This window comes from Haliotis cracherodii, unplaced genomic scaffold, assembly GCF_022045235.1.
Source record: "Haliotis cracherodii isolate W230 unplaced genomic scaffold, xgHalCrac1.p SCAF_18, whole genome shotgun sequence".
Lineage (NCBI taxonomy): Eukaryota > Metazoa > Mollusca > Gastropoda > Lepetellida > Haliotidae > Haliotis > Haliotis cracherodii.
Window position 1 is genome coordinate 10327669 of NW_027266273.1, and position 144179 is coordinate 10471847.

Here is a 144179-nt window from a genome sequence, read left to right on the forward strand (position 1 = left end):
AAAGTCATATTGCATAGTGTCCCTAGATACACGTTTATACTATGATTTAACAAAATCGGCTAAATGACAAGTCAGTAACGACCCATAAAGAAAACCTGTTAATAACGACCAGATTTCCGTTGTTGAGAGGTTGTTGGAATATGATAGGTACAGAGCACTTACACAAGTTCACTGGTTCTACTATATGTTGTTCCCGAGAAGGTTGAAGGAAGAATATATTCTATTACGAATAATTGGTCTTCACTTTATTCAGTACTTGTTGGCCACGGGCCTTTTTGTACAAACGAAATTTGTTCTTACAGCATTTGCGTAAATCAAGTACTTTGCTGTATTCATATTGATAATAGAGTCCTGCGATGACAGTCGTGTATTAAAACTTCAGAATATTTGGAAAGATGTAAAATTTAGATTTTATGTCACTTTGCTTACGATGGCTATAAATGCACAAATTAACAAAAAGTGATATTCCTTTTCGATATGGATTAGGCTAAAAACTTGAGGAATATTGAAATGTCGTCCACGTTCAATTTCTAAATTGTGAGAACTGAGCCGAAAACGACTCAAAGTGGTCCTGAATTTATTTATTTACAGTTATACTGCTCAAATAGTTCTCACATGAAATGGATGTTTTAAACTGTGCAAAATGAGACATTTTGGGGCTTTCGGACAGATCACTATGTCAAACCTGGAAAAAGTTATCTTTTAACCGCTGACGTAGCATACTGGTATTTAAAAATACGGTTTTATTACCCAATGTTTGAAAGTACTAGACCAAATCACCAAATCCAAATCTAAACAAAATGACAGTTTTAAGTTTCTTTACCCAATTTACGTGGCCTTGTTCATCGTACAACAGCAACATATTGTAACATTTTGGCGGGTAAACGAAATTCCTGCATATTGACAAGAGACAGCCAACATTAGACACATTTCAAAACAGCTAGCGACTGAATAGAACATCTACCACACTCGGTTCTTTGTCACTGAACCCCCAAATTTCAGCCCCGAATCAAATAGTTTGAAGTAAAAGTGAGGCGAGTATGGATTCAAGGAATGTATACTAATTAACAGGAATATGAACACCTTTCCCCCTGAATTGGAATATAATTTGAAGCATTCGACCACAGTAATATATTGCTAAAATACAAACCAAGATAACTGTATCAAGTTACTTCTTTAATCTTAATACCATTTTTCATAATATACACTTCACCCATTTCTAAAAAGAACTATTTTTGTTTTCGATAGATTGAATGACATTTCCCATTTACAACAGTAGCCATGCAAGATATTCAACTTCATATGTAAGTTGTTGACAGTATTGATTAACACAATAAGGTCTTCTGCAAATAGAAGACGAAAATATGCATCAATTCCGGATGTAACTAAACACCAAAACGACAATTTTGTTCAATTTCAGTAACCAATTCGTTTATAAAAAACTGAAACAAAAAGGGACAAAGCATACACCCTTGCCTCACACCTACATGTATGAAGCAACCAAACGTACCAGATAATCTGTTATTTGAACGAACACACCTCCTTTACATTACTGTACATGAATTGTTACATTTTACCAATTTTAGCACCCAAACCATGTGTGTACAATAGCTTCCATAGATGACGCTGAATGAAGCCGAATGCTTAAGAGAAATCAATAAATGCTACCTGATTTACAAGAAAGATTACGTTGAATAAAAAGTTTAAAACAAAACAGTTATCAATAGTTGAATCACCTTTTCGGAATCCCGACTGACATTCAGATATTTTATCAAATAAATTACTAGTCTTCTGTTTAAAATAGATGCAAAACATCTTAGTGTACTCAAGAGGCTTACAGCCCCATATATAGTTATCAGGAACAAAGACGTCCCCTTTCTTATGCAATGGGATAATTATCCCTGTAGCCCAACATTCAGGGACATTAATGCTGTTAAATATTGAGGTGTTATAACAGCGGACAATATCAGAGATATTAATTGAGAATGTCGTCAAGACCAGCTGATTTAGTATTTTACGTGGCACTGATGCTTTCAAAAAATTAGGATCTGGGAATCTAACATGTCAATTGTCAGTTCTTGCGCATAACCTTGACATGTCAATATGTCCCCCACCTCACCAAGATCATCCTGAATACCAATCTGTTCAGAATACAGGCGAGAAATATTTCCTCCAGTCTTGTATATCAGTAGGGTTGGGGCGTTCCAGTCGTCCAGACACACGCTTTATCATGTCCCAGAAACGTTTTGAGTCTCAAATAATGTAAAAAAAAGTCTACTAAGTAATCATTACTTTCAACATGGTGAATAACATCGTTCTCCACATAGTCCAGCGTCACACTGGTTTTGCTGTTTATGTCTCCAAGTACAATGGACCCGTGAAGATCCGGGGTAGGTTAGGTCTTCAGCAACCCATGTTTGTCGTAAAAGGCAACTATGCTTGTCGTAAGAGGCAACTAACGGGATCGAGTGTTCAGGCTCGCTGAATTGGTTGATGAATGTCATCGTCTCAAAAATGCGTGGAACGATGCTCATGATGTCAATCACTGGATTGTCCTGTCCAGACACGATTATTGACATCCCCCGTCATATAGCAGGACCGAACAAATCTAAGTACAATGATAGTAACAGCCGGGTACTCTTCCAGTGTACTCAATAAAAAATACAGCAAAATTTATACTCCATTTTGTCTATCTTTTTTATCATATCAGGTCGATCTCTACAGTTGGATATATGTAAATACTTATAATGTGTCTCTGCTGAAACCCAACATACTTTTATCAAACAGAACAGTAATAGCATTATCTCCGTATCGAACATCAACAACGTATCTTACCAGTGAATATTTTATCAAAACCAGTATTCTTCCAGATTCCTAACTGGGACCTTTTTGTGGCTGGTAAACAAAAAAGTTTATATTCTTGAAAAAATGGCACAAAAGTAATTTTCTATTGACTATCTTTCATAATTTCGCAACAATGTCATGTTCAGATACAAAAGAAACAAAGCCAATATCGGGCAGTTTGTTGGTTAAATCTTCTATATTCCTTGCAATGTAAGATATGCTTTTGCTTGTTGACTCGCTATAACAGCCCTGGCCATCCCGTTATTACCCTGAGGCTGAGTTAACCCGATACGCCCAATTCTTGGTACTACGTGTCTCCACCTCGTCATATAACTGTTCATAAAATCCTCTTCAAGTACAATTTTCAGTCACAAGCTGTTTCAACCAATATTTAATAATATTAAATTGACTCTTACATAATATTGGGTTGCGACCAAGTTCTGAGTGCACCCTAGAATTACAGGTAGATTTTTGCTCTCATAGTAACCGTTGACAGAAATCTAAATGCATCCTTTCAACATATATATCTCCTCTATTGGAACTACAGTCCCAAGAAGCTGAACACACAATTCTACCAACATAACTGTCAAATACGGAAGCAGCGTCTCGTGATTGAGACTGGGAGACCTAATTTTTTTACTTGGAGAGAAAACAGCTTTCCTACCCTGATCCGACAATTGTATTTCAATTTTTGTAAACCTATCATTATAATACAGGGCAATTCCCAACTACATAAAACTATCAACAACTTAAATTAATTTACCACTTTAATGTCATCGCAATTTAATCTTCCCACCCTTTCTGAAAATAACTATTTTGGTTTTAGGAATATTAACCTTTAATCCTCACTTATTCGAATAAGCTGTTGATGAATTCAACTGTTCATGCAGCCCCTTAACATTTTCAGAAAATATCACAAGATCTTCAGTGTACATTGACAAGAAATACTAAGACCCTCACACTCATAAGAATTGCAACTATCTTCCAAGAATAACACTCAAAACTCGTTCACATATAGAAGAGACAATGTTTCCCTGCATTAAGTGTAATTTCTTTTTTAAATATAGGCTGTTAAAATCATTAACGCTCACAGATGATCTCACATTTATATACATAGAATAAGTAACTGAAAATAACTTCCTTGTATATGGCTATCTTCGCTAACTTACACAGTTATTGCCTATCAATGAAGTCAAATGCACGTTTGATGTCTACGATTGCACAATACAAATGTTTAGTATTAGTTAATGCATGACAAACTTTACTTTCTTCAGAACATCAAAAAGCCTCTTATTAATGATACTCGTAAAAAGGTTTGCCAAAACAACTGACAAGTTTAATGCCACGATGATTACTAGGTTTTTTATTATCACAATATATATATTATCGATATAATTGCAGCAGTAGCCCACTGTTTTGGAAAGCAAGCTGAAATAGAAATTAAACATAGAAATTAAATATGTTATACAATATAGGAACCAAATATGTACTACATTCTATAAACTACTCATTTATAATATAATCTTGAGATTTTTCACGTTTTAGGAAAGTAATTACTTGTTGTATTTCATCCAGCGCTGTCTGCTTATCGAGCTCTCCCACGTCACTTAATAACGGGAACCTAGATGACATACCATTATTCTCACACCCGTAATGCCTTTGAAATAATTAAGTCAAATAAAGAAACGTCGGTATTGCCCCTTTTCATTTTGAAAATGTGGCAGGAAATTGTTTAGGATTAGTTTTTCTCGTCGATCTCGTCTATAACCTTCAAATTGTAAATATGTTCTTTTATTTTTTCTTAATTATCTTGTACACTCCTTTTTATGAACTAAATTTCAATGATTATCATATGTTTTATTTCTGTTAAGGTGTAATAAGTGTAATCGGGGTAACAAATTTTCAAAGTGTCATAAAACCAAGGCTTGTCATCACCCCTTGCACATGAACATGTAGGCATTGACCCGTGAACATCCGGGGTAGAATAGGTCTTCTGAAACCCATGCTTGCCGTAACAGGCGACTATGCTTGTGGTAAGAGGCGACTAACGGGATCGGGTGGTCAGGCTCACTGACTTGGTTGATGCATGTCATCGTATCCCATTGCGTCCAGACTCGATTATTTAGAAATCGTTCTGTAACCACCAAATAACCAATTCCCTTTCACAGATATACTAGTACTCATATGAACTGGAAATAAAAGAGACCGCCTCATCTGTTTCATATTTAGATCCATGCATAAAGATTCAGAGTGAGTGATTATGGTTTTACGCCGCTTTTAGGAATATTCCAGCAATATCACGGCGGGGGACACCAGAAATGGGCTTCACACATTGTACCCATGTCGGGAATCTAACCCGGGTCTTCGGCGTGACGAGCGAAAGCTTTAACCTCCACACTTTCCGCAAGACTGTATGACAAAAGGTAGGACTTTCCAAAAGTCAACTTTCCCTTTATGTCGAGCAATATAGTTGAGCAGCTCCAGTCCTTTCCCAACTTTTGAGTACAAACTAGCATACTCTTTCTACTAATAGACAACTTTTGCTCAGACGTTGTTTGATCAAGATCGCAACATGTAAGGCCTCAGTAAAGCTTTCAAAGGGCTTTATGGTAGAAATGTGGGGGGCATTTCCAATTTGACGCATCAGTGATGCTATAAAGTATTCGCGAAAAGCCGAGTTAATCCTGTCCAACCGGTGGCAAGACATGTCGTCACAGCTACACTGATATCTTTGGATGCAACTTGTACGAATTCGAAGAAAACAAACAATGTATGTCAACCTTCCGGGTACATGAACTACTTCAAACAGGACTGAAACGGCAAGCAAAACATTGTATATCCGGAAGTCAGATTTGTGTTATTGGGTTACTGTGATGTTTTTATCTGTATCTTGAGTCACCGACTCATACAATAATCAATTTATATGGTTTTCACCGTTGTTTTCTCTGACGTTAACATTTTATATCTTTAGATATACTTATCATCGTGTTTTATTGTGGCCTAATGTAATTTGCTATATTTATTTGAAGTCAGAGAAACACAGCAGACATGTACGTTGGACATTGACCACGGTTAAACTCCATCATTTAAAATGTAACATTTCCACATTTCACGCATCAGTTTCAAACAATATGCCGGATGCAATTCCCTTTTTGACCTGTACCCTGTGTTCCCTTGTTTTCTAAGCGAAATATTTGACTTGCCATTGCATGTGTTTGTGACGTGTGCCATCGGTGGGGCAGAATACGTTCATTCACCTTTGCGCAAATACCTCGTACCATCAACTATATAGTGATTCATAGACACATGCTCATGATAAAGTTGGAACCGTACAACCGTCTCAGACGTTTACCACTTCGGTGAAACCCACGAGCACGGGTATGGTGCTGACAAACCTAAAAACTATAATCGGGGCGAACCGGGATTCGAACCCACAATCATATATTTCTGGCGTGCCCAAGGGACGCAACTCTGCACAGCGAATCGCGGCGCCTTAGACGACTGGGTCACCCGTGCCCCCTGAAAGCACATAGAGTGTATGGCATAGATTATAGACATATATGTAGAAACACATTCTGGACACAGTTTGGAGTGCAAGGCTAGCGCCTATTAATTGTATCTCATTTTGTTCTCTTCAGATAGTTTAGTTTTTTATGCTTATTGTCTACATATGTTCCCCTATTTAAGGGATTTCATATGCATAGGAATCGGAATCTGTTCGGGTTGGAACAATCAAGGCGGGATTTTCGCCAACAAGGTGTATCGAATGATCTGATATCGTTCCATAAGAATTAAATATCCTTTCCACTGATTTACCCACTTAAACGAGAACTAGAGTGATGAAACACTCTGCACAAGACTGTATGAGGGGTGAGGCATGGCCTCAACTTTCAAATAATCAACTTTCCCTTCAGGTCGAGCAATATTCCTCAAGCCTTTGGTGTCTATATTTCACCTGATAACATCACTTTTGGATAGTGATTCATAAAAACATGCTAATGACACAATCGGAATCGCACAATCGACACTGCTTTTGGCAGATTTGTTTTGTGGCTATGGTAGGGGTTTTGTCGCTTTTAATTAATTACAACCCATGGGCTGTGTAAAAATGGAATTTGATGTAAATATCATTCAGAATTATAAACTAGCGGCAAAAAGTCTTCAAAAATGCCATTTTACACCCAAATTATGCAATTGTTTGCTTAATCGAATCTGACACATCAAGCAAAGAACACGTCGACCACGTTATCTTGTCAAACAAGACAGACACACAGAATGGATTCTGTACTTTACGCCCTAGGCCTGAAATATAACATGATGATCAGTATCATTTAATGTACATGCTGATTAAGCGGCTTGAATACGATACACTTTATGTTACAGTGTTTTGCTTCTGATCTTCAGCACTCGGCAAAGGAATTTAATCAAGCATTCTATGATGTGGACATTGACGTTTGACATCAGTCTTAGAAAGTTTCTGTTGTTTTGGATTGATGAGATGATAGGAAGACTCTCTTCTCTGTTTGGAATATTTGTCATATATCTATAATTCCTCGAGTTCATCGTCCACATATACAAGTCCTCGGTCTAGCATGGCAGAATAAACAAAGGCGTTCCTTATGTGGAGTCTTCGTATGGCATCGAAACATAATTATTATTTTTCGTTGATAAGGGAGAAGGTCACAGGTTAAATAGATGACTACAGTTGTATATAGATTTTAACTGAGAATAGTAATTGCATTTAGATGAGGCGTCGAGGGAGGGATGCCGATCGTGCAAGAATCCGTCAATAATTAATAATGTAGAGGGTAATTGCTTCGTACATCAAATGTTCAGATTGTGACATCAACATGACGAATAAACCGTCCAGCTGAATGTCAGAGGAAGTAACTTGTACTCCCTCGGTCAAGGTCACACAGGAAATACGTGCGCTCTGATTGGATGAATCGAGCAAACTTTCAGGTTGATTGACGGATCGGTCTTTATCGTTATATACTGAAGTCTGGCTTTCAAAAGGTAACTCAATAACACAAACTTGACATACAATGAAGGCAAACGCCTTCAGACATGTTCGAAGTTGAATCACAAAAAATAGTTCATTTTTTTCAAGACTAAATATTGTTAATATAAGACCACATGTCTTATGCATAATACAGTCTATTTTCTAATTTGTTTATGTGTATTTGTAGATCACCCCATTGTACCAGGGTTCCTAGAGGATACCTTTGTTTAGGATAAATCATGTTTACAAACACCAAGAAAAGTGTCAATGCTTGATCGCCATACACAATACATTGTAAGAAAATAGTTCAAAATATAATCATAATTAAACCGCCCCGATAAGGTATTGTAGATGAAATCTCATAATTATTTAAGTTAAACTCATTTATGTGGCTTAGATGATGTTGTAACAATAGATATCCCTGGCACGTCATAATGTGTCTGTCATCTGTCTTTTATTGAAAGCCATTTGTTTGACGATTATGTCATTATGTCAACGTTATGGTTTAGCCCTTGCAGAAGACGGATATTAAAACATGTCATTTCATATTTAGAAAGTATTACCATCGTGTATTTCCGTATCAGAAATATCATATGTTAGGATCAAAATTTGCCTTATGCGAAGTTTGGCGAGCATATACATCATTTCATTCTTTATTTTGTGTTACGCATGATGCCAATACTATTTTTATTAAGGTCAATTTAAAAATACTTAGTTAATGAAATCCATCTATTTGTCAGGCATTCTCCATTTGCTTTAGACCTTATGAAAATGACGTAATGAGTTGAAACTGTAGATGAACGACAAGCATCATGTGACTATTTGTAATTGTTTTGAGACACGTGACGCGACTGTCTCATATAACAGTCATTGCAGCCTATTTTACCCGTTGCGTGATCATATATGAGCTGCAGGTGTCAATATCGCCAATAACACTATATACATTATATTTTGACATTTGACCAGCCTTAATCTATTCTAAATTGTTCAAAGTTCAAACTTAATCTATACAAAGCACATCGTCCAAACACAACAATTGGGAGAACATGAATACATGGCACTTTTTTTATGGCCAGTAACGTCTTTTACTATATATATACATGAGAAGTAGGGCGAATCGGGATTCGAACCCACAACCAAGGGTTTCTGGCGTGCCCAAGGGACACAACAATTCAAAGCGAATTAGGGTGCCTAAGACAACTTGGCCACCCGTGCCACGTTAGTAAAAGTGCTAGGCGCGAAATAATAATTAAATTCACTACATTAATATTCGTCCCAGTTTATAATATTCTGAATGGTCGTAGACATGGCCAGTATTCTAATAGATGTAAACCATCACATTCAATAGTGAGTGAGTTGCACAGACTTTCAGGATTCCACTGCGAGCCCAATGTGGTTAGAAAGCGCACACTATCACAAACACGGCCACGTGCTGGGAATTCAAGGAATATCGGAACGAGACGATCAGCTATAGCGTGCGTGCATCGTGTAGATTTAAATGTCATCGACCTCAAATACATGGCAGGTATTTAAATGTCAGTACAGGTTAGCCTGGTGTCATCACTGAATTTCAGTGGTCTATTTGTATAATTTTCATCACTATTTTGCCTTTGACGCCAAATATAATCTGCTACGGCAGGTGCTCGAGACGGATTATTGTTTGGCGTTGACCATTTAGATTGACTTGTTCGTGTGTCAACAAATGTTTGGAATTAATACACACTATTAAATAATTTAAAATAGCTACGCTACATATCGCAAGAAACAATGATGAGCGAAGCGTGGTTTATTTCACGATAAAACTTTGTTTTATCATGACGTCATTTCTGGAGATTCGAACAAACGCTCGTAAATGAATGGCGTTACTTTTAGAGGGAAGTGCTGAGTGAATTGTTCCTCACAGATGTAGCTGGACAAACGCAGATAATGGTTGATAATGATTGAATGATCGCATCCAAAAGTGGGAAAGATGTGACAATTGGTATCGGGAGGAAAGGTACAAACCGTGAGAATTGTGAGAATATGAGGGAAATACAAATCTTTAGCTCCTTGTTCATGAAATGAACGTGTCCGACATTGCCGGATTGTATTCAGGGAGTCATCATTATTAAAATTAGGGAACATGTTTTATAAGCTTTTACGTTTTATTAACATCCTAAAAAGGTCGTACATAATGTCGATATCTCATATAAGAAATAAACGTGGGAGTTGCTTATCGTACAATAAAACAATGCAGGGAGAAAAATTGACCCCCTGCAGTGTATAATTGTAGGATTAATTAAAACATTCTTGCCGTAAAAGGCGACTATGCTTGTCGTAAGAGGCAACTACAATATATACAATGAATCACTATCATATACTGATGATATGAGGTGGTCGCGAAAAGGTAAGCTAAATATCCTGCCGTACCGGTGGCTTCCGTCACAAACACATGCAAAGGCAAGTAAAAAACATGGGAACATTATAGTACAAGAGAAGTGATTTGGACAAGATTATTGGCACTGGATCTTCATATTGTGAAGCGACTATGCTTGTCGTAAGAGGCGACTAACGGTTCCGGATGGTCAGGCTAGCTGACTTGGTTGATGAATGTCATCGATCCCAATTGCGTGGATAGATGCTCATGATATCAATTACCTAATTGTCTGGTCCAGACTCGATTGTTTACAGACCGCCGTCATATTAGTAGGAGTATTGCTGAGTGTGGTGTTAAACAACAAACAAACGAACTACTGTACGATCAACAAATCCCACTCGTATATTTCGAAATGAAGGTGTCGCGGATCTGGAGTCTCATCAAGTTCTCATCCATTTTACCCATCAGGACCATCGATCCGAATCTCCACAGCAAGGTTACCACGAGACTACAGCCCGTCCCTGATTGCCACCGAAGAAGGTGGTGAGGTGAAATGGGGTTTAACGTCGCGTCCAAGATTATTGCACTTATATAGCGACGTGCATGTACGTGTGTGTGTGTTTGTGTGGCTGCTTGTACTAGTCCGGACTGATGCCGATTTATAGTGCTAGCACACTGAGATACCATGCCGCAGTTTAACATGAATACCCCACTCAGACACAGTATACTGACTCCGAGCCGACCAGTCCTTGTTTTAGCCCCTTAATGCCGAGCGCCAGACTGGGTAACAACAAGTACCATCTTTTAACGTCTTTTGTTATGACGCGGCTGGGGATCGAACCCCGGACCTTCCGCTCTCCGGGCGGACGCTCTACCACGAGACCACGGAGGCGGTCGCCACCGAAGAAGCTACCTATATTAACATAAAGTGACTGACTCTAGAGGTAGGCTTTAATAATGACTATATGCCTATACCTTCGCATGTCTTTAAATGAAGGGTAAATAACATATGTATCAAGGTAAGATCATCGCAAAAAAGCAGACAGCCTACCAATTCATCGAAACTTTGTTGAAAATCTTTCACGTGGCTTAAGAACACAGACCACAAAGCGACATGAACAACGCTTTTACCTATGATTACAGATAACACTTCCCCCTTTCATGTGTTCAGTGTTCCGAAAAGAACATATGAAAGGTTCCATGCTTCTGGTAAAAACCAGACGGGAATGACTAATCTGCAATATCTTCCCACTTGGTGCCAACCGCCTCGTGCAAATCGTGTAACGAGCACGGGCGATAATGGACAGCTATTGACATGTTTGGCCAACACTCTCTGATGAAATTGACATCAAAAGACAACGGGATAATCAGGAACCAACGTTTTAAAAGTCACTTAATTGAGATCCGAGACAGAAGGTGATTTCAGGGCTGACTTGATTTCAGAGAATCGAAACCAGAATGTGTTATCATTCGCTCACGCTTTGTCCCCTTCACCGACCGATGATCCGAGAAAATATGAAGTGGAAAAACGCGTAAACGGAAACAGAGAGGAAAATCTAAACGTATTCCGCTGAAACAGTCTCGTCAAGTTACTTGAAGCTGATTCTGTTACATATCTGAATTCTGATTGCTTCAGTGAGTCTTAGGTGAAATATTGTGTCTATTGCGTTTAATTAGATTCACCTTTCAGGTGATGGGTTTGAAGTTGTGTATTGTTACACGATAATTCGTGTTGTTATAGGTTTTGTCATCGAATGTCAAACTTAAGTCGGTGTAATGTTCTTATGGTTAAACTGACGTTAACAATTCCAGGTGTGTGCGAAACACTACCCACAACGCAATACATTTTGATTTAATTAATTCACTTTCAGTTTATCAATGTAGAACGTTGCATTTTATCGAGTGTAACATTTCCCTAATACTTATATATCTTATAGGATCAGTGGGGTAGCCTAGTGGTTAAAGCGTTTTCTCGTCACGCCGAAGACCCTGGTTCGTTCCCGACATGGGTACAATGTGTGAAGCCAATTTCTGGTGCCCCCTGCCGTGATATTACTGGAATATTGCTTATAACGGCTTAAAACCATACTCACTCACTCACTCACTCACTCACTTAATTATCTTATAATAAGATAATCATTAAATCTTACACCATTGTTTTCCCAGTTCTTACTAATATAGATATAGATATCTGAAAATAAACTTATACGTACCGGATAGAAACATAAATATATTGCTTCCGTTTTAGATCGTTTCAAATCAAATGTCCAAAATAAGGGAAGGATATTAAAGAATAATGATCGTCAAAGTACATTTGTAGGGAGATCCTAAGATGGACTATTATGCTACAACGTGAACAGTTAAGGCGATGAAAAAACAGGGTACATGATCAGTGTAAATATGGGATTCGAACCTCCGACCAGCGATCCATGCAGCTAAGAGATATCCGTACACATTTTGATACTCCTTTTGTTTTGAGTTTATATTGGATTTCGAGAATAGGTTTCAGTTGTAGCAAAGTTATTAACTGGGGACCACTTCCCCCTGTCTAATGACACAGTTTGGTCTATCCATGGGGATACATCCAGACGAATTAATGGTTAATGTTATAATGACATGGTAGACCATCCATTTCCAAGTTTACCTTTCAATATGCAAAAAATAGGCCGAAAGAGAAGAGGAAGCTGTTGAAATCTATCAGAGTGGGTTAGGTCAGTGCGTGTTGTCATTGGTACAATGCACAAACTTAAAATAAACCCATTCTGTCCCAGCCGCTTGTCATCCAAAGTCTGGCTGCCCTGCATGAAAAGTTTGTAGTTGTTCTATACATAAACATTATATGTAAGCATCAGTACATTAATTGTTTGATCAAAGAACTTGATATAAATGACATATCAAATAAGGCCACATAAAAGGCCAGGATGTTAACTGAGGACGAAATCTGACCAAACCATAAATCAGAACTGTCAACTTTTGACCCGAAGACATGTCCATTCCTCTTTTGTACTGGATTACGAAACTCCATAACAATCCGTACAAAGAGAGATATATTTCTGTGTAGGGCAAATGTATCACCGAATCCCGGTCTCAAAGACGTACCATAATCCTTAATACAATCAAGGACAGACTTTCTTTATTTTCACAGAAAGTATTTGAGACAAGTGGAATTAATACCAATTCTCAAAAACTCAAGTGATTTGCTTGACTTTTTGCAATCTCAGAAAAGAATCAAGTTCCACTCTGTCAAAACATTAAATTTTTCAACTTTGTACACCACTATTCCACATGACAAACTTAAGGAAAAACGTCTTTCCTTGATCCATGGGGCTTTTATTACACATATACAGTTACGTACCTATATTCAGGATAATTTGTAAAACAAATGAAAGCAAATGCCATCTGAAGTTTACTGAGAAAACGATATGTGAAATGCTGGACTTCCTCATTGATAACATCTGGGGGTAAGATTTTGGAGTAAGCCATTTAGGCAGGAAGCTGGCATCCCAATGGGCCCTTATTGTGCTCCCCTTGTTGAGTGAGTGAGTTTAGTTTTACGCCGCTTTAGCAACATTCCAACAATATCACTGCGGGGGACACCAGAAATGGGCTTCACACATTGTTCCCATGTCGTTCCCTTCTTGAGGATCTGATTTTTTATGCATATGAATTGGAATTTCTGTTCGGATTAGCAAAGTCAAAACAAGGAAAATATGGCCAAGAAGTTTTACTTATTAAGCTTCATGTATATCGATGATCTGATATCGTTCCAAAACAATCAAATAACCAATTCCCTTCCACTGATTTACCCACCTGAACCAGAAATAAAGGAGACCAGTGACATCGCCTCATCTGTTTCATATTTAGATTTATGCAAAAAGACCCAGAGTGACAAAACACTCTCCACTAGACTATGACAAGAGGGCTGACTTCAACTTTCCAATAGTCAACTTTCCCTTCATGTCGAGCAATATTTCAGCAGCTTCAGCCCTTGGTGTTTACATTTCACAACTTTTGAGATACAATCGAGCATTTTCTTTCCACCAAGATTTCAAAGAGCGTCATATGCCACTTGCTCAGAAGTTGTTTGATCAAGTTTACAACATTCATGGCCTCAATAAAGTTTTATGGTAGACATGTGGAGGATATTTCCAAATCTGACGCATCGGTGACAAAAATAATGTCCGATGCAATTTTCTATTTTGACTTGCATCATACGTTCCCGTGTGTCTTTTTCAGGTGAACAATTGACTTGCCTTTGCATGTTTTTGTGACGGGTGCCACCGGGGGGCAGCATACGCTCACCTTTTAGCGAACATCTGGATTCATTACTATTTCCTAGTGATTCATTAAACTATGCTCATGATATAGTCGAAAACGTACAATCGACTCTATTTATATTAGATATTTCTTTGGAAACAATATATACGAGCGGCCAAAGACTGGTCGATAATTACTTGTGGACAAATAACTAAAATAGATGGACGAAACTAGCGAAATGCAGAGGGATCACACGTAAGTTAAGTTCAATAACGGGTTTATTATTTATTCAGTGAATTGAAAAATCTTGTACATGGTCTCGAGATCGCGAGACGCGATACCGGCTGTGAACTGTACTGGAAACATCAGTCGCTCGGCATTGTCTGTCACATCGTGGCTCTAGCATCCGGTACTTGTCTGTATCCCTCCAACGAATGATATAGCTGAACTGTTAAAACAATTACACTGTACAATAAACTTTGAAACTTGGAAGCGTACGAACGTGGCTGCAACGGAACTGGATCCATGTAATGTAAACAATACATTCCGGAAGTCATGTGACCCAGAATGAGGCCGCACCTCCGAGAGCTGTAAAAATGCGATATAAGTCAGCATGAAGTCAAATCCTAATTAAAGCTTGGAATTAAATAAATGGGATCGATTCTAGAAAGACCCCTGTAAACATCGGTTGATAAAAACCTAGACTGTGATGGCATTATCACGCAACTTGATAATGTAAATAATCCGGTCGGAATGACCTCGAATCCCCCGCATCGCGATGACAATCGCCGACTGTCAAAACATCTACATATGGAGTGTAAGTAAACTGTAATATTTTATACGGACGACAAATCACTCGGAATCTCGGAACTGTCAGACGTCATCCGGACGTCAACAAGACGTCATCCGGATGTCCACAAAGGTAAATGATCACTAATCCGCGATCAAATAATTTACTTAGAGAGCAGACCAAGTATTGATATGAGCCATTTAAATTAAAAGCTACACAATAAAAATCTCTTAGAATGCGATAAAATAGAATTCCGAAGTCAACCTTGACAGGTCTATTTATAGGTGACCCAAGGTCACATGATACGCAACCGTGACGTAAGAAAATCCAAGATGGTGACTGTAAACACGGTTCAAGTTGGACTTTACTGTTATACTTGATTCTGTAACTTGGAAAAACACTGCATATATACAGTAAACTACGGTTATAACGAACTCAAAGGGACCACTAATTTTAGTTCGTTATAACCGTAGTTCGTTATAAGCATATATACAGCATAACAACAGCAAATAGTCGGGACAAAAAAGTAGGTTCGTTATATCCGTCAGTTCGTTATAAGCGTGTTCGTTATAAACGTAGTTTACTGTATATAATATTTTCCAAGCATATATTCTATGAGGTCTTTTGTTGATGAAGGTTGTTCAAAGTCTTAGTCATTTAAAGGCTAAGTCATTTTAAAGTTTGCCTCAGGAAGTGAGTAAGATGTGCAACTGGTTCAACTTAAGCTGAATTGGAATGATTGAAATTGTTTTTGCGTCTATTTAGAGATGTGCCATATTTGACATGTTTCGGCTTGAAATGTAATTTGTACCATTAATGGGTTAGTTGGATTGCATTCCATCAAAACGTTCCGCTACTGATCTCCTAATCACCACTGACATATAAATTTCGATGATAAACGAATGACATTAGCGCGGACAATGAAACTCAGACGCGTCAATCAAACCGCTGGGTAGAACTGGAGATGTAAGTGGGTGTCAGACGAGTTGTGTTTGTAGGAAATATATTTTGACCTTGGTCAGCATTTTAAGAATGATAGCAGTTCAGCCACAAGGGTAGTTAACTGACAGACAGAACCAACAGTGCGGACTCGTTACTCGACAACGCCCGAAGTGAAATCGTCCAGATTTCAGGATTTACGAACTACCTTTATTGTTGTTGTCCTCTTTGCGTACTTCCATAACAGTAACCGTACAGAAACAAGTCGTTTTCGAATCACCTTGTCTGGGCTTGTTTCCTTGTATAACTGGAAGGTTCAGCTTGGACATCTGGAAGAGCTGTAGACGAGAAGTGTTTTGTCATTGTAACATTGTCGTTAGCGTTATGTATAGGCGAAAGGAATGGGTTTTTTAATGTTTGATGTTGATATCTTGTTTAAATGTGTGATGGACTTCTAAAGATTTAAATAAAGTCATCCTCATTTTGTGTCTGTGTAATGCCAACATTTGGAGGGTAATGGCGTGGGTAACTGAAATCCGGTGAAACCCATTCTCTTTCTACCAAGATTTCAAAGAGCCTGTCACGAATCTTGCTCCAAAGTTGTGTAATCAAGGTTACAACATTGAAGGCCTCAGCAAAGCTTTCAGAAAGGTTTTATGGTTGACATGTGGAGGACATTTCCAAGTTTGATGCATCAGTGACAAAAATGATGTCTGATGCATTTCCCCTGTTTGACTTGATTTCTTAAGATGGTTTTATTTCTCCAGGTAGAGGTCATGCCATCAACAGGCAGGACAAAGAATGTGATCAACGAGGCTTTCATCAGTGATAAAAATTATGTCCGATGTCATTCCCTCTTTTAACCATATGGTTTTCTAGGTAAACAGGGCTGTCGGGTAGCCTAGTGGTGAACGCGTTCGCTCGTCTCGCCACGCCGAAAACCCGGGTTCGATTCCCGACAATGTTTGAAGCCCATTTCTGGTGTCCCCCGCCGTGATATTGCTGGTATATTGCTAAAAGCGGCGTGAAACCTCACTCACTCACTCTCTCATTTCGCCCAACTTGTAGAAAGCCGGATTTCAGTTATCCAAGCCATTGCCCTACAACTGTTATCATCAAAGTTTTGTGCTTTTGGCATTGACCCAAAATGAAGATGACTTTATTTATGACTGGCCTCTTTCGTTTATTACACATATATTCAAGATATGAACATTACTTATTACATTAAACTTTCACATAGCGACGACAAAATATTTCTCTTCTGCAGTTTTACCAGAGATCCAGACTGAACGATCCAATATACAAAGACAATAAGTCCACGCAACCTTCATTCGGAAACGCCTTTTTTTCTGTACGATTACAAAGAGAACAATTACAGTAAAGATAGTTCCTTAATTCTGAAATTACCTTTTATGGATTAATTTCACTGGGGGCATTGCCGTCCGGAATCTGCACTGAATTGTTTCTGTCAGTTAGTTAACTACTTCTGTGACTGAAGTATTGTCATTCTTAAAATGCTGATCAAAGAATATTTCCTGCAAACAATTAATCTGCCACTTGCATTTCCAGTTTTACCCACTGTTTTTTATTGACGCGTCTGTGTTTCACTGTGCACGCTAATGTTTATCATGGAACATGATATCTAGATTTAGATTAGGTTGACTTTTTTATGCCAATAATAGACAAGTCCTCGACTATTACGAAACACAGAATACTTTTCTGTAGTCCCAATCATCACTGACCATTATTGGCATAGCATACATTTCTCACCACAAAAGGTCAACCTAATCTGACTGGCAAGCCGTCACCAACAAAAGCCCACATACAAAAGAGATAAATTTGAAAATGGGTGGTCTGCCGTGTCTATTATAACATTAACCATTAATTCGTTCTGGATGTATCCCCGTTGATGGACGAAATTGTGTTATTAGGCAGGGGGCGGTGCTCTCTCATTAATAAACATTATACAGCTGAAACATGTTCCCGAAATCAAATATAACAGATAAATCTTTAAACTAACATATTTATTAATGATAAAAATTATATACAAAATATGTCGACAGATATTTCTTAGCTGCCTGGGTCCACTGGTCGGAGGTTCGAATCCCATTTATACCCTATTTATTTTATTTGGTAAATCATTAATTTTTTATACTTTAGACACATATTTTATTATCATCATAACTGTTCACGTTGTGGTATTCATGTTGGCGATTCCCAACAAATGTTATTTGACGATAATTATTTTTTAATACTTTATTAATTTTATTGTTTTTTTATCTAAGACGTGAGCAAAATTAATGTTTCAAGTTTCTATCCGGTACATAGTATTTTATTTTCGGAACATTCTCAAAAATGAAACGTGCAGTCCCTGTATACACATATACAGATTTACATTTATGAAGATCTATAAGTGTAAGGAGTGTATTGTACAACACTCTACTTCGTTGCTGTGTCTACCTAACCGAGACGGTTATGATGATAAAATGAAAGTAAACTAATTAAATCAAATGTATTGAGTTGTGGATAGAGTTTGACATACTCGTGGATTTGGTAACGTCAGTTTAATCATAAATGCATGACACCGACTTAAGTTTGACACTCGATGACAAAACCAGTAACAAGACGAATTATCGCGTAACATTACACCACTTCAAACCCATCACCCGAATACTAAAACTACTTAAACGCGTTATTTGACCTAAGCCTTACTGAAATAAACATAAATCAGATATGTAACAGAATCAGCTTCACGTAACTTGACGAGACTGTTTCAGCGGAATAATTTCAGATTTTCCTCTCTGTTTCCGTTTACGCGTTTTTCCACTTCATATTTTCTCGGATCATCGGTCGGTGGAGGGGGCGAAATGTAAGCGAATGATAACACATTCTGGTTCAGATTCTCTGGCACCAAGTCAGCCCTGAAATCACCTTCTGTCTCGGATCTCAATTAAGTGACTTTTGAAACGTTGGTTCCTGATTATCCCGTTGTCTTTTGATGTCAATTTCATCAGAGAGTGTTGGCCAAACATATCAATAGCTGTCCATTATCGCCCGTGCTCGTTAACCCTTTACGCGAGGCGGTTGGCACCAAGTGGGAAGATATTGCAGATTAGTCATTCCCGTCTGTTTTTTACCAGAAGCATGGAACCTTTCATATGCTTTTTTAGGAACACTGAACACATGAAATAGGAAAAGTGTTATCATTCTGTAATTATAGGTTAAAGCGTTGTTCATATCGCTTCGTTTTGGTCAAAGTTTCGATGAATTGGCAGTCTGTCAGCTTTTTAGCGACGATTTACCTTGATACATACATGTATGTTATTTACCCTTCATTTAAAGACATGCGAAGGTATAGGCAAATAGTCATTATTAAAGCCTACCTCAACAGTAAATCACATAATGTTAGTATATGTATATATACCATGATTCATCACCATAACTGTCCACGTTGTGATACTCATCTGGGGTTTCCAAACAAATATATAATTGAGCAATCATTTTTTTAATACTTTGGACATATATTGTATTAATTTTTTTATGAGACGGGAGAAGAATTAATGTTTCAAGTTTCTATCCGGTACAAAGTAGGGGGCAAAACGAAAGGGTTTGATAACAGATTCTGGTTTAGTTTCTCTGAAATCACCTTCTGTCTCTGTAGCTGTAGTGGTAGTAGTGGTAGTAGTACTAGTGGTAGTAGTAGTAGTAGTAGTAGTAGTAGTGGTGGTAGTAGTAGTGGTAGTAGTAGTAGTGGTGGTAGTAGTAATAGTAGTAGTAGTAGTGGTGGTAGTAGTAGTAGTAGTGGTGGTAGTAGTAGTAGTAGTGGTGGTAGTAGTAGTAGTGGTGGTAGTAGTAGCTGTAGACGGGAGAAGAATTAATGTTTCAAGTTTCTATCTGGTACAAAGTAGGGGGCAAAACGAAAGGGTTTGATAACAGATTCTGGTTTAGATTCTCTGAAATCACCTTCTGTCTCGGATCTCAAATAAGTGACTTTTAAAACGTTGGTTCCTGATTATTCCGTTGTCTTTTTATGTTAATTTTATCAGAGAGTGTTGTCAAAACATGTTAATATGTGTCCATTATCGCCTTTGCTCGTTACACGTTTTGCAAGAGACGGTTGGCACCATGTGGAAAGATTGCAGATTAGTCATTACTGTCTCTGTTTTTATCATACCATTTCATAGTTTCTTATAACACTTATAACATTTCCTTAGTAATTCAAATACATATTCTAGAACTAGATTTAACCCAAAACTCTTTGAGTGTGGCACCTAATCATCAACACACAAAGTCAGCTATCTCACCCACTTAGCCGCCGATGCTTCCGACAACTGATAGTCTATATCACGTTCCTATAAATTTCCGTAGATTGTTACGGCTCCCATGGCCGAAGCCACGAACACGCAGTGCCATTTAGAAAGTGTTTTCATAGCTTTCGGCCACTTATTTTAAGTGACTTTATGTGATGAGGAGATTACGGAGGCTTGGATAATTCAAGTTATATTCCTGATATATGATACTTACGATACGGAAGCACTCTTTATTATATCTGTCCTACCAATAGCACATGTACCAGTAACACTCCACGCCCGTAAGTCTCTCGTAATGAAAATAAGATATTTGTACGTAGCACACAGCAATATATGATGTCGGCTCGTAAAGAATGGAGTCGGGACCAGATAATCCAGTATTTGATATTATGAGGAACGTCCCACGTCGTCAGGGTACGATGACCTTCCAGAAGGTCACTGAGCTACTTCACCCGATTCATTTTACTGCCTCATATCACTAGCATAGATTCCTATTCCAAAACTATTCACCAGTAGGATAGTAGTAGTAGTAGTAGTAGTAGTAGTAGTAGTAGTAGTAATTGTAGTAGTAGTAGTAGAAGTAGTAGTGATGGTAGTAGTAATGCTAGTAGTAGTAGTGGTAGTCGTAGTAGTAGTAGTAGTGGTAGTAGTAGTAGTAGTAGTAGTAATTGTAGTAGTAGTAGTAGAAGTAGTAGTGTTGGTAGAAGTAATGCTAGTAGTAGTAGTAGTAGTGGTAGTAGTAGTAGTAGTGGTAGTAGAAGTGGTAGTGGTAGTGGTAGTAGTGGTAGTGGTAGTGGTAGTGATGGTAGTAGTAGTGGTAGTAGTAGTGGTAGTAGTAGTAGTGGTAGTAGTAGTGGTAGTAGTAGTAGTGGTAGTAGTAGTGGTAGTAGTAGTAGTGGTAGTAGTAGTAGTAGTGGTAGTAGTAGTAGTAGTAGTAGTAGTAGTAGTAGTAGTGGTAGTAGTAGTAGTAGTAGTAGTAGTAGTGGTGGTGGTAGTAGTAGTGGTGGTAGTAGTAGTAGTGGTGGTAGTAGTAGCTGTAGAAGTAGTCGTAGTAGTAGTGGTTATCGTAATCGTAGACGCAGTCGTAATCGTAGTAGGAGTCGTAGTGGTAGTAGTAGCTGTAGTACTAGTAGTAGTAGTAGTTGTAGTGGTAGTAGCAGTCGTAGCAGTAGTAGTAGCAGCAGCAGCAGTAGTAGTAGTAGTAAAAATATAAAAATATACTTCGTTTTATAAACTTTTTCGTCTTCAAAACACCATATAAACTGAACATTGATGTACCTAAAACATAATCTGCATATAACGTGACTGCATGAACGTTAAGTTATATCAAATTCTACCACGCTACCCTGAGCTGAGTTGTGTTGGACATGGCTAAAGATCTGTCGAATAACAGTACATTATCAAGATGCAGTGTCTTGCACTGTTAGTCCTGTTAATGGTATATTCGCTATATACGTTTCTGTGTACACGCACACACTGTCATATATTATATTTGTCTTTCTTCCATTCTACAAATGGGTTCACGTGTCTGTACATTATCCCAAGTAGCACAATCTAATCGTAAAACTAACACTTATTCCTGTACTTCCTATTGAGTCTATCACTCAGCACATACCTATCTGTGTGTGTTGTGTTGGGCTCTATGTATGTCTGTTCATGAATGTATGTACATGTATCTGACTGCTTGTCTATCTTGTTGCGTTTGTTTGTATGAGACCATACTGTCTGGTTTGTACTTGGGAGCATATTGTTTGCTGTCTATTGTCTTTAAATAGATAACTGCAACCAACGATAATCATGACAGTGAATGTTTCAATGGGCCATGTTATCACGAAGATTCATGTTCTCCCAATCGAGCATCTCCGTTCCACAAGGCAATCGTAGCGCAACGACAGTCGTAGGTCTATGTTAAAGTATGGGAGTTACTATTACCTTAGCGCTACGATAACTTTGTGGAACAGACCTCTGATCAGTTACAATAAGCATAGCGTTCGTAATATAGTTTCTACGGGAGTGATAATCATGTCATCGTTATCCTCCTGCTCTGAGACCTTAACTGAGATCTAAACAAACTTAAGTTTTACTCAAATCTGAAACTGAGAATTAGCGGAGTGTAAAATATAGGGAATAGACCCAATGAGCAAACAAACACTATCGCAGATCAATGTCCTGCTTGACCAGTGACACTGACAGGTGCTGACCTCTGTGGTGTCGTGTGTCCACCAGGCTTCATTAACTGGACTAACATAGTGTTTAAGTGAGTAGTCCAGCTTCCTGTACTCTTTCATCCTTATTAACATGACTTTGGCATAGTGAAGTGCGTTTGTGCAACTCTCTTGGACAAACTACAGTGGCTGCTCGGAAAAAGTCCCTTTTTCCAGAGGGTGTCAATGGGGATATACTCACACTTAGAAGATCAATTTTATAGTTACATGAAATCACGTTGCTCATGTGCCAATATGCTGAATACACCTGGGTTTACAGATGTCACGTATTGGGGGATAATAATGTCTGTCGCGGTAAAATTCGATTTTATTGTTTCACAATATTTGCGTCCAGCGAGAGTAAATGGGGATAAAATATCCAAACTTTATTTAAATAACAGTGAGTGAGTGAGTGAGTTTGGTTGAACGCCGCTTTTAACAGTATTCCAGTTATATCGCGGCGTGTCAGCTTAATGTGGGAGGAAAGCCCGAAGTGATGCAGGTCCCAGACGTTTACCACTTCGGTAAAACCCACGAGCACGGGTATGGTGCTGACAAACCTAGAAACATAATCGGGGCGAAGCGGGATTCGAACCCACAATCATAGGTTTCTGACGTGCCCAAGGGCAACTCTGCACAGCGAATTGCGGCGCCCTAGACGACTGGGCCACCCGTGCCCCCTATTTAAATTACAGTTACATGAAATCACATCCTGTAGACGCTGCCCATGATCCCCATGATGAATACTCCATGGACCACAGATGACACCAACTGTGCGTGAGGGGAGGGGGGGGGGACTCTGAAAGATGTGTAGGACAGGATTATTAGTTTGTCTTCTGTATCACAGGAAGGGTTGCATCACTGTTGATTTCATTTACCTGACCATGATCAGAGAACCTACAAGCTAATATCGTTCAATAGGATGATCGCCGCCACTAAATAAGAGAAGTGACTAAGGTTTTCTGCAGGGGGGTTGTCAGTGCACATTTCTCTGCTCATGTTGCTTGACCCAATGAAAGGTTCTTCCCCAAACACTGGTGAGGTGAGGGGAAATTGGGTTTAACGTCGCGTCCAAGATTTTTGCACTTATATAGCAACGTGCATGCACGTGTGTGTGTGGCTGCTTGAACTAGTGCGGACTGATCACGATTTATAGTGCTAGCCCACTGAGATACCATGCCGCAGTTTAACATGAATACCCCACTCAGACACAGTATACTGACTCCGAGCCTAGCCCTTTAATGTCGAGCGCCAGACAGGGTAACAACAAGTACCATCTTTTAACGTCTGGTATGACGCGGTGACGCGGCCGGGAATCGAACTCCGGACCTTCCGCTCTCCGGGCGGACGCTCTACCACTAGACCACGGAGGCGGTCGACCCCAATCATTGATCCCTATGATCCCATACATATGTGTAGGGACAGATTAGTGCAGACACTTGACTGCATACTGTTTGTGTGCTTCACGTTTCAGTTTATGAATATGGATTAACTTGGAATGATATCCTTTAACATAGTAGTGAAATTGTCTGTACCTTCCATACACTGTATGCTAATATCAAGAGGCGACTAAATTGGGGACCCTTGGGGATACGGGGTTAGGCTTGTTCCCTAGCAACCTCTGCTGGTTGAAGGATAAATTATAAGTGAATCTTCACAACAGGACACACGTTTCTCGTCGTTTTCTTATAGACAGTTCAACACCTATGTGTCGAACTAACGCTTGTCTCGAAGTAAACGCCTGATCCCAGCGTATTCCTTCTTTATTCATCATATTCGGTTGTGCCGAACCTCGGATAACTGTAAGTATTTATGTAGGTCCCTATGTGTATGTGTATGTGTATGTGTATGTACATATATGTTTGTACGTTTCCATATTGTACAATAAAAGACAAAATTATTTCCATGATCATAAGAAATATCTGCTTATAGCATAGTCCATTGTACAATTCCGACCACATCATAACATGCTTTAGGTACAAGGGACATATGACCATGCATGATCACTGACATGATATATCTGTCCGTCTAAATTAAAAATATCAGCGAAAGGTTTTTTATTCACGTCTCGGCAGTGTTATAGTTCACAGTAAGATAGATTGTCATGGTACACTGAAGACCCGAAGAGTGGTTTTACGCCGCATTTAGCAATATTCCAACAATATCACGGCGGGGGACACCACAAATGGGCTTCACACATTATACCCAATCGGGAATCGAACCCGGGTCTTCGGCGTGACGAGCGAACGCTTTAACCACTAGGCTACCCGGCCGCCCAAAAGACCCAAAGACCACTCCATGACGCGTTAAGTCTGTTCTGAAACTGTGCCCATCTGACCTCACTTACGAGTTTCTAACACTTCTTGTATGCAAAACAAATCAATTTATTTGATCAAAAAGAGTGAGTGAGTGAATTGTGGTTAACGCCGCTTTTAACAGTATTCCAGTTGTATCATGGCGTGTCAGCTTAATGTGGGAGGAAAGCCCGAAGTGATGCAGGTCTCAGATGTTTACCACTTCGGTGAAACCCACGAGCACGGGTATGGTGCTGACAAACCTAGGAACATAATCGGGGCGAACCGGGATTCGAACCAACAACCATAGGTTTCTGGCGTACCCAAGGGACGCAACTCTGCACAGCGAATCGCGGCGCCTTAGACGACTGGGCCACCCGTGCCCCCTTAATCAAAAGGAATAGTGAATGGTGAGATGTGTATACATTGTAACGCCTCTTTGAACAGTATTCCAGTTATAGCATGTCGTGTCACCTTATTGTCGGAGGGAATTCCGAAGTAATGCAGGTCTCAGACATTTACCACTTTGGTGAAACCTACGAGCACGAATATATATGCTGACAAACCTGTAAACATAATCGGGGCAAGCCCACAATTACATGTTCTGGCGTGCACAAGGGACGCAACTCTGGACACCGAATTGCGGCGCCTAAAACGATCGTGCCCACCCGTGCCCCCTAACCAAGGGGATTACCCAACTATCGTCTTATTATAAGAAAATAAGGTATCAGGCTGACTGAAAACATCCATGATCCATGAACTTACAGTGGAAAAGTTACGGGGTTGGTGTGTCAACTCCCACACACCCAGAGCACTCCAGGACATACCAAGGTGTTCCATATTGTACTGTGATGCTCCTCGGCAAAAGTGATGGGCTGTCATAATTGTCATAACAGTTTTCATAACCAATCTGCAACATTCCTGCTGGTAATTACTTAACGATTGCAAAGTACCAGCTTAAGACGAGGAGTCCTGCTGAGTCGAGATGAAGGACAATTTTCAATGCAGAAAGTATTTTGGGGCTTGCATCGGTGAACCGATAACCGTAAAGGAACGTTACATTTCCAGTGACGGCACATTGTCACTTTAATTTTTTTAAATTGTACTAACTACCTGATTTGTCATGGAAAGACGTGATATTCTCAAGCGGTTATTCCGAATTACATTAATAGTGGGATGAAGAATGGTTTAGACTTGATCTTAGAACAGATACATCTGGGATGTGTTTCATTTCGAAGTCCGTCCACCATCAGGCCCTGATAAGCAGGTGCTGAACCCCCGTGTGTATACACTAGACATGAAGTCATAAGATACATTGTTATGTAGAATGTTCTTTGCTCCAACTGGGCGAGCTACATACTTCAGTAACGTGTTCTTGGTGTAATAACGACTGGTACCAAATTAGACAGACACACGTAAAGGACAGATGTATCCGTATGCATTACAAACCATTTTCTCCCAATTTTGTCAAACAGTTTTCATCCCAAGTCAACTTTTGTTTCCGCCGTTATCACATAATAAAGCTTTCATTTTGCAAATGTTTTCTTTGCGTATGTGGAATTCGTCGGAATTGGGTGGGAGGCTAATTTGCATTGAGTTAAGATCAATTCTGCCCCTAGCAGCATTTTGACTTTGACTGACTGTGGCAGTGAATATTTGAATACACGAAAACTAATCATCCAACGTAAACCAAGTGGCAGACCCGAGGCAGAATGTGTCACCAGAAACCCATTGCAAGAGGCGACTAAATTGGGGACCCTTGAGGATACGGGGTTAGGCTTGTTCCCTAGCAACCTCTGCTGGTTGAAGGATAAATTATAAGTGAATCTTCACAACAGGACACACGTTGCTCATCGTTTTCTTATAGGCTGTTAAACACCCATGTGTCGAACTAACGCTTGTCTCGAAGTAAACGCCTGATCCCAGCGTATTCCTTCTTTATTCACTCTTATCAGGGCCTGATGGGGGACGGACTTCGAAATGAAACACATACCAGATGTATCTGTTCTAAGATCAAGTCTAAATCATTCTTCATTCCACTATTAATGTAATTCGGAATAACCGCTTGAGAATATCATGTCTTTCCATGACAAATCAGGTAGTTAGTACAATCGCTGGGGATACGGGGTTAGGCTTGTTCCCTAGCAACCTCTGCTGGTTCAAGGATAAGACTTAAAGGATCGTTTAATCAGGATCGACGACTTGGCCAACGTAAACCGACGGAGTGAATGGTTGCTCATAATATCAATCATTTGATTATTTACAAGCCGCACTCATATAGCTGGACCATTCTTCAGTGTGGCGTTAAACAACACACGCCCACGCATTAAACGTAGATTCCAATACTGCCGCCATAAACAGGCATATCACTTGGTTTTGACCTACGCGGAAGACAAGTATGAAACTCCATATAGTTTCAGAGATAAGTATATTGGAATGCTTCTGCCTTAAAGGAGGCTTAAAGCATTGAATCCAAAATGGCTGCAAAGCCACGTGACCAATGTCAAAGAAACCAACCTGCCCGAGATCTCATGCCGATGCAAGCATCCTATTATTATTTAGCTTCGGAGGAATAGAATTAATGATCTATATTTGATTAACTTCTAGTACCTCTTAAGAAGAAAGCTCTCTCCTAGAAGCTATCCAATTTTTCAAAATCGAAATGCCTTGATATTTTCAAATCAAGGAAATGTTTGCAGAGTAATGGAAAGTTTTGGATTAGTTGGAATTGCTTAAAAGGGATATTCGAAATTTATACTGAAACATGATGTGAGTGAAAGGAGGCGCATCATCAGCCACTCTGCCACACGCTGTAGGGAGTTCATCGTCCAGTTAAAAAAGCCAGTTAGGTGAAACTAATGTGAATCAGAACTACATATTTACTTCCACCGTAAAACTGATAAATGGGAGATTGACTTGAATTTATTAGGTAAGTATGACACGGGTGGCCCAGTCGCCTACAAGGCCGCAATTCGATGTGCAGAGTTGCGTCCCTTTGGCGCGACAGAAACCTATGATTGTTGGTTCGAATCCTTTTTCGTCCAGATTATTTTTCCAGGTTTGTCAACACCATACCCGTGCTCGTTGGTTTCACCAAAGTGGTAAAAACTAGGACCCGCATCACTCACGGTTTTCCCCAAATAATAAACAGCCGTGCCGTGTTAATAACTGGAATAATGTTAAAAGCGGCGTGAAACTCACTCACTCGTATAAATCATTGGTACTGAGTGTCTAAAAATTCACGAGGTTACCTCGGATCCCAACATTCCTTAATACCCGATACCTTTCCAAAGCGTTCCAAAATATATCCAATTTATTAATAATATGTACTTCCATGGCCTCAGAGCTTGTAACCTTTCTCCACAATTTTTATCTAGAATGCAATAGTCCACATGAGTACTTATATTTTGAAATGAAAATTGAAACCTAAGTTTATCCTTGAACTCTACCTCATGGCCTAGCAAAGCCCTTGACATTCATGTCAGTTAAACCAGATTCCAGCCTCATAGCTAGTAAAGAGGTCAGGGTATTCTCCGAAGCAAATGTAGGGCAAGAGACAAAGGACCCACCGTTGTCTGAAACGTAAATGCTTTGAATGCGATAGGAAATACCTTGTCATCATTAACTTGCCTTATTATACAAACTGAACACAACTGGGACACGGCGCGGATGGCCCAGTCGTCTAAGGCGCCTCAATTCGCTGTGCAGAGTTGCGTACCTTGGGCACGCCAGAAACCTATGATTGTGGTTTTGAATCCAGGTTCGTCCCGATTATGTTCCTAGGTTTGTTAGCACCATACCCGAGCTCGTGGGTTTCACCGAAGTGGTGAACGTCTGAAGACCTGCATCACTTCGGGCTTTCCTCCCTCATTGAGCTGACACGTCCGGATCTAGCTGGAATACTGTTAAAAACGGCGTTAAACACAACTAAACACAACACTTGCTTGATTTTTTTCACAAATGCCTGGATGAATGAGGTTTCTAATTGACCAATCATATGATTAAAACGTTAGCAGGGTGAGTGAGTGGGGTTAACACCGTTTCCAACAGTATTCGAGTTGTATCATGATGTTTCAGCCACATCAGCAATGATGGAGGAAATCACGAAGTGATGCAGTTCGTGGACATTCCCATTTTAGCTAAACCTGCGGATCCTGTCACGGCTAATCTACACGGCGAATTACACTGGGCTGTCCTAGAGCTACCCCTTCCCCAGTGCTGATGTTTCGCGGTAAGGAGGTATCTTCCGGAGGCAAGCGTGTCCACTAGCCTATATCAAAGCCTAGTTTCTACAAGACTTTGATGAGTGAGGAAGTAAGTTTAACGCCGCTTTTATCAGTATTCCAGTTATATCACGGCGTGTCAGCTTAATGTGGGAGGAAAGCCCGAGGCGATGCAGGTCTCAGACGTTTACCACTTCGGTGAAACCCACGAGCACGGGTGTGGTGTTGACAAACCTAGAAACATAATCGGGGCGAACCGGGATTCGAACCCACAATCATAGGTTTCTGGCGTGCCCAAGGGCCCAACTCTGCACAGTGAATCGCGTCGCCTTAGACGACTGGGCCACCCGTGCCCCCGACTTTGATGAAGAGGCCAGTGGACGCTCTTGCCTCCGGTAGATGCATGTGAGTGGGCATTAAACAAGACATCCAAGCTGACTTCATTGATAAGGCATCGTTCTTGTAGGCAACACGTCACGCGTTTCAACTTATGTCATGTGTAACCCCCTTATACGGGCTTTATGTAGGCTTACAATATGTACTCGTGTCCCTTGCAGGAAATGTGTTGTTATCTTGGTACGTAGTTGTATCGATAACTCTTATATAGTTGATGTAAGGGTAGGTGTCCAACTTGCCCATACCACGATCCGGAGGCGAGTAGTATAAAACCTAACAAGGGACGCATAAAACCCCATGTACCCCGAGTGATCCTGCTACAGCGAATTTATCTTACCTACATGTTTTAATATGACATTGTAAATGAATTTTTTAAAATTAAAAATGTGTAAAACAGCTGTTCGATTTACCTTGTGCTATGTCAGGTGTCTTTTATGAATCGGAAAAAAATCAACATTCTGCTTGGGAGCGGGGTGGGTAAAAGGGATTTAGTCTGCCTTTCACGTGCAGCCTGTGTTGCTCGTGGCGGGGTATAAGAGATTTATCCCCCCGATGTGAAATGTATTCCCCCCAAGGCCGGATACACAGTATTATATCAAGATCACGTGGACCAATCGGATCTCATCATTCTGACATGGACGCATGATGAAGTTATCTAGTATAGTTTTACGCCGCTTTTAGGAATATTTCAGCTTCTCATGGCTGGGTACCTATGTGGGGAATCGAACACGGAACTTTTGTTTGAAGAGTCAAGAGTTAATATTTATGATGAAGACGATGATGATGATGATGATGATGATGATGATGATGATGATGATGATGATGTATAGTACATACATCGGGATATATCGGAATATGATAACTGCAGCGTTATAAAATAAAATAAAACATTTCTGTTGGGATGAAACCTTAAAATGTGTTTGGACACGTTAGTCAGGGCCAACCTCAACTACAGATAGCCATGCACTAATCACCTCAACAAACCTTAAAAGGATGTCATTGTGTCGATTCCTTTTAACTAAAGGTGAACGTCCTCTGGCCTCATCAGCTAATCTGCACTTAGATATTACAGATAGACTACGTTAAGGTCATTGATAGCGACCTGCAAATGGCCTTGATGCCGTCCTTCCCCTGATACAACGAACAATCTAATCTTCAAAATAACTTTTTAGCACTTCAAGAAGCTCCGCGACAGACACAGAAACCCCCAATTGACATCTGTAAACCAAGATGTACTTGCCACGAGGCACATTGGCACATGAGAAACGTGATTTCACGTAACTATAGATTTCATCTTCTAAGTATGAGTATATCCCCATTGACACCCTCTGGAAAATGGGACTTTTTCCGAGCAGCCACTGTAGTTTGTCCAAGAGAGTTGCACAAACGCACTTCACTATGTCAAAGTCATGTTAATAAGGATGAAAGAGTACAGGAAGCAGGGCTACTCACTTTACCGCTACGCTGGTCCAGTTAATGAAGCCTTGTGGACACACGACACCACAGAGGTCAGCACCTGTCAGTCTCATTGGTCAAGCAGGACATTGATCTGAGATATTTTCCTTTTCCTCTTTCGATCTCTTCTCTACATTTTACGCTCCGCTAATTCTCTGATATGTTCACGATTATGGAGTGTCATTAATTGTCGCATTAGCGTCGTGTTAGGGTAGGGGGGATATCATTGACATGGTTACATAGAAACAAGCTGAGGTGAGGTGAAATCGGGTTCCACGTGGCGTTCAAGATTATTGAACTAATGTAGAGATCTATGTGTGCGTGCGTGCGTGCGTGCGTGCGTGCGTGCGTGCGTGCGTGCATGCGTGCGCTAAAAATATTAGTCCGGGATTGGGTCAGTTGTACTGCATGGGTATTATCCCCCTCCTCAGACACAGTATGTTGATAATGAGACAACCAATACTTGTTTTATTTTATACCAGCGAGCGCAGGCATAAAGTAAAGTAACATAAAGTAAATTTTAATTATTTAAGACCCCCCGCTCTCTATCAACTAGAGCTCGGGGGCGGTCACATGGAAATAACGCGACAAAACCATCACCACACGTCTCCACAATGTCCATTAATACAATTAGCATGACTTCGCGAATCACTATCAAATAGTAATGCTACCAGGTGTATCGATTGTACGATTCAGACTGTACCATGAACACTTGTTAATAAATCACTATCACATAGTGTGATACCAGGTGTTCAAACACACGGAAATGTATGGTTCAAGTAAAAACAAGGAAAAGCATGGGATATCTTTTTTGTCATTGAAATGTCAAATTTAAAAATGTCAAGTTAAGAAACACTGTAAAATATTAGAAATATCCAAGCAGAGAGGGCACTAGGTGAGTAGTGAGGCCTCTTCTCCCACACCTTCCTTTAAGGACATACTTAAGTGTTCTAGGTAGTACTGTAATAGTCCACGGTAACCGTGGTGGACTGTCATTAATTGAAACTCTTTTTCAGAAAACAATCTCTGGTCTTCCTGCAAGTAATTACCAGTCAGTGACGATCATGCTGACACGTGGTAATATATGAAGAAATGAAGAGGTTTGCGTGACAAATAGCTTATAGGTCATCAGTCCCAAGGCTTGTCAGACGAGCCGACTTATGTGAAGCGGTTTGCAAAAATGTTTGACCTGTCTGTGGATGCTTGGGCGTGTTTTCGACATTGATTTTCCTGGCCCAGACCGGGTTCATTTTACAGGCGGTAATTGAGGGTAGATTGTTATTTTTTAATTTTTTTTGTTTAACACCGCACTCAGCAATATTCCAGCTACATGACGGTGGTCTGTAAATAAGTGAGTCTGGACTGAGTCCCAGAAGGGGCATTGTCGAATTACGCCCTTACAAAATCAAGCAAAAGTCAAAACTAACCAAAGCGCCACTAATTGTCGCATTGCCGTATTGTCTCACTTTGGTGATGTCCCTTCTAATATTCCATAAGTAGCTGATGTCTGACAATATCAGTCGCAGATGTATATAAGCTATACTGGCAGAACTGTGGTTTTACATTGCACATGTATTGAAGAAAACGTTCTGCGGGTGATTGCTTGTAGGTGGAGTCTGAAGACTTTAAGCAGAAGTTATAATATTTTTAAATTATAAGAGACTTATTTTTGTTATAGTGTTATATCCTATTATCCTACAAACACTTATGCAACACTTACACGCCACCATGATCAGGAACATTTAAAAGAATTAGCACACATGTGTACAATGAGGGCGTCGCATGAGGAGAAGATGTCAATCACAGATTAATGGCTGACCGGTGCTGACCTCTGAGGTCTGTGTACCAACATCGGCTTCATTAACTGGACCAGAGAAGGAGTAGAACGAGTAATCCATCTTCCTTAACGTCATCCTCATTGATATTGGCATGAGTCATGGAAATGTGTTTTTGTTGTCCCCCAGTTTCTGTAATCCTCTTTGGATAGCGTACAATGACTGATCGGAAAAAGACACATTTACCAGCGAGAGTCAATAGGGATATATCCACACTTAGAGTATTAAACCAACAGTTACGTGGATTCGGGATTCAGGGACATGGGTTAGTCATCTCTTGAAGGGCGGAATCAAATCATTTGTAGGTCGCAGTCAATGACCTCAAAGTAAAGTTCTAAACAATCCAGGGGGCACGGGGGGCCAGTCGTCTAAGGCGACGCGATTCGCTGTGCAGAGTTGCGTCCCTTGGGCACGCCACGAATCTATGATTGTGGGTTCGAATCCCGGTTCGCTCCGATTATGTTTCTAGGTTTGTCAACACCATACCCGTGCTCGTGGGTTTCACCGAAGTGGTAAACGTCTGAGACCTGCATCACTTCGGGCTTTCCTCCCACATTAAGCTGACACGCCGTGATGTAACTGGAATACTGTTAAAAGCGGCGTTAAACCCAACTGACTCACTCACTCTAAACAAACTGTGATCAACTATCAACGGCGTCGGAATACGATGACACGCAATCAACGAAGTCACCGAGCCTGACCACCCGATTCATTTTGTACGTAGTTCATAAAAGACATTTCTCATCTGATGACGTAATATTTAAATCTCTCTGCTGTTACCATACCACACCATGTTTTACTGTTGAACAATTTGAACATGCATACGCTCATGTCGTCTCCCGTTTTAAATAATAGTTTATTCCACGGTACACCTGGATGTTGTGTGGTTGTTCGTGTAAACATGAAGACACCCGTACTATATGAAATTGTGTCTTCGTCCTTCATGGTACAAAAGGGGGATATTTCAGAATATTGTTTTTAAATAAACAACAGTTTGTCTTTAATGGAAAGACACATTGCTTTAAAAGTAAACGCCTTAACCCTTCATACAATGGACATAATATTACAAAATGACACAAATAATGAGTGAGTGGGTGAATGAGTGAGTTGGATTTAACGCCGCTTTTAACACTATTCCAGTTACATCACGGCGTGTCAGCTTAATGTGGGAGGAAAGCCCGAAATGATGCAGGTCTCAGACGTTTACCACTTCGGTGAAACCCACGAGCACGGGTATGGTGCTTACAAACCTAGAAACATAATCGGGGCGAACCGGGATTCGAACCCACAATCATAGGTTTCTAACATGCCCAAGGGACGCAACTCTGCACAGCGAATCGCGGCGCCTAAGACGACTGGGCCACCCGTACCCCTACACAAATAATGAACCCGTCGACAACCATCGTGCTTTAAGCCATTCTGGGTTGGAGCCTCAATGATGAGAAGTTTGAGATTGAAAGATTGTCCACGAGATCCCCATCTTGAGGTAATCATCCTGTATGGCGACCATACATAAGGCGGTGTACGGGTACAGAGATACTTAATTGTTGAATATAAACTACCGGGCAAAAGAAAGTGAACACCCATTTTCTGTTTGACGAAGGCTGCAAATGAAACCCACAAAAATGGTTTTTCGATGGTGATGTATTTGAATGTACGGGAATCGTAGTTTTGTTTTGGGTCTTACATTTGCAGCGTTTCGGCGACTCTTTTCAACCCAGTAACGGTTTTGGTTATAACGTTTGTATTTTTGGTCAAATAAAAATTTCAAGTGTATGCTTTTTTTGGCCAGTCACCTCAGCGCTTTGATCTTTCTCAAAAAACATTCAACTGATGACATTTTTTAAAGGTATACCTCTAAAGAAATTAATTACGAATAATTGGTTGAAAATAGCTCTTTGACATTTCCAATGGAACACCTAATTTGTAACAGATGAGATGGTTTAAAATTATACCTATAACGACTTTGATTAAAACGGACATCTTCCTCATCAGCTGAATTCCTTAATGTGCCACATTAGTAAGATTGGGAATAAGGAATATATTAATTTCGACCATTAACTTCATTGCTTTCACTGAAGTACAGCAGTGTGCGGCACCAGTTTATCAATAATCTCGAATGTACTGTTGGTATATTAACCTTATTATTGTGTGACAATAGCCCATTAGCTTGCGAAGTAAAATCCAATCAAGAGAAAAGTGTGAGTGAGTGAGTTGGGTTTTAACGCCGCTTTTAACGGTATTCCAGTTATATCGCGGCGTGTCAGCTTAATGTGGGAGGAAAGCCCGAAGTCATGCAGGTCTCAGACGTTAACCGCTTCGGTGAAACCCACGAGCACGGGTATGGTGCTGACAAACCTAGAAACATAATCGGGGCGAACCGGGATTTGAACCCAGAATCATAGGTTTCTGGCGTGCCCAAGGGACGCAAGTCTGCACAGCGAATCGCGGCGCCTTAGAAGACTGGGCCACCTGTGCCCCCCACAAGAGAAAAGACAAGACAACCCTCTCATGTCTGAAGCATCGGAGATTGTCTTAATGACACGGCGACGCGAGGAGAATTGGTTATAAACACACTAATGTCCCTCGCTTGTATTGCTATCATTGTGATACACGAACATGCTGGAATTTGAAACTGTTAGTCTGATGCCACCAGAAATATCTGCATGACGTCCATTCTGGCAACGGACCAAGGGAGATTATTCTGTATTACCATGACTGCATGCTGATATGTTTGAAGAGTTTGAATGTGATAAAATGCAACGTGTCGCTTGTTTAAAAGAACGGATATTCATCACATACTGACGAGGTGAGGTGATATGGGGTTTAAGGTCGCGTCCATGAATATTATTATTATCACATACTGAAACGAAGATGTCGAAGGTAAAGAGCAAAATGAAACCGTCTTTTGTCGTGAATAGTGTCAATACACTGTGTGACCGTCCTCGGTTGTGTCTAATAACGCTTTGTGTTAAGGTAACAAACAGATCCTTACTTTTGTATGCAACATGTGTGGATAATAGGTGCTTCCGGTGGGGCAGGAAATGCTTAACCTTTTACAAGAAATAGACTCTACGCTGTGTGACCGTCCTATGGTGTGAATAGTTTCTTATACGCAGTGTGGCCGTCCTATGGTGTGAATAGTTTCTTATACGCTGTGTGACCGGCCTATGTTGTGAATAGACTCTTATACGCTGTGTGGCCTATGGGGTGAACAGTTTCTTATACGCTGTGTGGCCGTCCTATGTTGTGAATAGAGTCTAATACGCTGTGTGGCCGTCCTATGTTGTGAATAGAGTCTCATACGCTGTGTGGCCGTCCTATGTTGTGAATAGACTCTAATACGCTGTGTGACCGGCCTATGTTGTGAATAGACTCTTATACGCTGTGTGGCCGTCCTATGTTGTGAATATAGAGGTTATCACGCGAGTGTGTTTGGGGATGGTAAATATCCTGCATTAGGAATAAACATTGTATTTAGCGAGCCTTGGCGAGCTAAATACATAGTGTTTATTCCTAATACAGGATATTTACCATCCCCAAACACACAAGCGTGATAACCTCTTTATCATATAATGTCATTCTTTAATTCTGTGCTTAAAAATCGCTTTCCCTCTCTCACAAACATAACCGAAACATTGCGAATTTTCCTGCAATGCGCGCATTAATATTTATGACGTCAGAGGGTAAGTGACGTGTCAGTCGGACAGTGACAGAAGCCAATATAGTTCCATCTGAAATCTATTTCTTATACAGTGGCGAAGCAACATATACGCAAAACAACAATTGTTTTTAATGGCCTTTTGCGGCAATCAATCGGTCTGTTAACTAGAGTAACTGCCCTTTGTCAAAGGGAAGCTACTCTAACCCTAGTCTCTGAGACGTCACGGCCAGTCAGACCTTGTTGACAGTCGGTCTGTCCTGTCATAACGTTAAGAAGTGTAGTCAGATGTACACACAGCGACAAAACGCAACAAGGTAACAATTCACATATATTTCGGCCAAATCCAACTATTTTAATTTGTGGAGAAGGTTTCAAGCCGCAGAGGTATACAAGCACAGATATGGCTACTGATCCCGCTTGGCTAGGCCTCGTGCCCTCGCAAAATTGTTTCGAAATTTATATCTCCAAAGTTGCCAAAACTTCTAAAATGCCTTATCTACTTCACAGTTAGACACTGCTTTTCAGTGTATTAGACTGTTCTTTTGATAATGATAGCAATTATCCCTGTAGTTTATCCAGATTCCCGATGGTTAATTCTGACTCGATCGCCAAATGACGAGGGCGACGCCATGTTTGTTTATAAACAGTGAAAGTAGTCCCTACTTGACCTTTGATATTTGCATCTCTATCCGCATATGACCCCAACGGATATCGTTTTTATCCGTTGGCTTTATCCTGCCGGGAAACCTACCCATTATATGATAAAGACTCTTATACGTCCTATGTTGTGAATAGAGCCTAATATGGCGACAAGGTGACAACGCGACATTTTTCAAGGTCATACAATTTCATCGAATCGACTCGCTTATCTTAAATTACTGCATTTTTAATAAAAAACAAAGTATGATCTGTAATTATAGATGAATGAGCCCAGGATTGAACTCAGTCACAACAATTACCAACCCGCATACACATACATGTACGTCCGTAACGAAGGAGTAACGCCGGTTATATGAAGGTTGCTTTATTAAGTACATGTATGTAAACATCGTTAATTTACCAAGCTTTTTAATATTTTCGTAAACAAGGATACCATGAATGCTTAACGCAGTTTAGTTATTTCACGCATGGGGTGCTGACAAACCTAGTGATTCGAACCAGCAACCATAGGTTTCTGGCACGGCTAGGGGACGCATCTTTTCACAGACAAGACGACTGAGTCAGTCGTGCCCCCATCGCTTTGAAACGTTGTTGGTGGCCGGGATTAAATGAAATTGAAAAAAAGAGTTGTTTCTATCTGTCGAAACATTTTAGTTGCTGATACTTTTGTTTTAGAATCGATGGAACTGAAAAAGACCAGTGGACTATGAAAGGCGTATACTCGTAGACGTACCACACATTAATGGAAAAGGACGACAGTGCGACATTATTTGTATACCGCCTTATCGCGCCTTTTAGCGCATTTTCACATTTTAGACACAGCATAGCTTCACCTTGAACAAATTCGTGTTGTCGCATTGATGCCCTTTAGCAAAACCAAACTTATTTTTCAAAGGACGACAAGGCGATCATTGGTCAAAGTTCGCGTTGTGGCATCGTCTGGATACCGCGCTGTTTAATTTTGGCATTTTACGCTTGTATTGTAAGGGGGACAATACGACAATGTCCTTTCTGGGATTCCTTTGTAGCTGATGTCTGACAATACCAATCGTGGTTGGTTTAGTTTGTTTGTTGTTTAACGCCGCACTGAGCAATATTCCAGCTATATGACGGCGGTCTGTGAATAATCGAGTCTGGACCAGACAATCCAGTGATTGATATCATGAGCATTGATCCACGCAATTGGGATCGATGACATGCATCAAACAAGTCAGCGAGCCTGACCACCCGATCCCGTTAGTCGCTTTTTACGACAAGCATAGTCGCCTTTTACGGCAAGCATGGGTTGCTGAAGACCTATTCTATCCCAGATCTTCTGCGTGACGCTCTCCGCTGCACTGAACGCGACCACCCACCCAACTCTTAAACTAAAGATTTTACAGGTTTATTTCTAGTGAGTTATTATGTACATTTAAAGGAGAAAGTTTTATGTTGTGTATTTACCATGTTTTATGTCAGTTAAATAAAACTGACCCTTTCCCCGAACACCGTGATCATTATTTACATGTGCTTGAGATCGTTGGAGATGTTAAAATCTGATAACGTCGTGTGACCATCCGATAATGTGAATAGTGTCTAATAATGTCAGAATATATATGATTTTGTTTGGTTTGTTTGTTGTTTAACGCCGCACTCAGCCATATTACAGGTATATGACGGCTGTCTGTAAATAATCGAGTCTGCATCGCAATTGGGATCAATGACATGCATCAACCAAGTCAGCGAGCCTGACCGCCCGATCCCGTTAGTCGCCTCTTACGACATGCATAGTCGCCTTTTACGGCAAGCATGGGTTGTTGAAGACCTATTCTTCACGGGCCAGAATAAATATGACAATGTGAGTGATCAAGTTTTCAACTCAACTTTCAAATATAAACGGCGTGGCAGCTTTATGTCATGGAAAGCCCGAAGTAACACTGGTCGTAGACGAAACCAACGCCAACAGCAGCGGATCCTGTATAACCAAGGTACCCAACTCAACGAATTGCGGTTGCCTTAGACCACTGGACTTCCATACATATATATAGTCTTTCATTTTATACAAATATAGAGGTAACAGACATTTCATCAAGAACGGTGTGTGTGTGTGTGTGTGTGTGTGTGTGTGTGTGTGTGTGTGTGTGTGTGTGTGTGTGTGTGTGTCATTAAGTTTGTTTTGAAATAATTTTTAATTTTATCATAATACATTTTATTTGAAAAACATGGATGGAAGGGAGATCATTTCTAAATACGATTTGCGTGGTGTACCCCAAAAAGAATTGATAAATTCAAAAATGATATGAGTTTCGGTGTTGATAACGATTTCATTCGAGGAGTAATTGGAAGAGGACTTGGGTACTATTTAGAATGTGAATTTGTAGTGAATAAATCACTGATCGCGACTGACTTTTGAACTAAAGAAATTTGTAAATACCTTATAGACACTAACGAAGGGACCAAACGAATTATTAACCAAAATTCTTACAAACCTGTGGCAATTGTTCCTCCATTCAATGATATATATATATATATAAGAAAATTCAAGACTACATCGACAATAATGTAAACAACATCAGCAACCGACAGTTATAGAACATTATGGGAAACATGTTATGGATCCAGGGACTTAAAAAATTCACATCATATTTGGAGAGCGAGATTTTCACCATGAGATGAAGGTAAGACATTTTATTGTTCAATTATACAAACTAATTAGATCAAAACTAGACTACGGCTGCGCCATATACAACACCCTAAACAACTCTCTATCTAAAAAACTTGACTCAATACAATATCAGGCTCTCAAACTAATTACACGCACCTCCTCCACTTCACTTCAGGTCTTAACAGGAGAAATGCCACTAAGTCTATGCAGGGAACAGCTAAGCTTAAATTTCTGGGCCGCGTCCCAATCAAACCCTCTCATCCAAAACATAATAAACCAAAATATCACCCCCAAAAACCAAGCTCTAGCTCGTAAACACCCCTTACTTACACCAATATCCCAAAGAATAACAAACTACCTCAATGAACACCAAATTAAAAATCTTAAACAAAACTGCAAACAATCAAATATCTTCACCCTTAAACTTAAAATACCCAAAATAGACACAACACTAGCTAGCCAAATAAATAAACAAACCGACCCAAACATAGCTAAAACCACCACACTAGCATACATACACGAAAATTGGCCAAATTGGTGTCACATTTACACGGACGGATCTTCAGATCCGACCTCCAAACACACAGGTTTCGGAGTCCATACCACACAACCAACTAAAACCACACAATCCTTCCGACTCCCAAACAACCAATCAATATTCACGGCAGAACTAATGGGCATGGCCTCAGCCCTCCATAATCAAGAATCCAAAAACCACCAAAAAAATCCTAATACTTACCGACTCCCTAAGTGGACTGCAAGCCCCCCAAAACAAAAATACCCAAAACCGACCTAAATTAGTAAATCAAATACTTAAAAGCTCCAACGACCTAACTAAGGCAGGCAAACAAATAACCTTCTTGTGGATACCCGCCCACGTAGGAATATACGGTAATGAAAACGCCGATAAGGCAGCCAAACTATCCCTCAAAATCCCAGAAATAAGCTTAAGCTTACCCATCTCAAAATCAGAAATTAAAAGCGTAAGCAAGCAAAAAATCACCCAAAAATGGCATAACCTATATCTAAACTCAAATAGCCAAATCAAAAAAGTACTCGGCAAACCACTAACCAAACCAAAAATTCTCCATCCATTCAAAAAAATCGACAGAGTAATCACTTAACTCCAAACAGGACACACCAACCTAAATAACCACCTAAAAAAAATTAAAAAAACATACTACAGGTAACTGCCCACACTGCAAACAAATAGAAACCCCGGAACACGCTCTCATCCACTGCACACACTAACTAACACATCGAACCGCATTACAAACCACCCTCAGTCTAAACAAGGCTCTCACTCTAGAAGCAATACTAAACCCACAAAATAAACTAGAAAACTTCAAGGCCTTAGGCGTATTCTTAATCAAAACGGAACTAATAAAACGCATCTAAAACACTATAATCTACCAAATCAAAATTACATAAACAAACAAACATCCACCATACCCAGCTCCCTTAGTTCTCCTCCCCAACCCCATCGGCATCTATTCCAAATCTCAAAATTCCCAAATTCTATATAAGTTGCCCCCAAAGCCCCCTCTTGGGTTGCACACACCACTTTCGCCCCTTTCGGAAACACATTAAATGGCCTGGCCGGGCCCGTGTGCGAAATACGCATCATGTTGGAAAGCGCACGTTAAATCTCCAAAGTAAGTAAGTAAGTAAGTCAAAGTGGAGCCCTTTTCCCTCTACATTCTCAACATAGTCTCTTTCAAAAGTGTTTGGCTTGTGTTGGGTCCGACTTGGCCCAGGCTGTCAAAATCAACTTTAAACACATAGGTGTATCTTCAAATGTGTTTACATCTATAAACTATCTACCTATATTCCACTTTATAATGTCACAGTACATCGCATTTAAAGAAAACTGGTCCGTTAAAGTCAAACACTTTTACTGTATTTTCTTAAGAAAATCTTTGTCAGAAGTGTTCGGTCCGGCTTGGCCAGGGCTGTCAAAATCAACTTAAAACTCACAGATGTAACATCAAATGGATTCACATCTATAAACTAGTATAATATCTAGCTACATACCACTTTATAGTGTCTCAGATAGCGGTATTTAAAGAAAACAACAGTCTCTATCAAAAGTGTTTGGCTTGTGTTGGGTCCGACTTGGCCCGGGCTGTCAAAATCAACTTTAAACACATAGGTGTATCTTCAAATGTGTTTACATCTATAGATTAGTATTATTTCTACCTAAATACCACTTTATACTGTCACAGTCCATCGTATGTAAACAAAACTAGTCCGTTAAAATCAAGCACGTTTACTGTATTTTCTTAAGAAGATCTCTGTCAGAAGTGTTCGGTCCGACTTGGCAAGGGCACGGATCGGGTCTGATGCCAGCTGTTTTTAACCTGCTGGTCGCAGATGTAGCCCATCATGCGCGATAAAGTCCTTCCTTACTGTGCCGGTTGACATGAATTCAGGGTGTCCTACTACATTAGTCGATCCGCGTAGGCCTTCTTGTTCAGGGAATCGTGGTTTGAAATGCCCTGGCCATGGCGCCACCGGTTCCGATCTCTCGGGGTGACGCCGGAAAAGAATACCACAGCTCTGTACAAACATATATCTTAGACGTTATTTACACCCAAAACAGTACTTTTGCCTGTCAAGTCAAACAAATCGAACGAACCTATTGTAATATGTTGTCATCTGACAACGCTATGGATTATGTGTGATGATGCATTGCGAAGGCACCTTAAGAGCCGGTAATTTACATACAAATATTTGATTGTGTATGACAGGAGATGATGACATACCGTGGGTTCCGTTCCCTTAATAAGCCCAGCAGTTTGGTGAAGTCTTCGAAGACTTGTCGCCGCGTCCTGGGTATGTAAGCCGGGTCATTGATCCCAACATGGCTTGGACAACATCTCGGCTTGGACACTCGCCCCGTGCAGACGTGTCCTCCCAAGCTCGCTACCTCACGGTCTACAATGAGAGACTTCTCTAAGTCACTGCTAAGGGGGCTAGTTGCCATCCTGGAGACCCTGCTGGCTTACAGGGTTGGCGACTACTCTCTCAAGACTTCTTAAAAGCCAAAGACGTCAACCCTCTCCATCTCCTTTGACCTAGGTCAAAGGAAGAGTCCCCTCTGCTTAGCACGCGCTACACCTAAGCCTCAGGAGAAACGCGCCCCGGCCCCGACCCCGACCCTGGTGCAGAAAGTCAGGCCTCTAAAGAAGAAGAAGACCCCACCGGTCTCCATCATGGAGATCGAGGAGAGCCTTCCCACTACACCCAACACATCCAAACACTTCTGATAGAGACTATGTTGAGAATGTAGTGGGAAAAGGGCTTCACTTTGAGCACCTTGTTTTCTTTAAATAGCGCGAACTGAGACACTATAAAGTGGTATTTAGGTAGATATTACACTGATCTATAGATGTAAACACATTTGAATATACATCTATGTGTATAAAGTTGATTTGGACAGCCCGGACCAAGTCGGACCCAACACAAGCCAAACATTTCTGATAGAGACTATGTTGAGAATGTAGAGGGAAAAGGGCTTCACTTTGAGCACCTTGTTTTGTTTAAATACCGCGATCCAAGACATTATAAAGTGGTATTTAGGTAGATATAATGCTAGTCTATTGATGTAAACACATTTGAAGATACATCTATGTGTTTAAAGTTGATTTTGACAGTCCAGGCCCAGTCGGACCGAACACTTCTGACAGAGATTTTCTTAAGAAAATACAGTAAATTGTTTGATTTTAACGGACCAGTTTTCTTTAAATGCGACACACTGTGACACTATAAAGTGGTATATAGCTAGATACAATGCTGGTCTATTGATGTAAACACATTTGATAAAACATCTGTGAGTTTAAAGATGATTTTGACAGCCCGGGCCAAGTCGGACCCAACACAAGCCAAACACTTCTCATAGAGATTATGTTGAGTATGTGGAGGGATAAGGGCTTCACTTTGAGCACCTTGTTTTCTTTAAATAGCGCGAACTGAGACACTACAAAATGGTGTTTAGGTAGATATGATATACTTGTCTATAGATGTGAATCCATTTCATGTTACATCTGTGAGGTTTAAGTTGATTTTGACAGCCCGGGCCCAGTCGGACCGAACACTTCTGACAGAGATTTTCTTAAGAAAATACAGTAAAAGTGTTTGACTTTAACGGACCAGTTTTCTTTAAATGCGACACACTGTGACACTATAAAGTGGTATATAGCTAGATACAATGCTAGTCTATTGATGTAAACACATTTGATAAAACATCTGTGAGTTTAAAGATGATTTTGACAGCCCGGGCCAAGTCGGACCCAACACAAGCCAAACACTTCTCATAGAGATTATGTTGAGTATGTGGAGGGATAAGGGCTTCACTTTGAGCACCTTGTTTTCTTTAAATAGCGCGAACTGAGACACTACAAAATGGTGTTTAGGTAGATATGATATACTTGTCTATAGATGTGAATCCATTTCATGTTACATCTGTGAGGTTTAAGTTGATTTTGACAGCCCGGGCCCAGTCGGACCGAACACTTCTGACAGAGATTTTCTTAAGAAAATACAGTAAAAGTGTTTGATTTTAACGGACCAGTTTTCTTTAAATGCGACACACTGTGACACTATAAAGTGGTATATAGCTAGATACAATGCTAGTCTATTGATGTAAACACATTTGATAAAACATCAGTGAGTTTAAAGTTGATTTTGACAGCCCGGGCCAAGTCGGACCCAACCAAAGCCAAACATTTCTGATAGAGACTCTGTTCAGAATGTAGATGAAAAGGTCTTCACTTTGAGCACCTTGTTTTCTTTAAATACCGCGATCTGAGACATTATAAAGTGGTATATAGGTAGATATAATGCTGGTCTATAGATGTAATCACATTTGATAAAATATCTGTGAGTTTAAAGTTGACTTTGACAGCCCGGGCCAAGTCGGACCCAACACAAGCCAAACACTTCTGATAGAGACTATGTTGAGAATGTAGAGGGAAAAGGGCTTCACTTTGAGCACCTTGTTTTCTTTAAATAGCGCGAACTGAGACACTATAAAGTGGTATTTAGGTAGAGATAATACTAATCTATGGATGTGAATCCATTTAATGTTACATCTGTGAGGTTTAAGTTGACTTTGACAGCCCAGGCCAAGTCGTACCGAACACTTCTGACAGAGATTTCTTAAGAAAATACAGTAAAAGTGTTTGACTTTAACGGACCAGTTTTATTTAAATGCGATACACTGTGACATTATAAAGTGGTATATAGGTAGATATAATGCTAGTCCATTGATGTAAACACATTTGATAAAACATCTATTTGTTTAAAGTTGATTTTGACAGCCCGGACCAAGTCGGACCCAACACATCCAAACACTTCTGATAGAGACTATGTTGAGAATGTAGTGGGAAAAGGGCTTCACTTTGAGTACCTTGTTTTCTTTAAATAGCGCGAACTGAGACACTATAAAGTGGTATTTAGGTAGATATAATACTAATCTATAGATGTGAATCCATTTCATGTTACATCTGTGATTTTTAAGTTGATTTTGACAGCCCGGGCCAAGTCGGACCTAACACTAGTGAGACTGTTGAGAGTATAGGGAGAAGAGGTCTACTTTAACCAACGTGTCTACTTTAAATACGATGAATAGTGACATTATAAAGTGGTATTTACTTAGATATAGTACGTTCCTATAAACATAAACGCTATGCAGACAGATGGAAATGTGTATCACGATAGCTAGAAGTATTTGAGACTTTCAAATCTTATTTCGTTTAACGATTGCTCTTTTACACGTTACCTAGATTAGCGACGCTTACACACAGCTCCACTTTCTGGTTTTCAAGTGATTTACTCCGAATCACTTAATTATGGTGCGCGTTTTTGGTTGGTGATTGTTCATTAATGTCATGTGTGTATATGGCATGTAGGTATGGTCCCCGATAATTAAGCAATTAACCAATAACACTTTGGCCCGTCTTGGCCCGACCCGGCCCGACTTTTAGGCAATGCCGTATAGAACGGACTAATGCAAGTATTTGGGAGGAGGCGCTTTACATGTTGTTTTGCATAATTATATAGATATGTTACTGCACCTGCGACAGTGAGTTGCATGACAATATATATTTATACACCAAAGTGACCGTATCGCTAGCTCTCCGTTGGGCTTCGACGAGAGCACGTGGAGCCGTACAACCAATGTAAACAAAGGATAACTACGCAAAAACAAGTCGATTTTCACGTATGAGGTTACTTTCTTAATGAACAGTAACCATGCTTTGGCATTTGTTTATGAGAATGTGCAGACTTGTCAAACATGAAACGGATGAAAAGCATATGCAATATCTTGAATAGACTAAAAGATGTGACGAATCGTCACATGGCGCTGGCCTGTGGCAGAGGTACTATGCTGGCTGGCTACCGGCCGTTGTGTCTAATGAGAGCCGAGTCTTTTATAAGCGCCGGGTCTCTCCCTAATAAGCAATTTGAATAGTGTTTGTGTCCGTTTTAATTAGATGCTGTTTCACAAAGCCGTCATAATGCTACGACAACATGATAAACTATGTCACTGGGCCAATGAATTCGGCTTACAAATACCAAACTTGTTATTAACTGTGCACTTTTAAAATAAGAACAAGTTCGATTTTAGCATTTGTAAACCAGACCCATTGACCCAATATTTAATAAAACGTCCTTATTACATTGGAGGGTGTCTGTAGTTGTCACAGAAACATAAAAAAGAGGGGGAGTATATTTTTCCTGTGCACACCAAGTAAAATCATATCTCACCATACAGTTTACACGAAAAGTGAGTAGCAATTTGCGAAACTGCTTGTAACCCACGCCTGTGTACGACTCGCTATTACCCTCACTATAAGACGCTTAGCATTAATTTCGGAGGTGTTAGCTGGAAACCTCGTCTCTGTGCGTTATAACAAAATCAAGTGGGAAACATGATATTCGGTGGGAGAATACAGTGTTTTTGCACGAGAAATTAAAGTCGGAGAGAGGATGTCTTCCAAAGTATGTGTCTATTAATGTTTGATTCAGAGTATTTGTAATTACAGGAGAAACCAATGAACGACTATTTCACGAGTTGAAACTTTACTTCAAACACTGCCCGAATGCATCTGACCCTTGACCTACTTACAGTATGAGTGTATATTCGTGTTAATTTGCAGTTATAAGAATAATTTTCATAAATTGTGTTTATGTCTAATATCTCCCAAAAAGTATGAAGAAGTCAGGAGATCATCTCAGCAACATGTACATGATTTTCATATGCATCTTTCCGTAGTTTAATTATCGAATAACACTTGATTAACATCCGTACATACTATTTGGGATTTAATGAATACATCCATTTCGATTTTGAACGAAAAAACTAATGCGAGTTCGTCTGGGAGGGAGTCGGAAAATTTTAAAAATCCATGCCAAGCGTTATACATTGTATTTTACCAAATCAAAATTTCTTAAGTTTATTGATACCAATTATTGTATATGTTTTCTATTATTTCACCATGTCACATCACAGTGTTCATCACCTTTAACTCGCAACCTCTTGCAGCGAATATCACAAGGTTTATTGACTGTTTTGTATCAGGTTTTGGTATATGTTAAAAAAAAAATGACAATACACTCATATCAAGAATATTTATTCGTTGCATGTATACAAACGTGATTAAACAATAATATTTAACACTAAACAGTTTTACAAAGATTCCAATTTTCTAAAGTCTCCGGCACGCAAGATTCTCATTTAAATATAGTTCCAAAAGTTTAACCCCTTGAGCTGGACATTTGTTCTTTTTAACAATCAAATTTCTGCCTAAATAGGCTATTGAAAACCTATCCTGTGACAATTTGTTGAAAAGAGCTCTTTTTTTGTGACATAATTAATAACCTTGACGGTTCAATGATTTTAGAAAAGTTAAAAGCGTTTATTCTCAACATGAAATACACCACTCGGATGCACCTGATGGAGACGACCATCTTTGTGACATTTATAGATGTTTGCGTACCGGAGGTCCCAACTTGACCGGTCTCCTGTTGTATACGACCAGGCGTTTCTGTGACGCCAGGAAGCTGTCATTCAGAGAAATCTGTTTTGACGTAATGACAGATCGTGTTTTTAATACATGGATAAGTCCAAATCTTCTTCCTTTACCTCGACTTGGTGACTGATTCTTCCACGTCATTGCTGCGGGTAACACAAAATCTCGACTGAAGGGTTGTAACACGAGAACAAGGTTTTTATTCTTGCTCGCTCTGCTAGTCATCGCCATCATCGGCAGCTGAGATAGATTCAGTGTCACTTTCTGCTTCGGGTATGTCTACACGAGTCACAATGTCTTTCATCACAGTTTTCGTGAAACGAGCGATCTTGTTTTTGATAATAGATTGATCAGTGCCAGGATCCATATCGCTAAAATATTGGGCGAACTCTATGACACTTTTGAGGCTGTCGGTCAATTCACTTTCCCGCATCTGTTTCATTTTTCTGTCAATCCATTCTTCTGTTCGACCCTGTTGTCTGTACTTTTTCCTCTTGAGTTTCATCGCGTCGTGCTTGATGTTGTTCACACGATTCCAGATGTGTTGTAAACCAACATTTTGCCACTCCTCCACATCCACGTCGGTGTTTGGCGGCTTCCTGCGACGACGTTTGACAGCGAGACCTCTTCCTTTCTGTTCAGTCGTTCCTCATCGTCGTCACTGTTGTCGTATCTGAGACGTTTTCTTTTGCATTTCAAGTCGTTGTTTGCTGGACACCGCGATCTTATATGACGCTGTAGATTGTGCATATTGTTTATCAATACGCCACAGTCAGTACAGTGTCGTCACTCGAGATGGATGCTGTTTCAACGTCGTTGTCATCAAAGCTAAGAGACCTTTCTTTGGAAGTCAAAGTGTGATCAGCACGAATGTAAGGGCCTGTCAGAACGTCTAATGCTAGAGCGACATCTTTTACCCGTTGTTGTTGTTGTTGTTGTTGTTGTTGTTGTTGTTGTTGTGAAGCACTGTGATCAGGTTGATTGTCGTTGGTTGTCAAGACGTTGACATGTGATCTATTCTTCTCACTTGTCCTGGGTTTGAGATCCACTGTGAGGTGTCCGTAAGGGGGTTTCAACAGCCCTTTCAAAAAGATTCATAAATTTACCAATGTCTTCAGGAAATATTCTTCTGGTGAATAACTTCACCTGCTGTCTGTCCACTGGCGAATTGAAAAGTGTGACATAATGAGAATTTAGAGCAATGTCTCTAGATTCCTTACCTCTTGGGAAGAGGTTTTGCAATAGCAAAAAGATAATGACATTTTTGTGGTGGTAGGTTTGGGTAAACAGACGGGAAATCCGATTGTCATTCTTTGCTTCAGACAAAAAGTCATCCAACACCATCATGTTCTGGTTACGGGCATCGAAGAAGTTTTCATCTTCGAGATTGTAAGGTATTCCTTTTACAAACCATACTTGGGGTAAAGTTTGAAGAATGCTATTGTAAAGAGGTTGCCACACAGTATAACACCAGACAATACAGTCGGGCAGGGGTTGGACGAATCCACGACGTAATAGGTTGAAGACAAACACCGACTTTCCGTATCCACTGGGTCCAACAACGATGCTATTGGAGGGTATAAGGAACTTGAATCGTTCATGTCGCTGGTGCTCCCGAGATGAAAGCAAACGAGGAGATATTTCCTGATGAGGAGGAGGAGGAGGGTGTTTATCCGGAGGAGGAGGAGGAGTAATTAGATGTTTATCCAGAGGGGGGAGAAGAGAAGGCGATTATCTTTTCGCGTAAAACTCTTGCCACAGTCTGGACAATTTTCCATATGAGGACTTTCATTGCTACATTGTTAGATTTTGTTGTTGACAAGGTTAATGTTTGAAATATCAGTCCTCGTGTTACAAATATGTAATGAAATTAGCAAAAGACACACAAGCACAAAAAAAACCTTTCATTTTGAACAATAACCTCACTGTTTTTTCAAAGTTGAGTTAATAGTACGAGACTTCCTTATATGTGAGATTGGGGGCGTTAACTCATTCGCCTTCCAGTTGTGTAAACAAACCCATACACTTATTTCCTTACTTATTTATAATCTCAGCAGACGCAGCCGCAAATGCGCATGGAGAAAAGGCAAAAAAAGGCGCCAAAATGCAGTCGCAATAACATTCTATTTCGCGTGCGATGTCAAGTTTCCATATAAGGATATTCATTACTATCCATTGTTCCAATGGTCCAGTAATTAGTTGCATGATTACATCTGGTCAGTTGACCCTGTATTCATCTAATTAACCTGATACATCACTTATACATTTACATATTAATGAGTATTCTTGCCTATTAATGAGGGATTGGTGACCTTAGTTTCCATATAAGGATATTCATTACTATCCATTGTTCTTTGTCAATGAATGCTCGAGTAATTAGTTGCATGATTGCATTTGGTCAGTTGACCCTGTATTCATCTAATTAACCTGATACATCACTTATACATTTACATATTAATGAGTTATCTTGCATATTAATGAGGCATTGACGTTGACAACACCCAACACATCCTCCCCCACCACATGTTTCAAAAACGCCCTCGTTTATTTAAGTATTTCTTTTCAAAACAATCTTGTGTTTACACAAGTGTTTTGCCTTTCAACTGTCCGGAAACGCTTTGTTGATACAACTGTTGTACCAGGTTATTGGTCAAGGTTATACGAGGTCATTGATCGCATGACAACCCCCCACCCCTCAAGGTCAAGGTTATATGACGTCATCAGTCACGTGAGGTTACTAGGTGCACTTGTGACGTCATCAAATGTGGATGTGTGGATGGATACATCTTTAATATCTACTACTAACGTACATCACAATGGCTACATAATGATGTACGAAAAGTCTGTTACTATTTAAGAACAGCACGTCATGAACCCTTAGAAACCTCAGCTGCAATGCTAATGTATCATACTTCATCTGTTTGTCATCCGAACCAAATGTTCTAAGTGATACATATATTATCAGAGAACAAGTCAGATACAAGAAACGTAAGACCGTCTTGATTTATTTTATTGTTTTGAAGACGGAAAGCAAATTGCTCCACGATCAATTTATTTTCATTTCGAAGGTTTGAAAATACATATTAGTCAATTGATATATGATCTTTGACAAGTAACCATTTTGTCTTAATTGTACACTTCTTGTTGATATGGTGGAGTTCAGGATCCCCTGTTGATATGTCCTCTGAAAATCACAATAAATATTTTATATACAAACATCAGGGTGGCACTGTAGCTCACCTGGATTGAGTTGAAATAATTGGGCCATGTTAAATTCGGTGAGGATTTTGTGAGCAGTTTTAGATACACCATAGGTGGGATCATTCATACAAGGTTTCATCACCGTTTTCAGCCTTGTAGTTTCAGTGGGTATGTAACATAATAAAAAGTGTGAATTTATCGAAAAAAATAAATTGACCCCGAAAACTCTTTAATGAAATAATTATGCTTCAGACTGTTGAAAAAAGAAAGAAACTTCCCCCACCAAATATACATTGTTGCAAGGCGTTTTTCTTTAAAACAATTCACTGGTTTTGTTTGTAGCTGTAGCTGGAAACTATCTAATGTCGATACAAAATCACAGGCAAAGCACCCAATGGATGCTTTCATGTCAACTGTAGGCGTTTTGACCCATTCACTTCTATGTCTCATTTTGGACTGTGCACCTTAAATACGTTGGGGTGAGAAATCTGTTTCAATCTTGGATACGAACGCCAATCCTTCTAATTGTCAAGCCGTTGACATTTCTGATGAGCCACCGGAGGAATTAAAACTATTAGAAACCTCTTCATGGTCACGGGAATGTATTTGAGTATGATTAATTCCATTTTAGTTTGTTACATCTTAGAAGATAGACAGAACTCAGTCATTCCGCATAAGGAATACATGTGTAACACACTGATTCTCTCGTAATCATCCAGATCGATCCCGAGAGGAAATTCACCATGTTTAGCAAGACTTTTCTCAGTTCTAATTTGTATGCTGATGCCGTAAAGGCTAAATAAGAATAATGACAAAAAGTAAATAAATAAATTAATGAAGGCTATGTATGGCTGTATGAATATGGATGGAAGTTAATCATTCTCAATTAGGGTTCAGGCCAAACTACTCTTCTGTTGATAACTTGCTTGTTTTACAACCTCTTTGTTCTAAATAAACTGACGTCAAAAAAAAACGTTACCAAATGAAAATATAAATTTCAGACAAAGTATAATTTTTTTCGATGAAGTCTATCTAAAACACATTACCTAAATACAACAATAGTGTATGCAGAAAATGTTAGTCCTCCTTTACATGTTTGCGAGATAACACGCGAAAAAATGAAAAACACGTGCACCACTGACAACTGCAAATGCACGTGCGGGTAAGGGTATAAAACGATTGCAACGGCAAGTCAGACATCCGCAGTGATAAAAAAACACAAAAGAAATGCCACGACTCACAGTCGAACAACGTGAACAAGATGGGAGCCACCCACGCCCATTTTGCACGAACCTTCGTTTGCTCCCGTTGAGCCGTTACCAACTTGATGCAACGTTACAGACAGACAGAGTGGACCGCTGACAGGCCAAGAACAGGCAGACCCAGGGTGACCACGCCCAATGATGACCGGTACTTGGGTACCTTGCATCTCCGAAATCGCTTCCTGACAGTGACGTCATCGGCAACAAATGCCTTAGGTCACAGGGTTAGTCGACACACAGTGGCCAGGAGACTCAGGGCTCATGAAATCAGAGCTTTGAGACCATACAGAGGTTAGCTATTGACAGCGCAACATCATCGTCTGCGATTGAGATGAGCCCGGAGTGTACGACGTTGGAAACGACGTGACTGGCAGAGGGTTGTCTTCACTGACGAAAGTCGATTCTGTATGTTTAGGGCTGATGGAAGACAACGTGTTTACCGCCGAAGGGGTGAACGAACGGCGGCCAGTTGCGTGCAGGAGGTCGTACAATGTGGTGGAGGGAGTGTCATGGTGTGGGGAGGGATCTGTGGGCAGGAGAGGACACCGCTGGTCACCGTTGACGGAAACTTGACAGCTCAGCGTTTCATGGATAACATTCTTCGTCCAGTTGCCCTACCATTTCTCCAATAGCAGCCACATGGTGTCATTTATCAGCACGACAACGCTAGAGCCCATACAGCCAGAATTGTCACTAACTTCCTCACAGCCAACAACGTCAACGTCCTGCCGTGACCTGCACGCTCACCCGACATGTCTTGACTTGTAATGACTTGTTATTGAACGTGAGCGATTGTTTATGTACTCTGCCTATTGTCCATGATTCTGAAAGCTCGAGTTTTGTACCACACCCAACTTGGGGGGGGGGCTCTGACGTCATTCTCGGTCGCGGTATGATTGTCATTTTCAGTGTTGATTATGTTGATATATTGATCTTCTTAATACACTTAACTTCATGCATGTATGTTTTGCTGCATTTGAGCAACAGTGATTTCAAACTCTGGAAAAGTTGCTTTTGGACGTCAGTTTATTTGTGCAAAACCAGAGGTCGCTTTTATTTTGGATTTATTGACTTTAAAAAAAAACATCTGACTATGTTGATAGGAAAAAAAGTTATGTATATACTTATAAATAATTGGTGTGGTAAATGTTTGTACTTTTGCAAAATATATATGCATCTGTCAGATGTTACAAGTGGCTAAAACAGTTAAATGTGTTACAGTGTGATTGATGTAAATGGAGTCTAGATCTCATTAAAATCAGACCTTAGTTCTCGCTGCCGCTGAAAAAAGATCTGAAGACATCCCATTACGGGTCACTTCAGAACGACCTTTCATCCAACCAATCACAGCGTCGCTTACCAGATTATTAAGTGACGGAATATGATTTCTAATCATGCAACCTAAAAAACTTTAAAATTGGGTATTCCGAAAGATAGTTACGGGTTTAACAAACGAATCCTTACAATCTAGACCATCTATTAGCCATTCCAGAATGGGTCTTTTTGGGTTCAAGTTTGTAATCGAGAATTTGTCAAAATATGTTTTGAAGGGTACATGTAGTTGCCAATTTAAAATTAGCGCCGTAAGCAACGAGAAAGCTGCCTTCTGATTGGTCATTCCATTGGTCGGTCAAAGTTTGCGCAAAGTCGGTCTGACGTGACACGTAATGGGATGTCCTCAGATCTTTGTTTAGCAGTAGCGAGAACTAAGACCTGATTTTGATGAGATTGAATGGAGTCTTGAAGTAAGTCATCATAAAAACCAATGCTGTAGTTTTTAGAAATGGTGGTATCGTTGCAAAACATGAAAAATGAGTGTAGTCACATACTATAAATGTATATGTCTTATGATTTCCTCTAGATTGTCATGGTCTATGGCATGGTAAGTTTGCCTAAAACAAGGCAGTCCTTGGTGAAACAGGACGTAGTGATCTCTTTGTAGCCAGCCAATAAAGGTTAGTTAAGTATTGGCTTAAGTTACTGCTATATAACCATATCAGTGTTACAAAATGGTTTCAGATGTAAGAAATCTATTATGTATAAGGCTTTTCATATGCATGAATTTCCCAAGAGACCCGCAGTTATTTCTATATTTATTTAAGCAGAGACTAAAGGATAACACTGCTAAACTTCCTGATATGATCCATGATGAGAAGTGTGTAACTTAATTTAACATCCAACCATGTACATCACGTACCAAATTATGCCTATGTATTATGTATTGAATAATCTGTCTAACGCCGCACTCAGCAATATTCCAACTGTATGACGGCGGTCTGTAATAATCGAGTCTGGTCCAGACGGTCTCCTCCCATTAATAAGACAGCCCAGTTGTGAGACACCTTAAAACAACAATGTCAAACCTGGTTGCACATGTTGTGTACAGTGAAATTTCTAACAAAATTTCCAACTGTTGTACATTTGCCAAGGTCTTAACGGTACTTCGCCAGTGAGTACCAGTTTGTCTTACTTTGTTCTTGTAGTGGAGATATCGCTGAAAGAGGACCTGGAGAGTACCTCTTTGACTGGTAATGAACTCAACCTGCTGCAAACCTGCCATGATTGTGCATGAAATGTTCACTTACTTACGTACTTTGGAGATTTAACATGCGCTTTCCGACTGATGCGTTTTTCGCACACGGGCCCGACCAGGCCATTTAATGTGTTTCCGATAGGGGCGAAAGTGGTGTGTGCAACCCAAGAAGGGGGTTTAGGGGTTGCTTATATAGAATTTGGGAAATTTGAGATTTGGAAAAGATGCCGATGGGGTTGGGGAGAAGAACTAAGGGAGCTGGGTATGGTGGATGTTTGTTTGTTTATGTAATTTTGATTGGGTAGTTTATAGTGTTTTTAGATGCGTTTTATTAGTTTTGAATACGCCTAAGGCCTTGAAGTTTTCTAGGTTTATTGTGTGGGTTTAGTATTGCTTCTAGAGTGAGAGCCTTGTTTAGATTGAGGGTGGTTTGTAATGTGGTTCGATGTGTTAGGTAATGTGTGCAGTGGATGAGTGCGTGTTCCGGGGTTTCTAGTTGTTTGCAGTGTGGGCAGTTACCTGTAGTGTGTTTTTTTATTTTTTATAGGTGGTTATTTAGGTTGGTGTGTGCTGTTTGGAGTTAAGTGATTACTCTGTCGATTTTTTTGATGGATAGAGAATTTTTGGTTTGGTTAGTGGTTTGCTGAGTACTTTTTTGATTTGGCTATTTGAGTTTAGATATAGGTTATGCCATTTTTTGATGATTTTTTGCTTGCTTACGCTTTTAATTTCTGATTTTGAGATGGATAAGTTTAAGCTTATTTCTGGGATTTTGAGGGATAGTTTGGCTGCCTTATTGGCGTTTTCATTACCGTATATTCCTACATGGGCGGGTATCCACAAGAAGGTTATTTGTTTGCCTGCCTTAGTTAGGTCGTTGGAGCTTTTAAGTATTTGATTTATTAATTTAGGTCGGTTTTTGGTATTTTTGTTTTGGAGTCGGGAGTCGGTAGGTATTAGGATTTTTTTGTGTTTTTTGGATTCTTGATTATGGAGGGCTGAGGCCATGCCCATTAGTTCTGCCGTGAATATTGATTGGTTGTTTGGGAGTCGGAAGGATTGTGTGGTTTTAGTTGGTTGTGTGGTATGGACTCCGAAACCTGTGTGTTTGGAGGTCGGATCTGAAGATCCGTCCGTGTAAATGTGACACCAATTTGGCCAATTTTCGTGTATGTATGCTAGTGTGGTGGTTTCAGCTATGTTTGGGTCGGTTTGTTTATTTATTTGGCTAGCTAGTGTTGTGTCTATTTTGGGTATTTTAAGTTTAGGGGTGAAGATATTTGATTGTTTGCAGTTTTGTTTAAGATTTTTTATTTGGTGTTCATTTAGGGAGTTTGTTATTCTCTGGGATATTGTGGTAAGTAAGGGGTGTTTACGAGCTAGAGCTTGGTTTTTGGGGGTGATATTTTGGTTTATTAAGTTTTGGATGAGAGGATTTGATTGGGACGCGGCCCAGAAATTTAAGCTTAGGTGTTCCCTGCGTAGACTTAGTGGCATTTCTCCTGTTAAGGCCTGAAGTGAAGTGTAGGAGGTGCCATGTTGGGTGCGTGTAATTACCTTGAAAGCCTGATATTGTATTGAGTCAAGTTTTTTAGATAGAGAGTTGTTTAGGTTGTTGTATATGGCGCAGTCGTAGTCTAGTTTTGATCTAATTAGTGATATGTAGAGAGAGAGGATGGTATCTTTGGAGGCTCCCCAGTTAGAGCCAGTTAGGCATCTTAGGGTGTTTAGGTCTTTACTGCATTTAGTTGTTAGGTTTTGGATGTGAGCATCCCAGGTGAGATGTTCATCGAAAATAAGTCCTAAGAATTTGGTTTGTTTTTGAAATTTGATTGTTTGGTTGTTTAGCTGGCGGGTGTCATGTTTTTATATTTGAATACCATTCCTGTTGTTTTTCCTGAGTTAAGGGAGAAGCCCCATTTGTCAGCCCATTGTTGAATTTTATTAAGAGATTTTTGGAGTAAATTTTGGGCCATTTTAATGCTTTTAGTGCGGACCCAGAGGGCTCCATTATCCTCGAATTTTGATGTGTTTACTTTAGGGGATAGGCTCTCGAATAGATCGTTTATCATTATATTGAAGAGGGTGGGGCTGAGGATACTGCCCTGGGGAGTGCCATTTTCTAGGGGACATTGGTCCGATTGAAATGTTCACAGACTAGGGGGTATTTCTATGTGTAATAAGTAAATTTTAACAAAACATGCATCACAACATTTTGAGTAAGCTCCTACTAGCTCCTAACTCATTTATTTCCTGAGAATATTCAAACAGAATTACTGGCCTACTCTTATTAATTAATGCGCTAATCATGGGCTGTGACCATTGTTAAGTGGGTAGACTGGCTGTGTTTGTTTTATTAATCCCACCTACTCCACTGTCTTACAATGGGTGTCTCACTAATGGGATGTCTTACTAATGGGATGCAACCGTCCAGACAATCCAGTGATTTACATCTGTCGTATCAATCCACCCAATTTTGATCGATGACATGCATCAACCAAATCAGCGAGCATGACCGGTCGCCTCTCACGACATGCATAGTCAGTCGCCTTTTACGGTAAGCATATGTTGCTGAAAACCTATTCTACCCTGGATCTTCACGTGTCTTCTACATTTTAATAACCTACATTTTAATACATCATGTACTCCATCATAGTAATTTGAACTATATTGTTCTTTATATATACTCTTAAAAAAAGAAACTTGACACAGACTTTCAAAATGTAATATAATGCGATTGTTTCAAAATAGGACACAGAAACCATAATTGAAACACTGTTTGAAGATCAATGTACACAATGTTCAAAACATTAATCGTGTCACCTAGACAGACACACGTACATGATACAGTTAATGTCACAGGGGTACAGTAACTGTCAGTATCGGTTGTGCCCACCACGTGCATCAATCACCGCTTTACACCGACGATCCATAGATGCAATCAAGTTGTCAATAACCCGCTGTTGGATGTGCTGTCATTCATGCTGAAGTGCATCAAGAAGCGCCGGAAGTGTTTGGGGCGGTGGATTCCTTCTGCGAAGGCGTCGATCCAACTCGTCCCACAGATGCTCAATCAGGGACAAATCTGGTGACCGGGCTGGCCAAGGTAATGTCTGGATGTTGTTGTGGTGTAAGAAGTCCTGACAAACACGTGCAATATGCGGTCGCGCCTTGTCCTGCTGGAACTGTCCGCCATGAACGTTGACGTGAGGAAGAACGTAAGGCTGTAGGATCAAGCCTCTGTAACGCACACCTGTCAATGCACCTGCCACATGCACGAGAGGCGTCCTACCACCGTGATGAATTCCGGCCCATACCATGACACCCCCGCCGCCAAATGGGACAACCTGCTGCACACTGACGTCTGTAGACACGTGCGCGCCCATCAGCACGTGTGAGTAGGAAACGGGACTCGTCAGTAAACAGTACATTTCTCCAACTTGCACGTGCCCATCTAACCCTCTGTTGGCACCAATACATGACGTCGAACAGGTTTCGTGCAAAAAGTCCAGCCTCCCTCAGTCTGTTGCGTACCGTTTGATCTGATATTCCGTGTACCCCAGGGATATGTGTGGTTGTAGAGGTGGCTGTGGTAGTGCGGTCTCGGAGGTGTCGCAGCCGGATGTATCGATCTTGTACTTGGGTTGTCACCCTTGGTCTTCCTGACCTTGGTCTGTCGTCAACTCTGTTGGTGTTGTTGTATCGGGTCCACAGTGGGGAGATTGTCTGTCTGGATACGCCAAAGTGCCTGGCCACTTCTTGCAGAGTTGCTCCAGCTTGTAATCTCCCAGTGGCGTTGTTCCGTTGAGCTGCATTCAGTCTTGGCATTATGTCACCGCCTCTACTACCGTTATAAGGACTGTATGAACAGCCGTTGATGTGGATTTTTCTACCCATTCAGCAGGGGGCCTGCATGCCTAAATGCAGGATCCTGTGCTGTACGATTTTTACAGGCGGTTGCGTTTGGATGAAGCTGTAAAATTGATCCCCAAACGCTACGTTTATGTGCTTTGCATGTGTTTTCGCGAATTATAGACACATCATCTTTCTGTTCGACTTATTTGGTTCTCATTTAGTGTTATTATTTTAGATATTTGGCAAAAAGTGGTTTTACATCTATGTCAAGTTTCTTTTTTGGAAGAGTATATTATATCTTGTTCAAATATTTACTCTAATTGTTATTATAACAAACATTCTTATAACGAACTGACCGATATAACAAACATATCTATCTATCTATCTATCTATCTATCTATCTATCTATATATATATGCTTATAATGAACTACGGTTATTACGAACTACATGTATACGTTCTTTTGAATTCGTTATAACCGTAGTTTACTGTATTTGAATTCAAAGTTGTTACCAGACTCGCTCTCATTCATGTGTAGTGTTCGGTTAATTCATTGTCGAAATGCGAGTTGAAAGTTGAGATGCTGCTATCAACAAAACCCAAAAATAAAATAATGTCCCGTACTCTTTAACTGGATTTGCTTTCCAATTCGTTGCTTGACAGGACATGTCAGCAGTGCCAATAGTATGAACATGAGACTGATCCAGACCCACATTGTCTATCGTCTTTGTCGAATCACAAAAACAGTGAAGTAAGTCTGATATACGAAGCGAAATTTGTTAAATGGATCTTACAATAAACCTTTACGTGAAGTGTATTCCATACCTTTATTAACCTGTACAGCAGGTGTATTGACCATCTAACGCGGAATCCTCGAGCATGGTACACGTTTCGGGCAGCGTTGAAGCACCGCATTCTGAGGCCACTATGTCGTTGCGGACACACCGTTGTGAGCAAGGGGTCACTGAGAATGAAGACAGTACAAACAATTTTACAACTCTCAGTTTTAACTAAATTAATCTTTCAATCTCCTGACAGTAATATCATTTTATTTGTTTGTTGTTTAACGCCGCACTCAGCAATATTCCAGTTATATGACGGCGGTCTGTAAATAATCGAGTCTGGACCAGACAATCCAGTGATTGACATCATGCGCATCGATCCACGCAATTGGGATACGATGACATGCATCAACCAAGACATCGAGCCTGACCATCCGATCCCGTTAGTCGCCTCTAACGACAAACATGGTCGCCTTTCACGGCTAGCATTGATTGCTGAAGATCTATTCTACCCCGGATCGCGACTTAATATCAAGTTACCTATCAAAGGAAGCACGTTCTATTGTTAAATACATTTACCAATCTACACAGCAGATTATTTTTGTCTATCAAAGGAAGCACGTTCTATTGTTAAATACATTTACCAATCTACACAGCAGATTATTTTTGTCTAAAAAAACAACCTTCATTGCATTAGACCAAATACACCGAGTTTTATATACTTTAGCAACAACACTCCAGCACTCTAGCACGACACGTGCACTCTATGTGATCCCATATTAAGTGACGCCCGGACCAAAACAGATGGTTTAGGGTACTTGTTACCCTGCCTGGCGTTCGGCATTCAGGGTCTAAAACAAGTACTGGTCGGCTAGGAGTCAGTATACTGAAGCAGAGTGGGGTATTCATGCTAAACTGCGGCATGGTATCTCAGTGGGTAAGCACAAGCAACCATTCACAATCACGTGCGTGCACGTCGCTATGTAAGTGCAATAATTTTGGACGCGACCCCATTTCACCTCACCTCACATATAATGTGAAGTATCGATGACCGGGCAAACACGAGCACGTCCACGTTTCAGAGAATATCTACGCTCAAACACGAGCTCTCAATGCACAGAATAGGTAGCGCCAAAAAAGATTTGAAAATAGTCGCATACTGAACGTTTTGGAGGCGACGTCTGGTCCCTGAATTGAAGGCATGGTTGTTGTAGTCTTAGTAAGCACCGTGGTTGTAGTTGCCGTGGGCGTAGTTACCATGGGCGCAGCAGCCTCCGCTGAAGGAAAACAACCTTTAACGTTACTTGGTTGTACATTTAGGCATTTACAAATACATAATTGTGTAGAAATTATAAAGTATACATAACCTTGCCATTCGTCACCACTCGCCCCTTTCCGTAACCTGCAAGAAGACTCGCCCCCCTCTCGATGAATGTTATGTGCGAAAATACGACAAATCAGAATGCGAGTTCTTTGTCAAATAATCCCTCAGAAATAATTTTTGATTTTACATATGTCTTGCATCTATAAATATACCCAAGACACAGTTATATGTGTTCAATCATACTGTATAATTCCGCACGTCCCGATGTGCTTTAAATTGCATCTGAAATATATATAATATATAGGGAAATATATGTGAACCATTACGCAACGAGTTGATTTTAGGTATGCCCGTTTGCGCTAAGACGGAACCTAGTCGCAAAAAAAAGGCCATGAGAGGGGCACGAGTCGCTATTCGGCTTGTCCCGGAATAACACGAGTTGGTCACGATTGATAACTTTGTGTACGAGTTTGTAAGATATGGCTGAAGATGGGAAGATGTTTGCCTGATCCTGTTACTGGTCTTGAGCCTAGCACTTCCGAAAGTACTAATAACATTGAAAAAGAAATTCAATGCATAAGAGTGAGTGAGTATGGTTTTACGCCACTTTTAGCAATATTCCAGCAATATCACCGCGGGGGACACCACAAATGGGCTTCACACATTGTACCCATGTCGGGAATCGAACCCGGGTCTTCGGCGTGACGAGCGAACGCTTTAACCACTAGGCTACACTAGGCATGTTATCGGATTGTTTGGTCCAGACTCGATTATTTACAGACCGCCGTCATATAGCTGGAATATTGCTGAGTGCGGCGTAAAACAACAAACCAGTCAACCACCCAACCTCACTTGTTCACGGATTTATCTGGCCGTACAGATGTAGTGTGTCATGATGTAGATGTAGGTGACGATGTGCCTGTGAAACAACACCCCTACCGGATGAATCCAATCAAGCTTTAAACTCTGTAGAAGGAAATTCAATACATGCTGGACAAAGATAGACAATCTTCTGGGTGTCAAAGCCTATGCTGACGATAGTATGAACAATTCCATGGGGTGGGACGAACACCTGAAGAGGATCCGTGCTTTCTTCGAGAGACTCACTGCAGACAAGGTGACAATAAGTTTAGTGAAAAGTGAATGTCCATAGGCAAAGGTCAGCTACAGCCCGTGCAATCAAAGGTAGAAGCTATTTCAAAATTCCAAGTTCCACAAAAAACAAACAGGAGATTTCTGGGAATGGCTGGTTACTACCATAAATTTTGTCTCACATGTGGCAGCCCCTCTCACTAACTTGCTGGGCAAAAACGTGAAATTTGTTTGGGACGCATGGAGCGTCATGAGCGTTCATTTGGCGACATAAAATGGATTGTGCATTTGTGTTGATGCAGATTATGAATCCGCGTTTTTCGTTCAGGTTTGCCATCTAAATAATTTTGACGATGTCTTTTGACATGAATAAGTAATTGATTATTTTCTTGGGTAAAATTCATTTTGCAATGCCTGTCACAATATCAATACAATTCAATGACCACATACTTAAAGCATTTATAGTCTTCGCCTTATCCTACATTACTCATATATGGTATATGATATTCAATTAATATCACATATTCTTAATAAAATTAAACTCTCAGACTAATCTGGACAACTGAGTGAGTGAGTATGGTTTTAAGCCTGTTTTAGTAATATTCCAGCAATATCAGGCGGGGGACACCAGAAACGGGCTTCACACATTGTCTGGACAACTGAAAGAAATGGAACACAGCATACTGTATATTTCCATGTGCCATTAAAAACGTATCCTGTATTAATTTTCCAACCAGACACAGTTGTGTTTGTTTGACATACTCATATCACGACATAGAGAACATTTGTTTGTTTCTTGTTTAACGCTGCACTCAGCAATATTCCAGCTATATGACGGCGGTCTGTTAATAATCAAGTCTGGACCAGTCAATCCAGTGATCGACATCATGCGCATCGATCCACGCAATCGGGACACGATGACATGCACCAACCAAGTCAGCGAGCCTGACCACTCGATCCCGTTAGTCGCCTCTTACGACAAGCATAGATGCCTTTTATAGCAAACCTGGGTTGCTTGGTAATACAGGTGGGGCAGGATACACTCGCCTTTTCACGTCTGTTTATGTCGCTTTTATTAACCCACTGTTGCAGAAGTAATGGTTTTGATGTACGTCCACATCGAGACATTCGCAAGAATACACGACAAACGTCAAGGGCAATAGAAGGCAATAGAAAGGAATGCTCTTTATCACGACTCGAAAATTCCATGCAAATCTAAAATAACAAACACTGGTATTTTGCAATATATAATTATTTCTTGTCTGTATTTGTGAACCTGATGCGTATTTCGCACACGGGCCCGGCCAGGCCATTTAATGTGTTTCCGAAAGGGGCGAGGGTGGTCTGTGCAACCCAAGAGGGGGCTTTAGGGGTTGCTTATATAGAATTTGGGAATTTTGAGATTTGGAATAGATGCCGATGGGGTTGGGGTGGAGAACTAAGGGAGCTGGGTATGGTGGATGATTGTTTGTTTATGTGATTTTGATTTGGTAGGTTATTGTGTTTTTAGATGCGTTTTATTAGTTCCGTTTTGATTAAGAATACGCCTAAGGCCTTGAAGTTTTCTAGTTTATTTTGTGGGTTTAGTATTGCTTCTAGAGTGAGGGCCTTGTTTAGATTGAGGGTGGTTTGTAATGCGGTTCGATGTGTTAGGTAGTGTGTGCAGTGGATGAGTGCGTGTTCTGGGGTTTCTGGTTGTTTGCAGTGTGGGCAGTTACCTGTAGTGTGTTTTTTAATTTTTTTTAGGTGGTTATTTAGGTTGGTGTGTCCTGTTTGGAGTTTAGTGATTACTCTGTCGATTTTTTAGAAATCCCTGACACCGACCTAATATAGAGTTTATCAAGTGACTTGTCAACTGGAACGCAGGAACAACAGGAAATCCCTGACACCGACCTAATATAGAGTTTATCAAGTGACTTCTCAACTGGAACGCAGGAACAACAGGAAATGCCTGACACCGACCTAATACATTGTATAGAGTTTATCAAGTGACTTGTCAACTGGAACGCAGGAACAACAGGAAATCCCTGACACCGACCTAATATAGAGTTTATCAAGTGACTTGTCAACTGGAACGCAGGAACAACAGGAAATCCCTGACACCGACCTAATATAGAGTTTATCAAGTGACTTGTCAACTGGAACGCAGCTCCTTCTTCCGGCCAAACATTCATTTATCGAAGTACGAATTTTGTGCATTCACCGGATTATATGCACAGGTTTTCAGATTCCCACTGCCAATTAGAATTGCTTAAATTTGTGAAACTAATTCATTTTGCAATTATTCACTGTTAAAATGATAAAAATTATATGATACTATAACTAATTCCAGCTTTATGGAGGCGGTCTGTAAATAATCGAGTCTGGACCAGACAATCCAGTGATTAATATCATAAGCATCGATCCACTCAATTTGGATCGATGACATGCATCAACCAAGACAGCGTGCCTGACCACCCGATCCCGTTAGTCGCCTCTAACGACAAGCATAGTCGCCTTTTACGGCAAGCATGAAGACCTATTGTACCCCGGATGTTCACGGGTTGCATACCCATACGACACGTCCTTGATGCCAAACCGCGGTAAAATTCAACATGGCAGTCCGCGTTGTTTATTTTTCTCTCGGTATTTCCTGAGCATAAATGGATCGTAACTGTCATAGTGTTGCATGAGATGCATTCCAGTGTCGTATATAACAAAACGAGCAAACACTGGCGTACGTACATTGGTCTAATATTCCACAATACACAGCATTATCCAGCATGGACCCGTCATCAGGCGAACCAGAACTACAACATTGCCTTTTACGTCAAGCATGGGTTGCTTAAGACCTATTTTACCCGGATCTTCACGGGTCCATAAAGACTGGATGTTACTCTTACATTTATCGAAGTATGAAATCACATTTTCACCGGAGTATATGCTCAAGTTTTCAGATTTTCTCATGTATAAGGTATCTAAATAAACCAAATATATAAAATATGTTGTTTTTTTAAATAAATAAATAATACTTACTTCTTACAAAGCAGGAAGCAGCCAACTGAGCAATGGGACACACGATCAGATGTACCCTGGTGTTGGGCGCAGAACAAGACTGGCTTAAGAAGGTCCTGATGGTCGAACATGGGAAATCTGAAAGAGCCAGGCTGCAATCACTCGGGCTGTTACGTACTCGGCACAGCTCTTTCACTTTCAAGGAAAAGCCGTCTTTCCTCACAGCACACCAGTAACAGGACGTACACTGGCCCTGTTCCTTGACTGCAGCGCAGATGCTGGTGATGTCGGCGTTGGTAAGAGTTTGCGAGGAAGACAGGGTAATGGCACACGTAACCAAGAGTGCACTAATCATCATCTTCATCGTCATATCGGTTCGCTAGATATAAATATACGTACATATCATTAATAAATATATTTTGAAGGCATCTTAGAAACATGCATTAAAGATCAATTATAAGAATATTTAATGTTTGTTTGTTTCTTGTTTAACGCTGCACTCAGCAATATTACAGCTATATGACGGCGGTCTGTAAATAATCGAGTCTGGACCAGACAATCTCGTGACTGACATTATGAGCATCATCCACACAATTGGGATATGATGACATGCATCCACCAAGACAGCGAGCCTGAAGACCCGACCACCCAACAAGCATAGTCGCCTTTTACGGCAAGCATGGATTGCTGAAGACCTATTCTACCCCGGATCTTCACGGGTCGAATATTGTTCGGTGGTCTTAAATGTGAGTAATTGAGTACGGGTTGCACAGTTGTCTAAGGTGGCGCAATTCGCTATCCAGAGACCTATGATTTTGGGTTCCATTTTCTGTTCGTACAGATTATTTCTTGGTTTGCCTGGGCTTCATAAGTGTAAACATCTTAAAGAAATACATGAATGGTAGTGAGGATATCGTCACTCATTACTCCGCAAGTCTACAAACAATATTCTGTTTCGTAGCTCAGCATAGTGTTGTTTTGAAGACTTAATAAGCTGAATTAAGCGGACACCCCATAATATATCCAAAACAAGGTTCCAACGGCGGTAATCCAGTCGCAATCATTCATCCACCCAAGTAGCACACAAAAGTGAGTGATTGTGTGAGTTGAGTTTAACGCCGCTATTAACATTACTCCAGTTATATCACGGCGTGTCAGCTTAATGATGGAGGAACGCCTGAAGTGATGCAGGTCTCAGACGTTTACCACTTCGGTGAAACCCACGAGCACGGGTATGGTGCTGATAAACCTAGAAACATAATCGGGGCGAACCGGAATTCGAACCCACAATCATAGGTTTCTGGCATGCCCAAGGGACGCAACTCTGCCCTACGAATCGCGACGCCTTAGACGCCACCCGTGCCTCCAGCACACAAAAGACAAAAGGGGAAATGAAACGTATACTTAATAACTGGAGATGCATTATTGCACCAATGTGAGTGGTTTTACGCCGCTTTTAGCAATATTCCGGCGATATCACGGCGGGGGACACCAGAAATGGGCTTCACACGTTGTACCCATGTCGGAAATTGAACCCGGGTCTTCAGCGTGACGAGCGAACGCTTTAACCACTACGCTACCCGACCGCCCCTGCACCAATGTATTGCAATTAACAGAAACGTGAGGTGGGTATTATCCCAGCTTTGAACGGTTTTTCATGGCGTGTATGTGTAATGTGGGGGAAAATATCAAATTGACATAGACGTTTATCACACATATACCCCAATGAGCGCGGATAATGTGTTGACAAACCACGAATTATTACCAAGATGAATCTGGTATTCGAACCAACGATAATCTTGTTCTCTCATACGACTAATGGACGCAACACTACACAGCAAACTCCGAAACATTAAACAAGTAGTCCGTTTATGTCCTGGAATATTGGAACTTGATCTAGACAGTGGCTTCATAACAATGTAGGTTAACGTACCATAGGGCTTGTGCACATAGAGCATGCATAGCACGTCTGGTCGAATACCTGATGTGAATGTTATCGCTAGCTAGGTATCTCTCCTGTGACATTCATACCAAATTCCCAAATTTAGCCAGAAAATATACAGGTGTAGAGAAGATCGTTGAGTATTGCGTTATATTGAGGAATAGGTTAGGTGTAATGGGGTTTAACGTCGCGTCCAAGATTATTGCACTTATATAGCGACGTGCATGCACGTGTATGTGTGTGTGTGGCTGCTTGTACTAGTCCGGACTGATGCCGAGGTATAGTGCTAGCACACTGAGATACCATGCTGCAGTTTAACATGAATACCCTACTCAGACACAGTATACTGACTCCGAGCCGACCAGTCCTTGTTTTAGCCCCTTAATGCCTAGCGCCAGACAGGGTAACAACAAGTACCATCTTTTAACGTCTTTTGGTATGACGCGGCTTGGGATCGAACCCCGGAGCTTCCGCTCTCCGGGCGGACGCTCTACCATTAGACCACGGAGGCGGTCATATTGAGGAATAAAATATGAAAAGAAGCAATTAGTTATTGTAGTTTATAATTACACCAGTTGGTCGAGGGAGAAAAGACAGCACATCAGTACATGCAAAAACATTCCTTTACTTGAACGTCATTATATTGATATTGTCCTGGGTGATCTGATTGGCACCCTGCTCCAATGAATGCAATTAGCTTTTCTCGAATTTGCTCGAGGAAGCTGGTTTCTATGGTAACGAAACATTTTAAACATTAACGCCTGATAATGAACTATGCAGTAGTTATATTTTGTGACACTTATTACTACACATTGGATGAAATACCGTGTGTGCACATCAAAGGTATTCAACAATAACACAAACAAACTCATAGAGTTGACAGCAGCTTACCTTCTCATTAGGTAACCCACTGCTAAAAAACTACCGAAGTCTTGCTCACAAGTCCATAGTGTAACAGCCGCCTCACAGCCATTCACAGCCGAAAGTAAACCCCAAACCCATCATTTAAACGCAAATTACAACTTAGCCCCATGACCAATGCAATTCTCTCGAAGCATGCGGGCATTAGCTAAAGGCACGCATAGCCCTAAACAAACTCCAGCCACTTATCACAGCACTGCAACAAACCCGCCTACCCTTTAAAAGTGCCCTGAAATTACCAGGCTTCAATTTCATTCGGAAAGACAGCCCCCTTTAAAACCCAGGGCCTCCCCATAGGAGCCTTTGCATATTAGTCACATCGCTCTAAATTATGATATTATTGATATTCCTACCACTAATCTAGAAGTCCTGGAACTAAATAACACTATACATAAAACAAAACTAACTATAATATATATTTATCATACCAAAACCAAACCCTTTAAGGGTGACCTTAACATTCTTACCAACTACATAGAACAAAATACACATTTCCTCGGGGATTTCCACGCGCAACACCCACTTTTGGGCACAACAATTTTCAAACAATTTACCCAACTAGCTATCACAAACATCCAACTGAAGTACCCCCTATCAGTCTACCCCTTTCAATATAAAACAAAATATCTCAGTCTTCTTTTCAGCCCATACAATCTTCCGACAGTCTTTAACTCAATGTTCAGCTTTATTAAATATACAAACATTCATAAGTAATACCTGGCAGGTAGGGATTAAGACCTTACTAACTGTTAACAAACATATATTCTGCAACCCCTATATTACCTTAATACCACATAGCTGGCTGCTAATGTAGGCGAGGTACTACAGGATCACTTTCGTACAAGAATGGAGATACAACATGGCAGTGAGCACTAAAGGTTACATTTATTAGTATCTGACAGAGCAGACAAAATTTGTAAGATACATTTGAATTACAAAAAAATATGTTTATCCCAATCTAGAAAGTCAGAACATGTAAATATAATTTACAGATTGAAACTGGCCGTTGGGATATGTAAAGAAGAGGATTGAGTATGTGAACTGTGCAACTCTCCTTCAGTTGCACTCGAGTTTCATTATCTGTTGAGATGCCAGGCTCTGCTAAAACATAGATTTGAATACTTACCAATTGCTTGCGAGAATAATGGTCTAATTTGTATACATTTAATAGGTTATTGTTCAGTCAAAAAGCTTAAGCTCCAAAGAACCTATCGGGATTTATCGATGAAATATCTAAAGCAGTAAGAAAACCCAAAACAGTGCAAGATATAATATATCCATGCATGACATGCTGTCATCTTGTCACATACTAATACTTAATGTGTATATGCTTATTCTTTTGCACTCTTTCATACCACCCCCGGTTGTTTGGAGAGAATAAACTGTTTCTGTCAATTAGTTTGTCTGACTAAATAAATGAGGTAACCTTTACATTTGGCTGATCAGTGTGACAAGACACGTTCCTTTGACCACTGCAGCGTGCACAATCCTTTCATATAGGAGACAGTGGCAGCTACTTAATCCGGGATAGACTATTGTTATCAAACGACGTGGAATCTAATCCAAGTCCAATCTCAACGGAGACCTTAATGCTGGTTCATCGGCGATCTTGAATGAGCTAAAGGACTTAAGAACTTCAATGCAGACTGAAATAGACTCAACAAAAGCCCAGTTGACTGATGCGACAAACAAGTGTAAACATTTAGAAACAGTAGTTAAAAGGTGAAGAGTGACATGGAAAAGTGTGCAGCACCTGCAGGATATTATCTATTATCATATAATGGCTAGGTTTCTCGGCAGGATAAAGCCAGCGGATAAAAACGATATCCGTTGGGGTCATATGCGGATAGAGATGCAAATATCAAAGGTCAAGTAGGGTCTACTTTCACTGTTTATAAACAAACATGGCGTCGCCCTTGTCATTCGGCGATCGAGTCAGAATTAACCATCGAGAATCTGTGTAAACCACAGGGATAACTGCTATCATTATTAGAAGAACAGTCTAATATACTGAAAATCAGTGTCTAACTGTGACGTAGCGTTATAAGTTTTGGCAACTTTGGAGAAACAATTTTGCGAGGGCACGAGGCCTAGCCAAGCGGGATCAGTAGCCATATCTGTGCTTGTAGACCTCTGCGGCTTGAAACCTTCTCCACAAATTAAAATAGTTGGATTTGGACGAAATATGTTTGAATTGTTACCTTGTTTTGTCGCTGTGTGTACATCTGACTACACTGCTTAACGTTATGACAGGACAGACCGACTGTCAACAACGTCTGACTGTGGCCGTGACGTCTCGTAGACTAGGTTTAGAGTAGCTTCCCTTTGACAAAGGGCAGTTACTCTAGCGGACAGACCGATGGATTGCCGCAAAAGGCAATTAAAAACAATTGTTGTTTTGCGTATATGTTGCTTCGCCACTGTATAAGAAAGAGATTTCAGTTGGAACTATATTGGCTTCTGTCACTGTCCGACTGACACGCCACTTACCCTGTGACGTCATAAATATTAATGCACGCATTCCAGGAAAACTCGCAATGTTTAGGTAATGTTTATGCGAGAGGGAAAGCGATTTTGAAGCACAGAATTATAGAATGACATTATTTGATAAAGAGGTTATCACGCTTGTGTGTTTGGGGATGGTAAGTATCCTATATTAGGAATAAACACTATGTATTTAGCTCGCCAAGGCTCGCTAAATACAATGTTTATTCCTAATGCAGGATATTTACCATCCCCAAACACACTCGTGTGATAACCTCTATTTAACTATCACTTAATCCGAACGCCTTGAACGCGATCTAGAAAAAATATAATCATGCACAGACTAGAGTCGTTCAGCCGCAGTGATCATGTTGTATATTATGGCGTTACGGAAAATAATCAAGAGAATTCTGATTCATGCAGCGATGCTGCTGTATCCTTATCAAACACATTAAAGATAGAGCTTGGACTCGCATATATATTGTACGGGGGTATTATGTAGGCAGGAAACGAGAAACTGATGGCCCACGCCCAATTATTGCCAATTTAGTATTGAGTGAGGACACACTTGAAGTACTGAAGATGATACCTTACCTTCAGCTGGATTCCGTCAGTGTCTAAAATTACCAAACTAAACGTCAGCGAGACAAACGTTGGAGAGCAAACAGAGGGGACTGACAGCTTCAATGCAAGAACACAACTGAACCAAATTACCGTACTCACGAGAACTTAATAAAACGGTCACAGTACAGACTACTGGAAGAAAAGACTTTCCCGCTCTATTGAAACTCCAGGTTTCATCGACTCCTAAACAAAGTCAGACAAGCAATGCATCCAAATAGAAATATGACCGGACCAAGTCATAAATCAATCATTCCCAAATAGATAATGCACTATAATCAATTTTCTTCTGTCATGAATATGCACATGGAACACAGATGGTCTGCGTAGTGAACTAGGCGGTATTGATTTTTTCTAAACAGTTATTAGGTAACATGATATTACATGTTTATAAGAAAAGTACGTGGTGTATATAGACAAATATATAGCTAGCCCTGAACTACGTGGCATCACACTCTTCTCTAGCAATACATTTAAACTTGCCAAGTGTTTTGACAGCTGTGGCATATGCGTTTGTGTTAACAAGTCAATGATGCCTTATTTATGACGTATTTATGCCGTGTTGTTATGGATATTCTGGGGTTAGCCAAGCGTACTGTGAATACATATTAAGATCCCCCACTGATAGTAGCATATGGAAATTTACTTTTGAAATTTTTTTTTATATTTAGATTGCATTAACTCAATGGTCGTGTTTTCGGAGACAGTGGGGGTTCTTTTAACTACATCTCTGAACAAGGATGTAGAGCCATCGATTATTTCATGTCCTATGTTGTATTTAAGCTCACACCAAAAATAACAGTAGACAACAAAATTGAGAGTAAGCATATGCTAGCAGTCTTACAGTTAAAAAATAATGTAAAGGATGCCGTACCAGTAGAAAATATATCATGTCCTGTCACCCACGGATGAAATACATCGCATGCTGACTTATAGCCAGCATGATTTCACCAAAGCACAATGTAACAGCCCTTGTTAATGATACTGTACTGTTTGATAAATCTACACCTACATTTCAGGATACTTCAAACTAATTTCGAATTTACTGTGATATATGGAAATTAAATGCGAACATGCACAAAACAAAAATACATATCTTTGGGAGCTGTTAATCAGGGAATAGTAAATTATACTTCCACTTTGGAAACTCTGAGCTAGAAATTGTGAACGATACATATCTGGGCTTTTCCTTCAGCAGAAATAGAACTTTTAAGACGGCAATATAAAGTTTGACAGAAAGCGCATCTAAGGCTATGTCCTGCCTCCTTGAAAATCCGTGTGGCCTTAGAAACTATACCCCTAACTTCATGGCATATGGAGAACTAGGTAGAACACCTCTGTATACTAAACGTGTAATCAATTACTGTCATAAGCTTTCTAAACCGTGTACTTCAATTAAACTATTGCACTGGATACTTTGCATATTTTCAGCACATAAATAGCAATTATGGTAATGTTTGGATCAAGAATGTTAAAAACTATTTGAGGGAATCAGGAACTTGAATTGTTCTCGAAGATCAGATAATACATGGTAAATGAGGCTGCCACGAGTGGACTTGCGATGGCGGCGGCGGTGGCGGCGGATGTGCTTGTAACGGCGGGTTGGCTTGACGCAGCGGCGGCGGTGGGTGGACTTGCGGCGGCGGCGGCGGCGGTAGCGGATGGGCTTGTAATGGCGGGTGGATTTGCGGCGGCGGCGGTAGCGGATGGGCTTGTAATGGTGGGTGGATTTGCGGCGGCGGCGGTAACGGATGGGCTTGCGGCGGCGGCGTTAGCGGGTGGGCTTGTAATGGCCAGTGGACTTGCGGCGGCGGGTGGGCTTGTAACGGCGGCGGTATGCTATGTTTATTTCTCCTGAGTCGTAACATGACATCTCTCCTTGAAAACATTTTTTCACAGTCCGGACAGATGGCAACCCCCATGGTGATCCAAATACGGTGTGCGATTAGAGAATATGAAGCTTTCTTTTATACCCTTGACTCTGTTGACGCTTCAAGGCAGCAAGTGCCCGTTCCACCACAGCTTTCACCTCCGACACATGTTGTATTTTCACGGGTTGGGGTGTTGTCTTCGATCCCTGTTTGGTTGTCATCGTTTTCATTTTAGGTGTTACCTGTCTCTTCTTTGTCTTCAGCGTCGACTTCTTGGCTGCTTGTGGTTTCTTTCTCTGTTGTGATTTTCTAAACGTAGTCTTCCTAAATATATCTCTAGGGTCAAGTCTAATCTCTGATGCTTTCTTCATGTTGTTCACGTCCAATCCGTTTGCTGGCGAGAGTAAAACTGTTTGTCGGGCTACACTACTGTAGAGTTTATACTGTCTTACACGTGCAGGGAATCTTGGAAGACACTCTTTTCTTCACAGCACATGTGTGAGTATGTTAAAAAAGCGATCATATTAGTATATAGTCTTCGTCATACTACACCCGTGAAGGTCCGGGTTATAGAATTCCACCTTCAGTAACCCACGCTTATCGGCGGCTGACGGGGATCGGTTGGTCAGTCTCGCCGACTCGGATGACACGTGCCATCGGTTCCTAGTTGCACAAATCGCTGCTCATGCTGTTGATCACTGGATTGTCTGGTCCAAGCTCGTTTATTGACAGACCTCCGTCCTAGAGCTGGAATAATGCCGAGTGTGGCGTAAAACTAAATTCACTCACTCACTGATACCAATACATCTAAAAAAGTAATGTCATCATTTAAATGGTGAGTTTAAACGCGTATTTTACCCTTACAAGGACGAGTGCATTCCACACACCCTTCCTGTTATAAAATGTGTCACTGTTTACAGTTCGGGAGAACATAACCCCATAGACATGTGTGCGGGCGAGTTCATTCATCAGAAATCTGTCATTTACGATGTGATTATAAATGTGAAATGCTAAACACGGCCACAGTCATGTTGCGTGTCGTGGTTAGAACCGTAATTGATCTATATAATTGAAAGGTGTCATACATTCGTGTTCGGATATAGGTACAACATCTACACGCACATACACTACTGCCTAGAAGTTCATTCCCCTTACACGCATGGGCAACGCGTTACGCAACCAGTGTGCATCGGGTTGGTCACGCGTGTGATACCCGTGTGCAACGCGTTGCAAACGGGTGTGCACCCCGTCCGCCACTCGTGTGCAACGCGTGACACACTCATTAGAGGGGGAACAAACTTTTGATCAAAGGAGGACCCGTCTTAAAGGGGCACTGATCTAACGCAATTCCCCGGGACTGGTTGTTGCCTTTGTTATTGTTTTTTCCCAGTGAGTACCCGGATGTAGAGCAGAAATCTAGACTAGCTCGCGACCTCTGTTGCGCCATTCGTAATCGCATTAGTCACTTTTATGGATACCGGTAGTAATAAGAGCGTATGGTCACATTGATCAACAAAATGAAATACAGTTTTCGAGATAATAAGGAAATGTAGGTATCTTTGTGGGTAGCACCGGTACTGGTGACGAAGTTTTGATAAGTCACTTGCTTGGTAATTTTGCGATTTTCGTTTACACTATTTTGACTTGCAACACAAAGTAAATATTTCATCTGAGCATTGCTTTTTTTATAGTGTGTATATTTTTTTACTGTCAAAATGTGTAACATATTTATTAAACGTATAAATATTCAGTTATTTTACAAAGTGACTGAAAAACATTTCCATCTGTATTATTATGATAACGAATTCCAAACATTTTGATGTTTAATGTCATCACCAAGAGACTGAAAATGTTACGTTGAAAAGTACATTTCTATGTTGTTTGGCTTCTAATCCTACATAATAATCTGTTGTGATGTTTGTAGGCCCTTTTGATCGTCTTAATCAATCTGGACAGATCTTTTAGTCAAAATGACTGAAATATTTACACATTTTATAAATTGCCTGAGAGAATCACATTTTACAAATTGACGGTAATCTATACACGCTTACAAAGGAAATGAATGACCTGTGAAAACAATGTCTATCGCGCATTGAAGAATTTCCCAACCAAGACGTAGAGAAACAAGAACGAATCGGTTCAAATGAAGGAAAACAAAATGCAAATACCATAATTACAACTTACCAAATTTATGTGTATAAATAGGCAGCTTCCTTGTTCGAAGAATGTATCCGTGAATATCCACACAAAGGAATAATGTCCCACTCATCTGCAGCTATACAAAATAACTTATTCGATGTCACGTGTCTCTGTAACTATCAAATATTCTAAAAGATATATATCGTTTCGGGATATTATAACCAGTGTTCGTTTCTCAACTGATCACTTGGATTGTTTCCAAGGGTTGGCTGAGAAAGGCCACGTGACAACTATTTTCATAACGCCCACGGTTCCTAAAAAATCCACTGAGTTTGATAACAATGAGCAACCAATCAACGTATTATCAGTTAACCCTTTGAACAAAGTATGTTGTTTTTACATCGGCACTTCACGCCATGATATGAGTGTATTCCCTTTGTTTTAGTAAACCTAGACATGTAAACACTCACTTTTGACATATCCACTGTGCAAGATAACAGTGATTAATCAATCAACGTATTTTCTGTTAATCCTTTGATGACTAGGAACGATCCGTTGATTTACCTAAAAAAGTAAATCAACTGATCATTCATCTCTTGCTGGGCTGCCACGTGCATATTACATAACGCACATTTCACCTCACTTCAAACCTGGATATAGATTGAATAATTACCCCAGACACAATAAATGCCAAATGAGAACCTTTGTCAGGTAATCTAAGTGGTGCTACCACTAATTGTACCTGTAATAAATTCATTAACTGAGCATCAAGTGAATGACGACAAATACACAAGTGTAGGGTTATACGAGAAAACGTGGATGACAACAAGGGAGTAGTAATCGTATTATCGACGCAATCCGAAATCCGAAAATGCTTTCACTGCATGGATACCTTTTTTTTAGTATTAAACTATAACCATCTGGGGTATTTCCAAATGACGACTTCCGATGAGCTCCGCCGTTCTTTTTGTCTGTTTGTTTAGGCTGAAGAAATTAATTAACATGCGCCCTTTGTCGAATCTTTATAGATCACATTTAACTAATCAGTGTTTATTCAAAAATGCGTAAAACAAATATTGCCTCCAGCCTCCAAGTTTATTTAGCTGTCCTTGCAGACGGTAGCCCAGTCTCTGGTCACGCTCAGTTGCGTTGCGTATCATCCGGGTACTCACAGGGGAAAAAACAATAACAAAGGCAACAACCAAACTGGGAAATGGCGTTAGATCAGTGCCCCTTTAATGCGAATTCTGATTGGCAAGCGCTGGATGTTTCGACTCAAACCGTAATAAACGCGAGAATGCGAGATCGCGACACCTGACCAATGTTGGTATCTCGCGATCTCGCGTTCTTGTGCTTTTGTGTCAATTGCCTTTTCAGTCATATGCAACTATTTTCAAAAACGCGAGAACGTGAGATTGCGACCCTTGACCAATGTCGCGATATCGCGTTCTCGTGCCTTTTCTGCCAATTACCTTGACAGTGACCTAGTGGCTCAGTCCTCTGAGGCGTCGCAATTCGCTGTGTACGTAAAGTTGCGTCCCTTGGGCGTGCCAGAAACCTATGATGGTGTGTTTCGTCCCATTTAAAGCTGACAAGCCAGGGAATAACTAAAATATAAATACTGTTCAAAGCGGTGTTGAGCCAAACTCACTCACTTATTCAGAGCCATGCCGGTCCCTCAGGCTGGATATTGGGGGTACTTACTCAGTATAAAGATGTTATTGTTTTCTTGTCGAACTATTTAAAGGGGCACTGATCTAACGCAATTCCCCGGGACTGGTTGTTGCCTTTGTTATTGTTTTATCCCAGTGAGTACCCGGATGTATAGCAGAAATCTAAACTAGTTCGCGACCTCTGCTGCGCAATTCGTAAGCGCATCAGTCACTTTTATTGGTAGTAATAAGGGCATATGGTCACATTGATCAACAAAATGAAATACAGTTTTCGAGATAATAAGGAAATGTAGGTATCTTTGTGGGTAGCACCGGTACTGGTGACGAAGTTTTGATAAGTCACTTGCTTGGTAATTTTGCGATTTTCGTTTACACTATTTTGACTTGCAACACAAAGTAAATATTTCATCTGAGCATTGCTTTTTTTATAGTGTGTATATTTTTTTACTGTCAAAATGTGTAACATATTTATTAAACGTATAAATATTCAGTTATTTTACAAAGTGACTGAAAAACATTTCCATCTGTATTATTATGATAACGAATTCCAAACATTTTGATGTTTAATGTCATCACCAAGAGACTGAAAATGTTACGTTGAAAAGTACATTTCTATGTTGTTTGGCTTCTAATCCTACATAATAATCTGTTGTGATGTTTGTAGGCCCTTTTGATCGTCTTAATCAATCTGGACAGATCTTTTAGTCAAAATGACTGAAATATTTACACATTTTATAAATTGCCTGAGAGAATCACATTTTACAAATTGACGGTAATCTATACACGCTTACAAAGGAAATGAATGACCTGTGAAAACAATGTCTATCGCGCATTGAAGAATTTCCCAACCAAGACGTAGAGAAACAAGAACGAATCGGTTCAAATGAAGGAAAACAAAATGCAAATACCATAATTACAACTTACCAAATTTATGTGTATAAATAGGCAGCTTCCTTGTTCGAAGAATGTATCCGTGAATATCCACACAAAGGAATAATGTCCCACTCATCTGCAGCTATACAAAATAACTTATTCGATGTCACGTGTCTCTGTAACTATCAAATATTCTAAAAGATATATATCGTTTCGGGATATTATAACCAGTGTTCGTTTCTCAACTGATCACTTGGATTGTTTCCAAGGGTTGGCTGAGAAAGGCCACGTGACAACTATTTTCATAACGCCCACGGTTCCTAAAAAATCCACTGAGTTTGATAACAATGAGCAACCAATCAACGTATTATCAGTTAACCCTTTGAACAAAGTATGTTGTTTTTACATCGGCACTTCACGCCATGATATGAGTGTATTCCCTTTGTTTTAGTAAACCTAGACATGTAAACACTCACTTTTGACATATCCACTGTGCAAGATAACAGTGATTAATCAATCAACGTATTTTCTGTTAATCCTTTGATGACTAGGAACGATCCGTTGATTTACCTAAAAAAGTAAATCAACTGATCATTCATCTCTTGCTGGGCTGCCACGTGCATATTACATAACGCACATTTCACCTCACTTCAAACCTGGATATAGATTGAATAATTACCCCAGACACAATAAATGCCAAATGAGAACCTTTGTCAGGTAATCTAAGTGGTGCTACCACTAATTGTACCTGTAATAAATTCATTAACTGAGCATCAAGTGAATGACGACAAATACACAAGTGTAGGGTTATACGAGAAAACGTGGATGACAACAAGGGAGTAGTAATCGTATTATCGACGCAATCCGAAATCCGAAAATGCTTTCACTGCATGGATACCTTTTTTTTAGTATTAAACTATAACCATCTGGGGTATTTCCAAATGACGACTTCCGATGAGCTCCGCCGTTCTTTTTGTCTGTTTGTTTAGGCTGAAGAAATTAATTAACATGCGCCCTTTGTCGAATCTTTATAGATCACATTTAACTAATCAGTGTTTATTCAAAAATGCGTAAAACAAATATTGCCTCCAGCCTCCAAGTTTATTTAGCTGTCCTTGCAGACGGTAGCCCAGTCTCTGGTCACGCTCAGTTGCGTTGCGTATCATCCGGGTACTCACAGGGGAAAAAACAATAACAAAGGCAACAACCAAACTGGGAAATGGCGTTAGATCAGTGCCCCTTTAATGCGAATTCTGATTGGCAAGCGCTGGATGTTTCGACTCAAACCGTAATAAACGCGAGAATGCGAGATCGCGACACCTGACCAATGTTGGTATCTCGCGATCTCGCGTTCTTGTGCTTTTGTGTCAATTGCCTTTTCAGTCATATGCAACTATTTTCAAAAACGCGAGAACGTGAGATTGCGACCCTTGACCAATGTCGCGATATCGCGTTCTCGTGCCTTTTCTGCCAATTACCTTGACAGTGACCTAGTGGCTCAGTCCTCTGAGGCGTCGCAATTCGCTGTGTACGTAAAGTTGCGTCCCTTGGGCGTGCCAGAAACCTATGATGGTGTGTTTCGTCCCATTTAAAGCTGACAAGCCAGGGAATAACTAAAATATAAATACTGTTCAAAGCGGTGTTGAGCCAAACTCACTCACTTATTCAGAGCCATGCCGGTCCCTCAGGCTGGATATTGGGGGTACTTACTCAGTATAAAGATGTTATTGTTTTCTTGTCGAACTATTTAAAGGGGCACTGATCTAACGCAATTCCCCGGGACTGGTTGTTGCCTTTGTTATTGTTTTATCCCAGTGAGTACCCGGATGTATAGCAGAAATCTAAACTAGTTCGCGACCTCTGCTGCGCAATTCGTAAGCGCATCAGTCACTTTTATTGGTAGTAATAAGGGCATATGGTCACATTGATCAACAAAATGAAATACAGTTTTCGAGATAATAAGGAAATGTAGGTATCTTTGTGGGTAGCACCGGTACTGGTGACGAAGTTTTGATAAGTCACTTGCTTGGTAATTTTGCGATTTTCGTTTACACTATTTTGACTTGCAACACAAAGTAAATATTTCATCTGAGCATTGCTTTTTTTATAGTGTGTATATTTTTTTACTGTCAAAATGTGTAACATATTTATTAAACGTATAAATATTCAGTTATTTTACAAAGTGACTGAAAAACATTTCCATCTGTATTATTATGATAACGAATTCCAAACATCTTGATGTTTAATGTCATCACCAAGAGACTGAAAATGTTACGTTGAAAAGTACATTTCTATGTTGTTTGGCTTCTAATCCTACATAATAATCTGTTGTGATGTTTGTAGGCCCTTTTGATCGTCTTAATCAATCTGGACAGATCTTTTAGTCAAAATGACTGAAATATTTACACATTTTATAAATTGCCTGAGAGAATCACATTTTACAAATTGACGGTAATCTATACACGCTTACAAAGGAAATGAATGACCTGTGAAAACAATGTCTATCGCGCATTGAAGAATTTCCCAACCAAGACGTAGAGAAACAAGAACGAATCGGTTCAAATGAAGGAAAACAAAATGCAAATACCATAATTACAACTTACCAAATTTATGTGTATAAATAGGCAGCTTCCTTGTTCGTAGAAAGTATCCGTGAATATCCACACAAAGGAATAATGTTCCACTCATCTGCAGCTATACAAAATAACTTATTCGATGTCACGTGTCTCTGTAACTATCAAATATTCTAAAAGATATATATCGTTTCGGGATATTATAACCAGTGTTCGTTTCTCAACTGATCACTTGGATTGTTTCCAAGGGTTGGCTGAGAAAGGCCACGTGACAACTATTTTCATAACGCCCACGGTTCCTAAAAAATCCACTGAGTTTGATAACAATGAGCAACCAATCAACGTATTATCAGTTAACCCTTTGAACAAAGTATGTTGTTTTTACATCGGCACTTCACGCCATGATATGAGTGTATTCCCTTTGTTTTAGTAAACCTAGACATGTAAACACTCACTTTTGACATATCCACTGTGCAAGATAACAGTGATTAATCAATCAACGTATTTTCTGTTAATCCTTTGATGACTAGGAACGATCCGTTGATTTACCTAAAAAAGTAAATCAACTGATCATTCATCTCTTGCTGGGCTGCCACGTGCATATTACATAACGCACATTTCACCTCACTTCAAACCTGGATATAGATTGAATAATTACCCCAGACACAATAAATGCCAAATGAGAACCTTTGTCAGGTAATCTAAGTGGTGCTACCACTAATTGTACCTGTAATAAATTCATTAACTGAGCATCAAGTGAATGACGACAAATACACAAGTGTAGGGTTATACGAGAAAACGTGGATGACAACAAGGGAGTAGTAATCGTATTATCGACGCAATCCGAAATCCGAAAATGCTTTCACTGCATGGATACCTTTTTTTTAGTATTAAACTATAACCATCTGGGGTATTTCCAAATGACGACTTCCGATGAGCTCCGCCGTTCTTTTTGTCTGTTTGTTTAGGCTGAAGAAATTAATTAACATGCGCCCTTTGTCGAATCTTTATAGATCACATTTAACTAATCAGTGTTTATTCAAAAATGCGTAAAACAAATATTGCCTCCAGCCTCCAAGTTTATTTAGCTGTCCTTGCAGACGGTAGCCCAGTCTCTGGTCACGCTCAGTTGCGTTGCGTATCATCCGGGTACTCACAGGGGAAAAAACAATAACAAAGGCAACAACCAAACTGGGAAATGGCGTTAGATCAGTGCCCCTTTAATGCGAATTCTGATTGGCAAGCGCTGGATGTTTCGACTCAAACCGTAATAAACGCGAGAATGCGAGATCGCGACACCTGACCAATGTTGGTATCTCGCGATCTCGCGTTCTTGTGCTTTTGTGTCAATTGCCTTTTCAGTCATATGCAACTATTTTCAAAAACGCGAGAACGTGAGATTGCGACCCTTGACCAATGTCGCGATATCGCGTTCTCGTGCCTTTTCTGCCAATTACCTTGACAGTGACCTAGTGGCTCAGTCCTCTGAGGCGTCGCAATTCGCTGTGTACGTAAAGTTGCGTCCCTTGGGCGTGCCAGAAACCTATGATGGTGTGTTTCGTCCCATTTAAAGCTGACAAGCCAGGGAATAACTAAAATATAAATACTGTTCAAAGCGGTGTTGAGCCAAACTCACTCACTTATTCAGAGCCATGCCGGTCCCTCAGGCTGGATATTGGGGGTACTTACTCAGTATAAAGATGTTATTGTTTTCTTGTCGAACTATTTAAAGGGGCACTGATCTAACGCAATTCCCCGGGACTGGTTGTTGCCTTTGTTATTGTTTTATCCCAGTGAGTACCCGGATGTATAGCAGAAATCTAAACTAGTTCGCGACCTCTGCTGCGCAATTCGTAAGCGCATCAGTCACTTTTATTGGTAGTAATAAGGGCATATGGTCACATTGATCAACAAAATGAAATACAGTTTTCGAGATAATAAGGAAATGTAGGTATCTTTGTGGGTAGCACCGGTACTGGTGACGAAGTTTTGATAAGTCACTTGCTTGGTAATTTTGCGATTTTCGTTTACACTATTTTGACTTGCAACACAAAGTAAATATTTCATCTGAGCATTGCTTTTTTTATAGTGTGTATATTTTTTTACTGTCAAAATGTGTAACATATTTATTAAACGTATAAATATTCAGTTATTTTACAAAGTGACTGAAAAACATTTCCATCTGTATTATTATGATAACGAATTCCAAACATTTTGATGTTTAATGTCATCACCAAGAGACTGAAAATGTTACGTTGAAAAGTACATTTCTATGTTGTTTGGCTTCTAATCCTACATAATAATCTGTTGTGATGTTTGTAGGCCCTTTTGATCGTCTTAATCAATCTGGACAGATCTTTTAGTCAAAATGACTGAAATATTTACACATTTTATAAATTGCCTGAGAGAATCACATTTTACAAATTGACGGTAATCTATACACGCTTACAAAGGAAATGAATGACCTGTGAAAACAATGTCTATCGCGCATTGAAGAATTTCCCAACCAAGACGTAGAGAAACAAGAACGAATCGGTTCAAATGAAGGAAAACAAAATGCAAATACCATAATTACAACTTACCAAATTTATGTGTATAAATAGGCAGCTTCCTTGTTCGTAGAAAGTATCCGTGAATATCCACACAAAGGAATAATGTTCCACTCATCTGCAGCTATACAAAATAACTTATTCGATGTCACGTGTCTCTGTAACTATCAAATATTCTAAAAGATATATATCGTTTCGGGATATTATAACCAGTGTTCGTTTCTCAACTGATCACTTGGATTGTTTCCAAGGGTTGGCTGAGAAAGGCCACGTGACAACTATTTTCATAACGCCCACGGTTCCTAAAAAATCCACTGAGTTTGATAACAATGAGCAACCAATCAACGTATTATCAGTTAACCCTTTGAACAAAGTATGTTGTTTTTACATCGGCACTTCACGCCATGATATGAGTGTATTCCCTTTGTTTTAGTAAACCTAGACATGTAAACACTCACTTTTGACATATCCACTGTGCAAGATAACAGTGATTAATCAATCAACGTATTTTCTGTTAATCCTTTGATGACTAGGAACGATCCGTTGATTTACCTAAAAAAGTAAATCAACTGATCATTCATCTCTTGCTGGGCTGCCACGTGCATATTACATAACGCACATTTCACCTCACTTCAAACCTGGATATAGATTGAATAATTACCCCAGACACAATAAATGCCAAATGAGAACCTTTGTCAGGTAATCTAAGTGGTGCTACCACTAATTGTACCTGTAATAAATTCATTAACTGAGCATCAAGTGAATGACGACAAATACACAAGTGTAGGGTTATACGAGAAAACGTGGATGACAACAAGGGAGTAGTAATCGTATTATCGACGCAATCCGAAATCCGAAAATGCTTTCACTGCATGGATACCTTTTTTTTAGTATTAAACTATAACCATCTGGGGTATTTCCAAATGACGACTTCCGATGAGCTCCGCCGTTCTTTTTGTCTGTTTGTTTAGGCTGAAGAAATTAATTAACATGCGCCCTTTGTCGAATCTTTATAGATCACATTTAACTAATCAGTGTTTATTCAAAAATGCGTAAAACAAATATTGCCTCCAGCCTCCAAGTTTATTTAGCTGTCCTTGCAGACGGTAGCCCAGTCTCTGGTCACGCTCAGTTGCGTTGCGTATCATCCGGGTACTCACAGGGGAAAAAACAATAACAAAGGCAACAACCAAACTGGGAAATGGCGTTAGATCAGTGCCCCTTTAATGCGAATTCTGATTGGCAAGCGCTGGATGTTTCGACTCAAACCGTAATAAACGCGAGAATGCGAGATCGCGACACCTGACCAATGTTGGTATCTCGCGATCTCGCGTTCTTGTGCTTTTGTGTCAATTGCCTTTTCAGTCATATGCAACTATTTTCAAAAACGCGAGAACGTGAGATTGCGACCCTTGACCAATGTCGCGATATCGCGTTCTCGTGCCTTTTCTGCCAATTACCTTGACAGTGACCTAGTGGCTCAGTCCTCTGAGGCGTCGCAATTCGCTGTGTACGTAAAGTTGCGTCCCTTGGGCGTGCCAGAAACCTATGATGGTGTGTTTCGTCCCATTTAAAGCTGACAAGCCAGGGAATAACTAAAATATAAATACTGTTCAAAGCGGTGTTGAGCCAAACTCACTCACTTATTCAGAGCCATGCCGGTCCCTCAGGCTGGATATTGGGGGTACTTACTCAGTATAAAGATGTTATTGTTTTCTTGTCGAACTATTTAAAGGGGCACTGATCTAACGCAATTCCCCGGGACTGGTTGTTGCCTTTGTTATTGTTTTATCCCAGTGAGTACCCGGATGTATAGCAGAAATCTAAACTAGTTCGCGACCTCTGCTGCGCAATTCGTAAGCGCATCAGTCACTTTTATTGGTAGTAATAAGGGCATATGGTCACATTGATCAACAAAATGAAATACAGTTTTCGAGATAATAAGGAAATGTAGGTATCTTTGTGGGTAGCACCGGTACTGGTGACGAAGTTTTGATAAGTCACTTGCTTGGTAATTTTGCGATTTTCGTTTACACTATTTTGACTTGCAACACAAAGTAAATATTTCATCTGAGCATTGCTTTTTTTATAGTGTGTATATTTTTTTACTGTCAAAATGTGTAACATATTTATTAAACGTATAAATATTCAGTTATTTTACAAAGTGACTGAAAAACATTTCCATCTGTATTATTATGATAACGAATTCCAAACATTTTGATGTTTAATGTCATCACCAAGAGACTGAAAATGTTACGTTGAAAAGTACATTTCTATGTTGTTTGGCTTCTAATCCTACATAATAATCTGTTGTGATGTTTGTAGGCCCTTTTGATCGTCTTAATCAATCTGGACAGATCTTTTAGTCAAAATGACTGAAATATTTACACATTTTATAAATTGCCTGAGAGAATCACATTTTACAAATTGACGGTAATCTATACACGCTTACAAAGGAAATGAATGACCTGTGAAAACAATGTCTATCGCGCATTGAAGAATTTCCCAACCAAGACGTAGAGAAACAAGAACGAATCGGTTCAAATGAAGGAAAACAAAATGCAAATACCATAATTACAACTTACCAAATTTATGTGTATAAATAGGCAGCTTCCTTGTTCGTAGAAAGTATCCGTGAATATCCACACAAAGGAATAATGTTCCACTCATCTGCAGCTATACAAAATAACTTATTCGATGTCACGTGTCTCTGTAACTATCAAATATTCTAAAAGATATATATCGTTTCGGGATATTATAACCAGTGTTCGTTTCTCAACTGATCACTTGGATTGTTTCCAAGGGTTGGCTGAGAAAGGCCACGTGACAACTATTTTCATAACGCCCACGGTTCCTAAAAAATCCACTGAGTTTGATAACAATGAGCAACCAATCAACGTATTATCAGTTAACCCTTTGAACAAAGTATGTTGTTTTTACATCGGCACTTCACGCCATGATATGAGTGTATTCCCTTTGTTTTAGTAAACCTAGACATGTAAACACTCACTTTTGACATATCCACTGTGCAAGATAACAGTGATTAATCAATCAACGTATTTTCTGTTAATCCTTTGATGACTAGGAACGATCCGTTGATTTACCTAAAAAAGTAAATCAACTGATCATTCATCTCTTGCTGGGCTGCCACGTGCATATTACATAACGCACATTTCACCTCACTTCAAACCTGGATATAGATTGAATAATTACCCCAGACACAATAAATGCCAAATGAGAACCTTTGTCAGGTAATCTAAGTGGTGCTACCACTAATTGTACCTGTAATAAATTCATTAACTGAGCATCAAGTGAATGACGACAAATACACAAGTGTAGGGTTATACGAGAAAACGTGGATGACAACAAGGGAGTAGTAATCGTATTATCGACGCAATCCGAAATCCGAAAATGCTTTCACTGCATGGATACCTTTTTTTTAGTATTAAACTATAACCATCTGGGGTATTTCCAAATGACGACTTCCGATGAGCTCCGCCGTTCTTTTTGTCTGTTTGTTTAGGCTGAAGAAATTAATTAACATGCGCCCTTTGTCGAATCTTTATAGATCACATTTAACTAATCAGTGTTTATTCAAAAATGCGTAAAACAAATATTGCCTCCAGCCTCCAAGTTTATTTAGCTGTCCTTGCAGACGGTAGCCCAGTCTCTGGTCACGCTCAGTTGCGTTGCGTATCATCCGGGTACTCACAGGGGAAAAAACAATAACAAAGGCAACAACCAAACTGGGAAATGGCGTTAGATCAGTGCCCCTTTAATGCGAATTCTGATTGGCAAGCGCTGGATGTTTCGACTCAAACCGTAATAAACGCGAGAATGCGAGATCGCGACACCTGACCAATGTTGGTATCTCGCGATCTCGCGTTCTTGTGCTTTTGTGTCAATTGCCTTTTCAGTCATATGCAACTATTTTCAAAAACGCGAGAACGTGAGATTGCGACCCTTGACCAATGTCGCGATATCGCGTTCTCGTGCCTTTTCTGCCAATTACCTTGACAGTGACCTAGTGGCTCAGTCCTCTGAGGCGTCGCAATTCGCTGTGTACGTAAAGTTGCGTCCCTTGGGCGTGCCAGAAACCTATGATGGTGTGTTTCGTCCCATTTAAAGCTGACAAGCCAGGGAATAACTAAAATATAAATACTGTTCAAAGCGGTGTTGAGCCAAACTCACTCACTTATTCAGAGCCATGCCGGTCCCTCAGGCTGGATATTGGGGGTACTTACTCAGTATAAAGATGTTATTGTTTTCTTGTCGAACTATTTAAAGGGGCACTGATCTAACGCAATTCCCCGGGACTGGTTGTTGCCTTTGTTATTGTTTTATCCCAGTGAGTACCCGGATGTATAGCAGAAATCTAAACTAGTTCGCGACCTCTGCTGCGCAATTCGTAAGCGCATCAGTCACTTTTATTGGTAGTAATAAGGGCATATGGTCACATTGATCAACAAAATGAAATACAGTTTTCGAGATAATAAGGAAATGTAGGTATCTTTGTGGGTAGCACCGGTACTGGTGACGAAGTTTTGATAAGTCACTTGCTTGGTAATTTTGCGATTTTCGTTTACACTATTTTGACTTGCAACACAAAGTAAATATTTCATCTGAGCATTGCTTTTTTTATAGTGTGTATATTTTTTTACTGTCAAAATGTGTAACATATTTATTAAACGTATAAATATTCAGTTATTTTACAAAGTGACTGAAAAACATTTCCATCTGTATTATTATGATAACGAATTCCAAACATCTTGATGTTTAATGTCATCACCAAGAGACTGAAAATGTTACGTTGAAAAGTACATTTCTATGTTGTTTGGCTTCTAATCCTACATAATAATCTGTTGTGATGTTTGTAGGCCCTTTTGATCGTCTTAATCAATCTGGACAGATCTTTTAGTCAAAATGACTGAAATATTTACACATTTTATAAATTGCCTGAGAGAATCACATTTTACAAATTGACGGTAATCTATACACGCTTACAAAGGAAATGAATGACCTGTGAAAACAATGTCTATCGCGCATTGAAGAATTTCCCAACCAAGACGTAGAGAAACAAGAACGAATCGGTTCAAATGAAGGAAAACAAAATGCAAATACCATAATTACAACTTACCAAATTTATGTGTATAAATAGGCAGCTTCCTTGTTCGTAGAAAGTATCCGTGAATATCCACACAAAGGAATAATGTTCCACTCATCTGCAGCTATACAAAATAACTTATTCGATGTCACGTGTCTCTGTAACTATCAAATATTCTAAAAGATATATATCGTTTCGGGATATTATAACCAGTGTTCGTTTCTCAACTGATCACTTGGATTGTTTCCAAGGGTTGGCTGAGAAAGGCCACGTGACAACTATTTTCATAACGCCCACGGTTCCTAAAAAATCCACTGAGTTTGATAACAATGAGCAACCAATCAACGTATTATCAGTTAACCCTTTGAACAAAGTATGTTGTTTTTACATCGGCACTTCACGCCATGATATGAGTGTATTCCCTTTGTTTTAGTAAACCTAGACATGTAAACACTCACTTTTGACATATCCACTGTGCAAGATAACAGTGATTAATCAATCAACGTATTTTCTGTTAATCCTTTGATGACTAGGAACGATCCGTTGATTTACCTAAAAAAGTAAATCAACTGATCATTCATCTCTTGCTGGGCTGCCACGTGCATATTACATAACGCACATTTCACCTCACTTCAAACCTGGATATAGATTGAATAATTACCCCAGACACAATAAATGCCAAATGAGAACCTTTGTCAGGTAATCTAAGTGGTGCTACCACTAATTGTACCTGTAATAAATTCATTAACTGAGCATCAAGTGAATGACGACAAATACACAAGTGTAGGGTTATACGAGAAAACGTGGATGACAACAAGGGAGTAGTAATCGTATTATCGACGCAATCCGAAATCCGAAAATGCTTTCACTGCATGGATACCTTTTTTTTAGTATTAAACTATAACCATCTGGGGTATTTCCAAATGACGACTTCCGATGAGCTCCGCCGTTCTTTTTGTCTGTTTGTTTAGGCTGAAGAAATTAATTAACATGCGCCCTTTGTCGAATCTTTATAGATCACATTTAACTAATCAGTGTTTATTCAAAAATGCGTAAAACAAATATTGCCTCCAGCCTCCAAGTTTATTTAGCTGTCCTTGCAGACGGTAGCCCAGTCTCTGGTCACGCTCAGTTGCGTTGCGTATCATCCGGGTACTCACAGGGGAAAAAACAATAACAAAGGCAACAACCAAACTGGGAAATGGCGTTAGATCAGTGCCCCTTTAATGCGAATTCTGATTGGCAAGCGCTGGATGTTTCGACTCAAACCGTAATAAACGCGAGAATGCGAGATCGCGACACCTGACCAATGTTGGTATCTCGCGATCTCGCGTTCTTGTGCTTTTGTGTCAATTGCCTTTTCAGTCATATGCAACTATTTTCAAAAACGCGAGAACGTGAGATTGCGACCCTTGACCAATGTCGCGATATCGCGTTCTCGTGCCTTTTCTGCCAATTACCTTGACAGTGACCTAGTGGCTCAGTCCTCTGAGGCGTCGCAATTCGCTGTGTACGTAAAGTTGCGTCCCTTGGGCGTGCCAGAAACCTATGATGGTGTGTTTCGTCCCATTTAAAGCTGACAAGCCAGGGAATAACTAAAATATAAATACTGTTCAAAGCGGTGTTGAGCCAAACTCACTCACTTATTCAGAGCCATGCCGGTCCCTCAGGCTGGATATTGGGGGTACTTACTCAGTATAAAGATGTTATTGTTTTCTTGTCGAACTATTTAAAGGGGCACTGATCTAACGCAATTCCCCGGGACTGGTTGTTGCCTTTGTTATTGTTTTATCCCAGTGAGTACCCGGATGTATAGCAGAAATCTAAACTAGTTCGCGACCTCTGCTGCGCAATTCGTAAGCGCATCAGTCACTTTTATTGGTAGTAATAAGGGCATATGGTCACATTGATCAACAAAATGAAATACAGTTTTCGAGATAATAAGGAAATGTAGGTATCTTTGTGGGTAGCACCGGTACTGGTGACGAAGTTTTGATAAGTCACTTGCTTGGTAATTTTGCGATTTTCGTTTACACTATTTTGACTTGCAACACAAAGTAAATATTTCATCTGAGCATTGCTTTTTTTATAGTGTGTATATTTTTTTACTGTCAAAATGTGTAACATATTTATTAAACGTATAAATATTCAGTTATTTTACAAAGTGACTGAAAAACATTTCCATCTGTATTATTATGATAACGAATTCCAAACATTTTGATGTTTAATGTCATCACCAAGAGACTGAAAATGTTACGTTGAAAAGTACATTTCTATGTTGTTTGGCTTCTAATCCTACATAATAATCTGTTGTGATGTTTGTAGGCCCTTTTGATCGTCTTAATCAATCTGGACAGATCTTTTAGTCAAAATGACTGAAATATTTACACATTTTATAAATTGCCTGAGAGAATCACATTTTACAAATTGACGGTAATCTATACACGCTTACAAAGGAAATGAATGACCTGTGAAAACAATGTCTATCGCGCATTGAAGAATTTCCCAACCAAGACGTAGAGAAACAAGAACGAATCGGTTCAAATGAAGGAAAACAAAATGCAAATACCATAATTACAACTTACCAAATTTATGTGTATAAATAGGCAGCTTCCTTGTTCGTAGAAAGTATCCGTGAATATCCACACAAAGGAATAATGTTCCACTCATCTGCAGCTATACAAAATAACTTATTCGATGTCACGTGTCTCTGTAACTATCAAATATTGTAAAAGATATATATCGTTTCGGGATATTATAACCAGTGTTCGTTTCTCAACTGATCACTTGGATTGTTTCCAAGGGTTGGCTGAGAAAGGCCACGTGACAACTATTTTCATAACGCCCACGGTTCCTAAAAAATCCACTGAGTTTGATAACAATGAGCAACCAATCAACGTATTATCAGTTAACCCTTTGAACAAAGTATGTTGTTTTTACATCGGCACTTCACGCCATGATATGAGTGTATTCCCTTTGTTTTAGTAAACCTAGACATGTAAACACTCACTTTTGACATATCCACTGTGCAAGATAACAGTGATTAATCAATCAACGTATTTTCTGTTAATCCTTTGATGACTAGGAACGATCCGTTGATTTACCTAAAAAAGTAAATCAACTGATCATTCATCTCTTGCTGGGCTGCCACGTGCATATTACATAACGCACATTTCACCTCACTTCAAACCTGGATATAGATTGAATAATTACCCCAGACACAATAAATGCCAAATGAGAACCTTTGTCAGGTAATCTAAGTGGTGCTACCACTAATTGTACCTGTAATAAATTCATTAACTGAGCATCAAGTGAATGACGACAAATACACAAGTGTAGGGTTATACGAGAAAACGTGGATGACAACAAGGGAGTAGTAATCGTATTATCGACGCAATCCGAAATCCGAAAATGCTTTCACTGCATGGATACCTTTTTTTTAGTATTAAACTATAACCATCTGGGGTATTTCCAAATGACGACTTCCGATGAGCTCCGCCGTTCTTTTTGTCTGTTTGTTTAGGCTGAAGAAATTAATTAACATGCGCCCTTTGTCGAATCTTTATAGATCACATTTAACTAATCAGTGTTTATTCAAAAATGCGTAAAACAAATATTGCCTCCAGCCTCCAAGTTTATTTAGCTGTCCTTGCAGACGGTAGCCCAGTCTCTGGTCACGCTCAGTTGCGTTGCGTATCATCCGGGTACTCACAGGGGAAAAAACAATAACAAAGGCAACAACCAAACTGGGAAATGGCGTTAGATCAGTGCCCCTTTAATGCGAATTCTGATTGGCAAGCGCTGGATGTTTCGACTCAAACCGTAATAAACGCGAGAATGCGAGATCGCGACACCTGACCAATGTTGGTATCTCGCGATCTCGCGTTCTTGTGCTTTTGTGTCAATTGCCTTTTCAGTCATATGCAACTATTTTCAAAAACGCGAGAACGTGAGATTGCGACCCTTGACCAATGTCGCGATATCGCGTTCTCGTGCCTTTTCTGCCAATTACCTTGACAGTGACCTAGTGGCTCAGTCCTCTGAGGCGTCGCAATTCGCTGTGTACGTAAAGTTGCGTCCCTTGGGCGTGCCAGAAACCTATGATGGTGTGTTTCGTCCCATTTAAAGCTGACAAGCCAGGGAATAACTAAAATATAAATACTGTTCAAAGCGGTGTTGAGCCAAACTCACTCACTTATTCAGAGCCATGCCGGTCCCTCAGGCTGGATATTGGGGGTACTTACTCAGTATAAAGATGTTATTGTTTTCTTGTCGAACTATTTAAAGGGGCACTGATCTAACGCAATTCCCCGGGACTGGTTGTTGCCTTTGTTATTGTTTTATCCCAGTGAGTACCCGGATGTATAGCAGAAATCTAAACTAGTTCGCGACCTCTGCTGCGCAATTCGTAAGCGCATCAGTCACTTTTATTGGTAGTAATAAGGGCATATGGTCACATTGATCAACAAAATGAAATACAGTTTTCGAGATAATAAGGAAATGTAGGTATCTTTGTGGGTAGCACCGGTACTGGTGACGAAGTTTTGATAAGTCACTTGCTTGGTAATTTTGCGATTTTCGTTTACACTATTTTGACTTGCAACACAAAGTAAATATTTCATCTGAGCATTGCTTTTTTTATAGTGTGTATATTTTTTTACTGTCAAAATGTGTAACATATTTATTAAACGTATAAATATTCAGTTATTTTACAAAGTGACTGAAAAACATTTCCATCTGTATTATTATGATAACGAATTCCAAACATTTTGATGTTTAATGTCATCACCAAGAGACTGAAAATGTTACGTTGAAAAGTACATTTCTATGTTGTTTGGCTTCTAATCCTACATAATAATCTGTTGTGATGTTTGTAGGCCCTTTTGATCGTCTTAATCAATCTGGACAGATCTTTTAGTCAAAATGACTGAAATATTTACACATTTTATAAATTGCCTGAGAGAATCACATTTTACAAATTGACGGTAATCTATACACGCTTACAAAGGAAATGAATGACCTGTGAAAACAATGTCTATCGCGCATTGAAGAATTTCCCAACCAAGACGTAGAGAAACAAGAACGAATCGGTTCAAATGAAGGAAAACAAAATGCAAATACCATAATTACAACTTACCAAATTTATGTGTATAAATAGGCAGCTTCCTTGTTCGTAGAAAGTATCCGTGAATATCCACACAAAGGAATAATGTTCCACTCATCTGCAGCTATACAAAATAACTTATTCGATGTCACGTGTCTCTGTAACTATCAAATATTCTAAAAGATATATATCGTTTCGGGATATTATAACCAGTGTTCGTTTCTCAACTGATCACTTGGATTGTTTCCAAGGGTTGGCTGAGAAAGGCCACGTGACAACTATTTTCATAACGCCCACGGTTCCTAAAAAATCCACTGAGTTTGATAACAATGAGCAACCAATCAACGTATTATCAGTTAACCCTTTGAACAAAGTATGTTGTTTTTACATCGGCACTTCACGCCATGATATGAGTGTATTCCCTTTGTTTTAGTAAACCTAGACATGTAAACACTCACTTTTGACATATCCACTGTGCAAGATAACAGTGATTAATCAATCAACGTATTTTCTGTTAATCCTTTGATGACTAGGAACGATCCGTTGATTTACCTAAAAAAGTAAATCAACTGATCATTCATCTCTTGCTGGGCTGCCACGTGCATATTACATAACGCACATTTCACCTCACTTCAAACCTGGATATAGATTGAATAATTACCCCAGACACAATAAATGCCAAATGAGAACCTTTGTCAGGTAATCTAAGTGGTGCTACCACTAATTGTACCTGTAATAAATTCATTAACTGAGCATCAAGTGAATGACGACAAATACACAAGTGTAGGGTTATACGAGAAAACGTGGATGACAACAAGGGAGTAGTAATCGTATTATCGACGCAATCCGAAATCCGAAAATGCTTTCACTGCATGGATACCTTTTTTTTAGTATTAAACTATAACCATCTGGGGTATTTCCAAATGACGACTTCCGATGAGCTCCGCCGTTCTTTTTGTCTGTTTGTTTAGGCTGAAGAAATTAATTAACATGCGCCCTTTGTCGAATCTTTATAGATCACATTTAACTAATCAGTGTTTATTCAAAAATGCGTAAAACAAATATTGCCTCCAGCCTCCAAGTTTATTTAGCTGTCCTTGCAGACGGTAGCCCAGTCTCTGGTCACGCTCAGTTGCGTTGCGTATCATCCGGGTACTCACAGGGGAAAAAACAATAACAAAGGCAACAACCAAACTGGGAAATGGCGTTAGATCAGTGCCCCTTTAATGCGAATTCTGATTGGCAAGCGCTGGATGTTTCGACTCAAACCGTAATAAACGCGAGAATGCGAGATCGCGACACCTGACCAATGTTGGTATCTCGCGATCTCGCGTTCTTGTGCTTTTGTGTCAATTGCCTTTTCAGTCATATGCAACTATTTTCAAAAACGCGAGAACGTGAGATTGCGACCCTTGACCAATGTCGCGATATCGCGTTCTCGTGCCTTTTCTGCCAATTACCTTGACAGTGACCTAGTGGCTCAGTCCTCTGAGGCGTCGCAATTCGCTGTGTACGTAAAGTTGCGTCCCTTGGGCGTGCCAGAAACCTATGATGGTGTGTTTCGTCCCATTTAAAGCTGACAAGCCAGGGAATAACTAAAATATAAATACTGTTCAAAGCGGTGTTGAGCCAAACTCACTCACTTATTCAGAGCCATGCCGGTCCCTCAGGCTGGATATTGGGGGTACTTACTCAGTATAAAGATGTTATTGTTTTCTTGTCGAACTATTTAAAGGGGCACTGATCTAACGCAATTCCCCGGGACTGGTTGTTGCCTTTGTTATTGTTTTATCCCAGTGAGTACCCGGATGTATAGCAGAAATCTAAACTAGTTCGCGACCTCTGCTGCGCAATTCGTAAGCGCATCAGTCACTTTTATTGGTAGTAATAAGGGCATATGGTCACATTGATCAACAAAATGAAATACAGTTTTCGAGATAATAAGGAAATGTAGGTATCTTTGTGGGTAGCACCGGTACTGGTGACGAAGTTTTGATAAGTCACTTGCTTGGTAATTTTGCGATTTTCGTTTACACTATTTTGACTTGCAACACAAAGTAAATATTTCATCTGAGCATTGCTTTTTTTATAGTGTGTATATTTTTTTACTGTCAAAATGTGTAACATATTTATTAAACGTATAAATATTCAGTTATTTTACAAAGTGACTGAAAAACATTTCCATCTGTATTATTATGATAACGAATTCCAAACATTTTGATGTTTAATGTCATCACCAAGAGACTGAAAATGTTACGTTGAAAAGTACATTTCTATGTTGTTTGGCTTCTAATCCTACATAATAATCTGTTGTGATGTTTGTAGGCCCTTTTGATCGTCTTAATCAATCTGGACAGATCTTTTAGTCAAAATGACTGAAATATTTACACATTTTATAAATTGCCTGAGAGAATCACATTTTACAAATTGACGGTAATCTATACACGCTTACAAAGGAAATGAATGACCTGTGAAAACAATGTCTATCGCGCATTGAAGAATTTCCCAACCAAGACGTAGAGAAACAAGAACGAATCGGTTCAAATGAAGGAAAACAAAATGCAAATACCATAATTACAACTTACCAAATTTATGTGTATAAATAGGCAGCTTCCTTGTTCGTAGAAAGTATCCGTGAATATCCACACAAAGGAATAATGTTCCACTCATCTGCAGCTATACAAAATAACTTATTCGATGTCACGTGTCTCTGTAACTATCAAATATTGTAAAAGATATATATCGTTTCGGGATATTATAACCAGTGTTCGTTTCTCAACTGATCACTTGGATTGTTTCCAAGGGTTGGCTGAGAAAGGCCACGTGACAACTATTTTCATAACGCCCACGGTTCCTAAAAAATCCACTGAGTTTGATAACAATGAGCAACCAATCAACGTATTATCAGTTAACCCTTTGAACAAAGTATGTTGTTTTTACATCGGCACTTCACGCCATGATATGAGTGTATTCCCTTTGTTTTAGTAAACCTAGACATGTAAACACTCACTTTTGACATATCCACTGTGCAAGATAACAGTGATTAATCAATCAACGTATTTTCTGTTAATCCTTTGATGACTAGGAACGATCCGTTGATTTACCTAAAAAAGTAAATCAACTGATCATTCATCTCTTGCTGGGCTGCCACGTGCATATTACATAACGCACATTTCACCTCACTTCAAACCTGGATATAGATTGAATAATTACCCCAGACACAATAAATGCCAAATGAGAACCTTTGTCAGGTAATCTAAGTGGTGCTACCACTAATTGTACCTGTAATAAATTCATTAACTGAGCATCAAGTGAATGACGACAAATACACAAGTGTAGGGTTATACGAGAAAACGTGGATGACAACAAGGGAGTAGTAATCGTATTATCGACGCAATCCGAAATCCGAAAATGCTTTCACTGCATGGATACCTTTTTTTTAGTATTAAACTATAACCATCTGGGGTATTTCCAAATGACGACTTCCGATGAGCTCCGCCGTTCTTTTTGTCTGTTTGTTTAGGCTGAAGAAATTAATTAACATGCGCCCTTTGTCGAATCTTTATAGATCACATTTAACTAATCAGTGTTTATTCAAAAATGCGTAAAACAAATATTGCCTCCAGCCTCCAAGTTTATTTAGCTGTCCTTGCAGACGGTAGCCCAGTCTCTGGTCACGCTCAGTTGCGTTGCGTATCATCCGGGTACTCACAGGGGAAAAAACAATAACAAAGGCAACAACCAAACTGGGAAATGGCGTTAGATCAGTGCCCCTTTAATGCGAATTCTGATTGGCAAGCGCTGGATGTTTCGACTCAAACCGTAATAAACGCGAGAATGCGAGATCGCGACACCTGACCAATGTTGGTATCTCGCGATCTCGCGTTCTTGTGCTTTTGTGTCAATTGCCTTTTCAGTCATATGCAACTATTTTCAAAAACGCGAGAACGTGAGATTGCGACCCTTGACCAATGTCGCGATATCGCGTTCTCGTGCCTTTTCTGCCAATTACCTTGACAGTGACCTAGTGGCTCAGTCCTCTGAGGCGTCGCAATTCGCTGTGTACGTAAAGTTGCGTCCCTTGGGCGTGCCAGAAACCTATGATGGTGTGTTTCGTCCCATTTAAAGCTGACAAGCCAGGGAATAACTAAAATATAAATACTGTTCAAAGCGGTGTTGAGCCAAACTCACTCACTTATTCAGAGCCATGCCGGTCCCTCAGGCTGGATATTGGGGGTACTTACTCAGTATAAAGATGTTATTGTTTTCTTGTCGAACTATTTAAAGGGGCACTGATCTAACGCAATTCCCCGGGACTGGTTGTTGCCTTTGTTATTGTTTTATCCCAGTGAGTACCCGGATGTATAGCAGAAATCTAAACTAGTTCGCGACCTCTGCTGCGCAATTCGTAAGCGCATCAGTCACTTTTATTGGTAGTAATAAGGGCATATGGTCACATTGATCAACAAAATGAAATACAGTTTTCGAGATAATAAGGAAATGTAGGTATCTTTGTGGGTAGCACCGGTACTGGTGACGAAGTTTTGATAAGTCACTTGCTTGGTAATTTTGCGATTTTCGTTTACACTATTTTGACTTGCAACACAAAGTAAATATTTCATCTGAGCATTGCTTTTTTTATAGTGTGTATATTTTTTTACTGTCAAAATGTGTAACATATTTATTAAACGTATAAATATTCAGTTATTTTACAAAGTGACTGAAAAACATTTCCATCTGTATTATTATGATAACGAATTCCAAACATTTTGATGTTTAATGTCATCACCAAGAGACTGAAAATGTTACGTTGAAAAGTACATTTCTATGTTGTTTGGCTTCTAATCCTACATAATAATCTGTTGTGATGTTTGTAGGCCCTTTTGATCGTCTTAATCAATCTGGACAGATCTTTTAGTCAAAATGACTGAAATATTTACACATTTTATAAATTGCCTGAGAGAATCACATTTTACAAATTGACGGTAATCTATACACGCTTACAAAGGAAATGAATGACCTGTGAAAACAATGTCTATCGCGCATTGAAGAATTTCCCAACCAAGACGTAGAGAAACAAGAACGAATCGGTTCAAATGAAGGAAAACAAAATGCAAATACCATAATTACAACTTACCAAATTTATGTGTATAAATAGGCAGCTTCCTTGTTCGTAGAAAGTATCCGTGAATATCCACACAAAGGAATAATGTTCCACTCATCTGCAGCTATACAAAATAACTTATTCGATGTCACGTGTCTCTGTAACTATCAAATATTGTAAAAGATATATATCGTTTCGGGATATTATAACCAGTGTTCGTTTCTCAACTGATCACTTGGATTGTTTCCAAGGGTTGGCTGAGAAAGGCCACGTGACAACTATTTTCATAACGCCCACGGTTCCTAAAAAATCCACTGAGTTTGATAACAATGAGCAACCAATCAACGTATTATCAGTTAACCCTTTGAACAAAGTATGTTGTTTTTACATCGGCACTTCACGCCATGATATGAGTGTATTCCCTTTGTTTTAGTAAACCTAGACATGTAAACACTCACTTTTGACATATCCACTGTGCAAGATAACAGTGATTAATCAATCAACGTATTTTCTGTTAATCCTTTGATGACTAGGAACGATCCGTTGATTTACCTAAAAAAGTAAATCAACTGATCATTCATCTCTTGCTGGGCTGCCACGTGCATATTACATAACGCACATTTCACCTCACTTCAAACCTGGATATAGATTGAATAATTACCCCAGACACAATAAATGCCAAATGAGAACCTTTGTCAGGTAATCTAAGTGGTGCTACCACTAATTGTACCTGTAATAAATTCATTAACTGAGCATCAAGTGAATGACGACAAATACACAAGTGTAGGGTTATACGAGAAAACGTGGATGACAACAAGGGAGTAGTAATCGTATTATCGACGCAATCCGAAATCCGAAAATGCTTTCACTGCATGGATACCTTTTTTTTAGTATTAAACTATAACCATCTGGGGTATTTCCAAATGACGACTTCCGATGAGCTCCGCCGTTCTTTTTGTCTGTTTGTTTAGGCTGAAGAAATTAATTAACATGCGCCCTTTGTCGAATCTTTATAGATCACATTTAACTAATCAGTGTTTATTCAAAAATGCGTAAAACAAATATTGCCTCCAGCCTCCAAGTTTATTTAGCTGTCCTTGCAGACGGTAGCCCAGTCTCTGGTCACGCTCAGTTGCGTTGCGTATCATCCGGGTACTCACAGGGGAAAAAACAATAACAAAGGCAACAACCAAACTGGGAAATGGCGTTAGATCAGTGCCCCTTTAATGCGAATTCTGATTGGCAAGCGCTGGATGTTTCGACTCAAACCGTAATAAACGCGAGAATGCGAGATCGCGACACCTGACCAATGTTGGTATCTCGCGATCTCGCGTTCTTGTGCTTTTGTGTCAATTGCCTTTTCAGTCATATGCAACTATTTTCAAAAACGCGAGAACGTGAGATTGCGACCCTTGACCAATGTCGCGATATCGCGTTCTCGTGCCTTTTCTGCCAATTACCTTGACAGTGACCTAGTGGCTCAGTCCTCTGAGGCGTCGCAATTCGCTGTGTACGTAAAGTTGCGTCCCTTGGGCGTGCCAGAAACCTATGATGGTGTGTTTCGTCCCATTTAAAGCTGACAAGCCAGGGAATAACTAAAATATAAATACTGTTCAAAGCGGTGTTGAGCCAAACTCACTCACTTATTCAGAGCCATGCCGGTCCCTCAGGCTGGATATTGGGGGTACTTACTCAGTATAAAGATGTTATTGTTTTCTTGTCGAACTATTTAAAGGGGCACTGATCTAACGCAATTCCCCGGGACTGGTTGTTGCCTTTGTTATTGTTTTATCCCAGTGAGTACCCGGATGTATAGCAGAAATCTAAACTAGTTCGCGACCTCTGCTGCGCAATTCGTAAGCGCATCAGTCACTTTTATTGGTAGTAATAAGGGCATATGGTCACATTGATCAACAAAATGAAATACAGTTTTCGAGATAATAAGGAAATGTAGGTATCTTTGTGGGTAGCACCGGTACTGGTGACGAAGTTTTGATATGTCACTTGCTTGGTAATTTTGCGATTTTCGTTTACACTATTTTGACTTGAAACACAAAGTAAATATTTCACCTGAGCACTGCTTTTTTTTAAAGTGTGTATATTTGTTTACTGTCAAAATGTGTAACTTTTTCAAATTTATTAAACGTCTAAATATTCAGTTATTTTACAAAGTGACTGAAAAAAACATTTCCATCTGTATTATTATGATAACGAATTCCAAACATTTTGATGTTTAATGTCATCACCAAGAGACTGAAAATGTTACGTTGAAAAGTACATGTCTATGTTGTTAGGCTTCTAATCCTACATAATAATCTGTTGTGATGTTTGTAGGCCCTTTTGATCACCTTAATCAATCTGGACAGATTTTTTAGTCAATATGACTGAAATATTTACACATTTTATAAATTGCCTGAGAGAATCACATTTTACAAATTGACGGTAATATATACATGCTTACAAAGGAAAAGACCTGTGAAAACAACGTCTATCGCGCATTGAAGAATTTCTCAACCAAGACGTAGAGAAACAAGAACGAATCGGTTAAAATGAAGGAAATCAAAATGCAAATACCATAATTGCAACCTACCAAATTTCTGTGTATAAATTTTAGGAGCTTCCTTGTTCGAAGAATGTATCCGTGAATATCCACACAAAGGAACAATATCCCACTCGTCTGCAGCTGTACAAAGAAACTTATTCGATGTCGCGTGTCTCTGTAACAATCAAATATTTTGAAAGATCTATATCGTTTCGGGATATTATAACCCGTGTTCGTTTCTCAACTGATCACTTGGATTGTTTCAGGTTTTTCACATAGGTGTCAAGTCTCAAGGGTCGGCTGAGAAAGCCCACGTGACAACTATTTTCATAACGTCCACGGTTCCTAAAAAATCCATTGAGTGATAGATAACAATGATCAATCAATCAACGTATTATCAGTTAACCCTTTGAACAAAGTATGTTGTTTTTACATCGGCACTTCACGCCATGACATGAGTGTATTCCCTTTGTTTTAGTAAACCTAGACATGTAAACACTCACTTTTGACATATCCACTGTGCAAGATAACAGTGATTAATCAATCAACATATTTTCTGTTAACCCTTTGATGACTAGGAACGATCCGTTGATTTACAAAAAAAGTAAATCAAGTGATCATTCACCTCTTGCTGGTCTGCCACGTGCATATTACATAACGCACATTTCACCTCACTTCAAACCTGGATATAGATTGAATAATTACCCCAGACACAATAAATGCCAAATGAGAACCTTTGTCAGGTAATCTAAGTGGTGCTACCACTAATTGTACCTGTAATAAATTCATTAACTGAGCATCAAGTGAATGACGACAAATACACAAGTGTAGGGTTATACGAGAAAACGTGGATGACAACAAGGGAGTAGTAATCGTATTATCGACGCAATCGGAAATCCGAAAATGCTTTCACTGCATGGATACCTTTTTTTTAGTATTAAACTATAACCATCTGGGGTATTTCCAAATGACGACTTCCGATGAGCTCCGCCGTTCTTTTTGTCTGTTTGTTTAGGCTGAAGAAATTAATTAACATGCGCCCTTTGTCGAAATCTTTATAGATCACAGTTAACCAATCAGTGTTTATGCAAAAATTCGTAAAGCAAATATTGCCTCCAGCCTCCAAGTTTATTTAGCTGTCTTTGCAGACGGTAGCCCAGTCTCTGGTCACGCTCAGTTGCGTTGCGTATCATCCGGGTACTCAAGGGGGAAAAAACAATAACAAAGGCAACAACCAGTCCGGGGAATTGCGTTAGATCAGTGCCCCTTTAAGGCATCTGTGTACAATTGCTGTCGAAGGATGCGATTCACATGCAACATGCGTGTTCAGTGGGGCTACGTGCACGGAGTAGGAACACACATATTAGCGATATTTCTATTTCTAGGAAGTTTGAGGCAATAGAATAATGTAAGGCGGGATGTTTTGTAGTCAGGTGGGAAAGGATGATAATCTATTAATTAATTTTGAATGGCCTAAAGTAGCGACTATGGTGTCGTGTAAAAACATCGGACAATCTCATTTTAGCCGAATGCTACAAATTGGTCTTGGAGAATTTTGTTTAGATGAATAATAATGTGATTATTTCTGTAACTGTTACAGCAATACTGCTGATGTGGCTTTAAGCAATATTTACTCTATCACTGACAGTGATAGATATTGTTTCCAGGTTCCTCACACTTTAATGTTTTCACTATCCATGAACATTCATGTACACAATTTCTTTTGTTAAATTATGTTTAGCATGTTGAGGGTTTTAATTTAAAGTACATAGAAAACAGCACCAAAGGAAGAGGAGTCTACTCTACTCTACATGGGTCTTTGTGTATGTAAATTACATGATAGCATTTTCAAGCTCAAGTCATACATTTTCTAAATGCTACTTGGAGAAAGAAGAGAATGATAGAAGCATGACCACTGTGCAGGACTACTAATGTGCGCATGCGCCTTGACCTTCTGATATCACGCATGCGCACGGACAGCGTCTAAAACACTAGAACACGAGAATGCGACATTTGGACATGATGCAAAATCTGGTGGGGTTACTAACTCTGACTATTGTTTCCTGAATAAAATATTATTGACTTCAGATATACCTCTTATCTTTTGGTGTCATGTGACACCAGATGTTGTTATCAACCAATACTCCTGAAATATGAAACATCAATGCTTGAGAATGCTAGTGAATAACCAATTTCGATTTGCCAACAAAACAAATTCCTGACAACGTTGTCTATAGCGGTAAGAATATATTCATGGATCAGTGATGACCCAGTTGTTTCCAAAAAGAAGCTGTTGCCTCAGATGAATAGATGAAGTTATGCCAGCTGGGACCACGTCAATACATCATGTATGACTTTGCTGCAGGCTTCAATGCAGGGTTGGAGTACACAAAAACTATTCAGAGACAATCAATTCAATTCATTAATCAGTGTAACTACCAGTGCAAATGAAGAATGTTTATTATAATATGTCATTATTATTTTCCCAAAGATCAAAGATTAAAGCAGTTATCAAGATTTATTTTCCATATCTTTAGAAATACTTAATCGTTACATTGAAACTGCCATCATGATGTATTATTATGATTATTATTATTATTATTATTATTATTATTATTATTATTATTATTATTATTATTATTATTGATGTACATATGGTTCGCACCATATGAATATATATCAAGTTTCCTTTTGCAAGAACATATGCATGCTGTTGTGTTTTTTCAAGGTAATCTTCGTTCTCTCATTGATAACAATATTAAAAGAACAAGTATTATAAAATATGATACGGGAATATATTACACACGTTATTTACGCATCCGGTTGCTCATAATACAATGCTAGTAAACAATATTTTTGTTCCAGGGAGTGAATACCAATTAGACCAAGCCAGCTCAACATCTCATTCACTTATAAAAGACAACTTCATCATAAACATAGTCATCATCGGAGTATTAACAGTTTTTATGTGTGACGCCACATTCCCCGCTATAGTGCAAGTATCCATGATAGAAAACGTATGATGTCTGGAAACGTAAGATCCGACGATTGTGTTATGAATAATAATAAAGGCATGTTTGATGCTGAACGCTCTGAACGAAAACAGGACAATCCGCCATTGTAGTCCGGCAACACAATGTTTTCGTAGTATTTTTAAAAAATAATCTTTGATAATATTTTGTAGATGATTTTTGCAAGGACTACCGTTTTACGAAACGCGATTTGCAGTCAATTTTGTAGACTACACATCTAAACCCTAAGAGGCTAAAGGTGTAGTCTACAAAATTGACTGCAACTGTGGGCAATCTTACGTAGGTGAAACATCCCGCCCAATCAACACCAGAATCAAAGAGCATAAAACCTCCACCATCAAATCCGACAGCAAATCAGCCATCTCGGACCATATCATCAACTGTCCCAATCACATCATCAACTGGGACAACGTCCAAATCCTCGCCAACAACCTCCATGACTTCACCAAAAGAAAACTAACAGAAGCAGTCCATATTCGCCGCCACAAGCCATCAATCAACAGAGATAAAGGCTATTTCATCCCATCCGCCTACCATGAACTCATCAACCAATAATCACCTGTTTATTGGCTTCATGCCCCCATTGGCTTCTAGCTATGTGTTTTCTGTCCATCGTGTTGTGACAGCATAATCCCTTTGTTGTCACACCTACCTATGTTATCCCACTCTTGTATGCCCTTGTTGTTACTGTTAATCCTCTATTGTTAATCATCCACTTGCTATATATATTCTTCACTATGTCCCTCATTCAGTCTTGCTTGACAACGGTATAAGGATCTATACCGAAACGTCGCCTTTTTACAGTATTAAAGAAGTTGTTATCCATAAAAATTGTGTCTATCTAGTGATATCATAGTTTTCATCCTCTGTGCAATCCACTCTGTTGGCATATGAGCACGAGCATGTTACAAAACACATCGCGGCCTCCCCGTAAAACGAATCCAAGCTCAAACACTTTCAATACAGAAGTTACCGCCAATGCAATCGCCCCCGACAGCTAATCCTCTCTGTGCATTTGACCATAAAGTCTACTCACATACCAAGCACCGCGCCAGGAAAAGTACCAGACGCCTCAACCGCCCACCCGTCAATATCATTGCAAGGACAGTATGTACTCCGCTAACAGTGTGGAGTACTAATTAAACATTCCAGTAATGTTACCCGCCACTATATCAGTTTTTTGTAACTTGCTGATACTATTTTGCACATACAAAACAATTATAGAGCAATACATAGCAATTATCCTCCTTTACCAACATCTACAAAGAAACACAGTGCTTAACTTAAAACACTTCAATTTGCACATATATAATAATTATACACAAATACATAATAATTATCTCCCTTTACCAATATATACAAAGAAAACAAATTTGGATACACCATATATACAAATTTGTATATTTTTGTATATGTCGTATATACAAACTTGTATATTTTTGTATATATCATCATTCCAATCTTGTATATCCTTTGGAAATATCATCTTTCCAAAGGATATACAAGCTTGTATATATGGAATTTTTTTTGCAGTGAATTAATGCTGCACTCAGCAATATTCCAGCTACACTACTGTCTAGAAGTTCATTCCCCTTACACGCATGGGCAATGCGTTACGCAACCAGTGTGCATCGGGTTGGTCACGCGTGTGATACCCGTGGGCAACGCGATGCACACGGGTGTGCACCCCGTCCGCCACTAGTGTGCAACGCGTGACACACTCATTAGAGGAGGAACAAACTTTTGACCAAAGTAGGACCCGTGTTAAGCTGAACCTGAAGGTGGTAACAAGGAGAGAAAATTTTGTTATCCTGACGAAAAATGATGATACACATGTATTTGCTAATGTCTCCTTTCTTTATGTGATTTTGTGGGAATAACATGAATACTGGTGTGTTTAAATAGATCTGTCTTGTTTTATACGACCATTGCATCTAAATCCGATGGTGTTAAGAGAATACATGGTCCTGGAACATGTTATTGCAATTGAAATGCTTTTATTGTGATTTGACATTAACCGTCTGTAGTACGACTTTCAGTGATAATATGTATGAGGTTTGGCGGCGCATTGTTTTTATCGGACCCTAATTACTTTATGATGACTTGGACTCTTTACCTCAACTTCATAGCCGTGAGGCTGGAAAAGAGCAGCATGTAATTAATGAGGGTGGGTTATATCATTGAGGATACACTTGAGGGAGAGAATACTAATTACCGTACTACAGGAAGAGACCTGTAGACGTAAGCGCGGGGTGGTGTTTTAGCTGGCCATTCGATAATGGCCGCCAGGAGAAGTGAGCTTTGACTGCGTCATCTAAAATAAATAATAAGCTACAGCAGTGTTATTTTCACGGGTCTGTTGAATAAACTCCCAGCGCTACGGTCAATGTATCTTCTACTTGATCCTTGATACATCATTTTGGCATTCACAATATATTAGTATATCAACGTACTAAAGAGCACTGATCTAAAGCAATTCCGCGGGAGTAGTTGTTACCTGTGCATTACTGTATTTTCCCAGTGAGTACCCGGATGATATAGCTGAAATCTAGACTCGTAAGCGCATTTTTATTGAAAGTAGAAGGACGTATGGTCACATTGATCAACAAAAATGAAATACAGTTTTGGAAATGTAGGTATATTTGTGGGGAGCATCGGTAATGGTGATGCAGTTTTGGTAAGTCACTTGCTTGATAATTGTGCGATCTTTGTGTACACTATTTTGACTTGCAACACAAAGTAAATATTTCATCTGAACATTGCTTATTTTACCGTGTGTATATGTTTACATTCAAAATGTAAACAGATTTCACTAAGGAAATTTATTAAACGCCTAAATATTCAGTTTATTTTACAAATTAACTGAAAAATATGCCCATCTTTATTAATATGATAACGAATTCCAAATATTTGTTTATATTTAATATCATCACCAAGTACAGTTCTGTATTGTTTGGCTTCTTTTCTTAGCATAATTAATATATTGTGATGTTTTTTAAGCTCTTTTGGTCGTCTTTATCATTTTTAGTCAGTCGGTTAAATAAATGAATGGATTATTCAGTCAATTTGTAAAATGACTGAAATATTTAGATATTTAATAAATTGCCTGAGTGAATCATATTTTACACATTGACTGTAACATATACACGCTTACAAAAGAAAATACTTGTGAAAACAACGTCTATCGCGCATCGAAAAACTTCCCAACCAAACGGAAAGGAACAAGAATGATTCTGTTCAAAGCTGCAGCGAATGAATGAAAACAAAATGCAAATATCATTATTACAACCTACCAAAGTTATAACGTATCCGGGAATATCAACATAAAGGAACAATACCCATTGCGTATGCAGCTGTACAAAAATACTTATTCGATGTCAAATGTCTCTGTGAGAATCAAATACTTTGATAATAATTATTTGGAAACAATATTTGGAATATATATGAAATATATTAAAATATTTAAATATATCGTTTTTAAACGTTATTTAAATGTATCGGATATTATAACCCGTGTTCGTTTCTTAACTGATCACTTAGTTTGTTTCAGTTGTTTCACATAGGTGCCAAGTCAGCTGAGAAAGCCCACGTGACAACTATTTTTATAATGTCCCCGGTTCTTAAAAACATACATTGAGTTAGATAACAATGAACAACCAGTCAGTGTATTATCGTTTACCCTTTGAACAAAGTATGTTGTTTTTACATCTGTACTTCACGCCATGATATGAGTGTATTCCCTAGGTTTAGTAAACCTACCTTCATATGTAAACACTTACTTTTGACATATCCACTGTGCAAGATAACAGTAATTAATCAATCAACGTATTTCCTGTTGATCCTTTGATGTCTGGGAATGATCAGTTGATTTACAAAAAAAGTAAAGCAACTGATCATACATCTGTTGCTGGGCTGCCACGTGCATATCACATAACTCACATTCCACATCACTTCAAACCTGGATTTAGATTGAATAATTACCCCAGGTACAAGAAAGACCAAATTTGAACCTTTATAATCTGAGTGGTGCTACAACTAAGTATACATGTTATAAATTCATTAACTGAGCAGCAAGTGAATTACGACAAATACACAAGTGTAGGGTTATACCAGAAAATGTGTATGACAACAAGGGCGTAGTAATTGTATCATCCACGCAATCCGAAATCCGAAAATGCTTTCACTCAGGGATACTTTTTTATTATTAAACTGTAACCATCAGGGGTATTTCCAAATAACGACATCCGATGAGCTTTCGCCGTTATTTGTCTGTTTGTTTAGGCTGAAGAAATTAATTACCATGCGCCCTTTGTTGAAATCTTCATAGATCACAGGTAACCAATCAGTTTTAAAAAATGCTTAAAGGGGCACTGATCTAACGCAATTCCCCGGACTGGTTGTTGCCTTTGTTATTGTCTTTTCCCCGTGAGTACCCGGATGATACGCAACGCAACTGAGCGTGACCAGAGACTGGGCTACCGTCTGCAAAGACAGCTAAATAAACTTGGAGGCTGGAGGCTGGAGGCAATATTTGTTTTACGCATTTTTGCATAAACACTGATTGGTTAACTGTGATCTATAAAGATTTCGACAAAGGGCGCATGTTAATTAATTTCTTCAGCCTAAACAAACAGACAAAAAGAACGCTCATCAGATGTCGTCATTTGGAAATACCCCAGATGGTTATAGTTTAATACTAAAAAAGGTATCTATGCAGTGAAAGCATTTTCGGATTTCCGATTGCGTCGATAATACGATTACTACTCCCTTGTTGTCATCCACGTTTTCTCGTATAACCCTACACTTGTGTATTTGTCGTCATTCACTTGATGCTCAGTTAATGAATTTATTACAGGTACAATTAGTGGTAGCACCACTTAGATTACCTGACAAAGGTTCCCATTTGGCATTTATTGTGTCTGGGGTAATTATTCAATCTAAATCCAGGTTTGAAGTGAGGTGAAATGTGTGTTATGTAATATGCACGTGGCAGACCAGCAAGAGGTGAATGATCAGTTGATTTACTTTTTTTTGTAAATCAACGGATCGTTCCTAGTCATCAAAGGATTAACAGAAAATACGTTGATTGATTAATCACTGTTATCTTGCACAGTGGATATGTCAAAAGTGAGTGTTTACATGTCTAGGTTTACTAAAACAAAGGGAATACACTCATATCATGGCGTGAAGTGCCGATGTAAAAACAACATACTTTGTTCAAAGGGTTAACTGATAATACGTTGATTGATTGATCATTGGTATCTATCACTCAATGGATTTTTTAGGAACCGTGAACGTTATGAAAATAGTTGTCACGTGGGCTTTCTCAGCCAACCCTTGAGACTTGACACCTATGTGAAACACCAGAAACAATCCAAGTGATCAGTTGAGAAACGAACGCGGGTTATGATATCCCGAAACGATATACATCTTTCAAAATATTTGATTGTTACAGAGACACGTGACATCGAATAAGTTTCTTTGTACAGCTGCAGACGAGTGGGATATTGTTCCTTTGTGTGGATATTCACGGATACATTCCTCGAACAAGGAAGCTGCCTAAAATTTATACACATAAATTTGGTAGGTTGCAATCATGGTTTTGCATTTTGTTTTCCTTCATTTGAACCGATTCGTTCTTGTTTCTCTACGTCTTGGTTGGGAAATTCTTCAATGCGCGATAGACGTTGTTTTCACAGGTCTTTTCCTTTGTAAGCGTGTATATATTACCGTCAATTTGTAAAATGTGATTCTCTCAGGCAATTTATAAAATGTGTAAATATTTCAGTCATTTTGACTAAAACTTCTGTCCAGATTGATAAAGATGATCAAAAGGGCCTACAAACATCGCAACAGATTATTATGTAGGATTAGAAGCCAAACAACATAGAAATGTACTTTTCAACGTAACATTTTCAGTCTCTTGGTGATGACATTAAACATCAAAATGTTTGGAATTCGTTATCATAATAATACAGATGGAAATGTTTTTCAGTCACTTTGTAAAATAACTGAATATTTAGACGTTTAATAAATTTGAAAATGTTACACATTTTGACAGTAAAAAAATATACACACTATAAAAAAAGCAATGCTCAGGTGAAATACTTTGTGTTGCAAGTCAAGATAGTGTAAACGAAAATCGCAAAATTACAAAGGAAGTGACTTGCTATCAAAACCTCGTCACCATTACCGATGCTACCCACAAAGATACCTATATTACCTTATTATCTCGAAAACTGTATTTCATTTTGTTGATCAATGTGACCATACGCCCTGAGACTGATGCGCTTACGAAATGTGCAGCAAACGTCGCGAACTTGTCTAGATTTCTGCTATACATCCGGGTACTCACTGGGGAAAAACAATAACAAAGGCAACAACCAGTCCCGGGGAATTGCGTTAGATCAGTGCCCCTTTAAGCTTATTTAGCTGTCCTTGGTAGCCCAGTCTCTTGTCACGCTCGGTTGCGTTAACGAGCAAATTGACTCACGGCAGCTAGAAAGCCCAAGCGAAAATCCAAAGGTCGTATTACCTGAAGAATCAACCTTCTCAAAATTAAAGTCAGAACTTTCTAACCAAGGATTACCAGTTGAAACTGGTCGATGGCTGAACATTCCCAGGGAAGACAGCCAGTGTCCACTCTGTGAATCTTTCGCTGTGGGAGATGAATTGCATTATTTATTCCAATGTGAAGCTTTTCACCAACGGCGATATGAACTCTTAAATAAGCAATATCTTAAGTTTCCAAACATTTAAGAAAATTATGACAACTAACAGTGTAAGAAATCTGAAAGGCCTATCTAAATTCCTTAACAATGTGTACAATACAATTGGTAAATTGTATTAGTATCCACGTATCCTATTTTTATTATTTTTGTTAAATTGTACATAATAAAATTGTAGATAATTGTATGTCATGTTATTCTAAGAATAAATGAGTTTGAGTTTGAGTCCAACACCCGAGAAGAAGCCAGAGATTAGTGCCCCTTTTTGAATAGTTTACAATATGTGTTTTATGGTTAGCTGTGTTGGCTTAAACGTATTTTTATTTCAAAAGAAATCTGGATCGGTAAACAAGCAAAACTTGCTTATGTAATACCTCTCCAGGTAACAACTTAACAACAGCTGGACACATATAAGAGAGTGATGAACATAAATATACAAAATGCACAAATGAAATACACGAAGCCAATACACTGAAGCAAGTGGTGTCTGTGAAATAAGGTAATGCAGTTTTCCTTTACTACATGCATAAAATTAAGCTACTCAAACCTTTTGCTATTGACAATGATGTCGTGAACTGATTTAAGAAGAGTCATGTTTGTAGAACTGCTTAACTACTGCCACGTAACATCATTTTTAGACCATACCCATGTGTGTAGAAATACACAGTGTTTCTGATATTAGCGTATTTTTTGACAGTCATAAAAAAATTAATTGCATCTTCAAGGTGATATCCACAAGTGCAGTCTGGTATGTCTGATACATGTCGTCTAAACTTATCAGCGTTTAAGTCACTGCAGCTGAGCCTAAGGCGACAGTGGACAATTTGGCAATCTATGAAAATATTTGAAGTCAAAATTATTAGTAATTGCATCAGAACGATTAATTAATGATTTGATTTCTTTTAATGAGCGAGCATTAGTTACTTCATCGGATAGAGGGTTCCGCAGGTTGATAATATCCAGAAGAAATTATTATTAAGCATAGGTCTGTGTTCTACATTTGATTGTTTGTATGTTGAATCTATTTCTAAGGTTATATGTGCTGTTATCAGAGAATTGAATATACACTTTTCAAATATTTTGGCTAAGCAACTTGTGAGTGCTACAGGTCTATAATTTGAGCATTCATGTTCATCGCTGACACTGACACCGTATCAGCCCGGCAGTGGACTTGACACAGTTATTTGCGCACCGATTATATAACTCCTACAGACAGGGTGGGGGTGGTTGTTTAAAGCGAAACGGACGACCCCGTCTGTTATCTAATAAATGCTGTGCGGCGCCTTTGATCTTGCCTCAAAACATACACCTTATAGTAGTAAACGACGATCAGGATGGCCTGGAAATAAACACAATTCTGTCTGCCCAGTGTATCCACAATTAACTAGAATGCTTCATATCCACAAATATATATATAGAAAATAGATATTTGCCCACAGCAAATATTCATTTGCTTAATTGCATCAGTGTGGTTTATCAGAACATATACAATGCTTTCTTACGCTTGGTGAGGCAGACTGAAATTGAACATTAGGATAACGTCACCAGGGATAAAAGAGGTCATACCAAAGAACTTTATTTACTAGTGGAAAAGTCAGACATTCCGATCAACCACTACAAGCCCCGGCCGGATCTCAAGGTTGACCAGATCAACACCCCAAAGGAACATCTCTACGCCAAACAAGGAGTCATGGTGCACAAGAAGGGGGGACAGGACATCGAGTACGACATCACAAACTACACATACTTGTACCACTTCTTCCAGAGTAGTGGCGTACCGACCTCAAACCACTTCGTCGCCAATACCGCCGCCCTCCTTGCCAAGAGCCTCTACCAGAATCCCGACCCCCAGGATGAGAAGCTGACCAAGAGACTACTAGAAGATTACCGCCGCTAGACTTCTAGCCACACATGCTCGCCAGCCGACGCCGTGCCTTCCCACGCTTGCCATGTTTCATGTAGTCCCAATATCATTGAAAAATGCCGATGAAACGTGACATATAAATTTACTCACAGACAATATATTTTTCGTGAGAGTGAAGCACAATTTTATTAAAGTTTTATTAACAATTTCATAAACTATAATAATATTAATATCAAAATTCATCATCACTTGCCAAGTTTATGAAAATGTCCCCATTTGGGAGATGTCACATATAAACAAGGATTCGAACTAAGTTTGATCGTCTTTGACACTGAGGTTTATCCCCACTTTGTTTATACAAGAAAAGATGTTACGCGAAAAACGCTCACAGTAGTTAGTGAGTAAACTCACGGCCTGTCATGACCTGGTTGAGTGACTTCCTCCAATCAACGTGAAAGGATTACCCACAGAGAAAGAAAAGGATTAATGTCACCCATAAATCTTATCCTAACGTAGTACTCCAACTTCTAAATGCCTCTCAAAGAAGGATTAAAATCCTAAAGATATCCTATCTACGTGGTATAGGTACTCACAACCTCTAATAATAAACTGTTACGTTTGGTATCCCCAGCAATACTCACTATGGTCATTGGGCAAATGTAAAAATCACAAACCCTAACGAGATTCTGTCTACATGGTCACACCCGGTGATTGTGAAGATCTCAAATTCTATCAACAGTCAGACAGCATGGCTGTTCATATTCATTTACAAAATCCTCTTATAATTAGTATAAAAGTGTCCCACACAAAACCTTCTTTTATTTATTCTTTCAAAATACAAAACAGAAAGTGGGGTGTGGGGAAATGGGACATATTCCTACGTGAAATAATGAGACATTAGTAGTGGTGGCGGCTATATCATAATTGTACTGTCTAAAGCAATAATTTGGCGAACGAAAACGTTACATTTGCAATCAAATGGAATGACTCGTGAGGGCAAATGAATATGTTCGCAATCCACAAACAATCATTTTATTAATGGCGAACATTTACCAACCCGCGACAATCGTGTCAACACTCGGGGGGTTCCCCTAGCAATAAACTCGCATCTAAATTCACTACTGTTCTACTGTCGGCTAGCCACAATGGCTAGACGGGACCCTAGTGGAATGGTTCATGCCATAAAAGTCTAACAACCGAACACTAATTAAGACGGGCCAACCTTTTATTTACGGTCTGGTGAACACAGCTCAATGGCCGCTCATTAACTCAAATTTCACATCTCACTGTTTTGTTTTATCTCACTATTCATTTGATAATTTTGTCAACTTCAACTGGAACCCGGTCCCGTGTTACACGCGTGGCCAACGGGTGCTCACCCCGTGTGCAACCCGTTGAGCACCCGTGTCACATGCGTGTTACACGCGTTCTCAACGCGTGTTAGGGGAATGAACTTTTAGGCAGTAGTGTACTTTCCTACATCATTGAAATGTATTAAATACCGGATACGTTTAATAGACACCAACGAAAGAAAGGTTTAATGAAGGGGAATACCCATATATATCCTCTCTGAAATAAATCCCTTTTAAAATAACAAATGTACAACACATCTTACCTAACATATCATAAATACGTGACACTGGTCACACAATTTATGAATGGGAAGCTTCAGGCGAGGCTGGTATGTTGACATTAATTGTAAGGCCGGGGTATGTTGACATTGTTATGGGCAGTCGGTTGCATAGTCTCTCTGCTATACATTAGCTATGAATAAACCTGCTTCGACATATATTTCCAATAAAACATTTTCCTCGTCAAACAAATTTTCCATGATAAACTCTGTTCTCTCTTCGAATTAAGGGTGAGTATTGTAAACATGAAAATGTCCTATAGATTGCTTCCATCACTTTCCCAACAAACCTAGCTTCGTGCCGTCACACTGGTACATGTACTTATCAGTTTTCTATCTATTTTCAAAATAGCACGTTCTGAAGTAAAACTTTGCACATCATGTTACACGGTTAAAACTCAAACCGTACGGTTTATTTGTCATCGCGTTAAAAGGAAACGCTAGCATTGAAACATCAACTATGCAAGTCGGGACAGGGCTGAATAATTCTTTACAAATGGTTCACAATAGTACGCAGCGCGGGTGATTCGAAATCCGGCTGCCTTCAGCGTTATAGTCAATGCAGGGAGACATGACTACCTCGTTCTTGCGCGCTAAATGTAAACGACACTGCTAGCTTGTTGATTGTGTAGTCTTATCTATTTTGTCTATATTTTTTCTATACAGGTTGTCTAACGTTCATGGTGTACAACGTGTAGACCGTACAAGATGAATTTGATCCAGGTAGACGTACATTTTTTTTTCTACATTATCCGGCGTATATCATGTTGACACAACCCGTCTCTATTGCGAGATGATGTACTTTCAACACACACCCTGTATTCATCAAACCAGGTCGCACGCTCTAGCGAGCGCGGGTTATTTGAAACGACGAGGCCACGTTAGTTGTCAAGCGCGCTCAATTCAAACTGGGCTGACGGGTACGGTCTGTCTATTTAGGGCAGCACGCTATACACATAGCTCTATTCATAACCCTTTACTTTTGTTTTCTTATGAATTCTTTTCTGCCTTATAAACACACACCTTTCATCCCCCTCTTTCCCGACGCGCTGTTGATGCATGAGTCATCCTATCCGATCACGCGACTTGGATCAGCCAATCACCTTCGGATGCGCCTGGATCAACCGGATCAACCAAAAGGGGTTCCTGGCGACCCGTTCTATACTACTATGGCCGATAAATGCACATATTATTCTAATATCACTAAATTTAAAAACCTCCTTTCTTCCAAAAAAGTAATAGATCTTAAGAAGCTCGCAAATTTTTCCTCAATCATGGAAAGAAATATGAAATAAATACCTAATTTATTTATACTCGTGCATGCCTTTATAGTATACGACCTAGTGTGTTCCCATGTACACTATATTGACTTTTCTTATGATTTATTGTTATACATTGTAAATAATCACGTGGGTGCATTACCATGAGTGAATGATCATTCAACGACATGTATTTTATTTGTTTATCTTCATGTTATATTGCTTATCCTGCCATTTTGCTTTATATTTAATTACTTTCCTGAAATTTATAACTTTTCTCTTGTACCACCGTGGGTGTTTTTGTAGAATAATTTTGAGTTGAGTTGAGTTAAGCATGTCCTTCCCTACAGGTAGCACCCGGCATTTACACAATTTGCATTAAAAAAGTTTTAATTGCATCACGCCGCACAACACAACACCTGCCGTGCGACGGCGGCCTGTAAACAAACCAGACAATCAAGTATGTGTTAGATTAAAACAGATTTCACAGATCATTTTGATTGTCCATTTGGTTTTAGACAAGGGTGTTTGCTGAGCCCTATGTTCCTCTCGTTATTTATAAATGAATTAGCTACAGATGTTATGGCACATTAAACCCATGGGGTTCAACTCTTTCCGGATACAAAAGAAGTGTTAATGTTGTTGTTTGCTGTTATTGACAGCGTCAGATAAATATAGAATCTTATGTAGGTAAGTGGGGAATGGCTGTTAACATGCAACATTTAAATGTCTTTTTCAGGAGAGGGGGGAACTTATCAGCTAAACAATATGATATTGTGGATGACATGTTATAGAGGTTGTTATAGAAGGTAGGTGGCAAACAATTGATATATGCATAATAAACTGCCCTTTATTTGATCAAGGTACAGAAGATGAATAGCATTTTTTACTTGTATGTGCTATTTTAGATGCTATTAGAATTAAATATCTACCAAAGAAATTACTTATGCACATATGCATACATTTAGAACGAACATTGTCGAAAACGGTAGAGAACAAATGAAATCCCCCATGCCCCTTTATTTATCATGCGTATGAAAGAAGAAAGTATTTGTAAAACAATGTTTAAAATTATGTATTCTGCAGTATGCTATTTGTATATGGATGCTTGTCGTAAGTGGCAACTAACGGGATCGGGTGTTCAGGCTCGCTGACTTTGTTGATGCCATCGTATCCCAATTGTGTGGATCGATGCTCATGATATCAATCACTGGATTGTCTGGTCTAGACTCGATAATTTACAGACCGCCGTCAGATAGCTGGAATATTGCTGAGTGCGGCGTAAAACAACAAACAATCAATCAACTGAATAAAGTATTGATTGACAGAGATCTGTAATGCTGTCCTAAATGATGGAAACTGCCCGCATCTTATGAAAAGCATTCTCAATGTATAAGACAAACACACTCTGTTTAAAAAGACAAACGAGTAAGTAGTAATTATGCAAAGAGACACTGATAGCCAGTTGGTCAGATCTTTAGTATCAGAATACTATTCCAGAGCAAACAAAATGACTTGAACATGACAGTTGGTAATTAAAAGGAAACTCAATGGTAAATACAGAACAGATAAACCAAGCATGTTGGGAAGCCAAGGCTATATGACGTCTTTTAAATGATTGAGCAATAGCTACAGATTGATATCTTACTTGGTGATTGACATGAGAGTGGAGAGATGCGGTTTTCTGCGCTTGTGGGTGTGTTCAGGCACGCATGGCGTCAAACACAACAGCTTGGAACGTGTGTATCACTGATCATGTTCATAAATCTTATCTTGTGAGGTGCCAAACGCCATTGTGATCTAACAAACACGACAGGCAAAAGTTTATTTCATCACAAGCGCATGATTCTATTCCGCATTGATGTTCAAGGGCTTAAGAAGTTCACGGATACGTATTGTTTAATGCCCCATAAATGTGAGTCTGGTCCCCTAGTGTTTCGTTAAAAAGTATTATATTACTAGACTGAAATTGCTCTTACCGTTAATTATTTACATCACACATGGTAATATATTTTCCCATACTGGATAATGAAAATGACTAAATAACTATGTTGGCAAGCTTATTGATGTTATTCGGCCGTGTGGTGTCATGTGCTATACGGCTTCCAGGATATATGAATAAAGGTAGTATGAAGACTTGTGTATTATTCATGTGTTTCATGTGTGCCGTCATGTGAACCACGCAGGTAGCATTCACTACGTAAATATTTTAATATCGTAAATATTTCAGTGGATTTGAAGGTTAATACTGATATAAAATTATATAACATTACAAGTAAACAAGTAAGTAAGTAAACATTTTGTTTACAAATTCAGGTTTCACTCATATATCACATAACACAAATATACAAGTTACGCTGCGTGATTTAAATAGCATATAAGTATGATATTGGGAATATAATCAGTCCGGTGTTACAACATGGGCGTGATATCTTCTCTTCAGTTGAATCTCTCTGGGTGTGACTCAAAATACTTACTAGTGTTGGCTTATTCAACTGCGTGTTCACGCGGTACATTGTATGTTTAATAACTTATTTGTCCAGTCATCCAGAGTGTTAATAGGCCAGACATTTTAAACAACAATAACTCGGTTTACGAATCCGCTGATTCCAACAAATCAAAATTTGAAAGTATAAAAATACCAGCTGAATAGCAGTGGGTTTATTTATATCAGAACTAAGTAAAATGTTAAAAAAAATATCATTTACTCTTGATATGAATATAAATAAACTATTTAAAATACTATAATTAAAACCTGTTTAAAATATGTTTGAAAACTCCCTGGCCGATTTTTCCTTCATTTTCTTATTTTTAGACCTAACTAAACACACACATTTCACCAGGCTTACTGTAGTGAAACATATCCGCCGTGGCAATACACCCCAACCACACCAACAACAACTTAGACAGCACAGACTACTCCTGGGACGCTTGTTATTTTGTACTTGTCATGGTATTAGTCAGTTAAGAGTACTTAGAATATGTACTTTGAATAGCAGAATGTTTCCCAGCTAAAATTTGTCTTTTTGTCGTATTGTATTGTATTGTATCGTTATTGTTCGTAAGAGAACGCAAGATAATGACAGCGATTAATAACTGTGTATTCTGTGCTTCTGATACATACTTCAGCCGGAAATATCAGCATTAAGGTGTGTGTTTAGTGTCCATTGGAGTATTGCTGTTTTTTCCCCGTGCTGGCCTCATAGTTTACAAACATGTGCTTTTTGTCGTTCGCTAAGGGAGAACACTCGCCCCACACCTGGCGTACCGCTAAAACACTTATCTCCACTCGTTGTGCTTCGCTTATAATTTTACTACTCAAGAGACTCGTCAAGTCTAGATTCTGTGTTCAACTGGTGATCGTGGTGGTCTGGACATTATTTCCGGAAGAAGCTGCATCCTTGTTGGAAACACACTTATCCTATGAATGACGTGTCAAACAATTTCTCCAGCCGTATGAAAGTTCGACGTTTAACAATACAGGGATAATGATTTGTACGTAAACAGTTGATTCATGTCGATATATGCAACCAAGATTCTATTTTTGAAATGTCGAAATGACATGAAAAGTAATTATTTGGTCTCCCATTACGAACGCCCGGGGCGTCTACAGGTGTTAACACAAATAACGTATGGCGACATTCGCCATGTATTATGATATGACTTTAATATCCTGGTAAACGTCAAACCAGTACAGCTACATGACACTGTTTTGTCGGGAAAAAAACCGCCACACACTGACCTAATTCAGCGAACATCGTCCTGGCACATGCTGTATAATGGGCACCTACCTGTACGTCATGTGGTCAGGGTAACCCCCGGGTAGAGCTGGCCCAACCTACTCCATGGATGGCACATGCGACTACTGCATATCCGTGTCACAGTGACATTGTGAGTGGTGGTCATATGATGCCTAGATCAATGGTCTGCTTGACATATCAAGTCGGTTGTGACGCTTTTGCCCTAAAGACACGGAGTGCTGCTCACGCACCTGTGTAGCTGGTCACAGTGACTACCTTCAGACTACAGGTGTATAGTTCTCCGGGGGATATATACCACGGTATTGTCAATTGGAAATATATATATCTGACTTGTCCCAGCTTGTTTGCTGAATATTGTAACAGCAGGAACTGAATATCCTCGTGTTTACAATCCATCGAGAAACAACATTTATTACAACAGGTTGACTATGTGATAAACACATTCCTTTTTACATCGTTTTTTTCCGTATATGGTCTTTGGACGGAAAAATGACTAAAAATTCATTAAAATTGATTAATAGGCGAGCGTCTAGAAAGTGTCGAGTTTTTCAAGCGTAAAATGGACGGAAAAACGATGCTTTTTGCCCCGCCTTGTAAAACTGTTGACGGCCGATGTGATGGCGCTGGTCCCCCGACGCACGTGATGCCTAAGGCTTCCTTTCGAAAGCATTAGGTTTCCTATTTCTGGCATGCCTTGCTCTAGTATCTGTCGCGCGCAGTGCAGCGAGATTTGCTGATTAGCCAGTTTTAGGATATGTAAAATGTTAAAGGAATTCAGACACGCGCCAAGAAGTCAAACCGTACCATGTTACCAAGTTTATTGTGATAACGTATCCCTCCGCTATGCACAGTTACCTCTATCGGATAATAGGTTGAATGAATGAATGAATGAATTTCTTTATTTCCTCCAGAGTTGAATCCGAAGATTTTACATGGGCAAATACATTATTTACAATACATCAATGAAATTACTTGACTATATACAATGAAATCATGTCATAAACATTTCACAGTGCAAAATAATATTGTAATCATAGTCATAGCAATGTCTATTACAATGGTTACATTCTTTCGTCACTTTTGCTCTTGATCCGATTCCAATACAAAGTTGCAGGGGTTGTCTTAGATGTGGCTAGAGATACATTACATTATAAAGAACATGCATTTGTAACCATTTATGAATTTTATGGTATCGTGAAAGATCCGGTCTCTGTGCTAGTCTCTCTCTCCAGATGTACTGTTCATTCTCCGATAGACGTCTGATTACAAGAGCTCGCCAAGCCGATTTAGTTGGGAATGAACCGCTATCAGTATATCCCTTTATATAGTTATCCAAATGGTATTTTTTAGCAGTATATAGAAGGATGTTGCATATGCCTACTGGACGGCTAATATTGACAATAGCGTTGGTAGCAATGTGAGAACAAAATAGGTCTTTTGTTATTGATTTACAATCGTTATTGCAGAGCCTTCCTAACAATTGTAGTCTATATTTATCAATGTAGCCATTCATTGACCACATTCCCAAGTTAGAGTGAGTGAGTATGGTTTTACGCCGCTTTTAGCAATATTCCAGCAATATCACGGCGGGGGACACCAGAAATGGGCTTCACACATTGTACCCATGTCGGAAATCGAACCCGGGTCTTCGGCGTGACGAGCGAACGCTTTAACCACTAGGCTACCCGACCACCCCCCCAAGTTAGAAATAGACGAATCGGTTGGATGTCTTTTACCAAATCCTTGTATATGACGAGCAAAGTAACGTTGTGTACATTCAATCATTTCAAGTTCTTTACCGTATAAGGCTGGTAACAATTCACATCCATAAAAGCTTGTAGATAAAATCATTCTTTTCCATATATTGACACATGCAACTGGGTGGAGGTCGGAATCGTTGAGGCCGAGTGATCATAGTGAATTAACACATTTTCTTGCTTTTGAGCAACATGTCATGATTCTTTCTTTACAGGATAAATTACTGTTTATGATTTTTACGCCATATTTACGGAATCGGAAGTGTCAATTATTGCATCACCAAACTTGTAGGTTACTTTATTATGACGCTTGGGTGTTTTGCGGAATACAAGTGATTTACTCTTGGAGGCATTATAGGTGAGTCTCCATTTGTTGGCATATAAACGAACTGAATCATGGGAAGACTGTAAGCCCCGTGGGGTTGTAGACAAGAGCGTTGTGTCATCGGCCAATAACACACAGGGTATATAGATGCCATAAACAGAGAGGCCATCGTTTGCTTTCCTTAGTTCACATATAAGGTCATTTATGAAAACGAGAAAGAACCATGCTGACATAACTCGACCTTGCCCAACACCTTGTTTAATGGGAAGCTCATCAGATCTTTCTCCGTTGTAGGATATAAAAGCACAGCTGTCTGTATAGCTATGGAAAAGTATGTTCCATAATTTACCTTTCACACCAAGGTCATGTAATTTAACAAATAGACCGTCATGCCAAATACGATCGAAAGCCTTTTCATTATCTGAAAAATGCAGCAAACACTTGTGATTCTCTTTCTAGGTAAAAATTAACACATTCTAAAACGGTGAATACAGACATGATTGCTCCATGTTCCTTTCTGAAACCAAATTGTAAAGCATCGGGGAATGATTGGAGATTACTGGGTGTATAATTTTCTATTCTACTTAAAATGATTTTTTCTAGGAGTTTAGATAGACACGATGTAAGAGTTATGCCCCTGTAGTTACGTGGATCATGTTTGTCGTTTTTGCCTTTATAAATAGGTATTATCATACCTTTTCTGAAGGCACATGGATAATACTGGGATGCAAGTATATGACTGAATAGGTGTTTGAGGGTTACTACAAGCATCTCTCCTCCAAATATCAGGTGTTCATTTGTGATACCATCAGGTCCTGGAGATTTGTTTCTTTTAAGGTTGTGTATATGTGATCTGATTTCTGGGACTTGGATTTCTGTATACAGGATATCATCTAGTGGATCATGATTATGACGATTTTGTTTCATGATATAATGAAGTTTTGATACAATGGTGAGTTTAAAGTTTTCGTCAAAATCATCAGACTGGTGAGGTTTTGCCAAGTCTGAATAATAGTCACCCCAAAGTTTACATATATCAGCTGAAGAAACAGCACTACGTCCATTGTAAACTAATTTATCAATAACCGGACTCTTGCGTCTCAACTTACGAACATGTTTATAGAATGTATTTATATCGGCTTCACGTGTCTTTTCTAGTTCTGTACTTATTTCTTTGCGCTTTTTACGTTTTGATTTTCGGTATAAACGTCTAAATTTCCTTTTTGCATTTCTATAGGATTTGAATAATCTAGAGTTTCCTCCCCGTGGTCTATTATCCGCTATCCATTCTCGTCTGGCCACCCTCATTTCATAGTGGGACTGATTTAACTCATCATTTTTTCCAATAGGGCTTCAAATGTGATCTATATACACTTTGGGGGATATGGTTAGAGCTGGCCTTCATAAGACATTTACTTAGCTCTCCGTTAAAATGCTCTATGACATCAGGTTGAACGTGGTCAGATGATATACATACGGAGGAGAGAAGTGTGTCAACTTCTCTTGTATACATATTTATGTGTATTTCGTCTGCCTTGGGCCACTTTGGAACATGTGTTGTTTCCACATTGGATGGGGTTTGACGTGTACGTTGTATGCAGACAAGGCAAGGCAAGTGGTCCGAAGTATCGTACTGACATTGATCAAGTATGCTACACTGGGTGATGCAGTTATGCATGTTGGATGGTATGAGGGTGTAACAGTGCTAAAATTGCTATATTTTATTCAACTTTTTGTGAAATTCGCCATCAATTCATAAGTTGTAGCTTAACCATTTAAGACCTGTCGGTACATACTAGTGATAAGAAATTGTATAACAACATCTGGTCCTTTAGATTGACGCTGCCTGAAACAGGTTGGTGGGCGAAACTTTAATTACATGTTGAATAACAACTGGTAGTGGTCAGCGTGTTTGGCACTTACCAGTGTACCGTTATCAGCTATTTAGCGGCAACTGACTTAACTAGAAAATTGAAAACGCGAAACCAAACACGAGCTGAGTGATTCTATCGGCATTTATAATCTTCTATTACTCAACTTTCCAAACTGACCGTCTGCTTTGACTATTAACCGACCAAACCCATCATACAAAATTGTACAACATGGCCAGTCTTTATTAGTCCAAAGTCTCAAATTTCAAACTGGACATGCACGTGTAGATTTGCCTTCAGATTAACAAAGGAGGTCTCAGGTATAAATATAGAGGGAAATCGACTGTTGGTCATTCCTGCTTTGCCTGAGAACCTCTCTCTGTTTGTCTGTGAAGGTGTGTTGATCCCGAATGGTGTGGCTAATTCCCCGAAAGTCATTCTAGGTTTTGATTAGTTTTAGTGTAAAAACTAACTCTGTTTCAATTGGTGGAGCTTAAATCCTAGATGACCGGTGCCACACCTCAGAACTACAGGGGGAAGCTTCAAAGGCCCGAGCCAAGGTCGATCCTGACCAGTTTGCTTAAGCAGGTTTCACCTCTACCATCCTCACCGTCACTGACAACACCATCAGCACCAAGCCAAAGGTCATCAGTGGCTGTGACAAGAGCAGCATCCTCATCATCATCATCATCATCACCACCATCAAACTCATCTTCCTCTGCTGAAGCTGATTGGAGTGAAATGGCAGCTCCACATGTCAAACTCTGTCCGTTCACTGGGCAAGAAGAGGCAACGTCCTGGTGGCAGGATTTTCAAGATTTAGTTGCCTTGTTCAATTACAATGCTGACAAACAATGTCATTCTATTTAGAAGCAGCGGCCAAGGTCTGGCACCAGGACTTGACTGAAGAAACAAAGAGGGACGCCAAACTACTGGAAGCAGCCTTCAAATCAAGGTTTGGGAAGCCAAAAGCTTTCGACGTGAGCCTTTTGCAGATGGCATGGACTTCAGATGAGACAATTCAAGAAGGCCACCCGCAACCAGGACCTCCCACCTTCAGTCATTGTGGCAGTAGCTGTTAATGGACTTCGGCAAAGCATCAGACAGTGGGTCATCAACAAAGAACCCACTACCTTGGAAGAAGTCCGACACCATGCTGTGCTGGCTGAGAAGTCTCAGACAGGGTCCAAGGCCTCAGATGTCAACATGGCGGCCAAGGTAGAGCAACTGTCTGATTTAGTTGCAACTCTGATAACTAAATCAGAAGCCCCAACCCTTGACGTTACAGCTGTGCCAGCAGCCAAGCATCAGCAACAACACCATCATCAACAACAACAACAGCAACAACGATTCCAGTCATTACCAGGGCAACATCACCCCCAACAACCACTTTCACAAAGACGAGGCCATTTTTCCAGTCAGGAGTCCTTGTTGCCACCATCCTATCAACAACAAGGCTACCGACAGCAGACCCGGAACAACTTCTACCAGAGGCGTCCCTCCTACCAGCAACATGGCTACCAACAGCAACCACAGAAAAATTACTACCAGAGTCCGCAGCAGAGGTGCCGGGGATGTGGTATGTACTGTTCAGATCGATTTTCCTGCCCACACTTTAATACTATTTGTATATATTGCAACATATTAGGACACCACTCCAAAGTTTTCATGAGGGCACATCATTCTCAGAATGGAGGTCCTAGACAATGAGGACTCGCGCCTGATTCTCAGACCTCTGAGGTCAGACACAAGAAATCATTGGTCTCACTTGTGGCTCCCTTGCTAAAGAACACTGTTCTGGTCAGGGTGAAGCAAGCGAAGACAACAGCACTTGTTGACACAGGAGCTAGTCTGTCCTGTGTGAACATGAGCTTCCTTAAGAGGGTAGGATATACCAATCAAAATCTGCACTTGTCGGATTTGTCCGAAATAGTTGGCGTAGGCGGTGAAACACACGAAGTGCTAGGCTCCATTAACTTAGAAATCACAATAGGTCATCTCACCTTTTCTCAGCCCTGCTACGTTTTTGAAAAACTTCATCATTCCCTTATCTTAGGCATGGACTTTCTTGAACCAAACAAAGCCCTTGTTTCCTTAGCAGACAAAAGTCTTATCATTCAAGAAGGTCTTTTCTCAGTACTATTGATAGAAACTAGTGCAGGCTATGCTAAATGTAAGAAGCCAGTTGTCATTCCACCTCATTGTCAAGTGGACATTCCTGTCCATATTTCCCGCTGTAGGCCAGGCACAGTTCTCCTTTTAGAACCAGTTCCTGAACTCTCTAGAACTAACATTCAAGGTGGTAGATGTCTGGTCACCAATTCCAAAGAGGCAGTTTATATGCGGTTGCTAAATCCTAGCGACTCAAAAATTCATTTGAATACACAACGTGTACTTGCCATTGCATCAGAAGTTGATCCTTTAAGTGTCTCTATTCTCCCGGATAAACCCGACTCTGACACAAGGTCACCTCAGGGCAGCTTTAGGTCATCCACACATACTCCCAGGTCACACGAAGACAACTTTCAATCCCCTCCCTGCACACAATTTGATCTTTCAGAATCAGACCTCACATTTGACCAAAAACAACGACTCCTTACCTTTCTCAAATCACAACATTCTGCCTTTGCTCAAAACTGGTCTGAGTTAGGTAAGACCCATCTACACAAACATAAAATAGAGACGGGTGATGCTAGACCAGTTAGGCTTCCCTTTTACAGACAAAGTGCTGAGGTTAGGAAAGAATGTTCACGCCAAATTAAAGAAATGCTAGATGCCAAAATCATTCGACCCAGTTCTTCTGAATGGCACTCTCCTGTAGTAATGGTAAAAAAGAAAGACAACACCTATCGTTTTGCTGTAGATTACAGGCGTCTTAATGCTGTCACAAAACCTATATTTTTCCCCCTAATTCGGTTTGAAGATGTTATTGATGCAGTTGGTGAAAGTCATGCTAAAGTCTTTAGTGTCCTTGATTGTGCTAGTGGGTTTTGGCAGATTCCACTGCATGCAGCTACAAAACATAAATCAGTGTTCATTACGTTCGATGGTGTTTTTGAAAGGAAACGCCTCCCTTTTGGCTTGAAAAACGCTCCAATGGCATTCCAAAACACAATTTCTGAAGCCCTAAAAGAGATGAATTGGAAATATATCCTAATATATGTGGACGATATTATCGTCTTTTCTAAATCATTTTCTGAACATTTAACACATTTGAAATGCGTTTTCGAAAAGATCAAACAAGCAGGCTTGACCCTCAAACCCAGCAAATGCAAGTTTGCAGCAAAACAAGTTCAGTATCTAGGGCACATCTTCAACAAAAATGGCATTGAAGTGGACAAGTCTAAAATAGAAGCAGTCATGCACATTCCCCAACCAAAGAATGTCCATGATGTTCGCCACTTTCTCGGTCTTTGCAGCTATTACAGGAAATTTGTTCCAAATTTCTCAGGCATAGCATCACATCTCTATGAAACTCTAAAGAAAGATGTAAAATTTTCTTGGACTGACAATTGTCAAAAAGCCTTTACTACACTAAAACAAACTTTAACATCTGCTCCAGTCCTTGCGTATCCAGACAAAACCTTTAATTCTCACAACAGATGCTTCACAAACATCACTAGGCTATATTCTAGGTCAGAAAGGCTCAGATAGTAAAGAGCATGTCATCTGTTATGGCGGCAGGTCACTTCATTCCACAGAAAGAAATTGGGGTGTTACACAACTAGAATGTTTGGCAGTTGTAGAAGGGATCAAGGTATTTAGAGTGTATTTGGCTGGGAACAAATTCCAAGTTTACACAGACCACAAAGCTCTCACATGGCTTAAAAGTGTTAAACATGAAACTGGTCGTCTTGGACGATGGTCTATTATGCTCCAAGATTATGATTACGAAATTGTGCACAAACCTGGGAAAGCCAATACAAATGCAGATGCATTATCTCAAACTAAATACCCTGAACCTAAAACTGCACCAGTTACGGATGACATACCTTCACCACCCTTACCATCTCGACAAACATATGCACAAGTAGTTGCATGTCCTGCCCCTCCTATAAACAAAACTATACCCACCCCAAACATCTCCCCCAGGCCACCCCCCAGAGAAACTTATCAGGATGTGTATAGCAAAAGGCCTCTGACCTCCCAAGTCACATCCACATTATCCCCTCTACCATCTGACCCCTCATCTGATTCAGACCTGTCCTCAGACCCTCCAGTTCCATTAGCTGTTGATTTCTACTATGCTAACGAAACTGTGGCATCTGGTCCCACTGTAATGTTTGCAGGCTATGACATTGATGATGAGCACTTTGATGTACAGCAATACAATTCTCCAGATCTACGACCAATCATTGATTACCTTTCAAATGGTGAAATCCCTCCCAGTTACACTGATGCCCAAGTCAAAGGTCTTGTTGGTCGTTCACAGGAATATGGCATTAAAGAGAACATCATCTATCATTTGTATCAGCCCAAATTTAGGGGCTCCAAGACCCACAGACCTCCACAAATCACTCAAGTTGTTGTCCCCCTTAGCAAACGTAAGGACCTGCTTTATGCTTGTCATGATTCCAATGTAGGTGGCTGTCATCTTGGAAGAGATTCCACTTTTCAGGCTCTCATTTCCAAATATCACTGGCCTGGCATGTACCAAGACAATGAAAGCTACATTAAGTCGTGTGAATTCGAAGTGTGTAAGAAGATTAAGTCCCAGTCCCATGGTAGACATGCTCCTATGGTTCCCATGCCAATTGGAGATACATTCTCTCGTCTCCACATAGACATCTTAGGTCCCCTGCCTGAAACTAAAGATGGTTTCAAATATGTTCTACTTGTAGTTGATTCCTTTACTCGGTGGACTGAAGGCTTTGCAACAAAAACTCAGGATGCCACTGAGGTCGCTAATGTTCTCTTTAATCAGGCGCTTTGGTGCTCCAAAAAACCTTCTTTCCGACAGAGGTCGTCAATTCACTTCAAAGCTTGTCAATGCTCTTTGTGAACTACTTGAAATTAAGCATCATCTGACCTCCTCATATCACCCTGAGACAAATGGCATGTGTGAGAGACGCAACAGGACTATTGAACAAGCCCTTAGAGCATATTGTCCTCAAGATCAGTCCAACTGGGCAGACCTCATTCCATGTGTAATGATGGCAATGCGAAGCACACCATGTGCCTCCACAGGGTACACACCATTTTACCTAATCTTTGGCAGAGAGAAGCATCTCCCCATTGACACTGCCCTTCTTCCCAAACCAACTCTTGGCAAAACTGCAGAAAGTCATCTTAAATCTCTTCTTGAGAATCTAAAGATAGCAAAAGCAATTGCCAAAGATAACATGGAAATTTCTCAGCATGTCAACAAAGAACGCACGGACCTCAAAGCAAAAGAACCATCATATGCTGTAGGTGATATTGTATTATCGCAGAATTCACATGTTCTCCCAGACCAGTCGCCAAAACTTGCAGTGAAATGGTTAGGTCCCTACACTATCCTAGAATTAGGTCCAAATCACACAAAACACAGAAACGAACAAACCACACAAAGCCTTCATCCATGCAAACAGATTGAAACCTCACATTGCCCGCACACATCCCAACAATAGACTCCCAGATCATGTCCAAAACCCGAGATGTCAAACTCCGATTCCAAGTAATGATGTTGACACACATCCTGACACACAGATGGTCCAGTCACAGCCATATGCCTCTGATCAAGGCAGTACACCATCTACATCTCAGTCAGGTACCGGCTTCTCACAGCAGCCAGACACCACATCTCAAGATGACCAAACATATCCTGTTGACAAGATTCTCGAATGCAAAGTTGTCAACGGCACCAAACACTATCACATAAAATGGTTAGGTTACTCCAAAACAACTTGGGAACCATCCTGCAATCTTAGTCAGGACCTAATCCAACACTTCCATAGATCTAGAACCATGTCCGTTAAAAGGCGCAAAAATGGGCGAAAATACTTTAAATAATACACCAAGGTTTCATCAGCTCCCACCTATCTTTGAGAAGTTTCCAACTGTTGCCTTAGATGCTGAATGACCACCCCTTCTTACAGTTACGTCGTTTCTGTGTCTCATAGTGCTAGGTTGTTCAGATGTTGCTGGCCAGAACATCATGCTCAACCAGGTCATCTCATCTAATGGTCCCATGTTCTCTTTCATTTCTCTAAGGTTCATCATGGAGTCTGATTATCCTGTGGCTACTCTCATTTAGCGCCCCTTCTGTACTCGCTTCCGGTCCAGTTCAACGTCTTAACTATGGGGTTGTGTTTCAACCATCATCTCAAATCAATTTTGCCACAGATTACTGGATACACACATACGAGGTGAAGCTTCCTAATGTACCAGGCATCCCAACCATGAGTGGATGTCTTCACAGTAACAGAACCTGTGTCCTACTTCACCAAATTCAAATGCATCTAAATGTAATTAAAACTAGATGCGTTGCCCAGCTAAATGAAACTAGACAACAAATTATTAAGCTAATTCCAGCATCAAAAATACCTTCATCATCTAGATCTAAACGCGCTATTCTTAGTTTTGTCGGGTCTCTCTCTAAAACATTGTTCGGTACTGCTACTACCAGTGATGTAAACCTTCTCGCCAAACATATTAATGCTCTCACAAGACATGATATAAACCTTGCAAACACCATCCAACAACACTCTGCCCATCTCTCCTCTTTTATGAAGCTTGTCGACTCTAGATTTAAGAATGAACTTAAAGGTGTCAAAGCTAATCATGATGCAATTACATTTACAGCTATTGCTATGGAAAACAATGTCAAAACAATCCAGTCTACATTTACTGCTCTTACAGGCCTTTTGATTGATCAAATCCAGCATGCTTCCATTATAGAACACCATTTGGAAGAATTAAAGCTAGGAATCTTAGACTTAGCCAAAAATAAGTTATCACCATTGCTGGTAGCACCTGAAATTTTAGAACAAACAATTCATCACCTGTCCGCAGTTTTATCTGATAAATATCCAAATTTTCAACTGTTGCACACCACCCCTACATTTTATTATTCCCATGCTAAATTTATCTTTGCCCGTACTAAGTCCCATATCTATATCTCAGTTAAATTTCCACTCTCTTCATTGGCTAAACCCCTTCAAATGTATAAAGTGATCTCTTTACCTTTGCCAATCAATAGCACCTCACCACATTCTACCCAATTGTTAGACACACCCACTTATTTTGCATTGTCTGCTGATTCCCAGCACCATATCAATATTGATAGCTCAATGCTTGCCCCATGTACAGGTGATGAATATCATTTGCTATGTCCAGTTAGGCTTTCTCTTAATTCAATTACTAAATCTTCTTGTCTTTTGGCACTCTTTCAAAACAATAAACAGCAAGTTAAGGCACTTTGTAACTTCCGCTATGTAACCAGACCTCAACCACCTACACTCATCTCTTTTGGTTCTTCAAATGTTCTTGTCTACAGAGTTCCATTCCTGACCCTTACTTGTCCTGGCACTCACCGTATGATCCCTGGTTGTCAATTTTGTCTTATTGCAACTCAACGCTATTGCTCTCTCTCAACTGAAGATATATTTTACCCAGCCTCCTTCAGTTCTTGTTGAAATTCCACCTCTCACATCACCCATCTCCATCCTGTCAATCTAGCCTTACTACAACATTTCTTTGATGACTCTGCCCTCTCCAGTATAGCTGGGGATACCAATTTTAGAAAATCAATTAATTTCACAATTCCAAAATTGAATATATTGTCCCATGCCATTTCCAATGTTTTGGCTAACGACAATCAAGCCCACCTCAGTTTAAAACGTGTTGCAGAGAGTGCTAAAAAGGATCAAACAATCTTTCAAACAATTGCTGAGCCACTGCTTGATGGTCAAATCAGTCTTCCTCCAAGTTCCTGGCTTGATACGAATGCTATTCTAGCCTTAAGCACCTCAATTGCATCAGCTGTGTCTATAATTTTGGTTGTTTGGATGTTTTTCAAAATTCGAACTCTATCTGCAGCACTCATGTTAGTCACTCGCGTTGTCCCCACCAAAGCAGTGCAACCACCAGCTCTTAATTATAATGATCATGCCACTGCTAGTACTCCACCTACGGACTTTGTCATCACAGATCTTGCTGACTACCATGTCTCAATCCTTCTCGGTTTTATCACACTTTTAATTGCCTCCATCTTGCTTATACTCATCTCTCAGCGCCGTTCAGGACTTCAAAATGACCTTGTTTTAGAACTTACTACTGGTCCTGAATGTGTCACTGTCCCTATTTTGTCTTAGACTCTATGCCCTGCCTACTGGGACATCCAGGCCCCATATACAGTAGACAACCTTTGTGTTTCGGGATACATTTTTCCCACTCTGTCAGTTGATTGGACAGGCTTTATGGTAACAAATAAACTTACTAGCACATCCCTTACCGTTCCCTCAACCATTCAGATATCATTCTTTACATTCTCAAAAGCTGCAGCGACTCTTTAAACAGCCATTCACTGCCTATGTCCTTCTAGTTCATAATGGATATTATAAGGTAGTGGACCCGAAATCACTTCTACCTCAATTTTAGTTGTTGCTATGTGTATTTCTATACTTATTGAATGTACATATTAGATTTGGGCATTCTGAACAATACGTATCATTGTTGTCATGTTCTTAGAGGTGATCATATCTTATGTTTGTACACTTAGACGTTAACTACCATTATTTTACCAGATGTTACTTCAAGCTTTTGCGGTCAAAAGCTCCATGACGCCCAGGGAAATTGCTATATTTTATTCAACTTTTGTGAAATTCACCATCAATTCATAAGTTTTCCGTTAACCATTTAAGACCTGTTGGTACATACTAGTGATAAGAAATTGTATAACAACATCTGGTCCTTAAGATTGACGCTGCCTGAAACAGGTCGGTGGGCGAAACTTTAATTACATGTTGAATAACAACTGGTAGTGGTCAGCGCGTTTGGCACTTACCAGTGTACCGTTATCAGCTATTTAGCGGCAACTGACCTAACTAGAAAATTGAAAACGCGAAACCAAACATGAGCTGAGTGATTCTATCGGCATTTATTTATCTTCCCCCCAACTCAACTTTCCAAACTGACCGTCTGCTTTGACTATTAACCGACCAAACCCATCATACAAAATTGTATAACATGTTCAGTCTTTATTAGTCCAAAGTCTCAAATTTCAAACTGGACATGCACGTGTAGACTTGCCTTCATATTAACAAAGGAGGTCTCAGGTATAAATATAGGGGTAAATCGACTGTTGGTCATTCGTGCTTTGCCTGAGAACCTCTCTCTGTTTGTCTGTGAAGGTGTGTTGATTCCCCGAAAGTCATTCTAGGTTTTGATCAGTTTTAGTGTCAAAACTAACTCTGTTTCAAGGGCATAGTCAATAAGTGATGTATTAATATTGTCTTTACTTCTGTACGTATACCTGGGACGTGTGTTGCATAGGTTATGAGTTACACTAACTAGGTGCCTATGATTTATTACCTTTTGGAGTAGCTTATCACGAGGAGACATGTTTATTCTGTGGATATCAGAATTTAAATCACCTAATATGACAGTGTCACCTTTGGCACTTAAAGTATACATGTCAATGACTTCATCTAATGCGTTAACATACACTGAATGTAAGACGTTAGTTGAGGGAAGACTGCAACATATGATGGAGACATCATTATAACCCTTAGCATTAATTGGAGCTGCTACAAAGAAATGAGATTCTCAGCTTAATGTGGGAGGAAAGGCCGAAGTGATGCAGGTCTCAGATGTTTACCACTTCGGTGAAACCTACAAGCACGGGTATGGTGCTGACAAACGTAGAAACATAATCGGGGTAAACCGGGATTCGAACCCACCACAATTGTAGGTGCTTGAAGGTTTATTAGAGTGACTTCCTGTGTGAGGATGGACAGGGTAAGAGTTGTCACCATCTTCCATGCCGGAAAACACTAGACCATGGGCGTTATCATTGTAAATGTTCCACAGAAGATCAGTGTTCGTCAAATCTACTATACGTGGTTTCTCCTTTGGTTTTGAAGTCGTTGTTTCTGATGTTGTATTTTGTGAGATTCTCTCCTTGTATGATGTGTTCTGTTTTTAGTCTTTTTGTTGTCATGACTGTTTGCGTTCGTTGAAGGTTGTGTGGGTGTGGGCTGGCACTGGGTAGTGTCAGGGTTGACCGTTGTTGATGCAGTTTGAATCTGTTCAGTTGGTACATCAGTTGACTTTGGGGGCGATTTTACTCCGCTGGCATACGAGAGCTTCATCTTGGAAGTGACGTTGCCTATCTTATTACGAGGACCATTCATTATATAACCACCCTAAACTTTTTGCTAATGCTCCTCACTTCTTCTTTTTCCACATAACCACCATTGAGGTCTATGCACTTTGTCCAGCGATGTATGAGAGCTAAAAGCCTGTTGTGATAGAAACCATGGGGTTGTTCGTGTAACCACCCCTCCACTGCTGTCGTGAGTTCATCATCGGACCGGAAATGACGTCCACGAAGTTCTTTCTTCAGGTTTGGGAAGAGAAAGTAGTCACTTGGTGCCAGGTCTGGTGAGTAAGGTTGATGAGGCAATACTTTGAACCCGTTCCACTTCACTGCGGCAACCGCAAGTCGACAGGTGTGCACTCTGGCATTATCATGTTGGAGCAGCACACCTTTTGTGACCTTTCCACGACGTTTGGCAAGAATAGCAGTCCGCAAATGGTCCAGGAGATCGGAGTAGTACTCTCCAGTAATAGTCTGGCCACGTGGCAAGTAGTCAATGAGCAAGACCCCTTTGGTATCCCAAAAGATGGTTGCCATGACTTTGCCAGCCGATGGTTGAGTCTTTAACTTTTGGTGACGGGGTGAAGCAAAGCCTGTCCACTGCTTTCTCTGTTCTTTGGTTTCTGGGTCATAGTGGTGTACCCAGGTTTCATCACCAGTAACAATTCTCTCCATAAAGTTGTCTGCATCTCGACTGCATTGCGTTAAAAGTGCCTGACACATTGACGCACGTACAGCCTTCTGATCATCACTCAAACATGTTTTGACCCATCGGACAGACAGCTTCCTCATACCCAGACGATCATGCAAAATGGTATGGACACTTCCCTCTGAAATGTCTAATTTCTGACACCTTCATTCAACCAGTTGTCTCACAGCTTCACTGGTTTGGTCATTGGTCACCTCTACAGGCCTGCCAGGGCGTGGCTCATCTTCCAGGTTCACCCGACCCCTCTTAAATTCTGCAACCCAGAATTTGACCTGTGCATACGAAGGTGCACTGTCACCATAAACATCTGACAATTCATCATGTATCTCCTTTCCCGGTTTCCCTTTTAAGTAGAGATACCTAATAACAGCCCTGTATTCAACCTTTGAAGAAAATTTGGCAGAATCTACCCTTGCCATTTTTATAGATCACGTGTGTGACTTCAAATGCAATTTCCTCAGTGAAACTTTGTCTATGCACGTGACATACATTGGTGCACAGAACATGCAACCGTTAAGATCTGTTAAATAGCTTTGGCTGGTTATATATTGAATGAGCCTCTTATCAATAGTCTTTAGTTTGGTGTCTATTTGATAATTAAGACGAAGTAGCTCATGCTCAAGCTCCTGAACTCTTTCCTTGAGAGTTTTAATTTCTTGTGAGTCGGGTTTGAGTTGTGCTCTTAATTCCGATCGTCTAAGTTCTGAATCTTCCATCCTTTTAGCAAGGTCGTCAATTGTCTTGCTCTTGTGGCCGATTTCAAGATCTTTTTGTGACAGGTCTTCATTAGGTTTCAACTCGATATCCGAGAGCTTCTTGTCAGTGGATTTTATAACCTGTGAGACACACTGTTTAAGTTGAACGATATGACTCAGTATGAGCCCAATGGCATCATTTTCGCCTGTTAGTTTTCGATCTGTATCAATGTAAGCGTCATTTTCATCGTTGTCGTACGAAGGTATAACTGACAAGGACAAATTCCTGACACTCGCCCTACTGAGTACTTTAGACTGGAGTACATGATCTGGTACACCTCCTTCAATGAAGTGGAAAAGATAGTATACATCTTGTGCACATTTATCGAGGGCATTGTGAACACCGCCATTTGCATTTCGTCGTTTGACAAGCGATCCTGGTGGAAAGTTGTCACAATTATCCTTTGTATAATCGTATAAGCTCTCTCTGACGTGATTGATTTCCTTCATGCTTTTGTCGTAGATACCAAGTAAGCTTTCCAATGAATGATCGCTTTTCTTTGTGTCCAAGTTTTTTCTTAATCTCCAGATACATGGCTTTGTCCTGTTCATCGCTGGGCTGTGTACTGTAGACCTCGTCGGATTCTTCTATTGTTGGCCAATCAGTACCCGAGCGCTCACTGTGCGTCTCTGGTAAAGACTCCATTGTTGGGCAGGCTTGGGTTGTTAACGCATGCGTGGCGAGATAGTTTTGTTATTGCAAATAGTTTTACAGATTTTAACCAAAAACAACATTAAACTCAGTTTCCAAGAAACTTCGTTTTCACGGCATTGTTTTCCTGTAATGCTCAGCTGTAAGTAGGTATTTCCTCAAGTAGTACAGCTGTACAGATCATGAGATAAGTAGCACCTTTCTCAGAGCGATGTTACGTGCGACCGTCTCCTTCGACGATCAACACACAAAAAAAACAAAAAAAACATTACATATCCCTCCGCTATGCACAGTTACCTCTATCGGATAATGGGTTGTGTTTCATTTTGTTATTTTATGTGAAGTTTACAAGATATACCGCTTTTCCATTTGACGAGAGGTCGGTCACATGACTTTTTTCACATAACTGTATTCTTGAAATGACATAAACACTGACCACTTCCACATTCCTGGGGAAAACCCTGGGAATTCCTTGGTTCATGTACGAATTCATACAGAAGCGTTGTTTCTCATCATTTAGACCCTTTAATTTTGAACTTAGCCCTACGCTTACGCTGGGATAAGTCAGAGAGTTTGTTTGCATAGCCCGTTTAAGGATACCCTCACTACAACCCATCCTAGAGAAATAGAAACGAAAAAAACTATCGTAGTGACAATCTACAGCAATCTATGAGTTTAGCTTAGTATCAATTTGACACATCTTTACAATCACCTTTCAATGATCGGCCAATTGATCAGTGATGACAAAGGCTTGAAATAACCACTGGTTTATTAATAACTTCGGAACTACATTTATCGTGTCGGCCATTTTGACGTATTGTACCATTGACGTAAGGGATGTTCCTCGCTTTTGGGGGAACTATTCCGGGATGGCGTATTAAAGCTAGTAGTAAGTGAAGGCACCATGCGTGTATATGATCTGTTATTATATGTGTTTAAATTACGATTTTGGGCGTTAATTAAATACACTGACGCAAGTATATACTAATCAAATAAATTGGATAATTGAAGCAGCCTGGTTCCCCGGGTATGCTGCGCTGGCGCTACACTGACCCAGGCAATGACTGCACAATGGCCGCCTCCACTAGACGAACAAACATGGCGGACACGCCATGTATTTACTATAGAAAAAAGCTAGAACGGGTGGTTAAATATTTTTCTTAGCATTTTCATGAATGCTCTCGCAATGTATATGTCACGAGAATAACGTCCGTTGTTACTTTTAGTGAAGGAAAACAGTATTTAAGCTGTTTCGAGACTCGAAAGTGTTCGTCACATCCGTGAAATGTAAACAATGACACAAGAGATGATAAATGTTTATAATATATATATTATATGGTCTCTGATGACACACACCACATTTTTAACAGTGATATGTGCGTTAATATTTCGTGTCAGCTCACTGTTATCACGGAATCGTATACATAATACGATCTTCATTTTGCAAATTTGATGAAGTAAATATCGCCAATTATGCCCCGTATTTTCCCATTGTTCCCATCAACGGCATCTGTTAACAGAAGGGTTTACCATGTCAGTGTCATTCTCCAAACACATACGGTAATTATGTACTTACATCTAGGCCCATAATGTCCAGTCTCGCACAGTTTAACAGTGCACGCGGCTAATTTAATTACCTGGCACCTTTCACTTCCTCTCACCTGGTGAGTGTCACAAAGTTTAACTAAGTACAAAATTATAGAGTCGCATTCTATGCAACCACACTGCGTAAATCTAGCAATCTGCAGCAATCTGCTTCCTCAACCGCACCTTCATGTATCCAGTCGCACACAGAATCCTATGCTATCTCGCAGTAGAGATGTATATCAACTGGGAGCTTTTTAGACACCTGTACTTCCATATAGAACGCTTCTACATCAGGGATGAAGAAAAGAAGGAACGGTAAGTGCTAACACACCTTATTGCATCTTGCGATCTTATTTAACATATTAGCAAGAGTCCCGCCATTTGTATGCTTTATAATGTGTATGATGATCAATGTTTAAACACGGCTTCTTTTCATTGCAGCCGAAGAACCACTACGGGAGATTTTCTGCTGAGCCTTCAGCTACCAGTACACAAAATGGCGTGTAATCACACACCCCTCAAATTAAGTCACAACACCCCACAGCTTCCCATGATATACGAAGATGAGGGGGAGACACTACTGGGGAGAGCCGGCGGTTACATCCCATTAGTAAGTCATCCCATTAGTGAGACACCCATTGTGACAGTGGAGTAGGTGGGATTAATTAAACAAACACAGCCAGTCTACCCACTTAACAATGGTCACAGCCCATGATTAGGAGATTAATCAATAAGAGTAGGCCAGTAATTCTGTTTGAATATTCTCAGGAAATAAATGAGTTAGGAGCTAGTAGGAGCTTACTCAAAAAGTTGACATGCATGTTTTGTTAAAACTTATTTATTACACATATAAATTCCCCCTAGTCTGTGAACATTTCATGCACAATCATGGCAGGTTTGCAGCAGGTTGAGTTCATTGCCAGTCAAAGAGGTACTCTCCAGGTCCTCTTTTTAGGGATATCCACTACAAGAACAAAGTAAGACAAACTGGTACTCATTGGCGATGTACCGTTAAGACCTTGGCAAATGTACAACAGTTGGAAATTTTGTTAGAAATTTCACTGTACACAACATGTGCAACCAGGTTTGACATTGTTGTTTTAAGGTGTCTCACAAGTGAGCTGTCTTACTAATGGGAGGAGACCGTCTGGACCAGACTCGATTATTACAGACCGCTGTCATACAGTTGGAATATTGCTGAGTGCGGCGTTAGACAGATTATTCTTACAGTTATACTCTCTAGAAGCTAACATAAACCAAGACCCAAACCCTCAACCCCTAATCACCAGCACGCGTAGAATAAGCTCAATTAGAAACGGAAAAACGGTCCAAACCTCCATTGTCATAATCAACTTCAAAAAGACCGCTAAATTCCCTGAAGCCCGCAAACACATATCCTTCAGAGCCCACACCAAGTTAGAAGTCAAACCCTATATAAAGCAGGTTAAGCAATGTTCAAAGTGCCTCAAATATAACCACACTGCCTCCCAATGCACATACCGTAAAACTAAATGTAAAAAATGTGCACAAACAGACTGCCCAGGCACATGCACACCCTGGTGCATCCACTGCAAATCCACCCAACACACTTCACTTTCAAACCAATGCCGACACAGACACACACTCACCCAGCAGGCCAACAAACACATAAACATAGACACGGCTAAAATCCAAACTCGAAAATTTTCTACACCTGCATCTAAACTACTCCTCCCTACACCACACCCAAACACCATCCCACAAACAAACACCACACCCATAACCGACAGCTCTGTCTGGGTCCCTACCGAGAAACCACACCCACCTCCGAACACAAGCAGCCACTCAACCAACCACGAACCCTCCCACATCTCACATAGCCAAAACATCAAAACAAACCTCAAAATGACCACCACAACACGACCCTCATCCAAGCACCCTACAGCCCATATGGCAACAACACTCTCCCACAAGCAAGCCCAACAACAAAACACAAACACTAAGAAATCATCAGCTACACCCATCCCGCAAACACCTTCACAACCCTCCACATCACATGCCTCCCCCATGGAAACTCAATCAGCTAAACCTAATCTAACCGATGACGAAGATTTCTCCACTACTGAGGAAACAATAGACACTACCCCAACTAAAACAAACCAAACTCCCCAACCAGCCAACACCCAAAACCTAAATAACCTCACCTTACTCCTAGCATACATGATTAGTCAAAACTCACCAAAAGCTAGCATGAAATCCTTCCACAAAGTAGCTTTCAATTTAAAATTAACCGATCTTCCCTTCTTCCTCTTTAACCTCCATCTAAAAGAACTCACTGAATAAAATAAAAACTAAAAACTAAATCACCAATCACCCGAACCCAAAAATGGAAGGACTAAATATTTTTCAGTGGAACGCCAACGGACTCACCTCCCACGCCCATGTACTAAAAACTAAATTTAAACTAAATAAAGGCCCTCACATTGCTTCTATCCAGGAAACCAAATTCTCAAAAAAGTCCAAATTCACACTACCTAACTACAACTCAGTTAGAACTGACAGAGCTAAACCGAAAACAAGAAGAGCCGCAGGAGGACTAATCATATTTATCAGGGAAGATATAAATTACGAAGAAATAAAAATAGACACGCCAAACCTAGAAGCCAACGGCATTAAAATCACATTAAATAACCGAAACATAAACATCATAAATATTTACCACTAGGCGGAACAAAAAGTGAAACCTGAGGATCTAAACAAACTACTCCAAATAAGCGATAAATCTACTATATTCCAAGGAGACTTTAACGCTCACTATCCTACATGGAGCATAGATGATAAAATAGATAATCATGGCAAATTAATCTCCGAGTGGATCGAAACAAACGACCTAGTACTCCTTAATAGTAACCAACCCACGAGGTACGATAAGATAAAACAAAAAATGTCAACTATCGACCTAACCATATGCACCGCAGATCTAGCCCAAAGTACTCAATGGGAAGTGCACGACGTCCCGCTAGGTAGTGACCACTTCTCCATAAACATAACCATAGGAAATACAAACGTACCAATCCAAACAGAAAACCAAGAACCAAAATTCCATTACAATAAAGCTAACCGGGACCAATTCCAAGATATCTGCAACGAAGCTAACTTAAACGAAATAGAAAATAATGATCCAGAAACCTATTGTAAAAACCTAACAGACTATATAATAAACGCAGCCAAAACCTCCATCCCCTTCAAAACATCTAAGACAGGCAAACCGACGGTACCATGGTGGAATGAGGAAGTAGAACAGACTAGACGAAAACGTAAATCAGCCTTTAATAAAGCAAAACGCAACTACAAATATTTAAACATAGCCCACGAACTAAACCACCAGGTTCAAAAACTAGTCCAAAAAGCCAAAAGTAGAGACTGGAAAAAAATCTGTGAAGGTTTGATAACCGTACAGATGCCAGAATGGTCTGGCGCAAAATCCACGCCATCAGAGGCTTAAAACGACATAAAAAAAAACCCCTAACATTGACAACTCAACCAACCCCGCCCAAAAAGCAAATAATCTCGCCAACCATTTTTCGGCCGTTAGCAGTAACACCAACTTCAGTCAAAAATTCCAGATGAACTTAAAACAGAAAACAAACCCACAAAAGAACCAAACAGTAACAATCTAGAAATAAATCAACCCTACACAATGGAGGAGCTCCTCTACGTAATCCAAAACAGGAAAAAGGGCACAGCCCCAGGATTAGACCTAACTTCTTACCAAATAATTAAAAAACTCCCCCTAAAACTACTCCAGGCACTACTCAAACTATACAATCTCATCTACCTAAACGGACAGGTTCCTACTCCTTGGAAACAGGCCTTAGTCATACCAATCCGTAAACCTAATAAACCAGCTAATCAAGCTAACTCATATAGACCAATATCCCTAACTTCAAACATGTAAAGTAATGGAATGAATGGCTAAAAATAGATTACAACATTACTTAACCCAAAATGACATCATAAACCGAGGTCAAAGCGGTTTCACTCCTGGCCACTCAACCCTAGATAACCTCGCCTGACTAGAACAAGATATTAAGACAGGACAACTAAATAAACAATATACCACAGGCATCTTCTTAGACTTCTCTAAAGCTTTCGACATGGTATGGCACGATGGGCTAATACAAAAACTTAAAAAAATAGGACTCAAAGGTCAGATAATAAACTACATCCAGGACTTCCTAAACAATCGTAAAACAACCGTGGGTATAGACCAAACTCTATCGGACCAATGTCCCCTAGAAAATGGCACTCCCCAGGGCAGTATCCTCAGCCCCACCCTCTTCAATATAATGATACACGATCTATTCGAGGGCCTATCCCCTAAAGTAAACACATCAAAATTCGCGGATGATGGAGCCATCTGGATCCGCACTAAAAGCATGAAAATGGTCCAAAATTCACTCCAAAAATCTCTTAATAAAATACAACAATGGGCTGACAAATGGGGCTTCTCCCTTAACTCAGGAAAAACAACAGGAATAGTATTCAAACATAAAAACATGAAACCCGCCTCCCCAATCCTCCAGCTAAACAATCAAACAATCAAATTTCCAAAACAAACCAAATTCTTAGGACTTATTTTCGATGAACATCTCACCTGGGATGCTCACATCCAAAACCTAACAACTAAATGCAGTAAAGACCTCTTTCGTGTGTATCCGAACCGTCAGCCTTAGTTATTTTAAAGGTCACTAGTAAATAACATTGCGCTAAATCTATGTAACTGTTAACAGGGTTTTGTATATCGAATCGGATGGGGCCATCACCTACAACGGTTGTGGTAGGACTGTATCGTACCCACTGACTGTCTGTCATGGACGTGACGACTCCCGGCACAGAAAATAAATCTAATTCTGACTTGGTACATTCGTAGGCCTCTGAACGGATCATAGTCTTTTTCTCTTGGTCTTTCGTTTTCTCTTTAAGTGAGTAGGTTGTATTGCTCTCTCGGCAGTTTGAACACTTTCTGACAAAAATTCCCCTGCTCGCCTTTTTAAACTTCTTTTTGGGCTAACACCATCTTCTACTACATCCTGGATCACGTGAGATAATTTTCTAGCTCCTGTTTTCAGAGCATGTCTACCTATCGATTGCAGCATGGGAAGGGCCACTCTCCCCAATGCTCCTAAAATATTACCCAAACCACCCCCTTGGTAGTATCGGCCTCTATACACGGGTATGTCCCCACCTATCTGCATTCGAGAGCGCCTTCGTCTACGATGTTGACGTAACATTATGCTCGTTTCTTTTTAAAATGTAGTATCACCACCGATCTAACTTTGAAATGATACGGGTTCACCTGCGTCATCTCTTATATGTATTGTAATATTCCGAATATTATCGTAGCGTAAAGGAACGTATTGCACAGGGTTGTAATCCTTTACGTATACAAAGTCATCCAACATAGCTTTGCTGATAGGAACATGGGTTAATAATGGCGCAAGTACGTGGCCCACGATTTGATCTTCTATGAAGTCAGTGTAAATATATAAGTTGTGAAAGGTGTGATCTTTTATTGAATACATCGGTAGCGAGGCTGTTTGGTCGTGTGTATATAAATGGTATACTTTTTCATCAATTGCTGTAATAAATCCTAACAGACGCCCTAATACAGGATGTAATGTAATAAGCACTCCATAAAGTCTAACATGTTTAAATTTGTCTACATCGTTGTTTGGGATGGGTGGAAATTCAAAATTCACTGTTATTTTTAATGACCAGAAACCGGCTAGTGATAAAAGTCTGTCGAACTACTAGAATTTAATAATTGTAGATCTGTTGCAATGGCTTTCTGAGGAGAGCGATTCACGGCAGCAACCAACTGACTACCCGTGTAGTGCCCTTCATCAATGTCTGTCACCTTTGAATGCGAGAAAGTTTCATCTTTGCTGTCTTTTCTACCGGCCACAATTTTGGACATACATTTACCTACAAAAGTAATTTGTAAGGAATTGAAAGGGTGTCTCACGTTTTGCCATGTAACGGGAATTTGAACTTGACTTACACCAACTTCCCATTCGTTTCTGTTGAATTGTAAGGGATAGGGTAGATCAGTTGTATATCTGTTGGCTTTATTGCTGGGTCTATTGTCCATGGAAGCATCGCTGGGTAGTGTTACGTAAAATTCGTTATGACTAGACCCCATCGTGACTGACGGTACTGCCCGAATCAGAACTAGCAACGTGGCTTGGAACAGGGGTGATCGTGGGATTAGGTAATAAATAACCCAAACAGCTCGACAGGAGAGCTATCCACAGCTGTTGCTTGGGAGAATCCTTTTCGTCTTTGAAGAACATAAGATTAACTAAGCAGCTTATAAGTACCGTAAATATCGCAATAATCTGTACAACAAATACCACCACACTCTTGCGTACGGTTGATCCCCAACAGTTCCAATTATTAGACATCTATTATGTTATTTTCCGGTAACCACTGATTAAATATCTTAGGGTATCCTTTCCAAGAAACGTATGTTTCGGCCACACCCGTTTCAGGATTAATTCTTCTCGACAGTATTTTATCTATCTCATAAATGTCCGGTTGTTGTACTGGTTGTAACTCCTGACGGTAAAACGTAAAACGTTTCCTGCATAATCCTCCAATTTATATACAACCGGCTGTCTACCCAAAACGACTCTACTTATATAAAACACCTCCCGTGTCCAGTTGGATGTGTAACCCTTTTCAAACACATTTTTACTTTTACTAATTCTAACGGGACACCTTGCTTTCAAATGTAATATTTTTAATATCTGGTTTTGTTGATGTTTTTTGTGGAGTCCTTCATTAAATCCAAAATGCGTATTTCAGTTACGTAGTCATTTGGTTGGACGTCTTTAGGGCTTCTACCTATAGTACTGTGATAACTCGAATTGTAACCATGCACCAAATGCTGTAGAATATATATGTATCGTTTTGAACCGTTTCTAGTAAAGTAACGCCACATACGTTTTTTCAAAGTTCGCTGAAATCGTTCTACTACAGCACACTTTGTGTCAGGGTTTTGACTGGTGTAATAATAAGAATGTAATTCATTAATCACGAAGGATTTAATCAGTTTGTTATCGAATTCACTTCCTTTGTCGCTTTGAAGGCTCTCGGGAGACCGCGGGCTTGACCGTTTTAATATGCGTTTAAACGCATTTAGCACATGTAACGGTTGTTTACGTTTCAAGGGTTCTACCCATGCCATTTTACTGAAAACATCTATAACGCAGAGAATATATTGATAACCGTCATTTTCTGAAGCATCGGATGTCATCACTGTTAAGTCCATTTGCCATAGTTGATCTACTGTGCATATAGTAGATCTGTACGTATCTCTAAGAAATGATTTACGTACATCCTTGTGTAAAGTGTAGGTTTGTTGAGCCTCTAGCCACTCTTGTACCATACTCGTATTAGGTTTATTACTTTTTTTCGCACGCTTTATAGCAGCCATAAGTGGTCTTACAGAGC

The 144179-nt window shown here is 39.8% G+C and overlaps 1 protein-coding gene and 1 pseudogene across 3 annotated transcripts; one reads left to right on the forward strand and one right to left on the reverse strand.

Moving 5' to 3' along the window:
* Positions 1–50952: 50952 nt before the first annotated feature.
* Positions 50953–118962, reverse strand: LOC139465250 (uncharacterized). Of its 3 annotated transcripts, none has more exons than XM_071246926.1 (5): positions 118757–118962; positions 64974–65331; positions 60703–60819; positions 59586–59724; positions 50953–51093 (listed from the first exon to the last, which is right to left on the reverse strand). In XM_071246926.1, exons 2-4 carry the CDS (start codon positions 65320–65322, stop codon positions 59591–59593), a joined length of 600 nt encoding a protein of 199 aa, XP_071103027.1. In that variant the 5' UTR covers positions 65323–65331; positions 118757–118962; the 3' UTR covers positions 50953–51093; positions 59586–59590. The 3 variants fall into 3 exon arrangements, with proteins under 3 accessions (XP_071103027.1, XP_071103029.1, XP_071103028.1); XM_071246928.1 differs by lacking the exon at positions 118757–118962 and adding an exon at positions 71023–71105; XM_071246927.1 differs by lacking the exon at positions 118757–118962 and adding an exon at positions 70894–70984.
* Positions 118963–129059: 10097 nt separating this feature from the next.
* Positions 129060–131259, forward strand: LOC139465259 (uncharacterized; annotated as a pseudogene).
* Positions 131260–144179: the final 12920 nt, after the last annotated feature.

Bases quoted from the DNA above. Each gene is read 5' to 3' on its own strand.
- LOC139465250 (XM_071246926.1), bottom strand. From the start codon at position 65,322: ATGACGATGAAGATGATGATTAGTGCACTCTTGGTTACGTGTGCCATT. The intron at 60,820-64,973 runs GTAAGTATTATT...GTTTTCCTTCAG, and splicing joins TGCTTCCTGCTTTGTAAGAA to CGGAGGCTGCTGCGCCCATG. The intron at 59,725-60,702 runs GTATGCGACTAT...CTTCATTCTCAG, and splicing joins CGTCGCCTCCAAAACGTTCA to TGACCCCTTGCTCACAACGG.